The sequence below is a fragment of the Coregonus clupeaformis genome, chromosome 24, assembly GCF_020615455.1.
Source record: "Coregonus clupeaformis isolate EN_2021a chromosome 24, ASM2061545v1, whole genome shotgun sequence".
Lineage (NCBI taxonomy): Eukaryota > Metazoa > Chordata > Actinopteri > Salmoniformes > Salmonidae > Coregonus > Coregonus clupeaformis.
The window spans coordinates 37,996,459-38,108,881 of record NC_059215.1 but is presented as its reverse complement, the minus strand read 5'-3'; the positions used below and the strand labels follow the sequence as shown (position 1 = coordinate 38,108,881).

At 44.1% G+C, this 112,423-nt stretch overlaps 3 protein-coding genes and 1 pseudogene across 4 annotated transcripts; 3 read left to right on the top strand and 1 right to left on the bottom strand.

Annotated features, from left to right (window-relative positions):
- Positions 1 to 22,062: 22,062 nt before the first annotated feature.
- On the bottom strand, positions 22,063 to 27,788 carry LOC121538188 (protein RCC2 homolog). Its single transcript, XM_041846001.2, has 11 exons — positions 27,559 to 27,788; positions 26,857 to 27,077; positions 26,557 to 26,650; positions 26,161 to 26,304; positions 25,824 to 26,044; positions 25,592 to 25,706; positions 25,236 to 25,402; positions 24,319 to 24,499; positions 23,304 to 23,482; positions 23,064 to 23,141; positions 22,063 to 22,955 (listed from the first exon to the last, which is right to left on the bottom strand). The coding sequence occupies exons 2-11, from the start codon at positions 27,061 to 27,063 to the stop codon at positions 22,851 to 22,853; spliced, it is 1,491 nt and encodes a 496-aa protein (XP_041701935.1). The 5' UTR covers positions 27,064 to 27,077; positions 27,559 to 27,788; the 3' UTR covers positions 22,063 to 22,850.
- A 29,719-nt stretch (positions 27,789 to 57,507) lies between these two features.
- Positions 57,508 to 79,495, top strand: LOC121537241 (annotated as a pseudogene).
- Positions 79,496 to 81,076: 1,581 nt separating this feature from the next.
- Positions 81,077 to 104,311, top strand: LOC121537456 (immunoglobulin superfamily member 21-like). Of its 2 annotated transcripts, none has more exons than XM_041845085.2 (10): positions 81,077 to 81,381; positions 85,655 to 85,767; positions 86,224 to 86,345; positions 86,526 to 86,644; positions 87,021 to 87,136; positions 100,020 to 100,545; positions 102,887 to 102,987; positions 103,360 to 103,552; positions 103,637 to 103,675; positions 103,784 to 104,311. In XM_041845085.2, the coding sequence occupies exons 1-10, from the start codon at positions 81,327 to 81,329 to the stop codon at positions 103,858 to 103,860; spliced, it is 1,461 nt and encodes a 486-aa protein (XP_041701019.2). In that variant the 5' UTR covers positions 81,077 to 81,326; the 3' UTR covers positions 103,861 to 104,311. The 2 variants fall into 2 exon arrangements, with proteins under 2 accessions (XP_041701019.2, XP_041701018.2); XM_041845084.2 differs by having other exon boundaries at positions 103,781 to 104,311.
- Positions 104,312 to 104,816: 505 nt separating this feature from the next.
- On the top strand, positions 104,817 to 111,447 carry LOC121538189 (short-chain dehydrogenase/reductase 3-like). The gene is made up of 6 exons (XM_045206886.1): positions 104,817 to 105,475; positions 106,873 to 107,019; positions 107,727 to 107,846; positions 108,402 to 108,640; positions 109,004 to 109,129; positions 109,373 to 111,447. Exons 1-6 carry the CDS (start codon positions 105,281 to 105,283, stop codon positions 109,455 to 109,457), a joined length of 912 nt encoding a protein of 303 aa, XP_045062821.1. The 5' UTR covers positions 104,817 to 105,280; the 3' UTR covers positions 109,458 to 111,447.
- The last annotated feature ends 976 nt before the right edge of the window (positions 111,448 to 112,423 follow it).

Sequence of the window (112,423 nt, the reverse complement as noted above, 5' to 3'; positions counted from 1 at the left end):
TTTAAAGATGTCGGAGCTGCTGATCCATATGCTATACTTCCATAATCCAGTGATGACCTTAACAGCGCTATATATAGCATTTTCGACACCATTCTATCTGCCTCCCCACTCCATTCCTGACAAGCAACGCATCACATTAAATATTTTATTTCCTTTGACAAGTACTCTGTTAATATGCTCTGCCCATATCATTTGAATGTCAAACCAGACCCCCAGGAACCTAAACCCTCCCACCCTCTCCAGATTCCTTCCATACAACTTCAAGTATATTTACTCCCCAACCTTCCTTCTAGAAAAAAACACAGTATGTGTTTTCTCAACTGAAAACTTGAAGCCCCACCTCCCAATATAAGGGAGCCATGTAGCTCAGTTGGTAGAGCATGGCGCTTGCAACGCCAGGGTTGTGGGTTCGATTCCCACGGGGGGCCAGTATATATATTTTTTAAACTACAAAAACATGTATGCACTCACTAACTGTAAGTCGCTCTGAATAAGAGCGTCTGCAAAAAATTACTAAAATGTAAAAAATAAAATAAATAAGGTCTCACCTGGGAGAATACATCGTCAATCATAATAGAGAACAACAAAGGACTAATGACACTTCCCGGAGGGTACCATTATCTACCTCATAGCTTTCTGCTTTCTGACAGAGCTCCCCACCCTCACTTGTATTGATTGCCCCAAAAGAAAATCCTTTATCCAGTTAAAAGGGGCGGCAGGTAGCTTAGTGGGTAAAGATTTCTACATCTTTCTTACTAAAAAAAAAAAAAAAAACCCTTCCTCCAACCCCCATGTTATCCAGCTTGATGAGTAGGCCTTCCTTCCACATCATATCATAAGCCTTCTCTACATCTAAGAAAACGGCTACCACCACCTCCTTATTTGCCTGTGTCTTCTGTATGACTGACTCAAGACACAGTACAGGATCCATCGTTCCCCTGCCTTTCCTGAACCCACTTTGATCTGGTGACATTAGTCCTCTACTCTCCAGAAAGTAAGTCAGCCTTTCCATTTTCATAATTTCCATAAGTTTAAATACATAAGATGTCAACGCTATCGACCTATAGCTTAAAGGACTAGAAGGGTCTTTCCCTGGTTTCCATATTGGCACCACACCGCCTGCTTACAACTTCCAGGCAGTTCCCCTTCCTGCCACACTTTATTGTAAAGGCCCAATACTTTCCCCATTGCGGTCACTGAAAGAGCCATCATGATGTAACACATCTCATCCTTACCAGGAGATGTTGCCCCAGCTTTAGCTAATGCTCTCTTCATCTCAGCCATCATAAAAGGGGCATTCAATGTATCCCCCACCATCTCTCTCTGATCCAGGACCCCGGATGTTCTCCTCTGACCCTCTCTCTCCGACGCTGCCCCTCTTCTGTCAGATTATTTGAGCTGTGCACCTTCACAAATGCCTGGGCTAACATCTCTGCCTTCTCCATATCTCTCACTGCAACAATCTCCCCACTTTTCAGCACAGGGAGGTGGTCCTCTGTAGCTCAGCTGGTAGAGCACAGTGCTTGTAACGCCAAGGTAGTGGGTTCGATCCCCGGGACCACCCATTACAAAAAAAATAAAAAAATGTATGCACGCATGACTGTAAGTCGCTTTGGATAAAAGCGTCTGCTAAATGGCATATTATTATTTATTATTATCCCAATCTCGTCTGACCCCACTCATCCTCTTAATCATCCCCCATACCTCTCCCATAGGAGTGGTCCTGCCTATGGTTCCACAGAACCAGCGCCAATACTCCCTCTTAGCTGTCCTAATAATCCTCCTTACTACTGCTTGTGCTTGTTTATACTGAATCAGGTGATGGTAATTATGACCTTTTCAACATTCTGAAAGCGCTGTTCCTACACTTCACTGCTTCTCTGCACTCTTCAGTCCACCAGGGAACTACGTTACTCTTTCTCCCCCCTGTACCCATAGGAATCACCTGCCTTGTGGCCACTACTATTGCTCCTCTTACTCCATCTCACTGTTTTACATCTGAACTGAGATCAACCTGAGACCGCTCTTGTTCACTCAACTCCTAAAACTGACCCCATTCTGCTTTCCCAAATATCCATCTCCTCAATCCATTTCCTACTGAATCTTCCACCCTCAATCCTACAGTACACATGATTGGATAGTGATCACTATCCCCTGTAGATTCCTCCAAAACCTCCCAATTACATCTGCCTGCCATTGAACTTGAGATCAAAGTAAGATCCAGAGCAGATTCATTTCCAGTTACTGGATCAATCCTGATTCCCCGGCCGTCATTAAGACTCACAAGGCCTTTCCCATCCAGTAGTTCCTCCAACACTTGTCCATTTACATCAGTTCATAACCCTCCCCAGAGCGTACTATGAGCATTAAAATCCCCACACCACATTACCCGTCTCCTATCTTGACCTTCTACATTCCCAAGGGCCATCAACTCTAGTCTCTTACACGGGTTGTAAAAGTTCACTATTACCATATTCCCCCCTCCCAACCACACCTCTACCACTACATACTCCTGTTCAACTCCCTCTCCCACACACCTATATGGGATGCCCCCGCTTTATAAAGGTAGCACACTCTCCTCCTCCCCCTGCCACCCTAGCTCTATGGACTGCACCATAACCTTGTAATACAAAATCTAGAGTAGGTTTAAGCCATGTTCCCTGGAGACACATCACATCAGGTTTGGCTGGTAACTCCTCAATAAACTGTTTGAACTTTTGCCCATTAGCCATCAAACTTCTGGCATTCCATTGAAGGATTAACACCATTATGAAAATTAACCAACACATGATTCCTGTCAGGACTTATTCTCAATCTTATGAAGGTCATCCTGTACATTTTCCCATGTCAGTCCTTTGAGCCCAAGATACAGTACATGGTCAAAAGTATGTGGACACCTGCTCGTCAAACATCTCATTCCAAAATCATGGGCATTAATATGGAGTTGGTCCCCCCTTTGCTGCTATAACAGCCTCCACTCTTCTGGGAAGGCTTTCCACTAGATGTTGGAACATTGCTGCTGGGACTTGCTTCCATTCAGCCACAAGAGCTTTAGTGGCACTGATGTTGGGCGATTAGGCCTGGCTCACAGTCGGCGTTCCAATTCATTCCAAAGGTGTTCGATGGAGTTGAGGATAGGGCTCTGTGCAGGCCAGTCAAGTTCTTCCACACCGATCTCGACAAACCATTTCTGCATGGACCTCATTTTGTGCACGGGGGCATTGTCATGCTGAAACAGGAAAGGGCCTTCCCCAAACTGTTGCCACAAAGTTGGAAGCACAGAATCGTCTAGAATGTCATTGTATGCTGTAGCGTTAAGATTTCACTTCACTGGAACTAAGGGGCCTAGCCCGAACCATGAAAAACAGCCCCAGACCATTATTCCACCTCCACTAATCTTTCAGTTGGCACTATGCATTCTGGCAGGTCGCGTTCTCCTGGCATCCGCCAAACCCAGATTAGTCCGTCGGACTGCCAGATGCTGCAAGAGAACGCGTTTCCACTGCTCCAGAGTCCAAAGGTGGCGAGCTTTACACCACTCCAGCTGACGCTTGGCATTGCGCATTATGATCTTAGGCTTGTGTGCGGCTGCCCGGACATGGAAACCCATTTTATGAAGCTCCCGACGAACAGTTCTTGTGCTGACCTTGCTTCCAGAGGCAGTTTGGAACTCGGTTGTGAGAGTTGCAACCGAGGACAGACAATTTTTACATGCTACGTGCTTCAGCACTCGGCAGTCCCGTTCTGTGAGCTTGTGTGGCCTACCACTTTGCGGCTGAGCCATTGTTGCTCCTAGACGTTTCCACTTCATAATAACAGCACTTACAGTTGACCGGGGCAGCTCTAGCAGGGAAGAAATTTGACGAACTGACTTGTTGGAAAGGTGGCATCCTATGACGGTGCCACGTTGAACGTTACTGAGCTTTTCAGTATGTGCCATTCTACTGCCAATGTTTGTCTATGGAGATTGTATGGCTGTGTGCTCGATTTCATACACCTGTCAGCAACTGGTGTGGCTGAAATAGCCATACCCACTAATTTGAAGGGTGTCCACATACTTTTGTCTACTACCATTCTTGTGTTCTCCCCCATTCTGCTCCCTACATCACGCCCCACCTGCATCCCGATCTGCCCTGGAATACCTGTTCTTCTAGGTGCCCCGATTGTTTCTGCATGAACTACCACCTTCACTGTTTCTGCTTACCAGATTTTCCGCTCACTCCTCACCTTCTGCACGTACACCTGTCTTTTCATCACTTTACAACCCCCATACGCCACACCCCCACAGTTACAGCACTTTAACTGGACCCCGTCTCCACGTTCCCCATATGTATGTTCTCCTCCACACTTCGCACATCTCCTTTTGCCTTTACACACCGCCGCCACATGCCCAAACCTTTGACAGTTATAGCAACGCAATGGTTTCAGAAAGTATGCTCGCACACAGTAACTCATATACCCTGTCATAACTTTTTCTGGCAGTACCAGATCCTCAAAGTTTAGTAGCACTGACAAGCTATCCACCTTCTTCCCATCTCGTGCCATCTGAAGGCGCTTTGCCTCAATAAGAGAGCCTCCCTTCAAGTGGTCCTTTATTTCTTTCATGTTAATTTCTGGAACTCCTGTAATAACCCCCTTCACCCACTGCCGTCCAGTTTGATCCGGCATGCTACCATCAACCACACGTTTACATACCTGCTTGAGTTTGAGTGCCTTCTCATACGGTTTAGCATTTAAACACACCACCACCAAACTTCAATCACGAAGAACTTCAGCAGACACGACCTCTCCTACTTTACCCTCCAAATCCCTAGTCAATGCGATCTGACTCACCGCCGTAACTCCACCTCATCAACGTAGGCCGCCGTGGAGACGGTCAATAATTTCAAATTCCTCTGCGTAAACATCTCAGAGAAGCTGAAATGGTCTAACCACACGGACACCGTGGTGAAGAAGGCACGACAGAGACTCTTCAACCTCAGGATACTGAAGAAATTCTGCCTGTCACTGAGGGCCCTCACAGGGTTCTACAGGAGCACCATCGTGAGCATACTGTCGGGCTGCATCATAGCCTGGTACTGCAACTCCACAGCGGCGGACCGCAAGGCTCGTCAGAGGGTGATACGTGCAGCCGAACGCACCATTGGGTGCACACTCCCTGCCCTACAGGACACCTACAACACCAGGTGTCGTAGGAAGACCAAGAAGATAAGATACAAAAAAAAAAAAAAAGATAATCAGGGACCCCAGCCATGCCCTGTTCTCCCCGCTTCAATCACTCAGACGTGGGTAGAACCGGAGCATCATGGCAAAAACTGAAAGACTGGCCAATAGTTTCTACCCTCAGACCATCAGGCTGCTGAATAGCCACCACTAGTCAGCTACCTGCTACTCCCCTCAACGGACTTTACTCTGCCCCCCCACCCCAATGACATTCATCACTGTTGCAGTTGTTAATATGTATATTATTACTTTTTTGTTTTTATTTCACTCAATGATCATGCTGCTGCTCCCCCTATGGTCATTCCACCCCACCCCCTCAACAGTCTTTACTCTGCCTCCACCCCAATGGAAATTTATGTATTCATCACTGCCACCGTTGTTATTATGTATATAGTGCTATTTCTATTGTTTTTATTACCATTTTCATTATTTTATTTCACTAGTCCTGCATGTTGGAGCTCGAAGCCTAATATTTTCACAGTACCCTGCAATCACACCTGCAACCTGTACATGTGACTATTACACAATCTGAATCTGGTCCTTAAATTTCACCAACACCTTGAACTCCACTTCCCTCAGTACAACTGCGAACCGAACCTCCCTCATCACTACTCTCCTCTGACAAGACTTGCAAAGGCTCCTCAGGCTTCCTCTTCTTCTTAACCTTTACTACTCCACTCCACCCCGTCTTCCTCAACTCCTAACCCGCCTACCTTTCCATCCATCTCTTCTCCAGTCACAGCCCAATGTTGCTCAATCACATTTCGTCAATACAAAAACCTAACACCGACTCGAAATTATATCTTGATAGAAAAACTGTGTTTGCTGTTCGTTGTTACAAATGCACACCCATTACTCCGAATCTGTTCAGATTCCTGTGTAACCAGCTCATTGAACTCTACAGGAACCAGTCTTCATACGATCTTCCTTCTAATTCGGTGACTAATTAACACGTCCGCAGAGGGATTTCCTGATTCTCTCGTGCCTGTCCGTCCTCCTAGTTTTTTTATGGATTTTTTAAACAAAAGAATCTGCAGTCTCCGGCTCGATTAAACCACGTGGGTACTGCCTATGTTTATAATTAACTACAGTCGGATAATGCAAAAAGCCATAACTCGTAAAATACGTACAACTTTCCCTTATGTATATTAACGTTACAGCGTGTGATAAAAGTTCTAACATATATGTTTCAATGTTTACCTGGGATTCGTTTGCTGTGGATGTCTGGCCTATAGGTCTTTTGATTGATGGTCTGTTTTTATCGCTATGAGCCCTCCCCCTTTGTCGTCTGTCTTTTTTGTTAAAATGTAAATATGTGCGGAGACGTGACATAGCGGTCCGGCTAATACTACAAAATAGAAACACATGGGACTTGGAAAATGTAAAAAAAAAATACAACCCATGAAGCTACCAAAGTATCATGTCGCCCTCTTGTGACGGGGATGTGCATACCATCCAAGAGTGGCCATTGTTTTTTTTAGATAAATGCAAATTCTAGATTATTTAGGTTAGAGCCACAGATGATAGGGGAAGTATTTGACTAGAGCTCATTGCTAAATGTCAGTGAATACATACTTTGAAAGTGTTAATTTCAACAGCCTGACCCTGCCACTTTGTTTGATAAGCTACTATGCTTAGGGATGGGGCTTAGGTAACCACTCTGAAATTCAGAATGACTGAAGGTCAATGAGACTGACATGATCGTTTGAAACATATTTGGAGCTATACATTGTAAATCATGTAAACAAAAAATGGGTCAAAACAACCTTAGATTTGTATGATAGGGTAAGGTGAGTTGCACTAATCTCATAAAGCTAAAACTCATTAAATTATTTTTCAAGAATCAGTGGGTATCATCAAGTAATTTACCATTGAACAGTGGGAAATCTTAAAGTGACTTCAATAGTACAATGAGTTGATACATTTTGCCAGCGTTACTTAGTATAGGCCTGTAGGTGCCAGTCTTGCCTCTGGCAATGCTCTCCTCCTTATCGCAGCCAAGCCCATGTTTTCAGAAAGAGGTCCCAGGATTCACACAAAGCTGTGATTGGTGGAAATGCTGAACCTATGCTCCTGATTGGCTGGTGGGGTGTTGCGAGTATTTGTGCCTCAGTAGTGTAGGGCTGTGCCTGTTAATGCACTGATCCTAGTGTGGGAGCAGCAGCTAGTGACAGCCTTTGTGTGGTTAGAGACAGGAGCTCAGGGCTAACCCTGTTGTGTGAGAGTGGACCATACAGAGGACATCTACAGCCCTCCTTGGATGTAGCATCAGGAGAATGGGCTTGGTCATCAAGTCTGAGACAAGCGAGGTTATTAGCGATGGGTGCTGCAGACTCGACAAGCCAACTTCGTTGTTAACACTGGGGGTGTGCAGAGACGAGTCCTTGTGATTAAGGGCGGAAGAAAGGTGTTTGGCTGGCTGGTGGCTGTCCATTACTCTCTGTATCATTGCATTGCAACAAAGCCTGGACCCCACTAGGTAGGATGGGAAGGTGTGTATGGTGGTGGAGGGTGACCTCCAGATTTCAGGAGTGACCTGATGCACTTGATAGACTTACAGAGCAACCCATTCCGAGGAGAAGTGCATTCTGAAAAGGATGTAGATAACGAAGAGGAAAAACATAATTCTGCAATACTGCAGAGGGTCTTCAAATGCCGGAAGTTAATTCCTTTTGACTGTTCAGAGTGAAAGAGAGAGTCTTCACGAGTCAGACACACAGTTTTCGGACGCGTGAAGTTTCACATGTAAATTCCAGCTACATCTGGTCTCCCATCCAGGGAGCAACAGGACCTACCCTGCTTAGCAAACCAGCAGTAGGATACAGGGTGCTGTGTTGCTGGAATGAATGTGCCAAAATGTGCAACTGGAAAGAAAGGCAGCGAAAGCAAAGGCCATGTTAACATAACCAAACATAGGGAAAATTGCAGGAAAGAGGGAGGCGTTTTATTTCATCGCGTTATCATAATTTTATTTTCACTGAAAACTTTATTTTTTGCATCCATTCATTTGTTTTCACATTTCAAAATGATTTCCTTGCAATATTTCGTTTTGCTTTCAATATCATAATTTTTGTTTGCAATACTAAGAATTTGCTTGATAATAATGGCACAAAAGTAACTCACTCACTAGTGGATTGCACCATATAATAACACTATTACTCTATCATGAGGCATTTATACATTATATTCTTGAAGAATCAATGGTAGTGGGTACATATAATTCATTTATAAGTCCAAAAATGTATGTAGCAACTAAGGATTGCCCCTTTAACAGGCAGTAACCTTCATACAGCAGAACTATGTCGCCATTTGAACGTGATCCATTAACCTGCCCCCAAAAATTTATTCTGTCCACTGTTCCGCAAATGTCCCGCAGAATCTTTCTCTTGTCCCTCATTTGGGCATTTTAGATGTGGTCACCCTAATTCCACCAGTGGAAACATTGCTACTGCCTCACCATGTAATTTTGTTTTTCACATTCACACGTGATTGAGAGTGTTCACAAGCCCATTGTCTGTTGTCAGTGAAAAAGCCCTACTAGACCGGACCTGGTGCTGTAGACTAGCTCAAGGCCTTATTTAGTAAGTCAAACTTGGTCACCAGGTTCAAAACAACATTCTTTGTATGCTGCAAGAATGCACATTTGGGTTCATGTTATCAACACAACATTTGGGAGAACAAAAAAAAACGAAATTGTATATTGTATGTTTTTACTTGCTTTCTTGCTGCAGTGGGGCAATGTTGTTTACGACATACATCCCAGAAACCGGGATAGAGGTTTTGATTGAATAATGTCCTTGGTGTGGGAGTATAGAGCCAGCCACTGACTGGGGTTCCCTTCGGCTAAACAATCCATGTGCTGTTCTCTGACTGACTGTAGATCACATAGGCTTCTCTCTGCTGGGGTCTATTCATAAGACCACTCCATCTATGGCCATCCTTCTCCCCATAGCCTTGTGAATTATTCATAAGATTTGCATTCCAAATGGCACCTTATCCACCATATTCCCTACATAGTGCACTACTTTTGACCTGAGCCCTCCTTGGCGTGTGAGAGCTAGAAGTTTAATATGCCCCCTCAAACAGCACACTGTTACCACTTTTATTTATCAGAATGTTTGCATTCTGCTACAGCCATTTAGTTGCTAAGCGTTCTTGAGATAAAGACCTTTGACCACAGTATACTGTAGGTGTGTCTTTAGAAATAAAAGGTCCACCTTGTTGGGAACCATTTTGATTGTAAGAGTATTAGTATTTATGATTTTTCATGCCTGAGAGGATAGTCATCCTGTGTTATGATGTGTGTTTGAGGTCTCTGCCTGCCTGTGGAATCAGTCTGTACTGCATATCTGGATCTGCTACACTCCCGTGGAAGGTAACACACTCAGGTAGATTATGGCAGAACAGTGAACTACGAGGATGCAAGGAACTGTCGCCAAGTGTACAGTACCAGTCAAAAGTTTGGACACATACTCATTCCAGGGTTTTTCTTTATTTTTTACTATTTTCTACATTGTAGAATAATAGTGAAGACATCAAAACTATGAAATAACACATATGCAGTGATGTAAAGTACTACTTAAGTAGTTTTTTTGGGTATCTATACTTTACGTTACTATTTGTATTGATGACAACTTTTACTTTTACTCCACTACATTCCTAAAGAAAATAGTGTACTTTTTATTCCATATATTTTCCCTGACACCTAAAAGTACTTGTTACATTTAGAATGCTCAAGCAGGACAGAATTATGGCACCTATCAATATAACGCTTTGTCATCCTTACTGCCTCTGATCTGGCGGACTCACAAAACACAAATACTGTGTTTGTAAATGATGTCTAAGTGTTTGAGTGTGCCCCTGTCTGTCCGTAATTAAAAATAATACGAAAATCGTGCTGTCTGGTTTGCTTAATATAAGGAATTTGATGTATAGCATTTACTTTTACTTTGTACTTTTACTCAAGTATGACAATTGAGTACTTTTTCTACCACTGTACTTAAGTACATTTAAAACCAGATACCTTTAGACTTTTACTCAAGTAATATTTTACTGGGTAACTTTCACTTTTACTTGAGTCATTTTCTGTTAAGGTATCTTTACTTTTACTCAAGTATGACAATTGAGTACTTTTTCCACCACTGCACATATGGAATCATGTAGTAACCAAAAAACCAACTTTCTATGGCTTGTTTTAGAAATAGTGATATTTGGGAGATTATTTCCTTTTCAAATAACTGAAAGTGAGACGTAATCTCAATAAAGGGAAAAAGGCCATTCTTGAACATGGGCTGAGACAATTTTACTAATTTGCTAGAGAACCAATTCGGATTTAAGTATAACTTTTGTATGACTGAAGCTTTTAGTGATAGGTCTAATGATTTAATATTTAATCATTTCTGTCCTCTGAATTCATATTCATTATATAAATAGGCCCGTTTAATTTTGTCTGGCTTGCCGTTCCAAATAAAAATTTATATATTTTTCTCATATAATTTACAAAATTGTTCGCTAGGCGTAGGTAAGACCATAAGTAAATAGGTAAACTGGGATAATACTAAAGAGTTAATCAGGGTGATTTTTCCACAAATAGACAGGTATTTACCTTTTCATGGTAGCAAGATCTTATCTATTTTTGCTAACTTTCTATTAACATTTATTGGAGTGAGATCATTTATTTCATTTGGGATATGTATTCCGAGTATATCCACATCACCAGCAGACCATTTTATTGGAAAAATATTGGTAATGTAAACATTAATTTTTTTTGTGATCCAATACGTAATGTAGTACATTTATCATAATTTGGTTGTAATCCAGAGAGGTTAGAAAATGTATCTAGATCCTCTATGAGGCTGTGGAGGGATTCAAGTTGTGGATTTAAAAGAAAACATCAGTGTACAATGACACCTTTGTTTTTAAGCCCTGGATTTCTAATCCCTTGATGTTATTGTTGGATCTGATTTTAATAGCTAACATTTTTAATTCTATGCGCTATACATTTTGCTAATATTTTTGCGTCACAACAATGAAGTGTAAGAACGTCTGCTAAATGACTTAAATGTAAAATGTGAATCATGGGTGACTCCGTCATTTGTAACCAGTTTCAGTAAATTATTTTTGGTAGCATTTCTATGTTGAAGATTAAGAAAGAATTTGGTGCATTTTCCCCCATATTCCATCCAGTTTGCTTTATTTTTAATAATATATTACACTTAATCTTTCTTGAAAAAGTTTATCCATTTCATTTGGTTTTTCCTCTAATTTATTCTGAGCCTCTATGTTACAGTTTTTATTGCTATCTATCTGTTCGATCTTCTATTTCCTTTGTTAGAATGGACTCTTTTGACCTAAATTGCCCCCCCCAAGATGAGTACTGAACATTTAAAAGTGTCCCATACAATAAGGGGATTTGCTGTACCTATGTTATGTTGAGATGTGTCTGTTACTTGAACTCTCTGAAGCATTTATTTGGGCTGCAATTTCTGAGGCTGGTAACTCCAATGAACGTATCCTCTGCAGCAGAGGTAACTCTGAGTCTTCCATTCCTGTGGCGGTCCTCATGAGAGCCAGTTTCATCATAGCACTTGAAGAAACTTTCAAAGTTCTTGAAATGTTCCTTATTGACTGACCTTCATGTCTTAAAGTAATGATGGACTGTTGTTTCTCTTTGCTTATTCGAGCTGTTCTTGCCATAATATGGACATGGTCTTTTACCAAATAGGGCTATCTTCTGTATACCCCCACTACCATGTCACAACACAACTGATCGCCTCAAACGCATTAAGGAAAGAAATTCCACAAATTAACTTTTAAGAAGGCACACCTGTTAATTGAAATGCATTCCAGGTGACTACCTCATTAAGTTGATTGAGAGAATGCCAAGAGTGTGAAAAGATGCCATCAAGGCAAAGGGGGGCTATTTGAAGAATCTCAAATCTCAAATATATTTTGATTTGTTTAACACTTTTTTGATTACTACATGATTTCATATGTGTTATTTCATAGTTTTGATGTCTTCACTATTATACTACAATGTAAAAATTTTTTTAAAAATAAAGAAATAAAGAAAAACCCTTGAATGAGTAGGTGTGTCCAAACGTTTGACTGGTAGTGTATGTGTGAGTGTTTGTGTGTGGTGTGAAGACTTTCTCCTGCCCCTGTGACGTGGTCCCTACTAGACTACTAAAATAGGTTATGCCTACTGTTGGCCCCAACATTCTGTCTGACCTCTGGCTCTGTTCCAGCCTACTTTAAAACTGCTCTGGTCCAACCTCTCCTTAAAAAGCCCAATCTAGACCCCTCCTCACTGAATAATTATAGACCTATCTCTAAGCTTCCTTTTTTTATCCAAGATTTCTGAAAAAGTTGTTTTCATTTGAGTCTGAACAACTTATTTGAAAAAATTCCACTCGGGCTTCTCCTAGCTTCACAGCATGGAAACTGCTTTATTGAAAGTCAGTAATGACCTTCTGTTTGTTGGCTGCCGATGAATTCTCTATTCTAGTTATTTTGGATCTCAGTGCCACGTTTGACACTATTGATCATAACATCCTTGTTGACTGGCTGGAGAGGTGGTTGGGATCTCTGGTGTTTCCCTCAACTGGTTCAGGTCATATATACACTACCGTTCAAAAGTTTGGGGTCACTTTGAAATGTCCTTGTTTTCCATGAAAACATACATGAAATGAGTTTGAATTGGAAATATAGAAAAATGAATAGGAAATGTAGTCATTAACAAGGTTAGAAATAATGATTTTTAATTTAAATAAAAATGGTGTCCTTCAAACTTTGCTTTGGTCAAAGAATCCTCCATTTGCAGCAATTACAGCCTTGCAGACCTTTGGCATTCTAGTTGTCAATTTGTTGAGGTAATCTGAAGAGATTTCACCCCATGCTTCCTGTAGCACCTCCCACAAGTTGGATGGGCTTGATGGGCACTTTTTACGTACCATACGGTCAAGCTGCTCCCACAACAGCTCAATACGGTTGAGATCCGGTGACTGTGCTGGCCACTCCATTATAGACAGAATACCAGCTGACTGCTTCTTCCCTAAATAGTTATTGCATAGTTTGGAGCTGTGCTTTGGGTCATTGTCCTGTTGTAGGAGGAAATTGGCTCCAATCAAGCGCCGTCCACTGGGTATGGCATGGCGTTGCAAAAATGGAGTGATAGCCTTCCTTCTTCAAGATCCCTTTTACCCTTTACAAATCTCCCACTTTATCACCACCAAAGCACCCCCAGACCATCACATTGCCTCCACCATGCTTGACAGATGGCATCAAGCACTCCTCCAGCGTCTTTTCATTTGGCCTGCGTCTCACAAATGTTCTTCTTTGAGATCCGAACACCTCAAACTTCGATTCGTCTGTCCATAACACTTTTTTCCAATCTTCCTCTGTCCAGTGTCCGAGTTTTAGAAGAAAGTTATTTGTTTCTGGCCATTTTGAGCCTGTAATCGAACACACAATTGCTGATGCTACAGATACTCAACTAGTCTCAAGAAAGCCAGTTTTAATGCTTCTTTCATCAGCACAACAGTTTTCAGCTGTGCTAACATACAGTGGGGAAAAAAGTATTTAGTCAGCCACCAATTGTGCAAGTTCTCCCACTTAAAAAGATGAGAGAGGCCTGTAATTTTCATCATAGGTACACGTCAAGTATGACAGACAAAATGAGAAATAAAAATCCAGAAAATCACATTGTAGGATTTTTAATGAATTTATTTGCAAATTATGGTGGAAAATAAGTATTTGGTCAATAACAAAAGTTTCTCAATACTTTGTTATATACCCTTTGTTGACAATGACACAGGTCAAATGTTTTCTGTAAGTCTTCACAAGGTTTTCACACACTGTTGCTGGTATTTTGGCCTATTCCTCCATGCAGATCTCCTCTAGAGCAGTGATGTTTTGGAGCTGTCGCTGGGCAACACAGACTTTCAACTCCCTCCAAAGATTTTCTATGGGGTTGAGATCTGGAGACTGGCTAGGCCACTCCAGGACCTTGAAATGCTTCTTACGAAGCCACTCCTTCGTTGCCCGGGCGGTGTGTTTGGGATCATTGTCATGCTGAAAGACCCAGCCACGTTTCATCTTCAATGACCTTGCTGATGGAAGGAGGTTTTCACTCAAAATCTCACGATACATGGCCCCATTCATTCTTTCCTTTACACGGATCAGTCGTCCTGGTCCCTTTGCAGAAAAACAGCCCCAAAGCATGATGTTTCCACCCCCATGCTTCACAGTAGGTATGGTGTTCTTTGGATGAAACTCAGCATTCATTGTCCTCCAAACACGACGAGTTGAGTTTTTACCAAAAAGTTCTATTTTGGTTTCATCTGACCATATGACATTCTCCCAATCCTCTTCTGGATCATCCAAATGCACTCTAGCAAACTTCAGACGGGCCTGGACATGTACTGGCTTAAGCAGGGGGACACGTCTGGCACTGCAGGATTTGAGTCCCTGGCGGCGTAGTGTGTTACTGATGGTAGGCTTTGTTACTTTGGTCCCAGCTCTCTGCAGGTCATTCACTAGGTCCCCCCGTGTGGTTCTGGGATTTTTGCTCACCGTTCTTGTGATCATTTTGACCCCACGGGGTGAGATCTTGCGTGGAGCCCCAGATCGAGGGAGATTATCAGTGGTCTTGTATGTCTTCCATTTCCTAATAATTGCTCCCACAGTTGATTTCTTCAAACCAAGCTGCTTACCTATTGCAGATTCAGTCTTCCCAGCCTGGTGCAGGTGTACAATGTTGTTTCTGGTGTCCTTTGACAGCTCTTTGGTCTTGACCATAGTGGAGTTTGGAGTGTGACTGTTTGAGGTTGTGGACAGGTGTCTTTTATACTGATAACAAGTTCAAACAGGTGCCATTAATACAGGTAACGAGTGGAGGACAGAGGAGCCTCTTAAAGAAGAAGTTACAGGTCTGTAAGAGCCAGAAATCTTGCTTGTTTGTAGGTGACCAAATACTTATTTTCCACCATAATTTGCAAATAAATTCATAAAAAATTCTACAATGTGATTTTCTGGAGAAAAAAAATCTCAATTTGTCTGTCATAGTTGACGTGTACCTATGATGAAAATTACAGGCCTCTCTCATCTTTTTAAGTGGGAGAACTTGCACAATTGGTGGCTGACTAAATACTTTTTCCCCCCACTGTATATGGGGATGTGTAGAGTGGGATTCAAATACTCAAACATGGACAATATGAATGGACTGGAGGAAGTGGAACAAGGAAGGTGTGGAAATGTTCAGATTCCATCATCGACGTTACATTGAAAGTCGACACTGCTGAGGAGATGCAGTGTAGTGGACTACATACCAGTGTTTGCAATGATTTATATACATATTTGCATGTGTAATACATAATTTGTGTCATATTCTTTCTGTATTAATTTTTTAAGAATGATGTTTTCTGTTGTTGGGTACATGTGGGGACCTCAGATGTTTTTTGTTTTTTTTCGTGGATGCTTAGGGATATTGGGTCTAGGCAGGGACAGAGAGAATCCACAGGAGGGTCCGATGGGTCGACCAGCCTGAATGTGGACATTTTTGATTGTATTTTGTTTTCTGAGGTTTTCATGTGTATTCAATTGCATCATAGCTTAAAATGCATTGATAAAGATTTATAAATTTATCTGGAGTACTTAGGTGGTCGCCTGGGGCAGAGGGGCCGTGAGAGAATTTTCCTGTCTTGATTGATTGATGGATATTTGGAATGAAAGCTGCCATACAGGTTTTTCGCTCTTACACTCCATAACAATTTGTTTACACTCCATAGAAATGTGTGTACACTCCATGAAAATGTGTCTACATAAAAATGTGTTTATTCTCCATAAATTGTGTTTTATTGCTAAATTTACTCAAGAAGCCTGATTATTATTTGTCATAATCCTATTCTTTTTGTTTTCGAGACTTAATTAGTCTCGAAGGGGGAAAATATGTAGTATCTGAACAGTTTATAATTTTGGCTGACGTTTGCAAATGGTGTGTTAGATTAACTTTACTTTGCCTTGCTGAAACATCTGGAAAGCATAACTATAGGGGCCCCCTGAAACAGAGGAGACTTGGATATGTGGAAGCCAGGGATTGGTCTATTCAAAACACCCATCTTATGTTACATAGGATATATATCAGGTTTTCAACAAAAGACGGGAAGAATAATCAGATTTTTAGATTGGGTTAGTTGTTCCCCGGATTTCTGCAGAAATCTGTAAATTGATGCTGGAACCTTTGATATAATAAATCTTTATAATCAAGTACAGTGTCAGCGGATTCCTTGTCTACACAGCATATCAGCATCGTTGTCTCGACACCACATACTCTTCACCAAATTCTTCCCATAGGCTGGGGTTATCCACATCATCATCATCATCATGATCATTGCTTGCTTTGGGGAAACAAACTGTGAAGGCCTTTTTCATATTTTCAGCGTTATCACATATGATATAATCTAATTGATGTTTTATACCAAAATTATCACATATTACTTAATTTATCACTGGTTCTTTCCCCAGTGTGTGACCCTGTGAATCTATTACAGCTCAACAGAACTGACTCCAGTCTGGGAGTTTTTTTCTCTTCCATGGCCATGTAATGGGCCGTTACTCCCATGAAGCCCCTCATGGTCCTGTCAGTCCATATATCTACATTGACAGACACTGATTCTGTCTTCTCTTGGGCACTTTTGATTGTAGCCTCTTTGTTCAGTGTTAAGTCATGCAGGCGCCTGGTCAACGTGGGCCTACTTACTGGTCTATATTTGTCATCTACCACTGACATGAAATGCCTAAAGTGAGGGTTGTCCACTAAGGACATAGGCAGGTTACAGGAAATGATCAGGTCTTGCAGTATAGCCTCTGTTATGGCCTTCTGCCTGGGGTGGCCCTGGCTGTACACATGGACACCTGTGGTGGTCAAGAATGAGTCAATGCTGCTCTGTCCTTCTGTCCCTGCGCTGGCCACCTTTGCTTTGCAGAATTCAGTGAACCTGCAGATGAACAACATGATGGATAGTTGTTGCTGACTTGAGATGGAAGTACAAGGACACAAACAAATATATATGGTCTATGGGATTTTTCAGCAGAAATGTCCAAGAAGTTGCATGCTTTGAACTCTTGTTTTATACTAAGTTACTTCCTAGGACCAGGCTACAACAGAAAGTATATTAAATCCCATAGTGATATGCATATCGCTGAGATGTAATTTAATAATCTCTGCTAACAAGTAGGCCTAGCTATCTGACAACCCACCTCTTAACCTTTCGAGAAATATTCGACAGTAATACATTTCCAGTTAGCTAAAAGATGACACATAAGAAAGCTAGCTATATCAAGCTGGCATCTGCTAAACAGGCTATTATTAGTCTAACCTCATTGTAACTTTGTTAGCTAGCTAGCCTAATTGACCTTTCGCTGTGAGTTTTCAAATATCGGATGAAGTTAGATGTAGTTGTGCCAGCATCTTTAATGTTAATTCCACAAGTTTTGCAAACAGCATTTCGTTTTTTCCCACTGGCATTATACTGCAGGTTCTTGTAACCAAATGTTATAACGAAAGCCTCACCACCTGATGACATTGTTGCTGATTACAATTGTTTAGCTGTAGTACTACAGTGACGTACAAATGACGCAGACGTTCTAGAACGCTTTTCAGCCCTCTGTATTAAACTACTATCTCTGTGTTACAATGCCGCCTGTTCCATGTTATCTGACAGAATGCACAACAAAAACTTATCCCAGTACTGACTTGCATTGTTCACGAGTCTCTCATCTAGAGTCCAAGTCAAGTCTCAAGTCAATTGATCATGTGTCTAAGTCAAGTCGCAAGTCATTTTCTTAGCGACTTAAGTGCGACTCGAGTCCGAGTCTCAGACTCGAGTTTCCATCTCTGGTATAAGGCCATAAGTGAACAGGAAAACGCTCATCCAGAGGCAGCGCTCCTAGTGGCTGGGGACTTTAATGCAGGGAAACTTAAATGCGTTCTACCTAATTTCTACCAGCATGTTAAATGTGCAACCAGAGGAAAAAAAGACCACCTTTACTCCACACACAGAGACGCATACAAAGCTCTCCCTCGCCCTCCATTTGGCAAATCTGACCATAACTCTATCCTCCTGATTCCTGCTTATAAGCTAAAACTAAAGCAGGAAGCACCAGTGACACGGTTAATAAAAAAGTGGTCAGATGACGCAGATGCTAAGCTACAGGACTGTTCTGGGATTTTTCAGATAGCATTGAGGTGTACACCACATCAGTCACTGGCTTCATCAATAAGTGCATCGATGTCGTCGTTCCCACAGTGACCGTACGTACATACCCCAACCAGAAGCCATGGATTACAGGCAACATCCGCACTGAGCTAAAGGGTAGAGCTGCCGCTTTCAAGGAGTGGGACTCTAACCCGGACGCTTATAAGAAATCCCGCTATGCCCTCCGACGAACCATCAAACAGGCAAAGAGTCAATACAGGACTAAGATTGAATCGTACTACACCGGCTCTGACGCTCGTCAGATGTGGCAGGGCTTGAAAACTATTAGACTACAAAGGGAAGCACAGCCGCGAGTTGCCCAGTTACACAAGCCTACCAGACGAGCTAAACCACTTCTATGCTCGCTGAGGCAAGCAACACTGAAGCATGCATGAGAGCACCAGCTGTTCCGGATGACTATGTGATCACGCTCTCCGTAGCCGATGTAAGACTTTTAAGCAGGTCAACATTCACAAGGCCGCAGGGCCAGACGGATTACCAGGACGTGTACTCCGAGCATGTGCTGACAAACTGGCAAGTGTCTTCACTGACATTTTCAACATGTCCCCTGACTGAGTCTGTAATACCAACATGTTTCAAGCAGACCACCATAGTCCCCGTGCCCAAGGACACTAAGATAACCTGCCTAAATGACTACCGACCCATAGCACTGACGTCTGTAGCCATGAAGTGCTTTGAAAGGCTGGTCATGGCTCACATCAACACCATTATTCCAGAAACCCTAGACCCACTCCAATTTGCATACTGCCCCAACAGATCCACAGATGATGCAATCTCTATTGCACTCCACACTGCCCTTTCCCACCTGGACAAGAGGAACATCTACGTGAGAATGCTATTCATTGACTACAGCTCAGCGTTCAACACCATAGTTCCCTCAAAGCTCATCACTAAGCTAAGGATCCTGGGACTAAACACCTCCCTCTGCAACTGGATCCTGGACTTCCTGACGGGCCGCCCCCAGGTGGTAAGGGTAGGTAACAACACATCTGCCACGCTGATTCTCAACACGGGGTCCCCTCAGGGGTGCGTGCTCAGTCCCCTCCTGTACTCCCTGTTCACCCATGACTGCATGGCCAGGCACGACTCCAACACCATCATTAAGTTTGCCGACGACACAACAGTGGTAGGCCTGATCACCGACAACGATGAGACAGCCTATAGGGAGGAGGTCAGAGACCTGGCCGTGTGGTGCCAGGATAACAACCTCTCCCTCAACATGACCAAGACAAAGGAGATGATTGTGGACTACAGGAAAAAAAAGAGCCCCATTCTCATCGACGGGGCTGTAGTGGAACAGGTTGAGAGCTTCAAGTTCCTTGGTGTCCACATCACCAACGAACTATCATGGTCCAAACACACCAAGACAGTCGTGAAGAGGGCACGACAAAGCCTATTCCCCCTCAAGAGACTGAAAAGATTTGGCATGGGTCCTCAGATCCTCAAAAAGTTCTACAGCTGCACCATCGAGAGCATACTGACTGGTTGCATCACCGCCTGGTATGGCAACTGCTCGGCCTCCGACCGCAAGGCACTACAGAGGGTAGTGCATACGGCCCAGTACATCACTGGGGCCAAGCTTCCTGCCATCCAGGACCTCTATACCAGGCGGTGTCAGAGGAAGGCCCTCAAAATTGTCAAAGACTCCAGCCACCCTAGTCATAGACTGTTCTCTCTGCTACCGCACGGCAAGTGGTACCGGAGCACCAAGTCTAGGTCCAAAATGCTTCTCAACAGCTTCTACCCCCAAGCCATAAGACTCTTGAACAGCTAATCATGGCTACCCGGACTATTTGCACTGCCCCCCCACCCCTACCCCATCTTTTTACGCTGCTGCTACTCTGTTAATTATTTATGCATAGTCACTTTAACTCTACCCACATGTACATATTACCTCAACTAGCCGGTGCCCCCGCACATTGACTCTGCACCGGTACCCCCCTGTATATAACCTCCCTACTGTTATTTTATTTTACTTCTGCTCTTTTTTTCTCAACACTTTTTTATTAAAAAATAAATGCATTGTCGGTTAAGGGCTGTATGTAAGCATTTCACGGTAATGTCTACACCTGTTGTATTCGGCGCATGTGGCAAATAAAATTTGATTTTAGCTTCTCTACACTGGCTGCCAGTCACTTTTAGAATAGATTAAAACAATGTATTAATCATGTTTAAGGCTAGGCTTGGTTGAGCCCCATCATCTCAGACCATTTATCGCCATACGAGCCAGGATGCAGCCTGCAGAGCACTGTTGACCATTCCGAAGTCTAGGTTGAAACCTAAAGGAGACTGGGCATTTGCCATTAGGGCTAGACTTTAGAATGGTCAGGCTTGCAGATTATTTTTATATATATCCCTGCTGAAGACACTTTTATAAAGATGCATTTAGTGTATTATTTCAATTTATGATTTTAATTAACCATCTTTTTAATTCTCCTTCCTCTTGTTTTTGTTTATTTGTTAGTACTTTATGTGAAGGACTTTGTTACTTGTATTGAAAAGCGCTACACAAATAAAGTGTATTATTATTTGTGTGTTTGTACTGTACATGGGGTCTCTACAGCCTCAGATGAAAACAATGTAGGTTAGAGGTTGAGAGGCGAAGTGTCAACTATTACAGAGCACGTGAGTGAGTTGTTCACACAGCAAATTCTAGTGTTGAACCAACACTGACATTTTACATTTAAGACTGGGCCAGTGTGTATATGGGTCCACACTTTTCAGTGTTAAATGAACATTGTGCTTAGTGTGGACGCTGTCAACTTTGTCAGCGTTAGGGATTAACATAACGATAGACCACTTACACTGGTACAACACTTCCACTCACAGGTGGCCGAAAATAACTAACTGAAAGCTATGCCCCCCACTAAACCACACCTCCAATGTACTTTTCCAGTGTTCGTTGACTTTGAGTGAATTGTAGAGTTCCCACCCATGACTGCATTTGTTAGTAACAATAGCTAGGTTTCCATCCAATTGGCAACATATTTTCATGTGAATATTCTAAAATCCACAAAGAAAATGTGCATTTTCCCCACCCGTGGTGTGTTTCCACTAGTGATGAGAAACCGAGGCTTTCTGAAGGCTTTGGCGTTTCACCAAATTGTGCTGAAAAACTGTTCATTACTCAGACCTTCATTTTCTGTACACAATTCACATTAGGGCAGCATAAATAGCAGCGTGATTATCTGATTTTTTTCATCAGAACTCCATGGCGCAGCGGTAAGTAATTGGCTTTAGTAGCCTATAATCAGTTGGACTATCAGATTTGCATCTTACATCATGCTTCTTCCCCCTTCTAGTTTACTAAAAATAAACAATAACAGAATATGGGATTATTTAGGATGCTCAACACAGAAGTTTATACTATACAAAATAAATAATTTTAACAGCAGTGCAGAAAGTGTAGTTTCACACTAAAACGGAGGCACACAACTCAAGTCCTTGCAAAATCGCATTCATGCTGGTTTTCATTCCCAAGACTGCAGTGTTCACAGCTGCTTTCGCAGGCTAAAAAGGAGTCACTGGGAAAAAGGGCAGGAATGACAACAAGCAGACAATGGCCTTTGAGGGACAGTTGCGCATCCTCAACACCAACATTTAATCATACAAGTGTAGAGACAAACCAAGGAATATAACAGAAGTCAATGGTCGGAGAGCATCAACTTGGCACAATGTCTCAGATCCTGATTGTGTTCTGACAACGCACACAGATCAACCTGACAAACAGTAATACTTCCATGGACTCCATGAACAAATTAAACTAAATTCAGCAATTGGTCTTTGGGAAGAAACAAAAAAAAGCACATTTACTCCATACCCCCAAAATACAGTTTCAAAAGGCACAGATATGGAGTGTTGGTCTTGAAGTGATCCCTCGCTTGGAAATTAATCTGCCCAAAGAGGACTGATGTAGCACCTGTTGTAGTGAGGGAGAGGACATTGATCAGTTCAACAGAAGAATAAAAATACTTCATGAAAATATAGTGAACGCTTCAGTGGAGTTGCATGGGGATTGGAGTTGGAGTAGAACGCAGAGAGGAATAATGTGCTTGGAGAGATGAGTGGTAGAGTTCCTCTCTCCAGCTGTAGATGTCTGACAAGCATTGTGAGAGTAGGATGAATTCTGTCCAGAGTGGATTTGTTTCAGTCTTAGTTGTTGCGCCGCATTTTCTCATTTAACCTCCGAAACTATGAACTAGACCTGAATGTTTTTCAAAGTGTATGCATACATATTCATGAGAGCCCATCCTCCCCAGCCATCCATCATGACCTAAAGGGCAGGTGCTTCTGGAGAGAATCTGTTGTCTCTGGGAAAAACAAACAGTAAGGTGGCTGGATGGTGCCCCATCAGAGCGTGCGTGGGTTGTACTCTGGCAGCTTCTTGAGCTTCTCTTGTTCCTGTGGAGTATCCTGTCTGGCGATGACCAGGGAGTGTGCGTATCCCATCATCACCTGCAACCCCAAACACCACAGTGAGAATCGGCCCAAAGAGTGAACATGCACCTAAATGCAGTTCCCATCTACAGAAAACTGTTTTCATTATAAGTTGCTGCTCCACACCTGTTCAGCGTAAACTCCATCCAGGGTCTTCACCTCCTGAGCAGTAGTGGAGGACTTGGCCTTGTTGTCTCCGTATCCCTGTAACAAACACAAACCCATGTCATAATGGGTGGAGAAGCCAGAACAGGTGTGCCAATTCAGCAGTCTTTTGAGCACACAAGTACATTTCTATAATTGTATAGCACTTTGGGTGTGAGAAATCTGCTTAATAAATACACCAATTAATTATTAAAAACTTACCAGCTCGCCAAAGGTAGGGGAGGGTCCCCAGCTGATGGTGCTGTCGTCTGCAGCGATAACGATACTGCTTTTCCCGCATGCCAGACTGCGGACCTTCCAGCCACACAGGTCCTGCACTGCCTTGGGGTACATGGTAGACTCCCGCGAAGTATTGGTGACACCCCAGAAAAACAGCCCTCCTGTACACAAAATGTTAATATTGTAGCTTCCTTATTAAAAACACCAGTGTCCTTGGCAAAAGGGTCCAACTCTTAGCGTAATGGCTACAGTGTTAGACTGACAGATGCTAGGTTCAAATCCCAGTTGGGATACCCCTTGAAATCACTACAATATACACTCAGTGTACAATACATTAAGAATACCTTCCTAATATTGACTTGCACCCCCCGTTTGCCCTCAGAACAGCCTCAGTTCGTCGGGGAATGGACTCTACAAGGTATCGAAAGCGTTACACAGGGCTGCTGGCCCATGTTGACTCCAATGCTTCCCACAGTTGTGTCAAGTTCGATAGATGTTCTTTGGGTGGTGGACCATTCTTGATACACACGAGAAACTGTTCAGCATGAAAAACCCAGCAGCACTGCCGTTCTTGACACTCAAACCAGTGCGCCTGGCACCTACTACCATACCCCGTTCAAAGGCACTTCAATCTTTTGTCTTGCCTATTCACCCTCTGAATGGCACACATACACAATCCATGTCTCAATTGTCTCAAGGCTTAACAATCCTTCTTTAACCAGTCTCCTCCCCTTCATCTACAGTGATTGAAGTGGATTTAACAGGTGACCCCAATTAGAGATCACAGCTTTCACCTGGTCAGTCTGTCATGGAAAGAGCAATGTTTTGTACACTCAGTGTATATCAGGTAGCACAACACAGACTTGGGGAAGTAACGGTAGTATTCTTGGTTTATAGTGGTATAAATTGATAATGGGGGTAATAAAATATACAATAATTCTAAAGAGATTTACTCATCAGTGCGACATTCCAAGGGGTTAAGCATTGTGTCCCATACCCATCTCATTTACAGCGAAGGAGCACTGATAGCCAGTGTAGATTTGGGATGCCCCGCGCCCGGGGAAGTCAAAGAGCTTCACCAGTCTGGGCACCATCTCGTCCTTCGGCTCCGTGTGACCCAGCCGTCCATAACCACCAAAGCCCCAGGAAAACACCCGCTTCTGGGAGTCCAATATCAGCTGGACACACACACACACAGTTTACATACCTCGTGCTAACAAAACAAAAGTGAGAGAGAAAAAAAACCGGTCTTCGCGAATCAACTACAGCCAATGCAAGTGAAAACTCATACTTTGAGTGGACTATCCCTTTAAAACACAGGCCGGTACATTTTACATTACATTTTAGTCATTTAGCAGACGCTCTTATCCAGAGCGACTTACAGTTAGTGAGTGCATACATTTTTCATACTGGCCCCCCGTGGGAAACGAACCCACAACCCTGGCATTGCAAGCGCCATGCTCTACCAACTGAGCTACACAGGGCCAAAATGTTATCAGATCCGCTCAGCTCCCTTTTAGCGCCCAGATTTAAGGATCAGATTGAAGAGGTCTCCATCTACAGGTTTATTAATTAAACATGAAGGGAACGCTGTAGGTTGCTCTGGATAAGAGTGTCTTAAATGACTCAAATGCTCTTCATTCAGCAATTATGCAAAGGGAGGGGGGGGGACATCACTAATATAATATCATTGTTTGATTTCTGTTTCTAAAATGCACATTTCTTGCTCATGGGGTTTTGTGACAACAGGGATCAGAGCCTGTATTCATAAAGCGTCTCAGAGTAGGAGTGCTTCTAGAATCAGGTCCCTCGTGTACATGTAATCTTATTCATTATGATCTAAAATGCCAAACTGGTCCTAGATCAGCATTCTTTCTCCAAGACTGAATATGGGTTCTGGTCTTCTCTCCTCACCGTGTGATTGCCTCCGCAGGCGACGTCGCGGACCACCACGTTAGGTACAGGTGTCACCTGGCCGTCCTTACTCTTCTCGATGAAGATGGCCACGCGGCGTGCAATGGTCTCACAGTCAAACTCGATGCGCTGGGCGCGGGCAATGAACTTGCCGTCAGAGTTGTGTCCTGTGACCCAAAACACAAGGTAAAAATAAGTCCTACGCCAGTGTTTGATCTAGAATGATCTTTGAAGGGGTCATTGTGATTCTTTAAATGTGTCATTGGAGAAACTTTCTTCTTTAAAAGAGAAACTTCGGTGAAACTTTAAAAAAAAGTTGAAATCTGTCCAGTCCTGCTCGTTAGTTGAGGACATACCTAGCTGGCCATACTCTGGGCAGCCGAACGAGTAGAGGTTCCCTTTGCAGTCCACCACCATACTGAACTCTGCCCCACACGCCACCTTGACCAAGGGCTGCCCATCGTACTGGATCTGAGAGGGGCAAGGAGAAGCTTTGATAAGCACAGGCTCACCATGTGGCCATATTAAACCTATAATAAAGCAGCAACAATAATGAGGCAGATGAATAGGGAGGTTGATGTTGCTTACCGGGGCTGGACTGAGGACTGCATCAGTTTGGTTACCCTGGCCCAGCTGGCCCAGTTTGTTCTCTCCAAACGAGTAGGCGGTGCCACCCTCTGTCAATGCCAGGGTGTGGTTGCGTCCACAGGCTGCAGCCACCACCACTTCGTCTGCGAGGGCCTCAATCAACTTTGGGGCCTCTAGGCGCTTTGTGTCCCCGTGACCCAGCTGACCCTTTTCATTTCGACCTGATAGAGGCAGAAAGAAGTCAATATTGACCCTTTCTCCCAGACTCAAACCAGCTAGAATGATCTATGAGATATATATACACACACTATGAGCTATTACGGTATAGCATTCCTACCCCAGCTCCAGAGCTTGCCCTCGGTGGTGATGAGGAGGCTGTGGGCAGCACAGGGCCCAGACACCACACTGCTGACCTGCACGTCACTCATGCTGCCATAGCGGTGAGGACCCCACAGGTTCTGGCCTAGGTTCCTGAAGGCCGCTGAGAGACCACACACACCACCATTTTAATTTAAAGTCTATTTCAATTTTAAATGCACTTTAAAGTTTGATTTGATAAGAAACAGGAACACTTCAATACTGCAGTCAATTAGGAGGATTACTTAAAGATTGCCATTAGAAATAGACAGGAAAAACTACTTTCAAAGTTGGTAGCACAAGTGCTATTGAGGGAAAACTGAGTGGAGTATTGCATACAGCAATGTTTTCAGTACAGGACTGGGCAGGGTTATACCTTGTGCTTTTGGCACCTCTTTCCTTCCGATGAGATCCCAGTTGGTGGCTCCGAAAATGAGCAGTTGACCTTTGATTTTAGGTAAGTCAAGTTTCTATAGAAATGACAATACAGAGATCAGCGTTTCTCATGTTTTATTCTAGCACTGCCTAGGCACCCTTGATTTACAAGTGACTAATAACATGTTGTTACATTCTCTATTCACATTAACCACAATTCTATATCGTCACATCACAAACCCCCTCCCTTGATTATCTGAACAATGTTCGACTTAACCTCATGCAGGTCAGGTGGACTTACAATTTTTTCCTTGATATCGTCAGAGACAGTGACAGGTTGAAGGCCTGACTTTGTAGCAGGCTTGCCAGGTTTCTTTGTGTTCTCCTGCTCTTCATAATCATCAAACTCATCATCACTGCTGAACTCCCTTTCCTTCTTTTTGCCTCCTGCCCTCTTCCTCTTGATCCCACCATTCCCTGAGACTTCTGTTACCTTCTTGCGTGGCATGTTTGTAAAAATATCTGTAGAAAAGTGGGGGCGAAAACAAAACAGACATGCATTTAGATATCAATACAACCGAAACCAAACTATTCTTGCTGAACTGCTGACAACGCAATGCTCTTGGGAGGAAATACATGTACACAGTGAAAGGAAAACTAACCATAAATGGCTTGTCATTTAAACGTTAAACTCAAGTCCAAGTACACACAAGTTAGAAAGCCACCTCTCCAAGCCACGATTAACATAGCAACTCGCGCTACTAATTTCATTAGCTAGTAATTAATTCTAACACTCAGTTGTCCGCATTTCTTTGTCTTCGTGCTAGCATAATCGGAGGCTACTACCTACTGAACAACAGACAACTATTAAACTACGGGAAAATACGACAATGGCCACACAATGCATTGTTTTACTGGATAAAAAAAAAATTAGCTAGCCAGCTAACGTTACTAACTAAGGCCAGCTAGTGTAAACTATCGATATCTAAACAAAGCCACAAACCTTGGGTAACGTTAGCTAGCTAATCCACCGATGAAAAACTTTCTCTTTCCCCAACTAAAAGTTGCTGAACCTCTTGGTTTCAGATTATGTTCCTTCTAATTCGGTGACTAATTAACACGTCGGCAGAGGGATTTCCTGATTCTCTCGTGTCTGTCTGTCTTCCTCGTTTTTTCAAGGATGTTTTGAACAAAAGAATCTACAGTCTCCGGCTCGATGAAACCACGTGGGTACTGCCTACATGTATAATTAACCACAGTTGGCTAATGCAAAAAGACATAACTCGTAAAATACTTACAACTTTCCCTTATATATATTAACGTTGAAGCTTGTGATAAAAGTTGTAACATACACTGAGCAAAAATATAAACGCAACATGTAAAGTGTTAGTTCCATGTTTCATGAGCTGAAATAAAAGGTCCCAGAAATGTTCCATAGGTACAAAAAAATGTATTTCTCTCAAATGTTGTGCACAAATTTGTTTACATCCCTGTTAGTGAGCATTTATCTTTTGCCAAAATAATACATCCACCTGACAGCTGTGGCATGTCAAGAAGCTGATTAAACAGCATGATCATTACACAGGTGCCCCATGGTGGTGGGGTTATGGTATGAGCAGGCATTAAACTACGGACAACGAACACAATTGCATTTTATCGATGGAAATTTGAATGCACAGAGATATCGTGACTAGATCCTGAGGCCCATTGTCATGCCATTCATCTGTCGCCATCACCTCATATTTCAGCATAATGCATGGCCCCATTTCCCAAGGATCTGTACACAATTACTGGAAACTGAAATTGTCCCAGTTCTTCCATGGCCTGCATACTCACCAGACCTCACCACCCATTGAGCATGTTTGGGATGCTCTGGATCGACGTGTACGACTGTGTGTTCCAGTTCCCGCCAATATCCAGCAACTTCACACAGACATTGAAGAGGAGTGGGACAACATTCCACAGGCCACAATCAACAGCCTGATCAACTCTATGCAAAGGAGATGTGTAGCACTGCCAGTGGCGATTTTAGCATGTAAATCTTGGTGGGGCAAAAAAATACATTATGTGGGATGCATGCCCCAGCAAAGACACTACACAATACAACACTAAACAATGCATTAATTGCACTATAACGGTGATAAACGGTGCCCACAAACTGTTAGGGCCTACATAAAGCTGTCACAACAGCAGATTCCCAACAGCAGTCACAACATCTTACCACTGCTACACCTGGCTATCAGCGGAGCCTTGTCTGGCAGCGAAACAGTTCATTCAGCCTCATTTACTGCCATTTTAAAAAACATAGCTGATATGGCTGACTTGCTTAAACAAATGTAGTTTCCACTGACAATTGAGATGTACAAACTATGGCATAAGGCGACGACAAGCGGATAAGAGGCAATCCGTAATTTTCGATTAAGACATTAATGAGCGAGCTAGGACGGACGTAGTCAATATAACTATTTGTTTAGCACTTTTGAAATGTACAGCGACAGAATTCAGAACATGGACCGTTCTTACAGTGTTCTCTTTGTACCCCAAGTCAGAACCGTAGGATACATAAAGGGGGCATATAAGCAGACAGTGAAAGCTCTTACAATATTCAATGATTACATTTGTCTAAAACCGGTTATAGGCTACATGTGCACCACCAAGTCAGAACAGTAGGCGAAATTAAGAGGCTAAAATAGACCACATTATTAGGGTGAGGCACATGGGCACCTAACAGCTTACTACACAACATACACTTAGTATTACTTTATTAGCTACAGTATATATATCTCACTGGCATATCACATCATTTATGCAGCAGCGTACAATACATTTTTGGACTCACCTTGTTGTGCTGTGGTCACTTGAACAGGAAAGTGGCGCGGCAGTCCTTCGTGGGCAAATGTTGTCATCAAACTTTGTCATCAAAGTCTGGCATTCTCTGGATTTAAGGTGCTTTCAAGACAAACCATGTTGAATCATGATGACGTCATTGATCTTCAGGTCGTAGCTCTAGAAAGAGGCCCAAGTTCTGGATTTACAATTCCAAGTTGGATGACCGTTCAAAACGTATTTTCCCAGTCGGAGCTCGTTTTTCTCGAGTTCCCAGCTGTCTTGAACTCACCGAAGTCAGGTTTTCGCAGTTCCGAGTTAACAGTTGTTTTGAGCGCAGCACAAATCATGCTTCATTGACAGCATGGCCAATGTTGAATGTTTATCATTTTAAACTTGGAAAAGAGACCCCTAATTCCATATTTGGGACCACACAGCCACTCCACTGAATAGCAGGCTAGTGATTGCTTTGTAATGCTTGCAGTTAGCCACTGATTCCTTCCAAACCACTCATTGTTGAATTTGCGATTTCCAACTTGTTGTGTAATGTTAATGTCCAATGGCGGATGAGCACCGTTTTATCTATAATTTCTCTTCATAATTTCTCTTCATATGACAAGGATTAGCCAGTAGATTGTCGACTTGATTCATGTTGATGACTGCTAGCTAAGAGTTTGAAATAATGATGTTGACATGATCAGTCCAATCAAAGCTACTGTAGCTATAATGTGATTTGACATCATTTTATCTGTGGCCAATGACCTTCAGCCTTCTTGGATGGGCACTTCTAATGTGACTCTATGGCAGCACCCAAGGGGCTTGAATATTCAAGCTCTACCCTTAGACTTGGCGGTGACGTACTGTCCCCACGAGTGACAGAACACTGAGCTAATCACGGCGCAACTAGAAAACATTACCAGCACCTACGTTTATTTTTTTGTGCAGTTTTTTTATTTTTTGTTACAGTTTTAGTCATTTAGCAGACGCTCTTATCCAGAGCAACTTACAGTTAGTGAGTGCATACATTTTTCATTCTGCCCCCCCGTGGGAATCGAACCCACAATCCTGGCATTGCAAGCGCCATGCTCTACCAACTGAGCTACAGCAGGCTGTCTGCCCAACCACCACATAAAGCACTGAGCTTGGCTGAAACACCTGCATTTTGGAGCTGCCTTACTCAATAAAATTAAAACGAGACCATGTTTGTATGCGGCTTTATTAACTGACTTGTTTTATTTATTTAATTTTATTTTTTGCAAACTGATATGTGACAGGTATTAATAACCTGCAAAACAGGCAAGCCCCCAAATGTGGAAGAAATTCCTTGCAATATTTAGTTTTGCTATCAGTACTTTTGGGTTTATGTTTTGCTTTCAATATCAGAATTTTTGTTTGCAATACTAAGAATTTTGTTCTCAACTTCAGAAGTTTTTCTTGATATAAACGGCACAAAGGTAACTCACTCACTACAGGATTGCACCATGTAATAACACTATTACTCTACTAAAGGTGTTTAAAGCGGCAATCCTTAACTGAAACATTAAAAAAGTGAACTCCCTTCCACAGGTACAGTAAAAAGCTGAGGGATGGGGCTTGAGAAATGCAACCACTCTCAAATCCATAGACTACGCTATGAGTGCAAGGATGGACCATCCATTATATCAATAGTTTTAATCATGTTTTTAGGTTGTTTACATTTAGTTTGTTTACAAACATTGGAGTAAATAAAACAAGCTTATATCTTGTGTTCTGATGGGGTACAACAGCTGAACTAAGCTCATGAGGCATTTATACGTTATATTCTTCAAGAATCAACGGGTATATATTATTAATTTATAAGTCCAAAAATGTATGTAGCAACTAAGGATTGCTCCTTTAACAGGCAGTGACTTTCATGCAGCAGAACTATGTCGCCATTTGAACGTGATCCATTAACCTGCCCCCAAAAATGTATTCTGTCCACTGTTCCGCAAATCTTTTTCCATTGTGCCGTATTTGAGCATATTAGATGTGGTCACCCTAGTTCCACCGGTGGAAACATTACTGCTGCCTCACCATGTAGTCTTGTGTTTGACATTCACACGTGATTGAGAGTGTTCACAAGTTCATTGTCTGTTGTCAGTGAGAAAGCCCTACTAGACCGAACCTTGTGCTGTACGCTAGCTCAAGGCCCTAGTTAGTAAGAATTAAACTGTAGATGTGTCTTTAAATGGAAAGGTCAACCTTGTTGGGAGCCATTTTGATTAGTCATCCTGTGTTCTGTGTGTTTAAGGTCTCTGCCTGCCTCACCCAGCTCAAGGTAGAGTTGACTCAGTCTGTAGTGCATGTCTGGATCTGCCACACACTCCTGAGGAATGTAACACACTCAGGTATCTTATGGCAGAACAGTGAACTACGAGGATGCAAGGAACTGCCGTCAAGTGTGTGTGTGTTTGTGTGTGGTGTGAAGACCTCCTCCTGCCCCTGTGACGTGGTCCCTACTAGACTACTAAAATAGGTTATGCCTACTGTTGGCCCCAACATTCTGTCTGACCTCTGGCTCCGTTCCATCCTACTTTAAAACAGCTCTGGTCCAACCTCTCCTTAAAAAGCCCATTTTTTTTTTTTTTTTATTTCACCTTTATTTAACCAGGTAAACCAGTTGAGAACAAGTTCTCATTTACAACTGCGACCTGGCCAAGATAAAGCAAAGCAGTGCGATGAAAACAACAACACATAGTTACATATGGGGTAAACAAAACATAAAGTAAAAAATACAACAGAAAATATATATACAGTGTGTGCAAATGTAGCAAGTTATGGAGGTAAGGCAATAAATAGGCCATAGTGCAAAATAATTACAATTTAGTATTAACACTGGAATGATAGATGTGCAAATAGAGATACTGGGGTGCAAATGAGCAAAATAAATAACAATATGGGGATGAGGTAGTTGGGTGGGCTAATTTCAGATGGGCTGTGTACAGGTGCAGTGATCGGTAAGGTGCTGCTCTGACAACTGATGCTTAAAGTTAGTGAGGGAGATAAGAGTCTCCAGCTTCAGATATTTTTGCAGATCGTTCCAGTCAATGGCAGCAGAGAACTGGAAGGAATGGCGGCCAAAGGAGGTGTTGGCTTTGGGATGACCAGTGAGATATACCTGCTGGAGCACATAGTACGGGTGGGTGATGCTATGGTGACCAATGAGCTAAGATAAGGCGGGAATTTGCCTATCAGTGATTTATAGATGACCTGGAGCCAGTGGGTTTGGCGACGAATATGTAGTGAGGGCCAGCCAACAAGAGCGTACAGGTCACAGTGGTGGGTAGTATAAGGGGCTTTGGTGACAAAACGGATGGCTCTGTGATAGACTACATCCAATTTGCTGAGAAGAGTGTTGGAGGCTATTTTGAAAATGACATCGCCGAAGTCAAGGATCGGTAGGATAGTCAGTTTTACGAGGGCATGTTTGGCAGCATGAGTGAAGGAGGCTTTGTTTCGAAATAGGAAGCCGATTCTAGTTTTAACGTTGGATTGGAGATGCTTAATGTGAGTCTGGAAGGATAGTTTACAGTCTAACCAGACACCTAAGTATTTGTAGTTGTCCACATACTCTAGGTCAGACCAGCCGAGAGTAGTGATTCTAGTCGGGTGGGCGGGTGTCAGCAGCGTTCGATTGAAGAGCATGCATTTAGTTTTACTAGTGTTTAAGAGCAGTTGGAGGCTACGGAAGGAGTGTTGTATGCCATTGAAGCTTGTTTGGAGGTTTGTTAACACAGTGTCCGATGAATGTATACAAAATGGTGTCGTCTGCGTAGAGGTGGATCTGAGAGTCACCAGCAGCAAGAGCGACATCATTGATATACACAGAGAAAAGAGTCGGCCCGAGAATTGAACCCTGTGGCACCCCCATAGAGACTGCCATAGGTCCAGACAACAGGCCCTCCGATTTAACACATTGAAGTACTATCTGAGAAGTAGTTGGTGAACCAGGCGAGGCAGTCATTTGAAAAACCAAGGCTATTTAGTCTGCCAATAAGAATGCGGTGGTTGACAGAGTCAAAAGCCTTGGCCAGGTCGATGAAGACGGCTGCACAGTACTGTCTATTATCAATCGGGGTTATAATATCGTTTAGGACCTTGAGCGTGGCTGAGGTGCACCCATGACCAGCTCTGAAACCGGATTGCATAGCGGAGAAGGTACGGTGGTATTCGAAATGGTCGGTGATCTGTTTGTTAACTTGGCTTTCAAAAACGTTCGAAAGGCAGGGCAGGATGGATATACAGTGTGGGAAAAAAGTATTTGATCCCCTGCTGATTTTGTACGTTTGCCCACTGACAAAGACATGATCAGTCTATAATATTAATGGTAGGATTATTTGAACAGTGAGAGACAGAATAACAACAACAAAAATCCAGAAAACGAATGTCAAAAATGTTATGAATTGATTTGCATTTTAATGAGGGAAATAAGTATTTGACCCCTCTGCAAAACATGACTTAGTTATTGGTGGCAAAACCCTTGTGGGCAATCACAGAGGTCAGACGTTTCTTGTAATTGGCCACCAGGTTTGCACACATCTCAGGAGGGATTTTGTCCCACTCCTCTTTGCAGATCTTCTCCAAGTCATTAAGGTTTCGAGGCTGACGTTTGGCAACTCAAACCTTCAGCTCCCTCCACAGATTTCCTATGGGATTAAGATCTGGAGACTGGCTAGGCCACTCCAGGACCTTAATGTGCTACTTCTTGAGCCACTCCTTTGTTGCCTTGGCCGTGTGTTTTGGGTCATTGTCATGCTGGAATACCCATCCATGACCCATTTTCAATGCCCTGGCTGAGGGAACGAGGTTCTCACCCAAGATGTGACGGTACATGGCCCCGTCCATCGTCCCTTTGATGCAGTGAAGTTGTCCTGTCCCCTTAGCAGAAAAACACCCCCTAAGCATAATGTTTCCACCTCCATGTTTGACGGTGTGAATGGTGTTCTTGGGGTCATAGGCAGCATTCCTCCTCCTCCAAACACGGCGAGTTGAGTTGATGCCAAAGAGCTCGATTTTGGTCTCATCTGACCACAACACTTTCACCCAGTTCTCCTCTGAATCATTCAGTGTTATGTGGGCAGCTTGTCTCTCCCTTTTCTGTTTCCCTTCCTCCTTGTTTTGTCCCCTCTTTGTCTGTTGTATCCGTATGTGTGTTTGTCCCCATTATGTTGGTGCGTCTGCCGGTGTGTGTCTGGAGTGGATCGGGGGGCGTGCTCAGGATCTGCCTCTCCTGTGCAGCTGCGGGTTGTTTCCAGTGATTCCTGCCTACGCAGCTGCATCCTATTCTCTCATCAACCTGCACTACTAATTCCTGGGCATGCCTCTCCACCGGCGCCAGATCGTTGTTCTTACTAGAGCGGTAACTTGGCTCACCAGTAGAGTTAAATTGTCTTTGTCTTCAGCCTGGCTCTTTACTCTCCTTAACCTGTCGTTTGTTTTGTCTTCAGTTCAGACATACCTCCCAACCTGCCTGCCAGCCTTCCTGCCTGCCTGCCTGCCTCAGCCTCTCCTTCCTCCGGAGCCGACTAGCCCACTCTGTTCCTTTTCTTCAGTTGTTTTTGGACTAAGACAAATTGAACTTTTATTAAAATAATTTTTGTTTCTTCCACTCCCTTAGTCGTGTTTTGTTTCTCTGAGTGCTGGGTTTAACCATAGCGTAACATTCAGATGTTCATTGGCAAACTTCAGACGGGCCTGTATATGTGCTTTCTTGAGCAGGGGGACCTTGCGGGCGCTGCAGGATTTCAGTCCTTCATGGCGTAGTGTGTTACCAATTGTTTTCTTGGTGACTATGGTCCCAGCTGCCTTGAGATCAACAATCTTGTCCCTGACATCCTTGGAGAGCTCTTTGGTCTTGGCCATGGTGGAGAATTTGGAATCTGATTGATTGATTGCTTCTGTGGACAGGTGTCTTTTATACAGGTAACAAGCTGAGATTAGGAGCACTCCCTTTAAGAGTGTGCTCCTAATCTCAGCTCGTTACCTGTATAAAAGACACCTGGGAGCCAGAAATCTTTCTGATTGAGAGGGGGTCAAATACTTATTTCCCTCATTAAAATGCAAAATCAATTTATAACATTTTTGAAATCAGTTTTTCAGGATTTATTTGTTGTTATTCTGTCTCTCACTGTCCAAAAACCTACCATTAAAACGACATGATAAATTCTTTGTCAGTGGACAAACGTACAAAATGAACAGGGGATCAAATACTTTTTTCCCTCACTGTAGGTCTGTAACAGTCTGGATCTAGAGTGTCACCCCCTTTGAAGAGGGGGATGACCGCGGCAGCTTTCCAATCTCTGGGGATCTCAGACGTTACGAAAGAGAGGTTGAACAGGCTAGTAATAGGGGTTGCGACAATTTCAGCTGCTAATTTTAGAAAGAAAGGGTCCAGATTGTCTAGCCCAGATGATTTGTAGGGGTCCAGATTTTGCAGCTCTTTCAGAACATCAGCTGTCTGAATTTGTGTGAAGGAGAAGCGGGGAGGGTGCAGAGCTGGTGGCCGGGGTAGTGGTAGCCAGGTGGAAAGCATGGCCAGCCGTAGCAAAATGCTTGTTGAAATTCTCGATTATTGTAGATTTATCGGTGGTGATAGTGTTTCCTAGCCTCAGTGCAGTGGGCAGCTGGGACGAGGTGCTCTGATTCTCCATGGACTTTACAGTGTCCCAAAACGTTTTGGAGTTAGTGCTACTGTCACGATCGTCTGAAGAAGCGGACCAATACGCAGCGCGTGGAGTGAACATGATGACTTTATTTAATAAAGCAACCACGAAAAAACAACAAATGACGATAGTGAAGTCCTCTGTAACACTGACAGAAACATGGAACAAAAACCCACAATACCCACGAGAAAAACACACAGTATAAATATGGCTCCCAATCAGAGATAACGAGCCGACAGCTGTCACTCGTTACCTCCGATTGGGAGTCACCTGAATAATCACGAACAATCACCACACATAGAAATGAAACAACCAGAATACCCAACATAGAAATACACCCAAACAAGGAAAATGAACAACCCTGGCTCCATAATCAAAGTCCATGGAGCCAGAGTGTCACAGTACCCCCCTAAAGGTGCGAACTCCGGGCGCACCAACATACAGTCTAGGGAGGGTCTGGGTGGGCGTCTGTCCATGGTGGCGGCTCTGGCACTGGTCGTGGTCCCCACCCCACCATAGTCACTACCCGCTACGTAGCCTCCTCCAAATGACCACCCCCAACTAAACCCCACAGGATTAAGGGACAGCACTGGACTAAGAGGCATCACCGGACTCAGGGGCAGCACCGGACTAAGGGGCAGCACCGGGCTAAGGGGCAGCACCGGGCTAAGGGGCAGCACCGGACTAAGGGCAGCACCGGACTGAATGGCGGATCCTGGCTGGCTGGCTCTGGCGGATCCTGGCTGGACGGCTCTGGCGGATCCTTGCAGGACGGCTCTGGCGGATCCTGGCTGGACGGCTCTGGCGGATCCTGGCTGGACGGCTCATGGCTGGCTGGCCGGATCTGGCTGCTCGTGGCTGGCTGACGGATCTGGCTGCTCAGGGCTGGCTGACGGACCTGGCTGCCCATGGCTGGCTGACGGATCTGGCTGCTCATGGCTGGCTGACGGATCTGGCTGATCCTGTCTGGCGGAAGGCTCTGGCTGATCCTGTCTGGCGGAAGGCTCTGGCTGATCCTGTCTGGCGGAAGGCTCTGGCTGATCCTGTCTGGCGGAAGGCTCTGGCTGATCCTGTCTGGCGGAAGGCTCTGGCTGATCCTGTCTGGCGGAAGGCTCTAGCGGCTCCTGTCTGGCGGAAGGCTCTAGCGGCTCCGGTCTGGCGGACGGCTCTGAAGGCTCATGGCAGACGGGCGGCTTTGCAGGTTCAGTACAGACGGGCGGCTTTAGCGCCCGTTGGGCAGACGGGCAGTTCAAGCGCCCCGTTGGGCAGACGGGCAGTTCAGGCGCCGTTGGGCAGACGGGCAGTCCAGGTGCCGTTGGGCAGACGGGCAGTTCAGGCGCCGTTGGGCAGACGGGCAGTTCAGGCGCCGTTGGGCAGACGGGCAGTTCAGGCGCCGTTGGGCAGACGGGCAGTTCAGGCGCCGTTGGGCAGACGGCAGACTCTGGCCGTCTGAGGCGCACCTTAGGCCTGGCGCGTAGTGCCGGAACTGGAGGTACCGGGCTGAGGACACGCATCTCAGGGCTAGTGCGGGGAGAAGGAACAGGCCGGACCGGGCTGGCGACGCGCACCGTAGACTTGGTGCGGGTGGCAGGAACAGGCCGGGCAGGGCTGTCGACGCACACCGTATCCTTGGTGCGTGGAGCAGGAACAGGCCGGGCAGGGCTGTCGACGCACACCGTATCCTCTGTGCGTGGAGCAGGAACAGGCCGGGCTGGGCTGGCGACGCACACCGTAGGTTCTGTGCGTGGAGCAGGAACAGGCCGGGCTGGGCTGGCGACGCACACCGTAGGTTCTGTGCGTGGAGCAGGAACAGGCCGGGCTGGGCTGGCGACGCACACCGTGGGCTTGGTGCGTGGAGCAGGAACAGGCCGGGCAGGGCTGTCGACGCACACCGTATCCTTGGTGCGTGGAGCAGGAACAGGCCGGGCAGGGCTGTCGACGCACACCGTATCCTTGGTGCGTGGAGCAGGAACAGGCCGGGCTGGGCTGGCGACGCACACCGTAGGTTCTGTGCGTGGAGCAGGAACAGGCCGGGCTGGGCTGGCGACGCACACCGTAGGTTCTGTGCGTGGAGCAGGAACAGGCCGGGCTGGGCTGGCGACGCACACCGTGGGCTTGGTGCGTGGAGCAGGAACAGGCCGGGCTGGGCTGGCGACGCACACCGTAGGTTCTGTGCGTGGAGCAGGAACAGGCCGGGCTGGGCTGGCGACGCACACCGTGGGCTTGGTGCGTGGAGCAGGAACAGGCCGGGCAGGGCTGTCGACGCACACCTTATCCTTGGTGCGTGGAGCAGGAACAGGCCGGGCAGGGCTGTCGACGCACACCGTATCCTTGGTGCGTGGAGCAGGAACAGGCCGGGCTGGGCTGGCGACGCACACCGTAGGTTCTGTGCGTGGAGCAGGAACAGGCCGGGCTGGGCTGGCGACGCACACCGTAGGTTCTGTGCGTGGAGCAGGAACAGGCCGGGCTGGGCTGGCGACGCACACCGTGGGCTTGGTGCGTGGAGCAGGAACAGGCCGGGCAGGGCTGTCGACGCACACCGTATCCTTGGTGCGTGGAGCAGGAACAGGCCGGGCAGGGCTGTCGACGCACACCGTATCCTTGGTGCGTGGAGCAGGAACAGGCCGGGCTGGGCTGGCGACGCACACCGTAGGTTCTGTGCGTGGAGCAGGAACAGGCCGGGCTGGGCTGGCGACGCACACCGTGGGCTTGATGCGTGGAGTAGGAACAGGCCGGTCCGTACTGGGAACACACACCACTGGCTTTAACTGGGGATCAGGAACGGGCCGGACCGGACTGGTAACACACATCAGTCTCTCACGCCGTGCCGCAACAACTTCCCTTCCTCTACTCGCCAATGGCTCCCGTAATCCGATAGCCTTCTCTCCACGTCTCCCTGTGGCCGCCTCCTGCTGCCCAGCCGCCCAAGCCATGTGCCCCCAAAAAACTTTTTGGGGGTTGCCTCTCGTCCTTCCAACGATGATGGCCCTGCTGACGCCGTTGCTCCTCTCTCGCCAGGGCCTTGATCTTCCCCCAAGGTCCCTTGCCCCCGAGCATGTCCTCCCAGGACCACGATTTGCCCACCTGGGCCATCGCCAGCCTCTCGATCTCCTTACCAGGCGCTTCCTCCCATGTCCAGCTGTCTTGCTCCTGGACACGCTGCTTGGTCCTTCTATGGTGGGTTTTTCTGTCCCGATCGTCTGAAGAAGCGGACCAATACGCAGCGCGTGGAGTGAACATGATGACTTTATTTAATAAAGCAACCACGAAAAACAACAAATGACGATAGTGAAGTCCTCTGTAACACTGACAGAAACATGGAACAAAAACCCACAATACCCACGAGAAAACACACAGTATAAATATGGCTCCCAATCAGAGATAACGAGCCGACAGCTGTCACTCGTTACCTCCGATTGGGAGTCACCTGAATAATCACGAACAATCACCACACATAGAAATGAAACAACCAGAATACCCAACATAGAAATACACCCAAACAAGGAAAATGAACAACCCTGGCTCCATAATCAAAGTCCATGGAGCCAGAGTGTCACACTACAGGATGCACATTTCTGTTTGAAAAAGCTAGCCTTTGCTTTCCTAACTGCTTGTGTATATTGGTTCCTAACTTCCCTGAAAAGCTGCATATCGTGGGGGCTATTTGATGCTAATGCAGTACGCCACAGGATATTTTTGTGCTGGTCAAGGGCAGTCAAGTCTGAGGAGAACCAGGGGCTATATCTGAATTTCTTGAATGGGGCATGCTTATTTAAGATTGAGAGGAAAGCACTTTTAAAAAACAACCAGGCATCCTCTACTGACGGAATGAGATCGATATCCATCCAGGATACCTGGGCCAGGTCAATTAGGAAGGCCTGCTCGCTAAAGTGATTTAGGGAGCGTTTGACAGTGATGAGGGGTGGTCGTTTGACCGCGGACCCGTTACAGACGCAGGCAATAAGGCAGTGATCGCTGAGATCCTGGTTGAAGACAGCGGAGGTGTATTTAGAGGGTATGTTAGTCAGGATGATATCTATGAGGGTGCCCATGTTTACGGATTTAGGGTTGTACCTGGTAGGTTCCTTGATAATTTGTGTCAGATTGAGGCGATCTATTTTGGATTGTAGGATGGACGTGGTGTTAAGCATATCCCAGTTTAGGTCACCAAGCAGTACGAACTCTGAGGATAGATGGGGGGCAATCAATTCACATATGGTGTCCAGGGCACAGCTGGGGGCTGATGGGGGTCTGTAGCAAGTGGCAACCGTGAGAGACTTATTTCTGGAAAGGTGGATTTTTAGAAGTAGGAGCTCAAACTGTTTTGGCACAGACCTGGACAGTATGATAGAGCTCTGCAGGCTATCTCTACAGTAGATTGCAACTCCACCCCCTTTGGCAGTTATATCTAGATGGAAAATGTTGTAGTTGGGGATGGACATTTCTGAATTTTTGGTGGCCTTCCTAAACCAGGATTCAGACACTGCTAGAACATCAGGGTTGGCGGAGTGTGCTAACGCAGTGAATAACTCAAACTTGGGGAGGAGGCTTCTGATTTTAACATGCAAAAAGCCAAGGCTTTTACGGTTACAGAAGTCAACAAATGATAGTGCCTGGGGAGTAGGAGTGATACTGGGGGCTGCAGGGCCTGGGTTAACCTCTACATCACCAGAGGAACAGAGGAGGACTAGAATAAGGATACGGCTAAAGGCTTTAAGAACTGGTCTTCTAGTGCGTTGGGTACAGAGAATAAAAGGGGCAGATTTCCGGGCGTTGTAGAATAGATTCAGGGCATTATGTTAAGGATATGGAAGGATATGAGTACAGTGGAGGTAAATCTAAGCGTTGGGTAACAATGAAAGAGAGCATCACTGGAGGCACCGATTGAGCTGGTCTCCGCGTGTATGGGGGGTGGAACAAAGGAGCTATTTGAGGCAGTTTGAGAGGGACTTGGGGCTCTACAGTGAAATTGTATAATAAGAACTAACTGGAACAGCAATAGTTAAGGCATATTGACATGGGAGAGAGGCATAAAGCAATCACAGGTGTTTTTCGAGAGAGCTAAGACAACAACTGGTAATGGCAATGAAAGTTTGGGCTGAGGGTAAACAGATAAAACAGGACAGGGTACCGTGTAAAGGAACAGTCCAGCAGGCATCAGCTGTGTAGCTGAGTGATCATAAGGTCCAGTGAACAGCAATATGTGAGTCCGAGAGCAGTTCGAATTGGTGCTACAGCACAGGCAAGCAGGAAGCACGGCTGTTGAAATGCGTGTGCTAGCGGGCCGGGGCTAGCAGATGGATCTTCGTGGTCGTCGCAACGGGAAGCCTGTTGAAACCACAGACGATTACGTCGGCAGACCAGTCGTGATGGATCGGCGGGGCTCCGTGTCGACACTAGGAGGTCCCGTCCGCTACCTCAACGCTGATTAGCCAACCACAACATCCATTCGGTTGCAGCTAGCTAGTTGCGATGATCCAGTGTTAAAGGTCCAGTGATTCAGTGATTCTGGCAGAAAATCCGATATGTTCTGGGTCGATAACGCGCTGTGCAGACTGGCCGATAATAGTCCAGGCTAGAGCTGGCTGGGAGGTAGTGCAGGCCACGGACAATGGTGAAAAACCCGCTAATGGTGGCTAATAGCAAGTAGACCCCTCCTCACTGAATAATTATAGACCTATCTCTAAGCTTCCTTTTTTATAAAAGTTGTTTTGAAGCAATTGGTGGCTCATTTGAGTATTAACAACTTTTTGACAAATTCCAGCCGGGCTTCCCCTCACTTCACAGCACGGAAACTGCTTTATTGAAAGTCAGCAATGACCTTCTGTTGGCTGCTGATTAATTCTCCATTCTAGTTCTTTTGGATCTCAGTGCCGCGTTTGTCACTATTGATCATAACATCCTTGTTGACTGGCTGGAGAGGTGGGTGGGAATCTCTGGCGTTTCCCTCGACTGGTTCAGGTCATATCTATGTGGCAGACGTTTCTCAGTGAGCATGGGTGGTTCAGTATCGTCCCCAGCACCTATGCACTATGGTGTCCCTCAGGGGTCAATTCTGTGCCCCATCCTTTTTTCACAGTATATGCTTCCTCTTGGTGATACTGTATCATCCGCAATCATAACATTCAGTTTCACTGCTAAACGGATGACACGCAGCTCTATTTACCATTCAGACCCAGTGACCAAGCCAGCGTAGCTACCCTTTACAAGTGTCTTGATGACATCAAATGTTGGATGTCTGACAATTTTCTCCAACTCAATGATTTAAAAAAATCTGAGGTTGTTGTATTTGACCCCCACCTTGCTATAAGTCAGATTGTAGATAACCTTTGTCATTTGTCCACAAATGTAAAGCATACGGCCAGAAACCTTGGTGTCTTCTTTGACCCTGACCTAAACCTCGAGCTGCAGGTAAAGGTTGTCCAGTTCTGCTTTTATCATCTAAGAAAAATATCTAAAGTCAAGTATTTTATCTCAGTCACTGATCTGGAGAAACGTATACAATGCTTTTATTTGCTCACGCCTAGATTACTGTAACTCTGTGTATACCTGTCTCTGTCAGAAATCACTCCATTGTCCACAGTTAAGTCAGAACGCTACAGCTTTTAAAAGGGACCAGGAAATGTAACCATATCACACCTATTTTAGCTTCTCTACACTGGCTACAAGTCACTTTTAGAATAGATTTAAAAATTGTATTAATCACGTTTAAGGCTAGGCTTAGTTTAGACCCATCCTATATCTCAGATCGTTTATATATTTTTTTATTTTATTTTTTTTGTCATTTAGCAGACGCTCTTATCCAGAGCGACTTACAGGAGCAATTAGGGTTAAGTGCCTTGCTCAATCTCCCTACGAGCCAGGATGCAGCCTGAGATCCTCTGGCAGGGCACTGTTGACCATTCCGAGGTTGAAACCTAAAGGAGACTGGGCATTTGCCATTAGGGCTAGACTCTGGAACGGTCTGCCAGAGGAGATCAGGCTTGCAGATTCAGTGCCTCTTTTTATATCCCTGCTGAAGACAAGCTTTTAATGTATGATTTCAATGTATGATTTTAATTAGCAATCTTTTTTTTCTTAATTTCTACTTGTTGTTTTTGTTTATTTGTTAGTACTTTTATTTTATTTTATTATTTTATGATGTGAAGCAATTTGTTACTTTCATTGAAAAGCGCTGTACAAATAAAGTTATTATTATTATTATTATTATTTGTGTGTTTGTACTGTACATGAAGACTCTACAGCTTTAGTTTGAGGTTGAGAGAGGTGAAGTGTCAAAACTATTACAGAGCACGTGAGTGAGTTGTTCACACACCAAATTCTACAGTGTTGAATCAACACTGAAAGTGTTACATTTAAGACTGGGCCAGTGTGTATATGGGTCCACACTTTTCAGTGTTAAAATAACATTGTGCTGACGCTGTTGCACTTTGTCAGTGTATTAACATAACGATAGACCACTTAAACTGGTACAAAATTCCACTCCACAGGTGGCCAAAAATAACTAACTGAAAGCTACGCCCCCACTAAGCCACGCCTCCAATATAGTTTCCCAGTGTTCATTGCCTTTTCGAATGAATTATAGAGTTACCACCCATGACTGCATTTGTTAGTGACAATAACTAGGTTTCCATCCAATTGGCGACATATCTTCATGCGCATATTCTAAAATCTGCATAAAGAAAATATGTGCATTTTCCCACCATTGGTGTGTTTCCACTAGTGATGGGAAACTGAGGATTTCTGAAGGCTTCGGCGCTTTCACCAAATTGTGCTTGTCACGTATACTCCCGCTCCGGCGCTCAACGTCGCTGGTCTACTAACCACCGGTCCTGGCAACCCATCATTACGCACACCTGGCAACCATCATATCGCACACCAGCACCCCATTATGAGGCACACCTGGACTTCATCACTCCCTGATTACTTCCCCTTTATCTAGCACTCCATTGTATCACCCATTAGGTAGTGTGCTTTCATGTTTTTCATGTTTAGACGCTACTCCTGTTTTTGTATCCACTCCATGTTCGTTCCTATTAAACTCACCGACTGCACCTGCTTCCTGACTCCCTGCGTCCCCGTTACAGTGCTGAAAAGCGGTTCATTACTCTGAGCTTCATTATCTGTACACAATTCTCATTAGTGACATTTGCTGGTCAGCAATAAATAGTAGCGTGTGATTATCAGATATGTTTTTTTCTTCACTGTTTTCATCAAAACTCCATGGCGCAGCGGTAAATCGTTGGCTTTAGTCGCCTATAATCAGTTGGAATACCAGGTTCACATCCTGCTTTCAAGTTGACTATTTAAAAAAAACTGGATCTATGGCATTATTTAGGATGCTTAACACAGAAGCTTACACTATATTAAATAAAACAATTTAACAACAGTGCAGAAAGTTTGGTTTCACATAAAACAAATGTTGAAATAGTGTGCCTTCAACAGGATTTGACCTCATACCCTCACAGATGTGAATGTTCCATAGCTCCCTACTCTACTTGCTAAGCTACCGGTCAGGTGAAACCAAACTAACTATACTGAACAAAAATATAAATGCTACATGCAACAATTTCAAAGATGTTACTGAGTTACAGATCATAAGGAAATCAGTCAATTGAAATAAATTCATTAGGCTAATCTATGGATTTCACATGACTGGTCACAAATACCTTTAAAAAGGTAGGGGCATGGATCAGAAAACCAGTAAGTATCTGGTGTGACCACCATTTGCCTCATGCAGCGTGACACATCTCCTTTGCATAGAGTTGATCAGTCTATTGATTGTGGCCTGTGGAATGTTGGCCCACTTCTCTTCAATGGCTGTGCGAAGTTGCTGGATATTGGCGGGAACTGGAACACACTGTCATACACGTCAATCCTGACCATCCCAAACATGGGTGATGTGTACAGGCCATGGAAGAACTGGGACATTTTCAGCTTCCAGCAGTTGCGACATGGCGCCGTGCATTATCATGCTGAAACATGATGTCACGCCCTGGCTCTGGGGACACTGTTATGTTGAGCCAGGGTGTGTAGATTTCTGTGTTGTAGTTCTAGGTGTTTCATTTCTATGTTGGCCAGTGTGGTTCTCAATCAGAGGCAACGAGTGTCAGCTGTGGCTGGTTGTCTCTGATTGGGAACCACATTTAAACAGGCTGTTTTCCCACAGTAGTTGTGGGATCTTGTTTCTAGTTGGTTTGTGTTAGACCGTGAACTGTCACGTTATCGTTTTTGTTGTTTTGGTCGTGTATCGCTAAATAAAGAGTATGTTTGCCTGCAACGCTGCGCCTTGGTCCTCCTCTCTTACCGGCTAAAAGTGACAGAAGATCCCACCAGAACTGGACCAAGCAGCGGGTCCAGGAGCCATCGCAAGGGAGATCCCTAGCGGATATCCAGCGCCTCCTCGACTGGGTCAAGCCGGGTGAGGAAGAGAGGGGCTTGACGTGGAAGCAGAAGGGCGAAAGGCTGGCGAGAAGTATGGAGACCTGGTCCACGGGTAGGAGTGAAGCCCATAACATTTTTAGGGGGGGGCTAACGCCGTGGACGACGGGCCAGCAGGAGACCGCGACAGAGCGGCCCAGCGGGTTGGCAGAGGAGGCCGCCAGGTTACGGGGGCCACTGGTCGAAGAGGGGATGGAAGGTGTAGAGGCACGGCGAGAGGTACTGGGGTGTGTTACCAGTCCGGTCCGGCCCATTCCAGATCCCTGCGTAGGGCCAGTGGTGTGTGTCCCCAGTACGGTCCGGCCTGTTCCTGCTCCCCGCACCAGGCCAATGGTGCGAGTCTCCAGTCCGGCCCGCTCCTGCTCCCCGCACCAAGCCTATGGTGCGCGTCGCCAGCCCGGCCCGTCCTGTTCCTGCTCCCCGCATCAGGCCAATGGTGCGCGTCGCCAGCCCGGCCCGTCCTGTTCCTGCGCCCCGCACTAAGCCAATGGTGCGCGTTGCCAGCCCGGTCCGGCCCGTTCCTGCTCCCCGCACCAAGCCAATGGTGCGCATTGCCAGCCCGGCACGGCCCGTGCCTGTTCCCCACACCAAGCCAGTGGTGTGCGTCGCCAGCCCGGTCCGGCCCGCTCCTGCTCCCCACACCAAGCCAGTGGTGTGCGTCGTCAGTCCGGCACGGCCCGTTCCTGCTCCCCGCACCAAGCCAATGGTGCGCATCGCCAGCCCGGTCCGGCCCGTTCCTGCTCCCCGCACCAAGCCAATGGTGCGATCGCCAGCCCGGTCCGGCCCGCTCCTGCTCCCCACACCAAGCCAGTGGTGTGCGTCGCCAGCCCGGCACGCCCGTGCCTGTTCCCCACACCAAGCCAGTGGTGTGCATCGTCAGTCCGGCACGCCTCCGTGCCTGTTCCACCGGTGCCTGGTCCGGCACCGGTCAGATGCTTCACGCCGGAGCAAGAGCAATCCGCTCCACCAGTGTGCAGTCCAGCTCCGGCCAGCGGGGCCAGACCGGACCAGGGATACTTTGGGGTGTTGGAGAGGGAGCGGGGATCAGGCCCGGAGCCGGATCCGCCGCCTAGGCGGAGTGCCCACCCGGTCCCTCCCCTGTGGTATTTGGTTGGCGCGGTCGGAGTCCGCGCCTTTAGGGGGGGGTACTGTCACGCCCTGGCTCTGGGGACACTGTTATGTTGTGCCAGGGTGTGTAGATTTCTGTGTTGTAGTTCTAGGTGTTTCATTTCTATGTTGGCCAGTGTGGTTCTCAATCAGAGGCAACGAGTGTCAGCTGTGGCTGGTTGTCTCTGATTGGGAACCACATTTAAACAGGCTGTTTTCCCACAGTAGTTGTGGGATCTTGTTTCTAGTTGGTTTGTGTTAGACCGTGAACTGTCACGTTATCGTTTTGGTCGTGTATCGCTAAATAAAGAGTATGTTTGCCTGCAACGCTGCGCCTTGGTCCTCCTCTCTTACCGACGATCGTGACACATGAGGTATGGTGGCAAATGAATGACACAACAATGGGCCTCAGGATCTCGTCACGGTATCCTGTACATTCAAATTGCCACAAATAAAATGCAATTATGTTCGTTGTCCGTAGCTTATGCCTGCCCATACCATAACCCCACTGCCACCATGGGGCACTCTGTTCACAATGTTGACACCAGCAAACCGCTCACCCACACAACGCCATGCCATACACGTGGTCTGCGGTTGTGAGGCTGGTTGGACGTACTGCCAAATTCTTTAAAACGACATTGGAGGCGGCTTATGGTAGAGAAATGAACATTACATTTTCTGGCAACAGCTCTGGTAGACATTCCTGCAGTCAGCATGATTTTGTATGCTCACACAAAACTTGAGACATCTGTGGCATTGTGTTGTATGACAAAACTGCACATTTTAGAGTGGCCTTTTATGGTCCCCAGCACAAGGTGCACCTGTGTAATGATCATGCTTCTTGATATGTCACATCTGTCAGGTGGATGGATTATCTTGGCAAAAGAGAAATGCTCACTAACAGGGATGTAAATCGCTTAAGTTTTCAATGTTCAATGTGTTTCCATCTCATTTTCAACTCTACCAATAGTTTTGTCACAAAAACATTGTTGCGTTAAATAGAAAATGTGCCTACTCTGGTCTTGGCACGTGCGCTCTAGTCAACAACTCGCAGATACAGTGTGGGCAAAGACAGTTTAGAAACTCTGTGGTGCAGGTAGGCTCTGCGGGTAGGCTAGTCTACATGATGAGATGAAGGATAAGAGTGAGAATATCTTTATTTGTCAAAACGGCAGTCAAGCATCGATCATCGTCACCAGAAGAAGACCCTCGTTATTTATTGGAAAGGAGCATCAAGCTCATACCATGCACTTTTATCACCTTGTGAAGATCATCATAACCTATTTTATCTGTAGCCTAATTTAAACTGCATGGTTTCCCGAGTCGTAGTGGGAGGACCACACACTATGTCAACGCGTGATATGATGGTTATTATGTCAATATCTGTGCAATAAGGCGTTTCCACCGCCATTTCTCGCATAATACATTTTACCCACACAAAAAGATCCCACCATTTCGAACAAACAAATTATCTGTCGGCATTTATAAAATTGTACCGAAACTTCCTGTTTCCATCACAACTGTCATGATTTAAAAAAATATGATATGACTTTACTCACATAAAATTGTGGATGAAAATGTGGTTAGAGATGGTTATTGAATTCTTTCATTTTCAGTCCTGTGGCCTTCACCAAGTGAGTTTCTAGGTGAATGTTATCATTAAAATTAAACTCTTTATGACAATACATTGCATATTTCATAAGGCCTGAAACTCTTTGTTTACATGCCACATCAGGCCTGCAAGACACATTATGCTGGCTTGCAAAGTGATGTGTAATTCCTGTTGAGTTAGGAAAGCCAACAGTTGGAATTTTCATTCACCCGCAACCTGCATTCAGAATGACTGTCAGGGTTATAAACATTGATAAAGGAGACTACTAGTGATATTACATTTGATGCCGGAGCTCAGAGGAATGCGTCGAAATCAAGTACAGACTAATCATTGCTCTAAAACAGAGACATCTATTTGAATATAATAGTAACTTACATGACAGGATACAAATTCCATTTAGAGTACAGCAGGGTCTCTCTCTCTCAGCCGTGCGTGTGCATCAGTGGAGGCTGCTGAGGGGGAGGACAGCTCATAATAATGGCTGGAATGAAGTCAGTGGAATGGTATCAAACACATGCAAACCACGTCTTTGATGTGGTTGATACCACTCCATTGACTCCATTCAAGACATTATTATGAGCCGTCCTCCCCTCAGCAGCCTCCACTGGCGTACATGTGTATGAACGATCTCAGTTGCATGTGTGATCTCAGTCATGAGGGAGTGTGTGCGTGCATGCATGCGTGCGTGTGTATGAGATATCCCAGTTGCATGAGTGTGTGAGCTCAGTGGTGTGTTTCCCCATAGCAGCGTGTGCATTATTTGTTCAGTTCAAGCACCGTGCAGAGCCACCTTAGCCAAGGAGTGGTTTAGTGTGGTGTCAGAGCTCACTCTGCGACTGCATAAACGTTTACTAAACCCCAGACGAGTCTAACCACCCTACGTGACCCACAGTCTGAGCTCTAGTACAAGCTATCTCTAGTATAAGCTACCTGTCCCTGTCACTATCACCTCAACCTCAATCCTACCCAGCTTAGCAAAATCCTATCCAATGTAGGCCTAGCCAAATTAATTTAGGAAATAATTTGTTATTTCTAAGTAACTTTGTGAAATTGGGAATTAACAGTAGTCTTTCTTGGTGGGTAAAGGTGCAAGAGCCCCACCTGTTTTGAGCCCCACATTCTTAGCAACAAAAAAAATATTGTTATTTTGGCATTAATACGTGTCACATACCAGTTTGCAAACAATGTAAAAAATAACAAAATTATCATTGAGTTAATAAAGCTGCATACAAACATGGTCTCTCTTTTGCTTTATTGAGTAAGGTAGCTCCAAAATGCAGGTGTTTCAGCCTAGCTCAGTGCTCTCTGTGGTGGTGGGGCAGCCAGCGGAAAATACGGAGCATAGGTGTTGGTAATGTTCTCTAGTTGCGCCGTGATTGGCTCAGTGTTCTGTCACTCATGGGGACACTATTCACCACCAAGTCTAAGGGTAGAGCTTGAAAATTCAAGCCCCTTGGGTGCACCATAGAGTTACATTAGAAGTGCCCATCCAAGAAGGCTCAAGGTCATTGGCCACAGACAAAATGACATCAAATCACGTTATATCTACAGTAGCTTTGATTGGACTGATCATGTCAACATCATACTTTCAAACTCTTAGCTAGCAGTCATCATCATGAATCAAGTCAACAATCTACTGGCAAATCCATTTTAATCCTTGTCATATGAAGAGAAATAATGAAGAGAAATTATAGATAAAACGTATCGGTGCTCATCGGCCATTGGACACAACAAGTTGGAAATCGCAAATTCAACAATGAGTGGTTTGGAAGGAATCAGTGGTTAACTGCAAGCATTGCAAAGCAATCACTAGCCTGCTATTCAGTGGAGTGGCTGTGTGGTCCCAAGTATGGGATTAAGGGTCTCTTTTCCAAGCTTAAAATGAAAAACATTCAACATTGGCCATGCTGTCAATGAAGCATGATTTGTGCCGGCTCAAAACAACTGTTAACCCGGAACTGCGAAATCTGACTTCAGTGAGTTCAAGACAACTGGGAACTCAGGAAAAACGAGCTCTGACTGGGAACATACGTTTTGAACGGTCATCCAACTCGGAATTGTAAATCCGGAACTCGGGCATCTTTCTAGAGTTACGACCTGAAGGTCACTGACGTCATCATGATTCGACCTTGTTTTTTCCGAGTTCCCAGTTGACTTGAAAGCACCACAAATCCAGAGAATGCCAGACTTTGATGACAAAGTTTGATGACAATATTTGCCCAAGAAGGACCGCCACGCCACCTTCCTGTTCAAGTGAGCACAGCACAACAAGGTGAGTCCAAAAATGTATTGTATGCTGCTGCATAAATCTATTTTCCCCTCTTAATTTCACCTACTGTTCTGACTTGGAGGCGCACATGTAGCCTATAACCTGTTTTAGAGAAACGTAATCATTGAATATTGTAAGAGCTTTCATTGTCTGCTGATATGCCCCCTTTATTTATCCTACGGTTCTGACTTGGTGTACAGGGAGAACACTGTAAGAACGGCCCATGTTCTGAATTCTGTCGCTGTACATTTCATAAGTGCTGAACAAATAGTTATATTGACTATGTCCGTCCTAGCTCTCTCATTAATGTCTTAATCAAAAATTACGGATTGCCTCTTATCCGCTTGTCGTCCCCTTATGCCATAGTTTGTACATCTCAATTGTCAGTAGAAACCACATTTGTTTAAGCATGTCAGCCATATCAGCTATATTTTATTTAAAGGCAGTAAATGAGGCTGAATGAACTGTTTCGCTGCCAGACAAGGCTCCGCTGATAGCCAGGTGTAGCAGTGATAAGATGTTGGGACTGCTGTTGGGACTCTGCTGTTGTGACAGCTTTATGTAGGGCCTAACAGTTCGTGGGCACCGTTTGTCACCGTTATAGTGCAATTAATGCATTGTTTAGTGTTGTGTTGTGTAGTGGCTTTGCTGGCATGCATCCCACATTATTATTATTTTTATCCCACCAAGATTTACATGCTAAAATCGCCACTGGATATTTGACGTATTACACCCCTTTGCAAACTGAATACTCCCTGATATAGATACAAAACCTGCAAATACTGTACAGCTACAGATGTAGGATCTTAATTTGAGTCAGTTTGCTACAGTAGGAAAATAATTCTGCAGCAACAGGAAATGTGAATTATTCAGTGGATTATAATTAATGGATATTTTTGTTGGGGTTGATACATTTTTTGTTAGGGCAAATCATGTCTGAAATTTCAGTGGAAATGACAAACTTTAGAAGCCCTTTTAAAACTCAACTATACTACAAGTTTTAATTTCCTGCAGTTCAGGATAATTCTCAGCAACAAAAGAGTGATCAAATTAAGTTCCTACACCTGTAGAGATACAACTGGATTTCCTATAGGGGCCAGAGAGAGCTGTCACTTTACCAGTCAGCCACCTTCACCTCTGTAATAGGAGTGCATTTATTGACCATGCTATATTGACCTGGACATGAACCCTATTCTTCAGATTTTCTCTCAACCCTGAGGGGCCCAAAGCTAATTCGCTCCACACTAGTCAGGGCTGTAGGGATAGTTTTGATTTTCACCGTCTCCTGTCTGTAAGTGCTTTTGATGCTGGGCAGAAATGCCTACGATACCCATTGCAGCGGAAAATCCAGTGGGACTGTACACCAGATTGACCTTGAATTGGTAGTCTTGTAGTAACCTTGAAAGTCATTTTATTGGCCTGCAACCCACAATTTGTATCTGTTTAATTAGCAAGTCACTCTGTTTACTTAGCTAGTCACTCTGTTCACTTAGCTAATCACTCATGGCTAAAAACCCTGGGGAGTGGTGGTAGTGTCCAATGTAGCATGCTCTAAGTCAGGGGTACTCAACTAGATTCAGCCGCAGGATCATTTTTGTCAGTGCAGATGGTTGGTGGGCTGGAACATAATTCTGATAATTTATACACTGCAAATTGAACACAACTAAGCCCAAAAGGAGATTGTATTGAAAATAACAATCATTTCATACCTTGATTACACAATCACGTCTCTTTTTTCATTTGTGGGAATGGTGAACAGATTTGGTGAACAGATTTCCTAAATTAAACTAAGTTTTAGCTGAATTTCTGATGATTGTAGTCATTTTTTTAACCAAAAACTAAAATCTCCTAAATGTTACAACTTTTTGGCAGAGCCCCCCAAAAAACGCCTGTTGCCGACCCATGCTCTAAATGCTTTTGAACCAATTAACTAAGGTTGGAATGGTGTACTGCTCTCTTGCAGGGGAACCTCCCCCATGCTTGATGTAGGAGGTCCAGGTGATGCAGCAAGTCCTGAAATTGAAAACGTGTGTCACGACTTCCTCCGAAGCTGCCTCCTCTTCTGGTTCGGGCATGCTTCGGCGTTCGTCGTCACCGGCCTTCTAGCCACTGCCGCTCTCCATCTCATCATTCCATTTGTTTTGTCTTGTCTATTACACATACCTGGTTCATATCCCCTCATTAGTACGTGTATAAGTGTTCCCTCTGCCCCCTTGTCCTTGTGGGTGATTGTTTATTGTGAGGAGAGTGTAGCTCGGTTGAGCTCCGTGTATTTTGTATTGCCGGGGTATGTTTTCCCCGTGTGCCTGTTTAGTTCCAGTGCGCCTGTTTTGCTCACTGGACTGTTTGACGCATTTCTGCGTAACACTGTATTCCAGAATTAACTCTGTATTCTGTGATTTACCCTCCTGCTGACTCCTTCAAATCACCCATCACAGAATCACCCACCTGACATGGACTCAGCAGGAAAGGAGCGCATGCCTGGAGTCGTGGCACGGGTCCAGGAGCATTCGACGATGCTAGTTTAGGAGAAGCGATGGATCGGGTTCTCCAGGTCATCCAACGCCTGGAGAGGAGAGAACCCGATCTGTCAGGACCAGCTGGGCGACCGGATCCAGCCACCCACACCCCAGCACCCAGAGGGATCCATATATCCCGACCACAGGATTTCGACGGGACAGCTGCTCTCTGCCAGGGATTCCTCCTCCAACTGGAGCTCTACTATTCCAGCATCAGCCCGGCCCCATCGGAGCGGGAGAAGGTGTCCGCCCTCGTCTCCTGCCTCTCGGGGAAAGCCCTGGAGTGGGCCAACGCGGTCTGGAATGAAGGAGGAGCCGCGTTGGACAACTATGGGGAGTCTTCGATCACCCGCCGAGGGTTGAGAGGCGGGCGAGTGGCTGTTCCACCTGAGGCAGGGGACGAGGACCGCGCAGGACTTTGCAGCTGGGTCCGGGTGGAAAGAGCGGGCCCTCATCGACCACTTCCGGTGCCATCTACGTGAGGACGTCCGAAAGTAGCTAGCCTGCCGGGACACCATGTTGTCCTTCACTCAACTGGTGGACATGGCCAACTGGTTGGACAATCTGCTGGCGGCCAGAGGATGTCCTGGAGGGGGCCTGCCCGTTCCAACTCCGCTCGACTTGGATCACGAGCTGATGGAGCTGGGTAGAGTGGCGATCCGGGAGAGCGGAGGACGACAGCGCCAGTGTCACTCTGGTAACACGAGAGGACATTTCACTGCACAATGTCATCAGCGTTCTTTTGGGTCTGGAGGCGGCAGGCAGGGCACTCTCGCGTCACCCCAGGTATCGAACACCCACACTCGTTCAGAGCCCTCTGCTGCGCACTGTACCCTACCCATCCACTTTCCAGATTACATTGTAGTTCCCCAGTGTAAGGCGCTGGTCGATTCAGGCGCAGCTGGGAACTTTATGGACAGGTCATTTTCACACAGTCTAGGCATTACATTGGTTCCCCTATCCATTCCACTCCCCATCAGAACACTTGACAGTCGACCATTAGGGTCCGGGTTCATTAGGGAGGTTACAGCACCAGTCACTATGGTTACCCACGAGATTCATCGTGAGCAAGTCACTTTCCCTGTTGTGTTAGGTATCCCCTGGTTAGCACTCCACAACCCCACCTTTTCATGGCCGCAGAGGGTTCTCACAGGGTGGTCATGAGAGTGTCAGGGTAGGTGTCTCTGTGTTTCCGTTGATGCAACCACGGTGGAAAGTCCAGACAGTACCTCCACCGTGCGCATTCCCCCCTGAATACCTTGATTTGGTGCATGCGTTTTCCAAAACGCAGGCGACCAAATTACCACCTCATCAGGCGGGGGATTCCACAATAAACCTCCGGGTAGACGCTGTGCCTCCCAGGAGTCATGTGTATCCCCTGTCACAGGCTGAAATGGAGGCTATGGAGACATACATCACCGAGTCCCTGCGCCAGGGGTTTATACGTCCCTCCACTTCGCCCGCCTCCTCAAGTTTATTTTTTGTGAAGAAGAAAGACTGCGGTCTGCGCCCTTGCATTGACTACCGATCACTGAACAAGGGGACGATACAATTTAGTTATCCTCTCCCCCTCATTCCATCTGTGATCGAGTCAATGCATGGGGCGCGCTTTTTCACAAAATTAGATCTCCGGAGTGCGTACAACCTGGTGTGTGTCCGAGAGGGGGACAAGTGGAAGACAGCATTCAGCACAACCACGGGGCATTATGAATACCTGGTGATACCTTACGGTTTGATGAATGCTCCATCCGTCTTCCAGTCCTTTGTGAATGAGGTGTTTCGGGACATGCTTGGTAGCGGTGTAGTGGTCTACATCGATGACATTCTGGTGTATTCCGCTATGCGCGCCGAGCATGTGTCCCTGGTTCGCAAAGTGCTGGCCCAACTGTTGGAACATGACCTTTATGCCAAGGCAGAAAAGTGTCTGTTTTTCCAACAGTCCGTCTCCTTCCTTGGATACCGCATTACCACCTCAGGTGTGGAGATGGAGGGAGATCACATTTCAGCCGTGCGTAATTGGTCGACTCCAACCACGGTAAAGGAGGTGCAGCGCTTTATTGGCTATGCCAACTACTATCGGAGGTTTATCCGGGGCTTTGGCAAGGTCACAGCTCCCATCACATATCTGTTGAAGGGTGGGCCATCCCGGCTCCGCTGGTCTGCTGAGGCTGACAGGGCCTTCAATAACCTGATGGGTCTGTTCACCTCAGCCCCGGTACTGGCCCACCCCGATCCATCACTACCGTTCGTAGTGGAGGTGGATGCGTCCGAGGTAGGGATAGGCGCTGTCCTATCTCAACGCTCGGGCACGCCACCCAAGCTCCGCTCTTGTGCCTTCTTCGCCAAGAAGCTCAGACCGGCGGAGCAGAACTACGACATTGGTGATCGGGAGCTGTTGGCTGTTGTCCGAGCCCTGACCGTGTGGAGGCACTGGCTCGAACGGGCGAAACACCCTTTCCACATCTGGACGGACCACCGTAACCTGGAGTACATCCGGGCAGCGAGGAGGCTGAACCCTCACCAGGCCAGGTGGGCCCTATTCTTCACCCGTTCTTCTACACTATCATACATCCCGGGTACGAAGAACGTTAAGGCAGACGCACCAGAGGAGAGGCCCAGAGACAACACCCCCATACTCCCAGCCTCCTGCATTGTGGCGCCGGTAGTATGGGCGATGGACGCGGATATAGAGCAGGCGTTACGCACAGAGCCATCTCCACCTCAGTGTCCAGCTGGGCTGCAGTACGTGCCTGCTCTTGTCTGTGACCGTCTGATCTACTGGGCACACACGTCCCCCTCCTCTGGTCACCCAGGTATCGATCGTACAGTGCGCTGCCGGACCGGAATGTACTGGTGGCCTACCTTGGCTAAGGACGTGAGGGTGTTTGTCTCCTCCTGCTCGGTGTGCACCCAGAATAAGGCACCTAGGCACCTCCCAGCGGGTAATTTACAGCCTTTACCAGTTCCACAACGACCATGGTCTCACCTGAGTATTGATTTCCTTACTGATCTTCCCCTTCCTCAAGGTAACACCACCATCCTGGTCGTTGTGGACCGCTTTTCCAAAGCCTGCCGCCTCCTTCCTCTGCCCGGTCTCCCCACGGCCCTGCAGACTACGGAGGCCCTGTTTACACACGTCTTCCGGCACTACGGGGTACCAGAGGACATAGTGTCTGAGCGGGGTCCCCAGTTCACATTCAATGTCTGGAAGGCGTTCATGGAATGTCTGGGGGTCTCGGTCAGCCTAACCTCTGGTTTTCACCCCGAGTCTAACGGGCAGGTGGAACGGGTGAATCAGGATGTGGGTAGGTTCCTGCGGTCCTACTGCCAGAACCGGCCGGGGGAGTGGTCAATGTTCTTGCCATGGGCCGAATATGCCCAGAACTCTCTCCGTCACTCCTCCACTAACTTAACGCCATTCCAATGTGTTTTAGGTTACCAACCGGTTCTGGCACCGTGGCACCAGAGCCAGACCGAGGCTCCTGCGGTGGATGACTGGTTTTGGCGCGTGGAGGAGATGTGGAACGCTGCTCACGTCCACCTCCAACACACTGTGCGTTGTCAGAAGGCCAATGCTGACCGCCACCGCAGTGAGGCCCCGGTCTTAGTACCGGGTGATCGGGTCTGGCTCTCGACCCGGAATCTGCCCCTCCGCCTGCCCTGCCGGAAGCTGAGCCCGCAGTTTGTGGGGCCGTTCAAAGTCCTGAGGAGGATAAACGAGGTTACCTATAGGTTATTACTCCCACATGATTACCGTATTAACCCCTCGTTTCATGTGTCTCTCCTCAGGCCGGTGGTGGCTGGTCCGCTACAGGAGTCTGAGGTGCGGGAGGTTCCTCCACCTCCTCTGGACATCAAGGGGGCCCTGGCGTACTCCGTCCGTTCCATCCTGGATTTGAGGCATCGGGTGGGGGGCCTTCAGTACCTCGTGGAGTGGGAGGGGTACGGTCCGGAGGAACGGTGCAGGGTCCCGGTGAGGGATATCCTCGATCCCTCCCTGTTGTGGGATTTTCACCGTCGCCATCCGGCTCGCCCTGCTACGCGTCCTCCTGGCCGTCCCCGAGGCCGGTGTCGGCGCGCTGCTGGAGCTGCGCGTCAAGGGGGTGGGGGGGGGGGGGGGTACTGTCACGACTTCCTCCGAAGCTGCCTCCGCTCCTGGTTCGGGCAGGCTTCGGCGTTCGTCGTCACCGGCCTTCTAGCCACTGCCGCTCCACATCTCATCATTCCATTTGTTTTGTCTTGTCTATTACACACACCTGGTTCATATCCCCTCATTAGTATGTGTATAAGTGTTCCCTCTGCCCCCTTGTCCTCCAGGGTATATTTTCCCCGTGTGCCTGTTTAGTTCCAGTGCACCTGTTTTGCGCACTAAACTGTTTGACGCATTTCTGCGTAACACTGTATTCCGGAAATAAACTCTGTATTCTGTGATTTACCCTCCTGCTCCTGACTCCTTCAAATCACCCATCACAACGTGTCTAGTCCGGAGGGCCAGATGGGATGGCCTGCACAGACAGCCCACCTCACCAGTCCCGATAACGTCATCACAACCAATCCGACCAGCCGCTATGACATCCTGAATAGCCCGACCAGCCCTGATGACATCTACGTGACCAGTCCAGACGTCATCTTCAGGACCAGTCGTCCAGAGGTCAACTATGATGACGTGCCCTGTGAGAGCCTCCTCTCTCCTGTGGAAGGTGGGGACTCATACAGTGGTGTGTGCGCGTGCGTGTGCGTGTGTGTAAGTGCACACATGTGCGCGTGGATGTGTGTATGTGCATGTGTGTGTGCGTCTGCACATGCATGTGTGCGAGAGAATAATGTGTGTGATTAACGTCTCCCGGTTGTGTGTCAGATTGCATCTATGAGAACGAGGCCAGAGAACCATCATGGCACCAACAACGGCTGGAGCGACATTGAGTTTGAGAGCTATGATGAACAGCCAGACTTCGAGACCAAAGTCCCCACTGTGGCCCACAGCAGTAGTAAGGTAGGGAGGGCTCTTATTTTGTATATTCTGCTCCTTTTGCAACCTATATATTTTTGTATTTGTTATTCAGACCTTGATACTATACAATACTTGGTGCTACAATTATTTAATGACACCCAAGGATGTCTGTTGCATTAATGTAAGCATTGTGTCTGTGTTTGTTGAATGGAGATGTATAGTGGACTCTAGTGCACAAAAGCCTGTTTTAGCATAGGCAGCGCCATTGAGGGCTTTCATCATTTTTAAGTAGTCAACTGGGTGAGACTTCCTATGGGTTAAGGGAGGATTACATTATTCCATCCAGGTCTTCAGGATGGATCAGCCAATTAATTATACTCGTGAGCAAACATTCCATAACTGCAGGTGGCAGTAAATCGCCAACATTGGCTTTATACCTGTTCAAACAACATACTCCAGGTGGCAGAATGCACCACTTCACTACTTCAAAATGGCGCTGCCCGTGCGCTCACACACAACATAATGGGACAGATAGAACATTGCAATCTCTATACATCTCTATCAGTGGAGTCTGCTGAGGGGAGGACGGCTCATAATAATGGCTGGAATGGAGTGTAATGGCTGGAATGGAGTGTTTGATACCATTCCATTCACTCCATTCCAGACATTATTATGAGTCGTCCTCCCCTCAGCAGCCTCCACTGGTCTCTATGGTCTGTTGCTATGTCTGTTCCACAAGATGGCAGTACTGTGTTGGCTCAAATATTATATTAATAGCATATTATGAAGTCCAATGCACATCACTTTTCAATCCCAAAACCAATAAAGGCTTTGGTTGTAGTAGCATTTGAGCGTGCATGCCCGACTTTACTAGTAGCCCTATGGTGTAGTATGCTAACACTTGACTATACAAAGCACAGGAGGTTGGTGGCACCTTAATTGGGGAGGACAGGCATGTGGTAATGGCTGTAGCGGAATATGTGGAAAGGTATCAACAACATCAAACACATGGTTTCCATGTGTTTGATGCCATTCCATTTGCTCCGGTCCAGCCATCATTATGAGCCGTCCTCCCCTCAGCAGCCTCCACTGAAAAGGTATGAGTGTTTAAATCAACTACAGTTGGGTTAATAAACACACACTCATCCTATACTGAGGAGCATCTGTACACAGCTAGTTTAAAAGCACTGCCTTGCTGTGTGTTTAGTAGTTAGTGGCTTTGTCAGCAGTCTCTCTTGGTTCCTCTTCTTCTTCTCTGGGACCTTTTAGCAGTCTCTCTTGGTTCCTCTTCTTCTTCTCTGGGACCTTTTAGCAGTGTCTCTTGGTTCCTCTTCTTCTTCTCTGGGACCTTTTAGCAGTCTCTCTTGGTTCCTCTTCTTCTTCTCTGGGACCTTTTAGCAGTGTCTCTTGGTTCCTCTTCTTCTTCTCTGGGACCTTTTAGCAGTCTCTCTTGGTTCCTCTTCTTCTCTCTCGGGACCTTTTAGCAGTCTCTCTTGGTTCCTCTTCTTCTTCTCTGGGACCTTTTAGCAGTCTCTCTTGGTTCCTCTTCTTCTTCTCTGGGACCTTTTTAGCAGTCTCTCTTGGTTCCTCTCTTCTTCTCTGGGACCTTTTAGCAGTCTCTCTTGGTTCCTCTTCTTCTTCTCTGGGACCTTTTAGCAGTCTCTCTTGGTTCCTCTTCTTCTTCTCTGGGACCTTTTAGCAGTGTCTCTTGGTTTCTCTTCTTCTTCTCTGGCCCCACACATTGCTGCTCCTACTGCTGCTGCTAAAGTGTATTTCTCCTTTGAGTCTGTGTTGGTTATGATCAAGCAGGAGTATAGTTTCTATAATATGAGGTATTGTTGATATGCTTGTTTTTCAAAAAAAGAAATATGTTTTAACAAAAACATTTAATTGGAGTTTTGAAACTATATATATATATACATATATATATATATATATACAGTGGGGAGAACAATTATTTGATACACTGCCGATTTTGCAGGTTTTCCTACTTACAAAGCATGTAGAGATCTGTAATTTTTACCGGAATCTAAAACAAAAATCCAGAAGATCACATTGTATGATTTTTAAGTAATTAATTTGCATTTTATTGTATGACATAAGTATTTGATACATCAGAAAAGCAGAACTTAATATTTGGTACAGAAACCTTTGTTTGCAATTACAGAGATCGTACGTTTCCTGTAGGTCTTGACCAGGTTTGCACACACTGCAGCAGGGATTTTGGCCCACTCCTCCATACAAACCTTCTCCAGATCCTTCAGGTTTTGGGGCTGTCGCTGGGCAATACGGACTTTCAGCTCCCTCCAAAGATTTTCTATTGGGTTCAGGTCTGGAGACTGGCTAGGCCACTCCAGGACCTTGAGATGCTTCTTACGGAGCCACTCCTTAGTTGCCCTGGCTGTGTGTTTCGGGTCGTTGTCATAATGGAAGACCCAGCCACGACCCATCTTCAATGCTCTTACTGAGGGAAGGAAGTTGTTGGCCAAGATCTCGCGATACATGGCCCCATCCATCCTCCCCTCAATACGGTGCAGCCGTCCTGTCCCCTTTGCAGAAAAGCATCCCCAAAGAATGATGTTTTCACCTCCATGCTTCACGGTTGGGATGGTGTTCTTGGGGTTGTATTCATCCTTCTTCTTCCTCCAAACATGGCGAGTGGAGTTTAGACCAAAAAGCTCTATTTTTGTCTCATCAGACTACATTACCTTCTCCCATTCCTCCTCTGAATCATCCAGATGGTCATTGACAAACTTCAGACGGGCCTGGACATGCGCTGGCTTGAGTAGGGGGACCTTGCGTGCGCTGCAGGATTTTAATCCATGACGGCGTAGTGTGTTACTAATGGTTTTCTTTGAGACTGTGGTCCCAGCTCTCTTCAGGTCATTGACCAGGTGCTGCCGTGTAGTTCTGGGCTGATCCCTCACCTTCCTCATGATCATTGATGCCCCACAAGGTGGGATCTTGCATGGAGCCCCAGACCGAGGGTGATTGACTGTCATCTTGAACTTCTTCCATTTTCTAATAATTGCGCCAACAGTTGTTGCCTTCTCACCAAGCTGCTTGCCTATTGTTCTGTAGCCCATCCCAGCCTTGTGCAGGTCTACAATTTTATCCCTGATGTCCTTACACAGCTCTCTGGTCTTGGCCATTGTGGAGAGGTTGGAGTCTGTTTGATTGAGTGTGTGGACAGGTGTCTTTTATACAGGTAACGAGTTCAAACAGGTGCAGTTAATACAGGTAATGAGTGGAGAACAGGAGGGCTTCTTAAAGAAAAACTAACAGGTCTGTGAGAGCCGAAATTCTTACTGGTTGGTAGGTGATCAAATACTTATGTCATGCAATAAAATACAAATTAATTACTTAAAAATCAAACAATGTGATTTTCTGGATTTTTGTTTTAGATTCCGTCTCTCACAGTTGAAGTGTACCTATGATAAAAGTTACAGACCTCTACAAGCTTTGTAAGTAGGAAAACCTGCAAAATCGGCAGTGTATCAAATACTTGTTCTCCCCACTGTATATATATATACACTGCTCAAAAAAATAAAGGGAACACTTAAACAACACAATGTAACTCCAAGTCAATCACACTTCTGTGAAATCAAACTGTCCACTTAGGAAGCAACACTGATTGACAATACATTTCACATGCTATTGTGCAAATGGAATAGACAACAGGTGGAAATTATAGGCAATTAGCAAGACACCCCCAATAAAGAAGTGGTTCTGTAGGTGGTGACCACAGACCACTTCTCAGTTCCTATGCTTCCTGGCTGATGTTTTGGTCACTTCTGAATGCTGGCGGTGCTTTCACTCTAGTGGTAGCATGAGACGGAGTCTACAACCCACACAAGTGGCTCAGGTAGTGTAGCTCATCCAGGATGGCACATCAATGCGAGCTGTGGCAAGAAGGTTTGCTGTGTCTGTCAGCGTAGTGTCCAGAGCATGGAGGCGCTACCAGGAGACAGGCCAGTACATCAGGAGACGTGAAGGAGGCCGTAGGAGGGCAACAACCCAGCAGCAGGACCGCTACCTCCGCCTTTGTGCAAGGAGGAGCAGGAGGAGCACTGCCAGAGCCCTGCAAAATGACCTCCAGCAGGCCACAAATGTGCATGTGTCTGCTCAAACGGTCAGAAACAGACTCCATGAGGGTGGTATGAGGGCCCGACGTCCACAGGTGGGGGTTGTGCTTACAGCCCAATACCGTGCAGGACGTTTGGCATTTGCCAGAGAACACCAAGATTGGCAAATTCGCCACTGGCGCCCTGTGCTCTTCACAGATGAAAGCAGGTTCACACTGAGCACATGTGACAGACGTGACAGATTCTGGAGACGCCGTGGAGAACGTTCTGCTGCCTGCAACATCCTCCAGCATGACCGGTTTGGCGGTGGGTCAGTTATGGTGTGGGGTGGCATTTCTTTGGGGGGCCGCACAGCCCTCCATGTGCTCGCCAGAGGTAGCCTGACTGCCATTAGGTACCGAGATGAGATCCTCAGACCCCTTGTGAGACCATATGCTGGTGCGGTTGGCCCTGGGTTCCTCCTAATGCAAGACAATGCTAGACCTCATGTGGCTGGAGTGTGTCAGCAGTTCCTGCAAGAGGAAGGCATTGATGCTATGGACTGGCCCACCCGATCCCCAGACCTGAATCCAATTGAGCACATCTGGGACATCATTACTCGCTCCATCCACCAACGCCACGTTGCACCACAGACTGTCCAGGAGTTGGCGGATGCTTTAGTCCAGGTCTGGGAGGAGATCCCTCAGGAGACCTTCCGCCACCTCATCAGGAGCATGCCCAGGCATTGTAGGGAGGTCATACAGGCATGTGGAGGCCACACACACTACTGAGCCTCATTTTGACTTGTTTTAAGGACATTACATCAAAGTTGGATCAGCCTGTAGTGTGGTTTTCCACTTTAATTTTGAGGGTGACTCCAAATCCAGACCTCCATGGGTTGATACATTTGATTTCCAATTTTTGTGTGATTTTGTTGTCAGCAAAAATTGTTGTAAAGAAAAAAGTATTTAATAAGATTATTTCATTCATTCAGATCTAGGATGTGTTGTTTAAGTGTTCCCTTTATTTTTTTGAGCAGTGTATATATATTTGTGGGTTAGGCTTAGGACCAAGGGGAAATTGTCTCTTTTGTAAACAACACAATTGACTTGTCTTTGCTTGCTGAATGAAAGACAGTTCGAAAGACAATTTTTCCTGAATACCATGGAACCAAAGTAGGACCAATGTCTTTTTATAATGACTATCTAATGATAATTATAAGAAGGTGTACATTTGAGCTTCTCTGCACTTTCTTAAACAAATCATTCTTCTACCTCCAATTGACATAATTTCTTCAACAGTGTTCACATCTTGTAATTTCACTGGCTGTGTCTCTTGCTTCTGCCCTGACTCTATCCCACTCTTTCCTCTCTCTTTCCTTCAAGCTCTTCCGCCCGCTCAGATGTTTTTCCAACTTGCTTGTGAGATCGGGGTCATTGTCATGGCTATGACTTTAGCTTTCTCAGGACATGCGGTGACTGAAGGAGCGTTGTGCCAAGACCAAGCAGGATCTGTCCTTGCGCAGGTACCGCATCATTATAGAGTACAGAAAGACAGCAGCTGTGTCATGTTTTTCCTAAATGGTTCCGTTACCGTATCTTACCTGCCTTGACTGCTGATAAATGAAAGCACTAGTATGCTGTATATACTAGTCTGTAATTATAATCTACAGTATATAATTTGTGTATTAAGTAGTCAGAAGGGAAAGGAGACAACACAATACATTTAGGACAGCCTCAGAGTAGCCTAGTTCTGGCCAAAGGCAGGTTGATGTGGACCCTTTGAAGAGAAGCATAGCTGTGAGGTTTCTCCTCTCCTTACTCATATATTTACAGAGCATTTCTCTCTCTCCCTCTCTTGCTCTCTACTTTCCCCTTCACTTCTCTTTGAGATAAAGCTGCTGATGGAAAAGACAAAGTTAGCTATGATGCGTAAAGTCTTGTGGTGTCGAGACAACGATGCTGATATGCTGTGTAGACAAGAAATCTGCGGACACTGTACTTGATTATAAAGGTTTATTATATCAAAGGTTCCAGCGTCAATTTACAGATTTCTGCAGAAATCCGGAGAACAACTAACCCAATCTAAAAATGATTATTCCCCCCGTCCTTTGTTGAAAACCTGATATATATCCTATGTAACATAAGATGGGTGGATTTTGATAGACCAATCCCTGGCTTCCACATATCCAAGTCTCCTATGTTTCAGGGGGCCCCTATGGTGATGCTTTCCAGATGTTTCAGCAAAGCAGAGTAAAATTCATCTAACACACCATTTGCAAACGTCAGCCAAAATTATAAACTGTTCAGATACTACAGTCTCTTTCCTGCAGAACCCCCAACCCCCCCACCCACAGGTAAGCATTATTATTAGGGCTTCTGACTGACTGGCTGACTGACTGAATGACAAACAAACTGACTGACTGATTTAAACATTTAACTACTGTTCAAAAGTTTGGGGTCACTTAGAAATGTCCTTGTTTTCGAAAGAAAAGCAATTTTGTTGTCCATTAAAATAACATCAAATTGATCTGTAATACAGTGTAGACATTGTTAATGTTGTAAATGGCTATTGTAGCTGGAAACGGCTGATATTTTATGGAATAGCTACATAGGCGAACAGAGGCCCATTATCAGCAACAATCAGTCCTGTGTTCCAATGGCACGTTGTGTTTGATAATCCAAGTTTATCATTTTAAAAGGCTAATTGATCATTAGAAAACCCTTTTGCAATTATGTTAGCACAGCTGAAAACTGTTGTGCTGATTAAAGACGCAATACAACTGGCCTTCTTGAGACTAGTTGAGTATCTGTAGCATCAGCAATTGTGTGTTCGATTACAGGCTCAAAATGGCCAGAAACAAATAACTTTCTTCTGAAACTCGTCAGTCTATTCTTGTTCTGAGAAATGAAGGCTATTCCATGCGAGAAATTGCCAAGAAACTGAAGATCTCGTACAACGCTGTGTACTACTCCCTTCACAGAACAGCGCAAACTGGCTCTAACCAGAATAGAAAGAGGAGTGGGAGGCCCCGGTGCACAACTGAGCAAGTGGACAAATACATTAGAGGGTCTAGTTTGAGAAACAGATGCCTCACAGGTCCTCAACTGGCAGCTTCATTAAATAGTACCCACAAAACACCAGTCTCAACGTCAACAGTGAAGAGGCGATTCTGGGATGCTGACCTTCTAGGCAGAGTTGCAAAGAAAAAGCCACATCTCACTGGCCAATAAAATGAAAAGATTAAGATGGGCAAAAGAACACAGACACTAGACAGAGGAAGATTGGAAAAAAGTGTTATGAACAGACGAATCAAAGGTTGAGGTGTTCGGATCACAAAGAATAACATTTGTGAGATGCAGACCAAATGAAAAGATGCTGGAGGAGTGCTTGATGCCATCTCTCAAGCATGGTGGAGGCAATGTGATGGTCTGGGGGTGCTTTGGTGGTGATAAAGTGGGAGATTTGTACAGGGTAAAAGGGATCTTGAAGAAGGAAGGCTATCACTCCATTTTGGAACGCCATGCCATACACTGTGGACGGCGCTTGATTGGAGCCAATTTCCTCCTACAACAGGACAATGACCCAAAGCACAGCTCCAAACTATGCAATAACTATTTAGGGAAGAAGCAGTCAGCTGGTATTCTGTCTATAATGGTGTGGCCAGCACAGTCACCGGATCTCAACCCTATTGATCTGTTGTGGGAGCAGCTTGACCGTATGGTACGTAAGAAGTGCCCATCAAGCCAATCCAACTTGTGGGAGGTTCTTCGGGAAGCATGGGGTGAAATCTCTTCAGATTACCTCAACAAATTGCCAACTAGAATGCCAAAGGTTTGCAAAGCTGTATTTGCTGCAAATTGAGGATTCTTTGACGACGCAAAGTTTGAAGGACACAATTATTATTTATATTAAAAATCATTATTTCTAATCTTGTTAATGACTACATTTCCTATGCATTTTGCTATATTTCCTATTCTAACTCATTTCATGTATGTTTTCATGGAAAACAAGGACATTTCTAAGTGACCCCAAACTTTTGAACGGTAGTGTATATGTGTGTCAATGTCCCCCTACAGAGGAAAGTGGGGATGGCACTAGTTATCTTGACGTGACGGTGTCTGAAGTGAAGCACCCGCCACCCCAGCTGAGCCCTATGCCAGAGGAGCTTACCACCCAACAGATTATTAGACGCCACATCCTTGATTCCATTGTACAAAGTGAGAGGGATTATGTGGACTCTCTCAAGAGAATCTTGGAGGTGAGTGACCTCACCATTTTATTTTTTCAACACTTAATGCCCAGAAAGTCTGAAGTAATTTTAATGCACTTACATTAACTTTAGTGGTCTTTGTTTGGGTGGCTGGTTGCAACCCCAAGCCCCCCAATTAGCACTTGTGTAGATCTGAGCACACTGGGTAGGTGTAAACACTGTGATGATGAGTCCAGTGAGCATCACTCTGATTGGTTATCCTTCTCACTGCTCCCAGGAGTACCAGAAGCCCTTGCTAGAGCCGGAAGCCCGTATCCTGAGTGATAAGAAGGCCCGGCCCATATTTTACCAGCTGCGGGAGATCCTGCAGTGCCACTCCATGTTCCAGATTCCCCTGGCATCTCGCGTGGCCGAGTGGTACCTCAGTGAGAACATCAGAGACCTCTTTGTGGCCTCGGTCAGCATGGAGGATGGCTCTATCCAAATTAAGGGACCAGGTTCGTGTTCATTAGGTCAAGCAATGAAAAAAACGTTTAAAAAAACGTTTTGCAACGTCCAATGAAAATGAGGGGTTGCCTCACTGTTTCAGTCTGTTTCGTTTCGTTTGGTACCTGGGTCGTTCCACCAATCCGGTGCCTTGAGAAGTGTAACTTTCTGTCATAAAGAGCACATGTTCAAATTAATAAAAAACACGTTTTCCCATCTCAAGAGGTTCAATAAAACAATGACTATAGTAAATGCCTATTAAGTGCCAAATAAGGTAACAGGGTTGACCGTAACAGGGTTGATGATTTCTTCTTAAATCAGCCATAAATCCCCTTGTGACAGAGGGAATGAAAACTTGTTGTGTGCAAGCTTGAGTGCCAGCTTCACAATAAAAAATAAATAAAAAATACATTTCTAGCCTGTAGTATCTATGGGTAACAGGGTTGACGTGCTATGCTTGACCCGCTCAGTTTTCCACCAAAAAACACCAGAAAATGGCCAAAAAGAGTAGAACCAGCTCATCTGCTTTTACTCTATGATTTGACTATTAGATGTACAATGTTTCTTTTAGGAAAAAATATTTTTAAAGGAATAGTTTCACCATATTAAAACGAGAGTTCAGTTCACATAACAGGATTGACCTTAAAATTAGGGATAGACGTAATGAATAATCTTCAGAAATGACTTTGTCAAAGCAACAAAATAACTAGGCTTTACAATGATTGTGAAACTTGGAGAAATGTTGGGATTAAGTGGGTTAAAATCTTCCTAGAAGTGGCACAGGGTTGACGGAGAATTTTGGCACTTTAGAAAAAATCTGATTAATTGAATTCTCCATGTGGTCTATATTAAAGGACTATTCATTTAACTTTCAATATTGGTGCACAATTTCTACTTAAAATATCAAAGGGACGCCAAAGGCACTCATTTTGGAATACTTTGAAAATGCATCCCCCCTTCCTTCCATGTATCCTTCCACTGATCTTATAGCACATGACTGGATTTTGCATCAATTTTTCTCTTCACAGTTTTCCAAGTCAATAGTACTAGACGTGTACAGTGATTATGTCAACAACTTCACTAACGCTCTCATGAAGAAAGCCAGCATTTCCAAGACAGCTTTCCTGGAGTTTCTCTAGGTGGACTCCGCTTTCCTATTTGATCAGTCTGTTTACAATGATTTAGACTTCTTTCCTCTCCCAAGGCTGTAGAATTGTTTGCTGATACAGTATATCTATTCACATACAATAAGTTCATAGCTCATTATATATTTGCATTCCTTGTTTTCTAGTAGCATTTGCTGAAAAAGTCAGTCAGATTGCCTCCAGCCGTTCAAGGTTCATCCTGAATTTTAATGTGTGTTCGACAACGCCAGAATGCCATATATAGCATACTCTGTTGACTGTGATCTCATGTAATGGACTCCATGTTGACCCGGGCCCTGTGCTTGTTACCCCACATAAGAAGCAAGCGTCCAGTCCCGACAGAATCACGCTTTATGGTCTTATGGTTAAACCAATCCAGCGCTTCCCTCAATTTATCCTGCTGCTACAGGTTAGTAGCAAGATGCTCATGACAAGTCTTACAATGCATTGTAACAGCATCATAATGCATAGTGCCTGCAGGCTTTAAATAAAGGGTTAACAATTGAAAGATAATACATGTATAATACCTGCTGTTCATGATTTATATACAGTATACATCTACATGGTTTTTACATGCTACACTAACATATAAATGGTTACTTATGTTTTACAAAGTATTCAGTAATAAACTCCAGTAAACAAACCATATGAGAGAAGAGGAACAAATAAATAAAAAAGCTATTTAAGAGCTTCTCAAAACATGTATTTGTAAACATTTAAGGGCCATAGTATACAGTAGCTTGCTCTGTTAAGCATGTCTGGGGGAATCCTTTGTGTTAATAACAGGTTTAATGTTCCCCCCTCTCTCTCTCTCTCTCTCTCTCTCTCTCTCTCTCTCTCTCTCTCTCTCTCTCTCTCTCTCTCTCTCTCTCTCTCTCTCTCTCTCTCTCACACACTCTACTCTCTCTCTCTCTCTCTCTCTCTCACACACTTACTCTCTCTCTCACACTTACTCTTTTATTCCTGTCTCTCTCTCCTCCTCTCCCCCTACCCCCCCAGGACATCCAGGACATGCTGAAGAACACTCCCCGGGCCCACCCTGACCGTCTTCCCCTGCAGTTGACCTTCACCGAGCTGGAGACTTTAGCCGAGAGAGCAGAAACGAGTCGCAGACCAGGTCGCTGAAATCCAGCAGTTGGCACGCAGCGTTGGTGACCGCCAACTGAGCAAGGGCTTTCTCGAAATGACAATATATTTTAAGGTCAATAAGAAAAGTTCATTTTTTTGTTAATTCTACTTTGTGTAAAAGTGAGTGAGTGTTTTGTGTTTTGTTGAGTTGTGTGTAGTGTGTGTAGATAGTGTGTGATGTTGTGTGATATTTGTGTCCCCTCTTCAGCTCTTGAACTCAGACTAGAGGCAGCTGATACTGTGCGAGGTGTTGATTGAGATGGTGTACGGGGAGAAAGGACAGGTCCTCAAGTCCAAGGAGCGCAAAGTCTTCCTCCGTAATGACACCCTCATCTGTGCAAACATCAGTGTCAAGTGAGTCAGCACTACCAGGATGCGACAATAGAAATAGATTCTCTATGGATGAGGCATACTGTCAAATGTCATGTTGAATGAATGTCAGCCACACTGTATATTAATGTGGACCAACGCTCTTTTTCTCCATCCTCTCCAACACGACTACTAAAGATTTGAGAGTAACAGCATTGATAATGTCATTAAAGAAGAAAGGTAAAGTTTCCCCAAGTTTGACCTAACTTCACATCTTAAAAACTTTGATCAGTGAACCTCACAAATTATTCATTGCACCCTACTTGATTCAGCTCCAGCCTCATGCCAACTTTGCCCTTAACGTGTGAAAGGGTTCGCAATGCTTCACAATGCTTCCCATGCAGGATTATGGGGGAATATATGAATAGTAATGTGCCCCAAAAATCAGTAGGGGGTCCGCTGTTTGGAGAGAAATTCAACTGATCAGAAGGACTGTAATTACAATATGTATTAGAATAAGGCTGTAATGTAACAAAATGTGGAAAAGTCAAGGGGTCTGAAAATATGCAGTACCAGTCAAAAGTTTGGACATATCTACTCATTCAAGGGTGTTTCTTAATTTTTTTACTATTTTCTACATTGTAGAATAATAGTGAAAACATCAAAACTATGAAATAACACATATGGAATCATGTAGTAACAAAAAAAGTGTTAAACAAATCAAAATATATTTAATATTTTAGATCCTTCAAAGTAGCCACCCTTTGCCTTGATGACAGCTTTCCACACTCTTGGCATTCTCTCAACCAGCTTCATGAGGTAGTCACCTGGAATGCATTTGTGGAATTTCTTTCCTTCTTAATGTGTTTGAGCCAATCAGTTGTGTTGTAACAAGGTAGGGGTGGTATACAGAAGATAGCCCTATTTGGTAAAAGACCAAGTCCATATTATGACAAGAACATGCTCAAATAAGCAAAGAGAAATGAGTCCATCATTACTTCCTGATGAGGATTTTTATTAATCTAATCAATTTTAGAATAAGTCTCTAACGTAACAAATTGTGGATTTTTTTTTTACACACAGACTCCATTTCAACATCTATTTTGGTTTACATTTGGTTGAGTTGTCAACTAACATGAATTTTGGATTTAGGTTCAAAGTTGGGTGAAAAAAAAATACGAAATTCCCTTACATTGAGGACTTTTAAAAAATCCAATCAGTTTTCCATGTTGGAAACAACAATGTTTCAACCTGTTTTTGCCCAGTGGGTTGATTGTAATTCAACACTGTTGAGTTGAGTTAATCTATATTATCATTGGTATGATGATATGCAACCTTGGTCTTACCTACTCATATTCCCCGGCGCAAAAAAAACAGCACTATAACCTCAGCATTACTGAGTAAAAGGCAGGTATGTTGAGATGAAAGGTATAATGTGCTCTTCCTGTACTACACTGTTATTATGCCATGTTAACACACAACCTTAGTTTGCCTTGCAGGGCTAAAGAAACAAAGGATGTTGAAGAGGATATCAAATATGCACTGCTCCGTGAATGTGCAAAAACAAACTCATTATAATAGAATAATGCAGTTAAGATGAAAGGAAACCTTCTGTAAAGCGAAAGTAAGCCTGTGTGTTTGTGTGTGTGTCTGCCCTCATGCGTCCGTGCGTCCTGTAGAGGAGATGGGATACTAACGTTATTCTCTCTCATTCTTTGAGCAAAGTGAAATCACCGGAAGACCCACAAAATGAATGACATGGCTTGTTTCAATCTGGAGTCATGTCATCTGTCAGATCTAGTGATAATCTGTGTTCCCCCCCTTTCAACATACACACTTCCGATACCGTTTCAACACACTCTCTTTCAGCTTGCCCTCTTTCACAGTCTCTGTGTCTTGGGATAGAGGAGAGATCAAAGGGTAAGCACCTTATTTCTGTTGACTCGGCTGAGGCCATTGAGTCCTGAAGATAATCCATAAAGCGAGGCAAATGCTGGATGGTATTCAAAGTAATCTTTCCAAATTGAGATTGAAAGACTCATGGCCCATGTCCCACAAATATTCCTGCATACATTACAAGTAAACAGTAAATCACATACCAGCTTGCATCCAAAATGTCACCATATTCCCTTATAGTGTACTACTTTTGATCCGAGCCCTAAGCGGGCTCTGGCCAAATGAAATGCACTATATTGGGAATAAGATGCCATTTTGGACGCAACTCAGTGTTCTTTTCTGGAAGGCGATCCCTACTCCCTCCTCTCCCTCCTCTCCTCCGACCTCTTACATACTGTGCACCACTATTCCCTTCATCTAAACTATTTGAAATTCAGATGCCTCCATCTCAGAAAGGAGAGATTGTGTGTGATGGATGGCATTTTAAAACTCAAAGGAAAATATACATTTACACCATTTGTATGGAAATGCAGCAGCAGTGGCAGAGGCCAGTTACCTTGAGACTGTGCACCACTGCAGGAGATGATGGACTGGGCCCTGTGTTTGATCTAGACCTACACAATGTTCCAATTTGCATCCATATGTAGCTTAGTAGTGTGACAAAATGTGTTATATGGCTTCATTCTGACTGATATCCAGAGAGTGTGTGAGTATGTGTAATCATACTGCAGCTCAACCTCACTATGTCTGTTTTGTTATCCCTGTTCCTCTAAAACCGTCGGCCTCGTCCTATCAAACCTCATCGAAAATCTCATTAGTCTTTATCTGCAAATATAAATGCATGTTTCGATTCAAGTATTCAACAAAACAATCTACTACACAGAGTGTAGGGTTGTCCCACGAAATGAGTCCCTTTTGCAACCCTTTGATAGAAATTGTGCAGCAATATAGGATTTTTTAAAAGCCTGTTATATTAAATGAAGTGCCCTTTAATATAGGCCAAATGGAAAATTAAATAAATCTGCCAAAATTCAACATTTTGACATGTCCCTTTGTGCAATCTCTGTGACTTCTCGGAAGACTTTAACCTACGTAGTCCTTTCCTGCAGTCAAATGACCTACTGGCCTCATGGGTGGAATGTTATTAATATTTTTCATGATTAACATTTATTAATTTTTTACTCCGAAAATCGGGTGTTTCTATGTCAAACAGTTCTGTTATATTTCAGTCTTCTGTGATGAATATAAAGTGTAATATTGGGATGCAAACTCAACATTTAATTCATTTCAACTCTATATCTGACATGGTAAAGGTGTCTTATTTTTTTAAAGCCCATAACCATGTGTGTGAGGTGTATAGTTTTGTTTCAAAGTAGATTTGTTCAAGACTACCAAGAAACACTCTGTGTGACCCTGATTTAGCCCACTGCAGTAGAAGGTTAACCTCAACATCAAGTTTTCACCATTATTTTGAGATTGAAAGACTGATGGCCCAACGTCAACAGTGAAGAGGCGACTCCGGGATGCTGACCTTCTAGGCAGAGTTGCAAAGAAAAAGTAATATCTCAGACTGCACATCTTAATCTTTTCTTTTTATTGGCCAGTATGAGATATGGCTTTTTCTTTGTAACTCTGCCTAGAAGGTCAGCATCCCGGAGTCGCCTCTTCACTGTTGACGTTGAGACTGGTGTTTTGCGGGTACTATTTAATGAAGCTGCCAGTTGAGGACCTGTGAGGCGTCAGTTTCTCAAACTAGACACTCTAATGTATTTGTCCTCTTGCTCAGTTGTGCACCGGGACCTCCCACTCCTCTTTCTATTCTGGTTAGAGCCAGTTTGCGCTGTTCTGTGAAGGGAGTAGTACACAGCGTTGTACGAGATCTTCAGTTTCTTGGCAATTTCTCGCATGGAATAGCCTTCATTTCTCAGAACAAGAATAGACTGACGAGTTTCAGAAGAAAGTTCTTTGTTTCCTGCCATTTTGAGCCTGTAATCGAACACACAATTGCTGATGCTACAGATACTCAACTAGTTGTCACGCCCTGGCTCTAGGGACTCTTTTATGTTGAGCCAGGGTGTGTAGAGTCTATGTTTTGTGTTATATGTTTCAGTTTCTAGTTCATGTGTTTCTATGTTGGCCGGGGTGGTTCTCAATCAGAGGCAACGTGAATCAGCTGTTGCTTGTTGTCTCTGATTGGGAACCATACTTAGGCAGCCGTTTGGGCAGTTGTGTTTGTGGGATCTTGTTCCGTGTTGGTTTGTGTATTTGACCGTGGACTTCACGTATCGTTTTGTTGTTTTTGTTCGTGTGGTGAATATAAATAAAGTATGTTCGCATTCCACGCTGCGCCTTGGTCCGCTCCTTTTGACGATCGTGACAGAAGATCCCACCATAACAGGACCAAGCAGCGTGTCCAGGAGCAGACAGCCTGGACTTGGGAGGAGATATTGGACGGGAAAGGGTCCTGGACTTGGGAGGAGATCCAGGCCGGTATGGATCGCCGTCCGTGGGAGGAGACGGTGGAGGCGCGCCGTAGAGAGGAGCAGCGGCGCCAACCGGGCCGACGTCGGACACGCAAGAGGCAACCCCAAGAAATGTTTAGGGGGGGGCACACGGCATGGACGACGGGGCTGCTGGAGGCAGCTACAGGGCGAGTTTGGGGATTAGGAGAGGAGGCCACCGGGTTTGGGGGGCCGGAAGGGAGGTTGGCGGAGCCTAGAGGTAGAGCAGAGCCAACTCCCGTACTCAGGCTAGGCAGCGTGAGAGTGGGCAGGTTCCGAGATATGCGGAGCTGCGTACTGTGCCGCGAGTGGTCGGGCACAGTCTGGTACGTCCTGTGCGAGCACTACGCACGTGTCGTGCTAAGGTGGGCATGCAGCCAGGACGGAGTGTGCCGGCTCAACGCTCGTGGCCTCCAGTGCCCCTCCTCGGTCCCGGATATCCTGCGCCAGTGTCACGTGCTGTTGTGCCAGTACGTGTACACAGCCCTGTACGTCCTGTGCTGATGCCTCACACAGTGTGTTAAGATAGGCATTCAGCCAGGACGGGTTGTGTCAGCTCTTCGCTCCAGACCTCCAGTCCGTCTCCACAGCCCGGTCCGGCCTGTTCCTGCCCCTCGCACCAAGCCAATGGTGTGCGTCGCCAGCCCGGTCCGGCCTGTTCCTGCCCCTCGCACCAAGCCAATGGTGCGCGTCGCCAGCCCGGCCCGGCCTGTTCCTGCTCCCCGCACCAAGCCAATGGTGCGCGTTGCCTGCCCGGCCCGGCCTGTTCCTGCCCCTCGCACCAAGCCTATGGTGCGCGTCGCCAGCCCGGTCCGGCCTGTTCCTGCTCCCCGCACCAAGCCTATGGTGCGCCGTCAGCCAGCCCGGCCCGTTCCTGCTCCCCGCACCAAGCCAGTGGGCGTCGCGCGTCGTCAGCCCGCGCCCGGCCCGGCCGTTCCTACTCTCCGCACCAAGCCAGTGGTGCGCTTCGTCAGCCCGGCCCGGCCCGGCCCGTTCCTGCTCCCCGCACCAAGCCTGTGGTGCGCATCGTCAGCCCGGTCCGGCCCGTTCCTGCTCCCCGCACCAAGCCAGGGGGTGCGGCGTCGTCAGCCCGGTCCGGCCCATTCCTGCTCCCCGCACCAAGCCTGTGGTGCGCATCGCCAGCCCGGTCCGGCCCATTCCTGCTCCCCGCACCAAGCCAGGGGTGCGCGTCGTCAGCCCGGTCCGGCCCATTCCTGCTCCCCGCACCAAGCCTGTGGTGCGCGTCGTCAGTCCGGCACAGCCCGTGCCCGTTTCACCGGTGCCTGGTCAGGTACCGGTCAGCTGCTCCACACCGGAGCCTAAGCAATCCGCTCCACCGATGTCCAGTCCAGCTCCAGCCAGCGGGGCCAGACCAGGGGCACTACGGGGGGGTTATTAGAGGGTGGTGGTCACGCCCGGAGCCGGATCCGCCTCCTTTTATTGTTTCTTTAAACAGCACAACAGTTTTCAGCTGTGCTAACATAATTGCAAAAGGGTTTTCTAATGATCAATTAGCCTTTTAAAATGATAAACTTGGATTAGCAAACACAACGTGCCATAGGAACACAGGACTGATGGTTGCTGATAATGGGCCTCTGTACGCCTATGTAGATATTCCAATAAAAATCTGCCGTTTCCAGCTACAATAGCCATTTACAACATTAACAATGTCTACACTGTATTTCTGATCAATTTGATGTTATTTTAATGGACAAAAAAATTGCTTTTCTTTCGAAAACAAGGACATTTCTAAGTGACCCCAAACTTTTGAACGGTAGTGTAGATCATCAAGGACATCAACCACCCGAGCCACTGCCTATTCACCCCGCTATCATCCAAAAGGCGAGGTCAGTACAGGTGCATCAAAGCTGGGACCAAGAAAATTAAAAACAGCTTCTATCTCAAGGCCATCAGACTGTTAAATAGCCATCACTAGCACATTAGAGGCTGCTGCTGCCTATTGAAATCACTGGCCACTTTAAGAAAGGGAACACTAGTCACTTTAATAATGTTTACATATCTTGCACTACACATCTCATATGTATATACTGTATTCTATTCTATAATATTCTACTGTATCTTAGTCCATGCCGCTCTGTCATTGCTTGTCCATATATGTATATATTCTTAAATTCCATTCCTTACTAGATTTGTGTGTATTGGGTATATGTTGTGAAATTGTTAGATATTACTTGTTAGATATTACTGCACTGTCGGAACTAGAAGCAGAAGCATTTCGCTACACCCGCAATAACATCTGCTAAACACGTGTATGTGACAAATAAAATGTGATTTGATTTATATAAAACACAGGAAAATCACTGGAAACTACACACTGTGACAAGACATTTCGCTGCGTATTGAGTCAAACAAGCTTTATTCTGCCATGTTCAAAACAACTTGGAACTCGGTACTGGGAACTCTGAAATCGACTTTCAACTTCAGTGCGTTCAGGACAACTGGGAACTCACAAAAAAACAGCTCTGACTGGGATTTGTTTTTTTGAACGTACCTCCAACTCAGAATTCCATGTCAGAAACTCTGGATTCTTTCTAGAGCTCTTTCTAGAGTTCTGACTTTCCGACCTGAAGATCACTGACGTCATTATATTACCTCGTTTTTTTTTATAGTTCCCAGTTGTCTTGAAAGCACCATTCCTGTGTGAGATGAGTATTCTTTTTTTACTTGTCCTGGAATTTGGAATTGGTAACCATTTTGGATTGAGTAGAGCATTAGATGCATACTCAAAACACTCTCACATACTCTGTGTCCTCTGACTCTGAACATTAAGTAAAGCGGGATGTTGCAGAGACGTTCTAATAATGTCAAAGGAAATCCATTTCCTCAGGTCATTATTCAACATCCGTATTGAGGCAAAGGAACATTCTGGTAACCAACAAAATAAAAATGGAAAATGTAGCTGTAATATGCAATATATTGCCTATAATGCAGAATACCGCCTATATCCATATAACCAAAGACACTTACTACGCGTTTCCAATCCTCTTTGCTATAACTGTAGTGATTACAGTAGGTCTGTGGGTTTAACTGAGCATTTGTTGTGTTGTCTGCAGCTGGACACGGCACTTTACAACCCGGTCCGTTGTGCCCCGCTGAGCTTCTCTGCAGCCAGTACATCTCTACCGAAGGGCTATCTCTGGGTAAGCACCGCAAACTCTAAATAGATTCCAGGCCTGAACTGAGCTGCGGAGAGGAGGAGGTTAGGTTAGGGAAGGGGTAGGAAGTGTAATGAAGGTGGTCCAATGAACTATGTTGGTTCATGTGATGAGTAACCTAGGTCTTGGCTTTAGCTCTGTAGCTCAGAGGGCTGATGCGGTCTAGTGTCACACATAAGACCTGTGATCAATAGCTGGTCGGCCCCATTAACATCCTCTCTCTGTAATGACCAGGTGGCCAGTGGAGGTGACCGCAACCATGGTCCAGTGGAAATCTTCTCTCTGAACCGCTCCACGCAGCACATGGTCAAGCCCATCCAGCTGGGGGCGCCAGTCCTGTTTCTGGACCACATGATGGAGCCCTGTCCCACCGAAGAGGAAGAGGATGGGGACGCTGCTGCAAAGAACACAGCCAGCACTGGCAACACCATCTGTGTAGGCCTGCAGGATGGCAAGTGAGTCATCATGTACACTGTAGTACAAACAAACATTGCTGAATTTTTTATCCTGCAACGTATGGATTTGTTTATCCCCTATTCTCCATCAAGGAACCAACAAATCAGAAAAAAAGTGCCAGACTTAACATTAAGTATTCAGTTCATTGTGACATGTATTGTCCATAGCAATGATAGTAGAAACCGGAACGTAGCAGCCCCACACACAATTCAGGTTGAATTCAGGTTGTCTCATGTTATTGTCATTGTCATATACCTAACATTTCTCATTAACTCCATTTCCCAGCATCCGTGTGTACAGTAGCGTGGAAACTGCCACCCAGTGCCTTCTGACCTTCTCCCACCCAGACAGTTGTCCAGTTCTGTACCTGAAACAAACTTTCCTGTTCACTGGGCTGAGGAACAGAAAAGTTGCCGTTTACGCTCGGAAGAGTGGATGTGAAACTGCGAACCAACTGTATAATCATACAGTCATATCCTGCAATTTTCTCGTATAATCAAGGTAATCAATTACAATAATTAAAATGAACATGATGGGCCTATTGCAATGAGCATTGGCCAGCATACTAACACAAGGTAATCTCTCGTTAAACCATAAATACGCGCTAAACTCACCTGCACAGGTGATCTCAATTGCAACCATCATTGGCCACCGATTTAACGATCCCTAAAGCGGATGTGACTGTGGGCAGTGGCCCCATCCGCACCCTCCTAATCCTGGAGAACACTGTGTGAGCCAGCTGTGCCAACTTCGTCACCGTCATCCAGGGCTCCAGCCTCCACACCCAGGTGGGCAAAACACATCCTTCTATACACCCTCATTTACACAGGGCTGAATGAAAGAGGGAGAGAGGAAAAGAAGAGAGACCTGGAGCCCGGGGTCAGTGTGAGTCACATGGTGCTGGCGGGGGGAGGGGTTTGGATGGCCTTATCCGAGGGCTCATACATCCATCTGTTCCACACGGAGATACTGAAGCACCTGCACGAGATCAACATCTCAACACGCTCCACCTTCCTCAGCCCAGGCAAGTACAGTGTAGAAGGTCACAGGTCACCGACTACTTTTTTCACTTACATTTTTCAAGTCCACCCCCTAGACACTTGTGTAGGTCTAAAATAATTGGATACATGTATGAGCAATCTGGTAATAGGTCCACATTGCCCTATGTAAGGCTAAGTGGATTTTTACCCCTATTGATCATGTGTATTCATCGAGGCTAAGGTTGGATGTGGACGTGGGAAGCTGCAACGTTGACATGAACAGAAGGAAGTGACAGAGAGGTGCTTGTGTCTCTCTTCCAGGTCAGCAGGGCAGCGTCTGGGTCACCAGTCTACTCATCAGTCAGGGGCTGCTGTGGGTGGGCACCACCCAGGGTATCATCATCACCCTGCCCATGCCCAAACAGGAGGGCATCCCCAAAATAACAGGTCAGGCTTGGCAAAGACACAACCAACGTTTGCACATTAAACCTGGCATCTGGTGGCATCAAGTTACTCCCGTTGCGTTGGTGTGACTGGCTGTATTTTGAATTATAATTTTCAAATAAAACCAATCAACCAACCAACCCACCAATCAACCAATCAGGCTGTGTTTTCTAACTGAGGCCTTGTGTGCTGTTTGTCCCACAGGTAAAGGGATGACGTCTGTAAACACTCACTGTGGCCCTGTGGATTTCCTCGTGGCCACCTCCAGCACCCTGTCCCCAGACATGCTCTTCGACACTGCCGACCAGGCCAATGGGGGAGCGGGAGGAGGAGAAGGAGAGGGTGGGGAGCTGAGGATTGAATCGTCCCAGGAGTCACTCTCGCAACCGGACTGCTCCTCCCCCCAGTGAGAGCCCACCAAGGCCAAAGGAGTGCTGCTCCAGTATCGCCTCCAGCTGTTCGGCAAGCAGCTGACGGCCGAACCTGGTCAGAGCCCCTGTGACGCCCCACCAGAAACCCCGGATCACAGCCCAGAGGACGGCTCCATCTACGAGCTGAGCGAGGACCCTGACATGTGGATGCGGGGGCAGTCCCCAGCCAGTGAGGGGCACGGGAAAGGCAAGGTGACCTTGGCTGCAGTCTTTTGGGGGTTCCGTAGGCTTGGGGAGGGGACTACAGCAGCCAATAGGGAGCCAGATGAAAGTACGCTCATGGTTTGGCAACTCCCAGGCTGATTGGTCGGTGGCTCCTCTGGCTCCTCCCTCTCACCTGATGTATTGCGTGCTCTAGGAAAAAGAGACACTATTAAGCAATATATTTCAGGATGGTAGACTAGACTGTTTCAGGAAGGGCTATATACTATGGTACATTCCTCTACTACCTTGGTGGTTGGATCTCTGGATGGAGTCTAGTGGTGTGCTGCTGCTTCAAACTGACATGTTTCAGGCCCTGGGGCCACGTCGTAGTCCCATCTGAGGGAACTCTAAACTCTTAACACGCACTCTTCCAACCAGATGCTGCTTTAGTCTGGCAGATCTATACCAGGGGGTCTTGTCAAATGTGATTTGAGGAGGCTCACCCAATATGACTTTACATATCTTTTGCATGTGCTTAAAAAAAGGATAATTGACAAGTGATTGAAAAGTGACAGCTATGAACATAAGATTGGATTTGCTTGTTGTCACTCTAATTTACTCATATTGCCAGTGTATCATGTGTTTTGCTAACACAGAACATGACAGCTAGTGGTTTTTTATATGCAGGGTGTATGGGGGCATGTGTATAAATGACTTATAAACCCTTTACAACCCCCTTAATTACTGCAGTAGGCTAAATCAGGGTCACACATAGTGATTCTTAACAAATCTACTATGAAAAAAAAGTATACACCTCACACACATGGTTATGGGCTTAAAAAAGAAGACACCTCCTGCACCTTGTCAGATATAGAGTTGAAATGTATTACATTTTGAATTTGCATCCCATTATTACACTTTATATACATCGCAGAAGACTGAAATATAACAAAACTGTTTGACGTAGAAACATCGGATTTTCAAGTTAAAAATAAATAAAATCTATATTAATTATGAAAAATATTAATACAATTCCACCCATGAGGCCAAAGAGGGCGCTTTTGGTCATTGACTGCAGGAAAGGGCGACAGGGTACCTTAATGTAAAGTGTTACCTGTGAACTTAATGTAAAGTATAGGTACAGTACACCACTGATATGGATCCCACTTTTGGGAAAAAGGGAATTCTACATAAACAATTTCTCATAAATCAACTTGATGATCAATATACACTGTGTAATAATGTCCTGTTCTTTTATTCTGTTTGAATTTTTTCAAATGTCCTGGTTTCCATGTCAATAAACACACTGTCAGTGTTTATTGAAGGAACTTATTTGAAGGTACTTATTTGGACAGTGCGTTTTACAGTATGTCACCTTGTTATTGGAATAAATAGATCATGGTCTTCAAGCTCTTCATTTTTGCTAATTTGTGATTTTTGCAAACTCAGTGAATGATTTTGGGGAGGCAGTTGAGGTATAAGCTAATAGACTGTTATCTTGGACACAGAGGGGGACATGGGGCTACATGCTGGGGAGTTTTCTCATCCTCTGTCCCTATTTTATACTGTAGCCTACGTTTTATTTAATTGCATGCAAATAAATAATCTAAACGAATAATGAGCTATTTTGGCTATATTTCATTGCACTAACATGAGGCAACTGTCTGTCGCCTGATAGGATTTGGCGCGCCTATCGGTGCTTGTGTGCGCGCGCGTAAGCGTGTGTTGAGAGAGCAGAGAGACTTCATTCAAATCTGTTGCTTTTTTTAATCCTCTCACTATTCAGGAGTTAATAACGGGAAATGGACATATTTTTCTCACTGCTCGCTTGACAGAAACAGAAAACAAGGTCTGCGTTCCGGTGCAGAATGAAGCGTTCCGAAAGGGCTTCCGACCCGGTGCCACAGACACGGTGGATGGCACATTATCGGCGATTTGTCGACTAAAAGTAGATGGAATGTAAACTTGACCACACACACTAACAGGGAAGATGAGTTGTGCTTTTTCTCAGTGTCTCGTCTTATATATTTTGGATTTAGCAGTTGGTAAGTCTCAGTTTTGTATACTATAAGGAGCATTTTGTTCTTATTAAAACGTTTTTATTTTATTTCTAAAGCTCAATGCAGTAGACTATTTCACATAAATATATATACACACACATACATATATAGATACACATATATACACTGAACAAAAATATAAACGCAACATGTAAAGTGTTGGTCCCATGTTTCATGAGCTGAAATAAAAAATCCCAGAAATGTTTCCATACACTCAAAAAAAGCTTATTTCTCTCAAATGTTGTGCCCAAATTTGTTTACATCCCTGTTAGTGAGCATTTGTCCTTTGCCAAGATAATCCATCCACCTGACAGGTGTGGCATATCAAGAAGCTGATTAAACAGCATGATCATTACACAGGTGCTGCTTATGCTGGGGACAATAAAAGGACACTTTAAAATGTGCAGTTTTGTCACACAATACAATGTCACAGATGTCTCAAGTTTTGAGGGAGCTTGCAATTGGCATGCTGACTGTAGGAATGTCCACCAGAGCTGTTGCCAGAGAATGTAATGTTAATTTCTGTACCATAAGCTGCCTCTAACGTCGTTTTAGAGAATTTGGCATTACGTCCAACCAGCCTCACAACCGCAGACCATGTGTAACCACGCCAGCTCAGGACCTCCACATCCAGCTTCTTCACCTGCGGGATCGTCTGAGGGGGGGTGTGGGGCGGTGGTGCTGAGGAGTATTTCTGTCGGTAATAAAGCCCTTTTGTGGGGAAAAACTAATTCTGATTGGCTGGGCCTGGTCCCCCAGCCCGCCAAGGCCCACCCATGGCTGCAACCCTGCCCACTCATTTGAAATCTTTGAAATTGTTGCATGTTGCTTTTATATTTTTGTTCAGTATATATATATATATATATATATATACACATGCAAGCAAAGAACCGCTGCAGCCTATAATCATTGGAAAGTTCATTCTGCAGGGTTTAGAGCTATAGCCTATCACAGAAGTATGTATGTGCACTACCGGTCAAACGTTTTAGAACACCTACTTATTCAAGGCTTTTTCTTTATTTTTACTATTTTCTACATTGTAGAATAATAGTGAAGACATCAAAACTATGAAATAACACATATGGAATCATGTAGTAACCAAAAAGTGTTAAACAAATCAAAATATATTATATATATGAGATTCTTCAAATAGAAGAGTGTGCAAAGTGTATATATGTATATATTATCTACATACATACTTCCAATGATTATAGGCTGCAGCGGTTCTTTGCTTGCAAGTTTGAAACTCATTACACAGTAGCCTAGATTGACTGCAAACAGTGTCAAGTCATTGATAGCCATCTAAAATGATTAGTTGAAGATCTTTGTCCGTGAGGAGATTTGCTTCAGTGTCTGTACATTGAGTGCTCATATTAATGTTTGATGTAAACAAAAGTTGCCTGATGCCAGTGAGGCTATGATGTCACAATCCTAGTTACTCAATCCAGTTTTTGATTGATTATCTGAGGGATAAAGGCTGTTTGTTTGGCTGACCCATTTTACAGGTAATCTGTACTCTAAAATGATTAAATGCCACTGCCCCAAGGCCTAGGCCCTGACACAATGCCAGCAACAAAAACACTGAGGATATGCATTATTTCAAGCATCTAATATTAGTAACATGAGTTTGAGTGTGTGTGTTTGTCTGTCTGGGTCTTTAGTCTTGCTTGCCAGACGAATGGCACTCCACCTCCAGCGGCTCGTGAGATCAACTTGGTCTGTGAGTGGGAGAGAGAAAGAGAGAGATAGTCATCTCCTTGCTGCCGTTCTGTCTGTGCTTTATTCACCCCCCCCCATCCCATTTGCCGTAGCTGAGTTAATGCTCGTAGGGATCAACTACATTATGCCTTGAGTGAGCCCATTTTCAGAAGAATCAAGAGTCACAACAGCGCCAGGCTCTAATTCTCTGATCACCGTATAATCAGAAAACATTGGACTAGGTATGGGTGTACTGTATAGAAGCCCAAAATGTCCTCTGTTAGATACAGCAGATGACAGCTGTCCGTCATGGTGCCTGTTCAGAATATGGGACCCGAGGAGCTTGTTGGTCAACGTAGCGCAGCACTAACATGAGATGAAGTGAACCCTGGGTATTTGCAGTGGATCTTCAACAGACTACTGTACTTAAACCATTCATCATTAAGTCTGTTGCAGGAGAATGTCTATTTCCTGGTGGTTATATACGGAGTCTGGGCTCTAGTTGGGTGACTAGGGACTATGGCTGTCTTTTGTGCACTGCAGAAGACAATGGTGATGCAGTTAAGGCCTAACCTCACCAGCAGTAACTGATGAGGAGGATGTTGCTGACAGCCTCAATAGCTAGGTTAGGTTTAATAGTCACCAAACAGAAGAAACGGACTGAAACAGAGCCGGACTACTTTGTCCTATAAGAAACCCTTGTTTTTCTATAATATATTGAACACAACCCTGATTTGGATTGTAGATTCTTAGTGGAATGTCCCCTTTAAGAAATGTCAACTGACATCATAAAAACACCTGAGTCAAGTCTTTTTGCCTTCACCTACAGGACTCCCGCTTACAGAGTTGAGTGTCAGCTCTCTTTGCTCCAAAGAGCTGCTGTATATTTTTTAATGTTTTTAATGTACGTATGTAGCACAAGCCCCTCCAGCTCTCTCCTCCCATTCATGTAGTATCTGGAGCAGGACGCAGAGCGATGTGCCGAATGGCTGGGTCTGTAGATGAAAAGCTGGGGGATTAGCGGGAAAAACATGGTGAAAAATAATCCACCATGATGTCAGGGTGTAGAGGCCAAGGTGGGAGGGAGGAGCTGGAATGCTACACTTGCATTATTATATAACACTGTGGCTGCATTTATACAGGCAGTCCAATTCTGATCATTTTTTCACTAATTAGTCTTTTGACCAATCAGATCAGCTCTGAAAAATATCTGATGTGAAAGGACCAATTAGTGGGAGAAATCAGAATTGGGCTCCCTGTATAAAAGCAGCCTATTTGGTCTTTTAACCAATCACATCAGATCTTTTCACATCAGATCTTTTTCAGAGATGATCTGATTGGTCAAAAGACCAATTAGTGAAGAAAAAGATCAGAATTGTGCTGCCTGTCTAAACGCAGCCTACAATACTCACAATATTTACTTAATGTAAAGCTAGTTGAGATTCTTTCTGCGCTTATGAAAGTGCAAATGAAAACATATCATTACAGTGTATTAATTCTCAGAGAGAATGAGGTCGCTACTAGGTTTCTGTGGCCTCAGATGCCTGTGCAGGGTAGAGATAGAGATTAGTGCTTCTAAGCACTATATCCTCTCTTGACTTGTTTAGGAGACAGGTTGGCTTTTAATTCACCATTCTGACCTTTTTAACCTGACTGAGCCACAGCACTTAGCACACAATAAGACCACGCCAATGGGAGAAATAGAGTACCAGCAACATGCACTAGTGGTGCCACTGGTTCTAACATGCGTCCTTTGTCCTGATCTTGTCCACATTCTGATTGTGGCCACATTTTTAGACAGGTGTAGACGATTAAAAGACACATTATGATCTGATTGTGATCAGATCTTCCTGACCACCTCCGGAGGTAGTCAGGCACGCATTGTGTCTGGATATCTTACAAGTGTAGACAGATCTGGACAGTGAAACCATTTAAATCATCATTATCAGGTGTCAACATTGACTTATGCCAATATGTCTTAAAAATATATATATTTAGAAAGAATAGCTGTGAAATCATTTGCATACAGGGAGGGACCATGGAATCTGGTCACAATGCGGACACAGTTATTAGACAGTTAAGAGACACATTTTAATACCATGTGAAGACACATTTCTGAAAATGTGTGCACAATCAGCACCACAATTAATTAATGAACAAGCCAATAATGAATCATTAAAGTAAAGGGGGAAAAAGTGTGCACATTATATTGCTATCCCAAGCTGTAATTGCCTGCATGAGACAAAATAGATGACGCTTTGGCCACATAGCCTTGATAATGCACTATTAATAATCCATTACAGCTAGCCCGTAAGGTTTGATTCCCAATGCTCCAGAGAGAGGGAGGTATGGTCATTTGAGAAGTATAGTAACAATCTTTGATGGCCATTAGGAATCATAGAATAGAATAGAACAACTTTACATCTAATGCATGCCTATAGCATGTTTTGCGCTGGTCTATGCTATGGGTTTCATGGAAGGGAGTTGACTATACATTGTGGAGAGAGATGTGTGTGGAAATGTGTGTAACAGATATTTTACTTATTTCTTTGAACCACAGGCTATTTAACTGTCACTCTTGAGTCCCTCCCTCCCATTGTCATTGGAGACACAGTGACACTCAAGTGCAATTTCAGGACAGATGGCAACCTGCGAGAGATTGTGTGGTTTCGGGTGAGTAGGGTTGCCTTGATATCCCTGTATGAACCGTTTGGTTGTTTGCAACAGCACATATCTTGTGTTTACTTCTATGAGAAGCTTTTGACTAGGCCGGCATTGTTATCTACTGTTTTCAATTGACACTTCAATTAAAACGCTGACACATCCATCAAAGCTTTGTTCAGAAGAGACAGAGCATTAGGTACAGTACATAACAAGCTATCTGACTTCTGAAGAGCTACTAGGTTTGATAAGGTTTTTTAAATAATAATTATAATAATTATATTATTATAAGCTCCTTGTGAAACTAACTAAACTGATAAAAGGGGCAAAAGAAGAGGCTTCAAAGCTCTCTAGGCTTCATGAATTGGAAGATAATAACTGTTCATTGATAGTGTTTTGTGTAGAAAGCTTGTTTTATATGGACACATGCCCAGGATGTGTAATGTGATGTATTCTTTAACTTTCTAGGTGACAGAGGGTGGCAGTGCCAAGCAGAAGATCTTCACCTACGATGCCATGTACAACAGCAACTTCTCCCATATGGAGGACTTCCGCAGACGAGAAGACCTGGTCTACCAATCAACTGTCCGGTAAGCTTGACCTGTAGTCTGCAGCCTCAAGAAAGAGAGCATTGGTCAGTGTTTTCACTTGCAAGTTTAGGCTTATCTTACCAATTTTTTATTTTCTTAGAAATTCTTTGAGTACACGGAAAAGCTCTTTACAACTCATATCTTGTATTATCTTCACTAGTTTTTTATTTGTGTTGCCAGGCTCCCTGAGGTACAGATGGAAGATGACGGGCCATATGAGTGCCATGTGGGGATCTACGACAAGGCCTCTAGAGACAGGGTGGTCTTAGCCTCAGGCACCATCGTGCTCACTGTCATGGGTAAAATTTAAGAAAATTAATGTTATATAGATATGATCATGTGGTACTGGATAGGATTTTGTGAGTGGCAGGTTTTGTAGCCTTTGTCCAGCATCCATGATTATTTAGTGTTTTAACAGTTTTCATTACCACAACTATCAGCATTTTTATCACCTGCCTCCCCCTACTGTTGAGATGTGGGAAATGCACAGAAGACTACTTTCTGCCATCAACTACAGACATGAAAAACATGTCTGTTTCATGTTTTAGTTTAGTTTTTTTATGTAGCCCTTTGGAAAATACTTGGGGGAAAAATAATGAAAATACTAGACAAACTTTTCCTATATGTGGATGGTTTTCTCGTTTTAGTCCCAGGCTCTGCTCTTTTCCTCCCTAGTGCCTCCTAAGTCCATCTCTGTAGCGGCAGCAGACTGCCCGGCCCCCTTCAGTCGCTACGAGGCCCAGAACTTCACTCTAGTCTGCATCGTCATGGGAGGAAAGCCAGCCCCTACGGTGAGTTTGCCCACATGCTAGCTGAGGAACACTCAACTCCGTTCTCTAATATCGAGGCAGAGTTGAGTTTTGATAACTGGTCAGGGGATTTGCTAGCAACAGCATTGAGTCACCATCAGTAAATTCTTGTAAAAATGTCAATTCTGAAAACGCTTACCTGTTCCTGTACAACTGCGATCCTTCTGCGGGGTGCTGATATTCATACTTTTAATACAAACTTTTAGCGAATACGAGCACTGACTTTTTCCCTCATTGGGGGGCGGGGGCGCTCAAGATGGTGGCATGAGAGCTTGTAGAATTTCTAGCTGAGGAACAATTTTAGGGTTTTCTCACAAAGTTTATAAATTTAGGCTGCAGTTTCAACAACAAAAAAATATAGCTATACAGTGTAGCAATTTTGAATAATTTTGTAATTAATCAAGCCATTGAAATATTTTTTTGACAATTTCCAACAAACAAGCTATCGAAAGGTTTCAGCGTGTTTAGCAAACATTAGCTAGCTAACATCTTCATAGCTAGCAGCATGGAGTCAGGACATAACCAAACTGTTGCTGAGATAACGGCTGTTGAGACTTCCAAGGAGAAAAGAGGCATTGCTGAAACTCGTTCATATGCTTGTAGTGTAGAAAAAGGAGTGAATGTGATTCATACCTGAATACCCCAACCAAGGTGCAACTTCCAGAGGCTGAGAAGCGAACCATCACTGAGTCAGCTATAGGACAACATCATCCACATCCTCACGGCTAAAATCAAAGAGAGCGCAGATCATGGACTTGGTGAAAAAGAACACTGTCAGCATCGTTAACCTGAAGAAAGCGATTGATTTCAATGCTAAGGAAGTAAATACTCTGAAGCAGCAGAACGCAACACTGAAAATTCAGGTTGCAAAGCAGGAGAAGAAACTCACAGAAATGGTGTCAGAGGTTAACGAGACTGACCGGTACAGTCGGAGATGGAATCTTCAAATTTACGGAATCGCTGAAAGATCTGATGAGAACATCAAAGCAAGGGTGAAGGACATTTGCAGGGCAATTGTCCCGGAGACCAAGCAGAGTGTTGTTGCAGGTTCCCTGGATGTGGTGCACCGCCTGGGTAGAGATGGGGAGAACAACCAGCCACGCGACCAGTGATCATGAGATACATCTCCAGGACAGCGAGGGATCTGACATGGAAACGTGCAAAGAAAAATTACTATTTAAAGAACAACAACCTGAGGTTCAAGGATGACCTGACAGCATTTGATAAAGAAGCTCGGAATCATCAGTGGCCGATGATTGAGAGAGCAAGGAAGGAGGGGAAAATGCATACTTCGCGGGAGCCAAGCATTTTGTTAATGGCAGGGAAATTTGCGCTGTCGCCTAGCTTGATGGCTACTGGATTAACCAAGTGAGTGGTGCAGGAATTATTTTTATTTGCAACTGGTAAAGCGTTTTATTTTGTGAGGAAAGAGCATTATTTGTGTGAGCCAAGTGTTTTAGGTAAAATTTTTTTACGGCAGGGAAATTTGCACTGACACTTGTTTTACCGATCCATGGTGCAAAAGTCAGATTTTATTTGCAATTGGGAAAAAATGACGTTTTCACTTTAGATCTACTACCTGCGTGGTGCAAAGGACTGTTTTTATTTGCAACTAGCAAGAATGTTTCATTTTGTGATAAGCCATTTCATGTGAACTTATACAAGTTTCATATTCTTCATATAGTCACTGTGAAAGTACAGTCGTGGTCAAAGGTTTTGAGAATGACACAAGTATTGGTCTTCACAAAGTTTGCTGCTTCAGTGTTTTTAGATATTTTTGTCAGATGTTACTATGGTATACTGAAGTATAATTACAAGCATTCCATAAGTGTCAAAGGCTTTTATTGACAATTACATTAAGTTTATGCAAAGAGTCAATATTTGCAGTGTTGACCCTTCTTTTTCAAGACCTCTGCAATCCGCCCTGGCATGCTGTCAATTAACTTCTTTGCCACATCCTGACTGATGGCAGCCCATTCTTGCATAATCAATGCTTGGAGTTTGTCAGAATTTGTGGGTTTTTGTTTGTCCACCCACCTCTTGAGGATTGACCACAAGTTCTCAATGGGATTAAGGTCTGGGGAGTTTCCTGGCCATGGACCCAAAATGTCGATGTTTTGTTCCCCGAGCCACTTAGTTATCACTTTTGCCTTATGGCAAGGTGCTCCATCATGCTGGAAAAGACATTGTTCGTCACCAAACTATTATTGGATGGTTGGGAGAAGTTGCTCTCGGAGGTGTGTTGGTACCATTCTTTATTCATGGCTGTGTTCTTAGGCAAAATTGTGAGTGAGCCCACTCCCTTGGCTGAGAAGCAACCCCACACATGAATGGTCTCAGGATGCTTTACTGTTGGCATGACACAGGACTGATGGTAGCGCTCACCTTCTCTTCTCCGGACAAGCTTTTTTCCAGATGCCCCAAACAATCGGAAAGGGGATTCATCAGAGATAATGACAGTCCAATCCCTGTACCTTTTGCAGAATATCAGTCTGTCCCTGATGTTTTTCCTGGAGAGAAGTGGCTTCCTCGCTGCCCTTCTTGACACCAGGCCATCCTCCAAAAGTATTCGCCTCACTGGTGGTTCCTCGATCCCGCAGCTGAATCAACTTTAGGAGACGGTCCTGGCGCTTACTGGACTTTCTTGGGCGCCCTGAAGCCTTCTTCACAACAATTGAACCTCTCTCCTTTAAGTTCTTGATGATCTGATAAATGGTTGATTTAGGTGCAATCTTACTAGCAGCAATATCCTTGCCTGTGATGCCCTTTTTGTGCAAAGCAATGATGACGGCACATGTTTCCTTGCAGGTAACCATGGTTAACAGAGGAAGAACAATTTCTATTTATTTATTTTTATTTAACCTTTATTTAACCAGGTAAGACAGTTGAGAACACGTTCTCATTTACAACTGCGACCTGATCAAGATAAAGCAAAGCAGTGCGATAAAAACAACAACACAGAGTTACATATGGGGTAAAACAAAACATAAAGTCAAAAATATAACAGAAAATATATATACAGTGTGTGCAAATGTAGCAAGTTATGGAGGTAAGGCAATAAATAGGCTATAGTGCAAAATAATTACAATTAGTATTAACACTGGAATGATAGATGTGCAAGAGATGATGTGGAAATAGAGATACTGGGGTGCAAATGAGCAAAATAAATAACAATATGGGGATGAGGTAGTTGGGTGGGCTAATTTCAGATGGGCTGTGTACAGGTGTGGTCCTCTGTAGCTCAGCTGGTAGAGCACAGTGCTTGTAACGCCAGGGTAGTGGGTTCGATCCCCGGGACCACCCATACACAAAAATGTATGCACGCATGACTGTAAGTCGCTTTGGATAAAAGCGTCTGCTAAATGGCATATTATTATTATTATTAAGGTGCTCTGACAACTGATGCTTAAAGTTAGTGAGGGAGATAAGAGTCTCCAGCTTCAGAGATTTTTGCAATTCGTTCCAGTCATTGGCAGCAGAGAACTGGAAGGAATTGCGGCCAAAGGAGGTGTTGGTGTAGTGTCGAGAAACCGTTACTAATTATGCTCTGAAACAAAGGAGTCTGCTTATACTGTACTTCGATTATACGTTTTATTTATATCACAAGTTTTCAGCATAAGTTTACAGACGTCTGCAGCATCCGGAGAACAGTGTCCCAAAAGAATATGTCTGTTCTGATCTTCTTTGTTCCAACCCAGTACTTATAATCTTTACCAAGATATGGGTGGTTCCCCATACTGTCCAATCACCTGTCTCCAACAAACAGACTTCCTCTGTTCTATGGGGTGTCACTCTAAAACGGCTCCCTGTAAAACTGAATAAACATCCTCTCAGGTTCCACTTGAAAACATTAGCAAAGTCATAATTCTTCATACACTACATATTTCCCCCCTTTGAGACTAACTAAAAGTCTCGAAAACAAAAAGAATAGGATTATGACAAGTAACAATTTCTCTTATTGATTATCTTTAACAATAAACCCAAAACACTTTTCTCTGGAGTGTAAATACATTTCTATGAAACATGAACAAATCTTTATGGAGTGTGAGAGCGAAAAACCTGTCTGGCAGCCTTCTTTCCAAACATCCATCCATCAATCAAGACAGTAAAATTCTCTCACGGCCCCTCTGCCCCAGGCAACCACCTAAGTACTCCAGATCAATTCATAAATCTTTATCAATGCATTTGAAACTATGATGCAATTAAATACACATGAAAGCCCCAGCAAACAAAATACTATCCAAAATGTCCACACTCAGGCTGGTCGACCCATCGGACACTACTGTGGATTCCTCTCTATCCCTGCCTAGACTCCATGTCCCTAAGCATTCACGAAATAAACAAAAACATCTGAGATCCCCACATGTATCTAATAACAGCAAATATCATTCTACAAAAATTAATACCTAATACAGAAAGAATATGACACAAATTATGTATTCCACATGCAAATATGTCTATATATCATTGCAGACACTGGAATGTACTCCACTACACTTCATCTCCGCAGCAGTGTCGACTTCCAATGCATCGTTGATGATGGAATCGGAACATTTCCACACCTTCCTTGTTCCATCTCCTCCAGTCCCTTCATATTGTCCTTTCATATTGTCCTTGTTTGAGTATTTCAATCTCTACATATTCCCCCATATGCTTCTGGAAGAAAAGAAAATACCAAACAGTATCTTTTGCAAAACAACACATTCAAATTAAAACATCAATATCAACTAAGAATATAAAAATAATATATAAAATGAATCACATTATTCTATTTCCCCCCTTTGATTCATAACAAAACACTAAAATCACACTAATATTGAAAAACATTTGAAAAATAATGAGATAATCAAAATTGATATCTATCTATCAATACTCCTTTGAGTCTTCACAGAAGGTTAAACCCTCTTATCGTTTCATTTGCAAAACCCCTCAAATTATAGTTAATATTATCTATGTTATCTTCCCAAAATTTTACACCATACCATGGAAAAATCCCCACTTCTCTCTTAGACTTATCCTCCAATGATAGGCTTCCCAGACTATGAAACTTCTCTCTTTCAGAATCAGATTTATCTCTTTCCCTTTGCTTCCCCTCTTTTAAATAAAAAAAAAACTAATATGGAAGCTTCAACTTCAACATGTAACAACATCCTATCCATCCATAGGTAAGAATATATTTTCTCACCACACAAACCCCTAAATAACTCCTATCCATCATATGTTTTATTAGAACAAAAACAACTTTTAGCCTTCACTGGTTACCTCTCCAATGCTTCATGAAGCGCTGTTAACTGATTTTCCTTCCTATCTAACAAATTCACATAGGGTATTTCATTTAACCAAGAACACTTAAACCTAGGCCTAAACAAATGTTTCGACAACTACAAGGAAAATGAGCTGTATCACCCATCCTAACCCTAATAACAGTCTTTTCCTCTAAAATTGGTGCTAGAGCTATTGGCTCCCTTGTAATCAAATGTGATATATTTATGGCTTTAATAACTGTCAATGTTGAAGGAGTTAAATTGCTTCTCACTGTTGTTATAATAGGCTGAAGTGTTGATGTCATTGTTGCTAATTCATCCATTCTCCCTAAGGCTTTGAACTCTTGACTTGTATTTCCATCTATCACCACTAGTGTCACTACATTCACTCTCAGTCCTAACTCTAATCCCTCACTTTCAAACTGTTGGTTATAAAAAATACACTTATAATCACCTTGATCTTCCTGCTGGGAATTGTAAATATAGATACTCAATCACCCTCAATCTTCTCTTATCATTCAGCAACGCATACTTTCTCAATGCATCTGCTCCTAACAGATCTAAACTCCTGCCATATCTATCTTCTCACTAAACTCTAAATTTCCCTTCACCACTGTTCTCTCTCTCTTACTACTAACTTTGAAGCTTAGCTAACTGTCCTAGAGTTCCTTCAACCCTAGTTTTCCTAACTTTTTTTTTTTTTATATCTGACTTTTCTCCTAACTTTTAAAAACCCTTTCCACTGATTCATTCACAAAATCCTTTACCACTAATTTTTTCAATATGTGATCGGGAAGTCCCCACCTGCTTATGATTTCTTTACACATAGACTTGGCAAACGATTGAGCATCTTTTAGCCTAATTTGAAATCTCTTGGTGTAGGAATGTAACCAAGAATAACAGTCACCCTTTTAACATTATTTTTCAAACAGATTGTGCTCCTTCCTATGATATAATCTTTTCAAGCAAATATGGTTCCCAAAAACCCTACTCTTTTAAAATCTTCTACCAGACAGCCGTCTGGTGTACATCTTATTGTACAGTTCAACTTACACAATGCTTCTCTTCCCAACAATGCAATAGGTGTATGTTCTGATACCAGTATGGGTATTGTAATTTTTTGATTTTTATAGCAGAGCTCAATTGGTTCCATAAGAGGAATCAGCTGTTTTACTCCCTCGAATCCCTATCCTAATTAGTCAATTTTACATAGTGAGATGTGTAACCTCTTCAGGCTGAACACAGATAAAAGCTGTTCCGCTATTCACCATCACTTCTCATAGTCCTTTGTTTTCACTTCAATTGTTGGATATTTTTTCCCTAATTGGTGCTACCAGCTGACACCCCCCTTCGGATCTTCTAGGCACCTCTAGAATCCTTGCTCCTTTAAGGGTTCACCTGTCCTCCAGATGATCTTCACTTGCTCCTGTATCTTCCTCTGAAATTCCCTCTTTCCAGAAACTATCTATGGATATGAAACAACTTGTACCACTAGTTGTGGCTGATACAATTGCATTTGACCTCGTTCAGTTGAAGCTATGGCAGTGATTGTTGATTTGGTGCACACTGATTCTTCATAACCAAAGCCTTTATTCTCCTTCTTCTTCTCCCCCAGTTGTATTTGATCAAGTTTTCTGAGAGTTTCTTGGTCCTGTTCTTTCTTGTTGTTGACATATCGGTATTCTTCAAAAGCTTATATTCTAAGTTCTGTCCTCGAAATATCATCTTCCATCATCTTCTTACTTGTGCTCTCTTTCCTTCGCCTCAATGTATTCTTCTCCTCCAATTCTTGGGATCCTTTTCTCAGCAGTTTTTTCTTCTCTTCTGTATCTTCAGCTTCTTGAGTTGTTCTTCCAGTTCTCGTTGTCTCTTCTAAATTATTCCCCTTATCCAGGCATAATACACTTCAGTCTATATCTCTTTCTATTTCTTCTTTGCTAATCATTGTTGGATAAAATCCTCTTGAATATGAAGCACCTTTAATCTCCAAGTCTTCATCTTTGTCTTCATCTTTCCGAACCTCATTCTTCTCTTAGTTTCCAGACATCTCGGTTTTTTCTTACTTCTGGAGTTTTGGATTCATCTTTCTGGTCGCCTCTGCTTCTCCTCTCTCTATTATTCAATCACTTTCATCATGTTGATGACGTCAGGGTTAAGATTCCCTTCACTGGCTATGGTTGTTCAATGTCAGGCCAACTTTTATTCCCTTTTCCAGATAACCTTTGGTTAATGGTATTGCAATGTTTACTATTTTCAACTATATCAACAGGTGTAATTACTTTCATAGTTCTGATGTCCTTTTTCCCCCATGTAACAACTATTTTATATTCCTTTATTGTAAATTATTTCATTATTTTAGAATATATAGCCTATAGCTTCCTCCCTATTTTTTTTCCTCTTTCTATTTTTTTTTCTTCTTCCTCAAATTAATTAATTAATCAATTAATTTATTCATCAATTTATTTATCTATTCATTTTATTTTATTTTACCAAATTATTGATTAGTGGCAATCTTACCACATCCAATCAGGAAAGTAAATGAAAGTAGTCAACTTCAGAGCAATCCAAAAAAGAAAAGACCTATAATCCAGCAACACTACAGTACTCATAAACCAATTGCTTAATAAGCACCCAATGACCTCAATTTTACAGAATAATGTCAGTACTCGATTCCCAACACAACTCTAATCAAACCCACTCATGCACAAAAAACTCCAATACGCAATTACATCAATTGATCAGTCTGTTGCCAAGTCCCTGTCAAATTGTCATAACATCAAATATCCTGTAGGGGAAGGTTTTGTAAATATAACAGTACTGGCCTTAGTTTGACCTGGTCCCGTTGCAGCAGACTCTTGTCGCGTGATGTATACGTCAGCACTTCAGCTCTCTCTCTCTCTCCTCCTTCCTCTTACCATCTCTCATTTGACAGAATAACAAAGGACAAACAAGAATTTAGTATTTTATGCACACACTGAGTTATGTCAAACATTCAATACTCCTCCGTTCACATTTGCGCTAAGAAATAAGCAAACAACTTAACTCAGGAATATTATAAATAACTCAATAACATTTTATTTTATTTATTTTAATCCGTCAACATATCTCTAGTTTATCAATTCAATAGGTCACAAGAAAACAGTTTCATCTTCAAACAACAGCCGATGTAACAACCAAAATACACCATTAGCCTCTAAATGTTCCCTTCTCTTTGTTCCTTCGTTCGTCTGCGTCTCCCCGCAGAAGAGTGTAGCAGAGGAGTGGCATATTTACCCCTACGTCACTCTAGAGACATAAAATCACACGCATGCGCAGTCCATTCATCACTGCGATTTCACAGTGGAAGGAGCTCTCTCCCAGCTCTCTTCACCCCAGACAACAGAACGTTAACAGTCCCGCTATACCTCCTCTCTTTTACCCCTCATAGACAAACAATAACACTTAACAGAGCTCACAAACCATAGCACACAATCCCACGCTATACTAAACACAGTTCTGGAGGCTCGATCCATTCCAATGGACCTCCAAGGTAAAAATACAGCACACGGCACGCATCAAATTAGCATGTAGCATGTATAAATTAGCATGTAGCATGAAGCATTTAGCATGCCGCATTTAGCATTTCTACCTCCGCTACGTCGTGAAAATTCCTTTGTTTCTCTAAATTTCTGCTACCACGAGGTCCCGCCGGAAATCTAATGAGCGGTTACATCAAACAAATGATTCGTCAACCACAAGCTGAGCGGTAACATACAATCAAAATATACCACAGCCTCAAGCCCCCTGGACTTACCTACTCCACCTAACGTGTTATAGGATTTTTTGGCCCATCATAATGATCGCCTCCTCAAGAGGGCTAACGTAGATTCGTAGCGGTTCTAAGTTACACACATATGCCTAGGCCTTATTCCTCTCAATCTATTCTTCTTGAACTCTTTTTCAAGCAAAATATCCCCATAGACACTCCCCCCTTTTTTCGCTGTTTACCAGCGCAAACAAATTTAGAATAGTTAGAACAGACCCCCATTCCACAGCAATAACAGCAACACCAGCACACACAAGTATTTTACACGGTACATCTCCCCAGCGCACACACCCATAACCAAACGAACCAAATCGCACACAAGACCGTGAGAAATCTCACCTTATAAGCCGGCGTCTTGAGCGGGAGTCACTTCGCTGCTCATGAATGTAACACAGGAGAGACGCAGACCGGCCCAATCACTCGTCGCCATTTGTAGTGTCGAGAAAGCGTTACTAATTATGCTCTGAAACAAAGGAGTCCGCTTATACTGTACTTCGATTATACGTTTTATTTATATCACAAGTTTTCAGCATAAGTTTACAGACGTCTGCAGCATCCGGAGAACAGTGTCCCAAAAGAATATGTCTGTTCTGATCTTCTTTGTTCCAACCCAGTACTTATAATCTTTACCAAGATATGGGTGGTTCCCCATACTGTCCAATCACCTGTCTCCAACAAACAGACTTCCTCTGTTCTATGGGGTGTCACTCTAAAACGTCTCCCTGTAAAACTGAATAAACATCCTCTCAGGTTCCATTTGAAAACATTAGCAAAGTCATAATTCTTCATACACTACATTGGCTTTGGGGATGACCAGTGAGATATACCTGCTGGAGCGCATACTACGGGTGGGTGTTTCTATGGTGACCAATGAGCTAAGATAAGGCAGGGATTTGCCTAGCAGTGATTTATAGATGAGCTGGAGCCAGTGGGTTTGGCGACGAATATGTAGTGAGGACCAGCCAACAAGAGCGTACAGGTCACAGTGGTGGGTAGTATGTGGGGCTTTGGTGACAAAACGGATGGCACTGTGATAGACTACATCCAATTTGCTGAGTGGAGTGTTGGAGGCTATTTTGTAAATGACATCGCCGAAGTCAAGGATCGGTAGGATAGTCCGTTTTACGAGGGCATGTTTGGCAGCATGAGCGGAGGCTTTGTTGCGAAATAGGAAGCCGATTCTAGATTTAACTTTGGATTGGAGATTCTTAATGTGAGTCTGGAAGGAGAGTTACAGTCTAACCAGACACCTAGGTATTTGTAGTTGTCCACATACTCTAGGTCAGACCCGTCGAGAGTAGTGATTCTAGTCGGGTGGGCGGGTGCCAGCAGCGTTCGATTGAAGAGCATGCATTTAGTTTTACTAGTGTTTAAGAGCAGTTGGAGGCTACTGAAGGAGTGTTGTATGGCATTGAAGCTCGTTTGGAGGTTTGTTAACACAGTGTTCAATGAAGGGCCAGATGTATACAAAATGGTGTCGTCTGCGTAGAGGTGGATCTGAGAGTCACCAGCAGCAAGAGCGACATCATTGATATACATGGAGAAAAGAGTCGGCCCAAGAATTGAACCCTGTGGCACCCCCATAGAGACTGCCATAGGTCCAGACAACAGGCCCTCCGATTTGACACATTGAACTCTATCTGAGAAGTAGTTGGTGAACCAGGCAAGGCAGTCATTTGAGAAACCAAGGCTATTTAGTCTGCCAATAACAATGCGGTGGTTGACAGAGTCGAAAGTCTTGGCCAGGTCGATGAAGACGGCTGCACAGAACTGTCTATTATCGATTGCGGTTATAATATCGTTTAGGACCTTGAGCGTGGCTGAGGTGCACCCATGACCAGCTCAGAAACCGGATTGCATAACGGAGAAGGTACGGTGGGATTCGAAATGGTCGGTGATCTGTTTGTTAACTTGGCTTTCAATAACTTTCGAATGGCAATGATTTCAAGCACCACCATCCTTTTAAAGCTTCCAGTCTGTTATTCTAACTCAATCAGCATGACAGAGTGATCTCCAGCCTTGTCCTCGTCAACACTCTCACCTGTGTTAACGACAGAATCACATGATGTCAGCTGGTCCTTTTGTGGCAGGGCAGAATTTTGGGGGGATTAAGTTCATTTTCATGGCAAAGAGGGACTTTGCAATTAATTGCAATTCATCTGATCACTCTTCATAACTTTCTGGAGTATATGCAAATTGCCATCATAAACACTGAGGCAGCAGACTTGTTGAAAATTTATATTTGTGTCATTCTCAAAACTTTTGACCACGACTGTACATTTCCATTTCAGTTTTTTCTATTAATGCCAGGGGAATCCATAATATTTTGAAAAGCAAATCTTTTTTTTTTGTATTGTAAGGGTAAGAGTGCCAACTTTTTTTATTTCATTCAAGAAACTCATACCTGTTCCACAGATACTGAAACTGTCAATGGGGGAATGATATTTGGCTTTCATTTGGTACCAATCGGTTTGAGGTTGTAGATTTCAATACTCGAAATAATACTTTCAAAATCAATTGGATTCTGAAGTATATTAAGAACCAGAACAATATTTGGAATGTCTTCCCTAAGTATTTATTTGACTCTGTTGGTGGTTTAGAATTTCTGCTTCAGTGTAGTTTTGATGTTGAAAAAAATCTCTCATATGGGGAATTTCTTGATAAGTTTAGAATTCCAATAACCCCGAAAGAATATGCTATTGTTTCTGATGCGATTCCAATTATTATTATTATTTTATTTTTTTGTGGTTGATTTAGTACCGTAGATTTAAATTAAAATATATTCATTGGCAATATTAACATCCTCAAAGATAAATGTTGTAATAAACAGATTATGAATATTGTTTGTGATACTACATTTCCCTCAGCAAGATTTATTTGATCTAAGATCTATGGTGATTTTCAACTGCTAATAATATTAGGTAAACGTAATATTCACAAATGCAAATGGTCTAATTCAAAACCTAAGTTTTTTCACTTTATGAATGAATTTAAACAATATGGCTCTACTTTAACTAAAATGAAAAACAAAAAGGCAATTAAAACTTGTATTATTTATGAATATGATTTGTTTGTTTAGGATTCCTGGCAATGTAAAAAGTTTGTATGTATGCTTGTTTGCATGTGACTATTCCTCTTTTGTTTGTTGATATTTGTTTGTTAATCAAAATAAATAAAAAGGTCCTCATTGCTCATACTACGTAAACTGATAGGTCCCTGCTATCCGGGATCCTTGGGACATCCTAACTTTACCTTAACCCGTAACCGTAACCGTAACCGTAACCATAACCATAACCGTAACCGTAACCATAACCATAACCATAACCATAACCATACCTAACCCTAACCTTAACTCTTACCTTAACCATTTAAAATGCCAACTTCAATGGGGTAGGGACTTCCCAAGGATCCCAGATAGCACAGATCTCATTTAATCTCAGCTCAAGTAGTACGAGCAATGACGAAAAAGTTGGTGGTTGTATTTGCTAAATGTTTGTATTAAAATTATGAATTTCAGCACCCCACGAAAGGACAGCGTTTTCAGAATTGGCATTTTTACAAGAATCGACTGATGGTGGCTCAATGTTGTTGCTAGCAAATCCCGTGACCAGTTATCAAAACTCAACTCCACCTCGATATAAAATAACAGAGTTGAGAGTTCCTCAGCTACCCACATGCAAACTACTCAAAAGTACTCCTACTGAAATATAATTTGAAGTAAGAAAACTCACTGCACCGTTGAAATGATTTGTGTTCTTGGTTGTTACGGGCTCTTACGATGTCGTTCTCCTCTCAGGTGTACTTCAAGCGTGACAGCGAGCTGATCGAGGTGTTCCCCTCTATTATGGAGGGTGGCAGGAGCCAGGGCAGGGGCCTGGCAGGGCTACGGAGCTCTAGGACCTTGATCAGCAGAGATCTGGATGACACCAAGCTGAAGAAGTCCCTCTCCCTGCTGGACCAGGACCTGGGGAAGCCCCCCCGTCTGGACCAGGACACCGGAGGGACAGGGAAGATAGGAGGGGCCGGGGAGGAGCCAGGGGCCCCGGGGGAGCCTGGTGGTGTGGAGGGGTCTGAGCCCAGCCCCACAACCACGGAGGTGATCCCAGAGACGGTGGTAAGCCGGGAGTTCCCCCGCTGGGTGCAGAGCACTGACCCGCTCTACTACTTCCAGCACAGGCGGCAGGTCTCCAGCGATGGCACCATGGAGGTCAGAGCCATGCTCACCTGGAGCCTCAACCCCCAGCTGGACAACGACGCCCTGTTCAGCTGCGAGGTCAAGCACCCAGCTCTGTCCATGCCCATGCAGGCTGAGGTCACTCTGTGTGGGTACCAGACCTGAGCATGCCCTTCCACCTTCTACCTTCCCTCAGATACCAGGCTCCCAAATCGGTTTGACCATGAAAATCAGCTGGATACCAAATACTCATGTCTCCTTGAAAACAGAAAGAATATGTAAGGGATAATCAATGAGGGGCTACACGTTCTATGGAAAATAATGAAAGATGTGGAAGGTGATCTTCCACGGCGTTGCATTATTTTACAGAGAACGCATAGAGCCCTGAGTTGATTATCCCTTTTATACCATAGCTATAGTTGAATACATTTGCCGCTAGAATGTGTTCATTTGTCGGTAGAAATGTGTTCAACATCCACTGAAGTAGCTAGCATTACAAGTTTACTAGACAGCTACACTAGTTGCCGTGGTAACCAAACAAACAGATTTGCGAGTTTAACTAACCAAACCATCAGTCCTAGCTTGCCATTATGAAAATCGAATTCAACAATACCAAAGTTTTCAATTCGACTTTTGCTTTCATAAGCAGCTCAAACATAGAAGATGTAAGAATTAACTCTATAGCCATTGAATTTTACAGTGCAAATATACTGTGCATTATAGGGAAATAATGCACGCTCTAGAATGCCCTTCAAGCCAATCAGAAATAAGTATTCAACAATGCCATGGTATAATCCAAAATAATATTGTTCCAAAATATTAGTTAAAGTCCAAATTCACTATAGGTTTACATTTTTTTCCTGAATTAATGGAAAATGTCCATGGTGTCTGAAAACTCTGAATTTAGGGAATATATATATATATATATATATATATATATATATATATATATATATATACACACACACAACACTACTCAGAGATAATGCATTCAGTAATATCAGAAAACAATCACTTCCCATCCTAAAGCATCAGCCAACTACAGGAATATACGGTACTCATATGCTTTAGCTCAGGATCCAGCAGCAGCCAGCGACTATTTAGAGGCAGTGACTCACGTAATGAGGATGATCCTTAATAGAGTATTTGTTCAGAGCATCCATTAGTTCTGCTTAGAAACGCATTAGAAATCTCACAGCAGATCAGCTATTTTTTACACCGTTACATATGTAATCACATAAGCACACACACCTACCCACACTATGCTCTGTATGCAGTACAGCCACGGGCATCAGTTTATGATGAATACACGGCAAACCTCATATCAGTAAGTATGAGTGGATTACTAGATATAGTGGAGATTTATCACAATCAAAAACAGCTGTTCCAAGACTGCCATGCTCATATACAAAATGGACTCATAGGCTGAAAGCTTTGTGCACGGTATACAGAGAATATATACTGAACAAAAATATAAACGCAACATGTAAAGTGTTGGTCACATGTTTCATGAGCTGAAATAAAATATCCCTGAAATTTTCCAGACACACAAAAAGCTTATTTCTCTAAAGTTTTGTGCACAAATTTGTCTACATCCCTGTTAGTGAGCATTTCTCCTTTGCCAAGATAATCCATCCACCTGACAGGTGTGGCATATCAAGAAACTGATTAAACAGCACGGTCATTACACAGGTGCACCTTGTGCTGGGGACAATAAAAGGCCACTCTAAAATGTGCAATTTTGTCACACAACATAATGCCACAGATGTCTCAAGTTTTGAGGGTGCTCGCAATTGGCATGCTGACTTCAAGAATGTCCACCAGAGCTGTTGTCAGAGAATTGAATGTTCATTTCTCTACCATAAGCCGTCTCCAACATCATTTTAGAGAATTTGGCAGTACGTCCAACCGGCATCACAACCACAGACCACGTGTAACCACGCCAGCCCAGGACCTCCACATCCGGCTTCTTCACCTGCGGAATCGTCTGAGACCAGCCACCCGGACAGCTGATGAAACTGAGGAGTATTTCTGTCTGTAATAAAGCCCTTTTGTGTGGAAATACTCATTCTGATTCGCTGGGCCTGACTCCCAAGTGGGTGGGCCTATGCCCTCCCAGGTCACCCATGGCTGCACCCCTGCCCAGTCATGAAATCCATAGATTAGGGTCTAATGAATTTATTTCAATTGACTGATTTCCTTATATGAACTGTCACTCAGTAAAATCGTTGAAATTGTTGTATCTTGCATTGATATTTTGTTCAGTATAGATGAGTTGCTGCATTTATTCCTTTATAAATAGTTTATGGGACAAATAAGGAAAAATAATAGAAGTGATTTGTTACTGACTGCACTGACTGGAAGTCACTCTGGATAAGAGCGTCTGCTACACGACCAAAATGTAAATGTACAATTTGGTTAAAATATTAAAGATTAGATCAGATAAAAAAATATGTAACATTGATTGTTTGTATTTTATTTCCCTTTAGCTGCTCCCAGGGGCCCCAAACTGTCCATGTCGCCTGGTAAGGCTAAAGTAGGAGACACTGTCCGCATTACAGTTCAGGGCCTCCAGATCTCTTCCACTGGGGTGAGTACATGAGAAATGCTTTATTCTTACCCTATTTGTACCAATAAGTGCATTCAACTGTAGTAGGAAATCACAATCATTGAAAGCAAACCTTTTTCAAGAATATAACACTTCACCAACAGGTGTCGCACTATGACTATAGAATACAACTGGTAGATACATTTGGATGAAAGTATTTCAGCGTGTTTGATGGGATCAGTTTGAGTTAGGCGAGCTGGCAAGGCACATAATCAATCATCTTGATCACAGAGTAATTATTTGGGATGCAAGGTGACTTGTACATCAGTGATTATGTGCAGTCCGGCTGTAATGTAATCAATCTCATACACACACATTATTTACAAAGGATGCTTTTCCCCATGCACTCTTCAGAACATGGTGTTCCCCGAGCCACTGTTCACCTGGACCAGGGTGGGAGGTCCTCTGCTGGACGGGAGAGAGGACCATAATGGGAGGGAGCTGGTGCTGGAGAGAGTACCAGCCGAGCTCAATGGCTCCATGTTCCGCTGCACTGCCCAGAACCCTCTGGGATCCACCGACACACACACGCGGCTCATCGTGTTTGGTGTGTGTGTTCTCTATGTCAAGGGTTCTCTGTTACCCCCTCTCCTCATCCACATGACTTACTTTGTTTTCTCTGTTTTTACAGAAAATCCTAGACTTAAGAAGGGGAGACAACATTTTGTTGGTATGCATAGAGAGAATGGACAAAAGGAAACTAAATTCTTTGCAAGGCCAACATAAGACATGTAATTTTACTAAAGATGAACTAACACTTATTTATTTCTATTAGCAGATGCAGCCTATTGCAATGAGGCACTGGAGCTGACCACCATGCTGCTAATGTTAGCACTGACATGGGACATGACGTGAACAGCAAAATGGACCCCTGCCCTTCTCCAGTCTCACTAGTCTCTCGAGTCTCTCCTCTGTCACTCACTTCCCCATCTGCTGGAGTTCCAGCGACAGGAGCTGAAGCACTGTTCACTTTTCATAAAAGCAGCTTAGGAAAAGAAAAACATTGTCAGAAAGAAGATAAGAACTACATACATTCTAACTGTCTAATCTTTTATGTTGTCATTCTGCCTGCTTAACTGCGTCTTCCTTTTTGTCTTTCAACATCCTATGATCCACTATCACAGTGGTTACGTTTTATGGTAGACCCCAACGTGTTAGAGGCAATTTTAACCAAGTTTGTGTGGGCTGGCCCGCATTAGACATTTCTTCGCATCTTCCTGTTATTTGAAGGTCAGAACACACAATATTACATGTTTTTGACATACCTTGGTCAGCAAGTCCTTGGATAAAATAAATGTTTGGTTGGAAGAAATGTCCTTGAAATGTATTTTTGTTCAGAGCCATAGATAAAGAGCTATATGTTTTTTTCTCCATTTGATGAAATGCTTGCAATTTTTGGGGTACTGGTCCCTACTTGAATACACAGCCCAGTTTCTTTTACCAACACAAAATATGAGTCAAGGTGCCAATGTGACCAAACAGGTATTGTTTGGATATGTGCTGTGCGGGGAATAGAGATATATGATGGAACTTGAACCTACAATCAGATGAGAGTTCAAAATTATCTAATGTTGAATATTGTCACCTTAAACACGATCTTTATGGTATTACTGATATATCACCGGAGTAATCACACAAGGCAATTTCAAGTATAGGCTACAGATAACACATAGGCTACTTCTATTAAGTTATGACAGCCTACTGGCAATTCATAACATAAAGATAGTGGTGGTTGTAAACGTGATCATGTAACCCCTGTCCCCTGCAATTCATACCTTTTCCCCATGCGACTTTCTCCTCTCGCAGCTCTCTTGGGGGTGGAGAGAGGGAAAATGCGCAACAGCCGCTAACGCACAATCAAATCGGAGGGACTATAATCTCCAGCAACTGTCAATCAAGATTAATGGGCTATATAAAGACATATTGTCGTCATACCGGTAGTCAGACAGTGCTGGGATTGAAAAGGCTAAGCGTAGTCGAAGACGTAAAATCCAAATTGTGTTGGTTGGCGCACGCACTGTTGGCATTGGCTCTCCATGTCATCTATTGTCACCGCATGTTCGTACTGTGCCTATTATAACAAAGACTTATGTGTGTCAACCTCTGATATTCAAACTGGAGTGATGATAATTCTGTCGTAAAGGGGTAGTGGTATGGAGAAGACTTAAAATTCCAACATCTGTCATCCACGCACTTTGGGAAGGTGTGCATTGCCTATGTGGATACTCCAATTGTATTCTCAGGAAAAGGCATCTTTATACCTCAAAAAGTCGTAATGGAATTAAATAACTTGGGACACGCTTTGCTTTTCCCGTTCCACATCCTCTTCTGCATTTTAAAAGCATGCTTGGGGTTGTTGCTCCCGAGCAGACGGAAGGACCTACGTGGGGAGGTGGTGCTGATCACCGGCGGTGGACGGGGCATCGGTCGGCATTTGGGGAAAGAGTTCGCAAAACACGGGGCAAAAAAGGTAAACTATCACCTGTGCGCTATTATGCATTTGTGCGTCATTACGCATATCATCAATATGATAAACGCACAATTAAAAAGCAATGCACTGCCAAACAGTCATATCCACCACTGTAGCATGCTCACATCACTTTGTACAGCTTGTTTGTTATCCTAGTTTAAAAAAATAGAATATGAACAAGAACCCATTAACATTTTACCTCATGTAAAAGTTGGGGAGAAGAAAGGGACAGTTGTTTGGAGATGTTTTATCATTTCTATTCTGTTTGATTCAAGCATAACTTCAGAATCTATTCTATTGTTGTATAACTTATAGTATAACTTCAGTTCAATTAAAAACTTGAGTCTATCGGTCACTCTCAGTGTGTTTGTTTTCCATGTGAAATGTAATGGGAAACTACACTAGGCTAGTGGAACGGAGCCTGAACTCCTCTCGCCCCCTAGCTGACCTGGGGGATGTATGATGCATAGTGTGTTCCCTTCCCCATTCCTTTTATTGTAAAGGCACACAAACACAGGTGTTTCCTCAGTCCCTGATTGTAAAGGCACACAAACACAGGTGTTTCCTCAGTCCCTGTGCTTTACAATGGGTTGATGACAGGTTGGGCGGTCGGCTCTGTAGTGCTACATTGATATTTGACTTGCTAACCTCAACTCTAGCCTCTCTGGGGCTCCAGTGGCTGTTCAAGAAAGTTCACTGACAGGGTAGTGGAAGGCACAATTCGGTTAGGTGAAAATATTCCTTTTATCACCAAAGCATTTGTCATTGTAGTAAAATGATCTGATGGTTATCTCTGTCTGTCCGTGTGTGTGCGTCTGTGTCTGTGTTCGTGTGTCTGTGTGAGAGTCTGGTGAATGTGCGTGGTCATCGTGCATGTGTGTGCGTGCATGTCTGTCTGCATTTGTGTGCATGCGCGAATGTCTTGCATGTGTTTGTGTGTGTAGAGGGGGTCTGGCCAGTAGCCAGACATCCAGGGTTATCAGTGTGCAGGGGCCCCTCTGGAGATGGATATTAGATCTTTGTCGCTGGTTTTCACTCCAAAATTGCAAATCAAAGAACTTGTGTCTGCTCAAAATCTCTAGCCAATGCCTCCTCCATGAACAATTCAAGATATAGCACTTTGCAATGCACAGCAATCTCAAACAGATGGGAAAGATGTTAACGTAATAGAATATAACTTCATACCTTGAACCTACTGTAGGCTACATGAGCACTGGTTTAAGAAATGCATGCAATGATCATATTAATCTGCAAAAACAACGTTCTTCTTGCCGCCCAGAAAGCCTATGTGTTTTTTGTGATTCCAACAAGATAACACAAGTCCAAATATGTGTTCCCAGTCTCAGGCCAATAGACTGTTCTTTTTTTACTTTTGACCCCTGTCTGTCTGTTGTCAGGTCATCCTGTGGGGCCGCACTGAGAGGTGTCTGAAGGAGACCTGCGAGGAGATCTCTCTCACCACTGGAGCCGAGTGCCACTACTTCCTGTGTGACGTGGCCAATCGCGAGGAGGTGTACAAGCAGGCCAAGTTGGTCCGAGAGAAGGTACAGTAGAGATAACCAACAAGATACTGTAGCCCCACCCAAATGAACAACCCAGTTCCTATGTCATTTAGATAACAAACACATGACAGTGTTGAAAATAGTCTACACAGTCCAACCAGTCTTTCACAGGGATATATGATGTATCAGCTTTAAGAGATTCTCTGGTACTTTTGTATACTTTTTAGCCAGTAGTTTTGGAAGTAGTGCTCACAAGACAAAAGTGGCCCCCGAAAATTGCGTACTACGTCACATATGTGCAGATATATGCACCACTTCATTGCGCTCTCTCTCGCTCTGCTGTGTGTGCATCTTGCTAGCTGTCACTCAAATGGCGAGGTGCTGAAGCTCATTGGCTAGAACTCAAATTTCTAGGGGGCTGGCCAACGTGGGGGAAAATGTAGGGAAAATGGCGCAGCACAGCTTCCAAAAAAAACGGTCGCTTTCAAACTAGTAAGATACAATTCTGCTTACAGACTTTGAATGTATGAACTACACATTGACACATCCAGCCCAACGCTGGAGGTTTAAAAAAATAGTTTGTAGTCACCAAAGTATGTCTTTAACTTAACAAGGATTAAGATAAGACATAATTATCACTCACTTATCAGTCTTGCAATTTAATATGAAGGGAAACAAGGTAATAAGTAATAAAGTAATAAAACAAAGAGTTAAGCCTTTTACAGAATATGTTCATTTTTGTGTCTTAGGTAGGCGATGTCACCATTCTGGTGAATAACGCAGCAGTGGTTCATGGGAAGAGTCTGATGGACAGTGACGATGATGCCCTGATGAAGACTCAACACATCAACACGCTGGGCCAGTTCTGGGTGAGTGTTGAAAAATAGATTTCCTTTAGATAAGTATATGATACAGGAAAGTACTAATTCATTATGGCTTGTATTATGTATTGAAGCATTTTATGAATTTTGATTTGTTTCAGTTATTGGAAATATAAGGGTAATCTTTCAACATATGTTGATACCACAAGGTATGAAGGGGATAGGTAATGTTTTTAGTACTCTATCTACTACTGGTCTCAATATGACTCCCTGTTGAAGTAAGGGTTAAATTAAAAAAATTAAGAAAGAATCATTAGATCTGAAATCAAATGCTGGTAACTGAGAATGCTTGCTGACACTGTTAAAAGGATCTCACATGATGTTGGAGTTTGTCTTCTGATTTGCACCGATGGGACGTGGAACAGGTTCGGTTCCCCAATTCTCTCTGAGTGCTGCAACCCCTCTCTGTTATTCTTGTGAATTCCAGAAGGTAGGAAGGGAACTCAATTTGAGAGAAGAGTGAATGAACAGCTAGGGAATAGTAGTGAGAGGAGCAGAACAATGTGCAGACGGTCACGTTTCTCTCACTCTCTCTCTCTCCAGACCACCAAAGCTTTCCTACCCCGCATTCTGGAGCTTTGCCATGGCCACGTGGTGTGTATCAACTCCATCCTGTCACTGTCCTCCATCCCGGGGGCCATAGATTATTGCACCTCCAAGGCCTCGTCCTTGGCCTTCATGGAGAGCCTGACCCTGGGCCTGCTGGACTGCCCCGGGGTGGGCTGCACCACCGTGCTCCCCTTCCATACCAATACAGACATGTTTCAGGGCATGAGAGTCAGGTGAGTGTGCCCACCATGGGATACCATACATTGGAACTACCATACATTGAATCTACTATACATTGGAACTACCATTTATTGAGTCTACCATACATGGCACTCTAGTTGTTTTACAATGGGTCAGCCAGTGTATAATATGTAAGTACTGTCAGCACACAGAATTGACACATAGGCTCAGATAGAGGTTCCATAGAAAGCAATGGATGGAATGTCTACATGGACCAATCCCATTCACACATCAATGGCAGGAATAATTCATCAATATTGTGAAAGAAATTCACCAAGACACATTTGACAATATGATTTACAGGGCTAAATAAAAGTGAAGTGAGAAGGTAAAGTGTGTGATGTGTTCATCCCCAGGTTCCCTCAGCTCTTCCCACCGCTGAATCCTGAGCTGGTGGCCCAGCGGACGGTGGACGCAGTCCGGACCAACACGCCGTTTGTCTACTTACCTTGGACCATGCACGCTCTCGTTATCCTCAAGAGGTAGGGGGACCAAATCCCAGGCACGACACCAGAGTAGCCTACTACTAAGTTAGATAGATGAGGCAGTGACACTGGGTCTTCTGAGCACCAACAACTGTGTTAGCCCTCTGAGCTAAAGCCCTAGGGATTAGCTTGGGGTGCTAACACAAGTCTTCAGGTCTCAGACAAAGTTAATCTTCACCTAAGTGTGGTTCAATTAACTACCTCTGTTAGATAAACATGCTCCATTCTCTTCTCCAACAGCTTCCTGCCTCAGGCGGCCCTGGAGGAGATCCAGCGCTTCTCAGGGTGCTACACCTGCATGGACACCTTCAAGGGACGGACATAGGAATGGAGACCAGGCACGTGTACTGCCTGGGTCATTCTTGAATTGCGGTGGCATTTGCGTCCCTTGCCTTTGCAACCATGAAAAACACATTAAAATGACAAATAGTTACACATCATACATGTTTTTGTTTATATTGAACTGTTTATCATTGATAAAACATAATGCAAGTCCTTTATACTGCAGAACTGTATGTTTAGGCATTGTTTAAAGTACTTAGGGTAAGCAAATTGGCTTGTCCCAGTAGTGATGTGTAGAGTTGTAGTGACATGTTTTGGCGATTTAGAGATACTGTATCTATCTATTATTTGAATGCTAGAAAGTGAACTAAAGTATTTAATATATTGTATAGATCAATTAAAACAAAGGCTATTTAAATACCTATTTTCTTTACTAGTATAACTTGTGTCCCTCAGTTTCATGTCATTGGTGTTAACGCCTTGAAAATCACTCATTACAAAGATATACAAGGACTTTGAGCATTCTCTCCAGTGGCAAACTGTTATCAGGGGAAGGGTCTATATTAAAGAAAATTCTTAGCTAATCATACCCTTTTAGTATGTCATAAACTTAAGGATTCCATTGATAATTTGGTGTGTCTAAATCCAGTGTTAGTTGGTGTTTAAATGAAGGGAAATAACATTGTGAGCAAAATGATTAATCATATCACTTTTAAAGGATTGATCACCTTAGATTTGAGCATTTGTGGCCTCCATTTCAGAAAATCCTTATTTATCTAAAATGTCTCATTGGCGTTACCATCATTGGTGTTAATAATCCTACTGGTGGCACAATGTTAATGTAATGGTAAAAAAAAGTAAAGTCATTAAGCTACCATATTAGTTTATTTAGAATGGGAAGATGTACCCAAATACATAAAAGAAAAATATATTAACTAGAAAAATGAAGTTCATTTTCTCCATGCCCAAATGCCACTGTAATTCAAGAATGACCCGCCCATCTGCACATCAGAATCACAAACCTTGTGGCATGTCACTAAGAACTATACAACAGCAGCCCGTTAAAGGAGTGGAAGTACTGTATCTCCAAGGCAACAGAGGCCTTAGGAACTATGGGTACTTGGGGTCACAGTGGCCTGATGGTGCAAGAAGAGGATGCTGTGGAATCTTGAACTGAATAGTGGTGTTTGGTTTGCCAGATTGGGTGCCACTGGCCCCACAACAGATTTCTATGCAGCCATACTGCTTGGAGTTTGAGGTGTTTCCTCCAAAGCCTTTCAGTTTGGGATCATGGACTAAGCACCAGATGGACTGGTATTCAGAACTGATCAAGCCTTTACCACTGTGGTAAACTTCACATCTGTCTTACTAAATACTAATTGGAAAATGCACAGAAATTAGGGCAAATGGTTCGTACTCAGGATGTTAATAAAAGAGGAACTACCAGTAGTTGCATTTAATTTGAGATTTCTTGGGGTATTTTGGTGTTTAGGAAAAACTGGTGGCATATCTCTTGTGCAAACAATAGTCATATTTTGGGGGTAAATATTTTGTAAATATACTGTCCTGTCTCTAATGCCAATAAGAATATTAGTAAGGGAGAGCCGGGACGAAAGTAACACAGGGCGAAAGTAACACGCCCATGTTCTCATTTTAGACAGAAGCTAGAATGACGTAATGAAGTCAGTATGTTCCTAATGCAGAGGACGAGCTCCCAGCAAAACAACAGCCCAGTTTAACCATGTTTCACCGAGTTATCAACAAAAAGTGGTTTTGAGCGTTGTAAGTAAAAGAAACTGACCCAGAAGTGTTTTTCGGTTGTAGAGTTGTGTTTAGTTGTTTAAGGTTCCAAACATATGTCATTTTCTTAACCCATCTAGTGACTAATTGACAGTATAGGTTTCAAGCTAGCTCATCATGCTAGCTAGTCTTGGGTGTTAGCCTGGGAGAAGATGCAGGAGAGACGGGTGGGATGAAAGTAACACAATGTTAACTGATGACCTGGAATAAAATAAAACAACAATTTAAGCACAGGCCATTGTCTCCTCTAGTTCATATTGCTTTTATAATGTTAGCAAAATATCAACAAGTGACTGAATGTTTGAAAATTATATATGACATAATTAGAATTATGCCTTAATCAATTGACTTGACGGATCAGCTTCTCACATAAGCTTTTAGCAACAGGTTAGTGGTTACAAATATATATCTTTATGATTTTGAACATATAGCATTAATTATTCAAATCGACATGAACATGAAATGATGCATTTGTTGACAGTAAGGAGCATTACAAACCAGAAACATGGAGATAAGACAGATATTGTGCACTTCTCGCCAGCTGTTACTTCCATTCCAAGGCTGTGTTACTCCCGCCCTGCCGGTAGGTACGAGAATAATGTTGCAGCAGTTCTGTTCTCTGTCTATTTAATTTAAACTCATTTACCCTAGAAATGAAATTACAGTTGCTAATGGTAGAGGACATACAGTGCCTTCAGAAAGTATTCATACCTCTTGACTTATTCCACATTTTGATGTGTTACAGCCTGAATTAAAAATGGATTAAATAGATGTTTCTCTCTCTTATGCATCTACACACAATACCTCATAATGACAAAGTGAAAACATGTTATTAGACATTTTTGAAAATGTATTGAAAATGAAATATCTCATTTACATAAGTATTCACACCCCTGAGTAAATACATGTTAGAAACACCTTTGGCAGCGATTACAGCTGTGAGTCTTTCTGGGTAAGTCTCCAAGAGCTTTGCACACCTGGATTGTAATCTATTTGCACATTATTCTTTTAAAAATTCTTCAAGCTCTGTCAAGTTGGTTATTGATAATTGCCAGACAGCCATTTTCAAGTCTTGCCATAGATGTTCAAGATGATTTAAGTCAATACTGTAACTAGACCACTCAGGAACATTCACTGCCTTCTTGGTAAGCAACTCCAGTGTAGATTTGGCCTTGTTTTTTTAGGTTATTGTCCTGCTGAAAGGTGCAT

Coding starts and splice junctions, on each gene's coding strand:
- LOC121538188 (XM_041846001.2), bottom strand. CDS start 27,063: ATGCCACGCAAGAAGGTAACAGAAGTCTCAGGGAATGGTGGGATCAAG. Junction 26,045..26,160: donor GGGCAAGCTCTGGAGCTGGG/GTAGGAATGCTA, acceptor TGCCTCTATCAG/GTCGAAATGAAAAGGGTCAG. Junction 23,142..23,303: donor CCCCTACCTTTGGCGAGCTG/GTAAGTTTTTAA, acceptor TGTTTGTTACAG/GGATACGGAGACAACAAGGC.
- LOC121538189 (XM_045206886.1), top strand. CDS start 105,281: ATGGAATTAAATAACTTGGGACACGCTTTGCTTTTCCCGTTCCACATC. Junction 107,020..107,726: donor CCAAGTTGGTCCGAGAGAAG/GTACAGTAGAGA, acceptor TTTGTGTCTTAG/GTAGGCGATGTCACCATTCT. Junction 109,130..109,372: donor GCTCTCGTTATCCTCAAGAG/GTAGGGGGACCA, acceptor CTTCTCCAACAG/CTTCCTGCCTCAGGCGGCCC.
- LOC121537456 (XM_041845084.2), top strand. CDS start 81,327: ATGAGTTGTGCTTTTTCTCAGTGTCTCGTCTTATATATTTTGGATTTA. Junction 81,382..85,654: donor TATTTTGGATTTAGCAGTTG/GTAAGTCTCAGT, acceptor TTTGAACCACAG/GCTATTTAACTGTCACTCTT. Junction 85,768..86,223: donor GAGAGATTGTGTGGTTTCGG/GTGAGTAGGGTT, acceptor TTAACTTTCTAG/GTGACAGAGGGTGGCAGTGC.